The 144,179-nt window shown below is 40.1% G+C and overlaps 3 protein-coding genes, 1 non-coding gene and 1 pseudogene across 5 annotated transcripts; 2 read left to right on the forward strand and 3 right to left on the reverse strand.

The window, feature by feature from the left end:
- The first annotated feature begins 18,343 nt into the window (after positions 1-18,343).
- LOC103697990 (NADPH-dependent aldo-keto reductase, chloroplastic-like) lies at positions 18,344-46,200 on the forward strand. The gene is made up of 4 exons (XM_039118930.1): positions 18,344-18,568; positions 19,395-19,970; positions 23,439-23,705; positions 45,660-46,200. Exons 2-4 carry the CDS (start codon positions 19,404-19,406, stop codon positions 45,906-45,908), a joined length of 1,083 nt encoding a protein of 360 aa, XP_038974858.1. The 5' UTR covers positions 18,344-18,568; positions 19,395-19,403; the 3' UTR covers positions 45,909-46,200.
- Positions 46,201-50,713: 4,513 nt separating this feature from the next.
- Positions 50,714-54,754, reverse strand: LOC103721165 (phytosulfokine receptor 1-like). Its single transcript, XM_008811244.4, has one exon. The coding sequence runs from the start codon at positions 54,300-54,302 to the stop codon at positions 51,150-51,152; it is 3,153 nt and encodes a 1,050-aa protein (XP_008809466.2). The 5' UTR covers positions 54,303-54,754; the 3' UTR covers positions 50,714-51,149.
- Positions 54,755-67,839: 13,085 nt separating this feature from the next.
- On the reverse strand, positions 67,840-72,178 carry LOC120106075 (annotated as a pseudogene).
- A 7,749-nt stretch (positions 72,179-79,927) lies between these two features.
- Positions 79,928-84,907, reverse strand: LOC103721164. Of its 2 annotated transcripts, XM_008811242.4 has the most exons (7): positions 84,646-84,907; positions 83,900-83,996; positions 83,486-83,591; positions 82,589-82,687; positions 82,331-82,424; positions 81,684-81,861; positions 79,928-80,341 (listed from the first exon to the last, which is right to left on the reverse strand). In XM_008811242.4, the coding sequence occupies exons 3-7, from the start codon at positions 83,504-83,506 to the stop codon at positions 80,275-80,277; spliced, it is 459 nt and encodes a 152-aa protein (XP_008809464.1). In that variant the 5' UTR covers positions 83,507-83,591; positions 83,900-83,996; positions 84,646-84,907; the 3' UTR covers positions 79,928-80,274. The 2 variants fall into 2 exon arrangements, with proteins under 2 accessions (XP_008809464.1, XP_008809465.1); XM_008811243.4 differs by lacking the exon at positions 83,486-83,591.
- A 58,670-nt stretch (positions 84,908-143,577) lies between these two features.
- LOC120106076 lies at positions 143,578-143,684 on the forward strand. Its single transcript, XR_005508303.1, has one exon. It is a non-coding gene; the product is annotated as a small nucleolar RNA R71 (small nucleolar RNA).
- Positions 143,685-144,179: the final 495 nt, after the last annotated feature.

Genomic DNA, 144,179 nt, shown 5'->3' on the forward strand with positions numbered 1-144,179 from the left:
ATATACTACTGATAAATATGAAAGATATGCAATAGTTCATTTTCTATTTTTCAGAAGATCAAAAAGAGTTTTCATCAAAAAAATAGATTTAATAAAAATCATATGTATGACAAGCAGTGATGATAGCTTTTAAAAATCATTTAAGTAGATGACTATCATACACAATTGTCTTTTCATTTCTTCAAGAATTCTATTAATCCTATTTTACTTATGGTGTCCTTGGTGCTGAAACAATTGTATTCAATATTATTTTCTATGCACAACTTGATAAAAAATTGGTTTTCAAGACTATCCCATGATACTTTTGCAAACCTTTTTCATTTGAACCCTTTTTGTGAGTTTGTGCCAATGCATAAAATATTTCAATTTACGTGCCAAGAACAAAGCCAGTGTAAGCTTTTGAAAACTTAGTATTGGAAACAACATCATTAGATTTAGAAATTGATTTTGTTTGTTTCCTTAGTTAACATGCATAGCAAGCTTTGACCTTTTAGAAGATAAAATGACAAAGTCTTTTGAGATTAAGTACATACTAGCATGAGTTGATTTTATATGCCAAAGATGGTTTCTTTAATCTTGGTATTCATAGTGCATATATTCAAAAGCATACCAAGTACACATTATCATTTAAACAATAATGCCATGGATAAAAACTCTCAATCAAGCATATAGAGAATTCATAGAGTTATTCTTAATAAATTGTTTAATCATTTAGCAACTTATCCAATAGTGAGTAAAGTATACTATAAAATGAAATGATTTGATTATATTTCCAAAAGTATTTTCTATATCACAAAATTGATCAATACTAGCAATTCATATCAAATATTAAAGCAAAAATAATGATGAGATGCAAGGATTACTGATTTCATTATTATTATTATTTTATTTAAAATTACTTTTCATAAGTATATTTTAAGTTTCATTTTTGATGTGTGTCTAGAGCACCCATTTGTATGAAGGTTCTATTTGTTCCATGGGTATCTTGGCACATCTATGTCTACATCCTCATATTTTCATTTTGGGTACCCAAGCTTGCTTGGGTCCTTGAGAGTTAGGACATATGGTTCCTTTTGGAACCCATATCTGTTTAATAGTAATAACCTTACCATTTGATTTAATTATACTAGAACGATAGGTAAAGTTGTTATTCCCACCCTTTTCATTTTTGAAATAAGTTATCTTATTTAATGATTTGTTTGGTGAATTAATAACCTTTTTCTCTAGAGATTTATTGTTAAGTAAAGAAGTCAAGCCAAGTTTTGATTTATCATAAGTAACATATTGGCTTTCAAACATCATTTTTAATCGTTCTGAACTTACGGTGAATTTGTTAATAAAAGATTTTAATTGATTAATTTCTTTACTTAAGTTTTGATTTTTTTTAATTAAGCTATGATTTTTCTGAATCAATTCTTCTGAAAATGACCTTAAGCTTTCATTTTCAGAATTTAGTTTCTTAAGATTTTTATTCTTTACAGTTAATTTTCTACATTCACTATACAAATCATGAAAAGCATTTAATAATTCATCATAAGAGAATTCTTCTTGAAAATCATTTGAGGTAAGAGTAGATTCAGATTTTACCTTGTCTTCTTGTGCCATAAAGCACAAGTTGGTTACCTCTTGTAGTTCCTTGGAGCTAATATCATCATTGTTGCTCCTAACTTCTATTTTCTTGCTAGACTCTTTCTTGGTCAAGGCTCTCTTCCTTTTTACCTCTTTCTTCCTTTCTTCTTGCTTCCTCTTCTTCTTTGTCTTTAGGAAACTGATTTGCCTCGGAGTCGACTCGGACCTTATTGGAGTCGACTCGGTGAACTTGAGAGTCGACTCTGAGATACTTGGAGTCGACTCGACTGAGGGAGATTCAACACCCTTTTCTGCAGTCTCATTGTTAGTATATAATTGAAGCACATGTGAGTTAGTCTGAGATTTATCATAAACATTTTTTAAAGTATCCCAGATCTCCTTAGCAGATAAGCATGCAGAAATTTCATTAAAATTTGTTTCTTTAATAGCACAGTATAATATGTTCATAGCATTAGCATTCAACTGTGCTAAGTCCTTTTCATTAAAAGTTTGAGAGAGTGTGTGAAGGTCATTTATTATGATTTTCCATAAGTAATAGTTTTGTGATTGAATAAAAACGCGCATGCGTATTTTCCAATGTGTATAGTTTAAGCCATTAAATAGTGGAGGTGTATCAATTGATTGTCCTTCTCCTAGAAAACTATCTATTTGAGTTGTCATGATCTTTGGCTCTAGTCGGTTAAGACTACAAATAACATTTGAGCACCTGCTCTGATACCACTTGTTGCCCAGTAGATACAACCCAAGAGGGGGGGTGAATTGGGTCTTTTAAAAACTTTTATATTGCTTTTGAAACTTTTTGATTAATTATGCTAAGTTGTACAGATGCACAGTGAAAGTTAAACTTAGCAACAGTTTGATGTATAGAACGTGACTTGATTGAATATGCTTGCAACTAAAGGATGCGCGGATAAGAGTTAAGCAAGCAATTTATCTAAATAAGTAAGTGTGTTAGTTAGACAATGACAAGAAGCATTACAAACACAACAAACATATAGTGGTTCGGTGCACCCCAGCACCTACATCCACTCCCCAAGACCTCTTGAGAATTTCACTATAATCCTACAGATTACAGCCGGTTGTTTTACAAGCTCACAACCTAACTTGTTGTTTTACGAGATCACAACAAACTCGGTCGGTTTTCACAGGCTCACCGACTCGAACCAACCGATTGTTTTCACGGGCTCACAATCCAACCCGGTTGGTTTTCCCAAAGGCTCACCAACCACAACCTTACAACGTTGGTTTTTCCCTTTGGCTCACCAACAAACCTTAACCCCTTGATTCAATCCCTTGATTGAATCAAGTTACAAGATATTAGAATAAAGGTTTAAAACAAATCAAAGCTTCTTAAACAAGCAAATATAACAATATAAACAATAGAACTCGCAAGAACCCTTTTAGCCGTTGGAAGCGTGGGAGATGATGGTTCTTCCGATGTGGATCGCGTTGGCTTGAATGTGAGCTTTGAATGCCAAACGGGAGAGAGTAGTTGAGCACGAAATCTGTTGGAAAACTTGAAGGCGCTTGATTTCTTCACTTGAATGCACTAACTCCCTTGAATCTCTTTTTCTCTCTTCTCTCTTGAATGATCTTGTATTGGGTTGGTAAGAAGATGTTGAGAAGCACTTAAGAGGTCCCTTTTATAGCCCAAAAAGCAAATATAGCCGTTAGACACAAAAAAGAGACGTTTGAAATTCAAATCAAACCTGAAAAAGTTGTTAGTCGCGTCCCAGGCGCTCCGGGGACGTCTCCGCGCTTTACGGGGACGTCTCCGCTTGTTTGCGCTTTTTGCATGGGGACGACTCCGCTTCTTCGGGGACGACTCCGCGCTCCGGGGACGTCTCCGCGCTTTACGGGGACGTCTCCGCCGTTATATCTCCGAAAAACAAGTCTTCTGGAATTCTCTGAGAGAGTCGACTCCGCTTTTTCAGGGGACGTCTCCGCGCTCCGGGGACGTCTCCGCGCTTTACGGGGACGTCTCCAGACGTGCCAGTTCTTCCTGTTTGTGCCAGAGACGTCTCGGAGACAACCCGGAGACGTCTCGGCTGTCCCTGAACTTTTTCTTTCATCTCAAAAATTCTTCAATAAGTTCTTAAAAATCATGGGAACTTGCCTAGACATTTCTTAACAATATTCTTAATTAACCAACTAAAATCCTCAAATAACTTGTTAAGATAAAGGGAATTATGCTCTAGTGTTTTGTATTCATCAAAATCCATTAGAGGGTCAACACTAAGACTTATGAAGAAGCTGAAAAAGACACCAATTGGATAAATGTTATGTAAGAAGAACTAAATCAATTCAAAAGAAGTAATGTATGGACATTAACTGAGAGACCAAAGCATAACTCTGTAATTGGAACAAAATGAATCTTTAGAAATAAATTAGATGAAAATGGGGTAGTTATAAGAAATAAAGTTAGACTTGTGGCTAAGGGATACAATCAAGAAGAAGGGATAGATTTTGAGAAAACATTTGCTCCCGAGGCCAGATTAGAAGCCATTAGATTACTTCTAGCTTTTGCATGTTTCATGGATTTCAAATTGTATCAAATGGATGTGAAAAGTGCCTTCTTAAACGGTTTTATAGAGGAAGAAGTATATGTAGAGCAACCTCCTGATTTTGAGAATCATGAATTGCCAAATCATGTGTTTAAATTACATAAGGCATTATATGGATTAAAACAAGCACCTAGGGCTTGGTATGATCGACTAAGCAAATTTCTACTGAATAATGATTTCAGAAGAAGAAATGTAGATAAAATACTTTTTCTCAAAAGGAAAGACAAAAATCTGCTAGTGGTACAAATATATGTAGATGACATAATCTTTGGTGCCACTAATGATAATCTTTGCAAAGAGTTTGCTAATTTAATGCAAAGAGAATTCGAGATGAGTATGATGGGAGAACTCAATTTTTTTCTCGGATTACAAATCAAGTAAACTAAAGAAGGTATCTTCATTCATCAAACTAAGTACACAGAGAAAATATTAAAGAAGTTTGGGAATGAACATCACAAGGGAATAGGGACTCCAATGAATCCCACTAGTAAGCTAGACAAAGATGAAAAAGAAAAAAGCATAGATATGAAGCTTTATAGAGGTTTAATTGGATCTTTGTTTTACCTTACTGCTAGTAGGCCAGATGTAGTGTTTAGTGTGGAAATATGTGCTAGATACCAATCAGATCCTAAGGAGTCACATCTAAGTGCTGTTAAAAGAATCCTTAGATATTTGAGAGGAACTACAAACATAGGATTATGGTACTCGAGAGACTTCTGTCTAGATTTGCTTGCATACTCTGATGCAGATTTTGCTGGATGCAAATTAGATAGGAAGAGCACTAGTGAAACATGTCAATTTTTAGGAAACAACTTAGTATCATGGTTTAGCAAAAAGCAGAATTCAGTAGCATTGTCAACGGCTGAAGCCGAATATATAGCTGCCGGCAGTTGCTGTGCTCAAGTACTATGGCTTAAGCAACAACTAGAGGACTATGGAGTTAAACTGGATAATATTCCTATAAAGTGTGATAATACTAGTGCCATCAACCTTACTAAAAATCCAGCTCAGCACTCTAAGGCCAAACACATTGAAATAAGATATCATTTCATTAGAGATCATGTGCAAAATGGGAACATATGTATTGAGCATGTTTGTACTGAAAAATAATTAGCTGACATATTCACAAAACCTTTGAGTGAAGATAGATTCTGTATGCTTAGGAGGGAATTAGGCATATGTGATCCTTTTGATTAAGGAGATATAAAAAGGAGCAAGTTGTCTCATGATACTCTCCTTCCATTTCGAAAAACCCATGAAACATTAGTCAATCTAGTCATCTATAGATTCCTTACTAATGTATCATTGTCCCAGTAAGAATTTGTAAGGTTTGGAGGAAAGGAAGAATTTTTTAAAAAGGAAAAGGAAGAGAAACAAAAATTTCTGAATTAGGGTCGACCCAAGCCAAAATGGGGTCGACCCAACATTGAGTCGACCCAAGAAAAATCTGGGGTCGACCCAATGACGGGACCCCACTTTTAAAAGGGTGACCCGTGAGCATTCTAGGGCACTGTTTCATTTTGTCCTCTTCCAAAAACCCTATTTCCCACTCTCAAATCTCTTCCAATCATCTCCAAACAGTAGAAGGAAGCTTCCCCAAGCCGTTAGATCAAGATCTTGAAGGAATAGGACCCAAGCGAGCCGTGGCTAAGCGAGCCGGAAGGATTTCACGGACAACCCGTGTTGATAGAAATGCCACAGAGTCTTCTACAGTGCCTCCACAAAGTGAGACACGTGTAGAGCCTCCTTCTCCTCCCTCCCCTTCAGTCCAACTTGCAAAATTTGCGGGGAGACCGGTTACCACGGGAAGAAGGATCCACTCTGAGTTTTTGGATCAAGAAGGGTTCCGGTTGGGTGATTGGATCCGAAGGCAAGGATGGGAGTATCTTTGCTCCCTAGATGTGGTGATCTACCCAGTGTTGGTTCGTGAGTTCTATGCCTTCCTGAAAGTTGGAATGGGAGGGCTTATATCTGAAGTCCGAGGAGTAAGGGTTAGGGTTTCAGAAGAGAGTTTGAGTGAGTTGCTTCATCTCCCCTGCGAAGGTGCAACTCCAGAAAAGCCTGAAAACAAGTTGAGAGCTCTACAGTTGATTCTTGAGAATGATGATTTCGACTATTCCGAAAATGTAATAGCAAGCTCTCTTTCAGCTGAGATGAGGTTGTTGCACAACTTCATAGGTCAGATTTTGTTTCCGAAAAGCGGAAGATTTGATCTCATTTCTGAGCGAGACCTGGTCATCATGGAGCACATTATTCAGAGCATTTCCCTGAACCTCCCAGCTATGATGCTTAGGCAGATGAGAAAGGTCATATGCAATTCGAGAGTCTCCTTGCCTTATGGTATGATACTCATCCTGATCTTCCGACAGCATGACATATCAGTAGAGGGAGAGATCTACAGGCACCTTCTATACACTGACACTTACACTGCACGATCCCTCATTCGCATGGGTTATGAGAAGGTGAACGGGCAGTGAGTGCGTACAGGAGCAGGGATACATGCACCGGAGGGTGATGCACCAGAGGTTGGAGACCCCATCCCTGAGGCTGAGGTACCTGAGGAGCATCCTACGGGACCTTCAGAGGCTGGCCTATCGTCATCTGTTCCCACGGGGTGCACAGATGAGTTTTGGAGTAGGATGACTGAGCTTATGTCAGCTCAAGCGAGGACTATCACTGATGGATTGACGAGCAGGTTGGATATCATGACTGCTGAGATTAGCGATCTCAGAGAGGAGGTTGGAGCATTATGGAGAGAGAGAGGCTCATGGTCCATCTATGCCCCGAGCAGCTGAGTCAGAGGTTTCGGCACAGAGTCATCCAGCTCAGCGAGGTCCACGCCAGACTCAGTCCCATCAGGCTCGACCTCCCCTCGCCACTTATGCTAGGAGGATGAGGACTAGATCACAGCCATTAGATACCCCCTAGGCTGATGTTAGCACTTTTGGTGTTAGTGCCTAGGATTTATCTAGTTCTCATATGTATTTTGTGTTGATCATGTACTTTGCACTTTGATTGAAGAACATTGTATTTTTGTGTTAATGTACTACAATGTTCCATGTTTGATCAGTAAAATCTGAATGTTTATTATTTACTGTGTCTACTTATCTATTGCCATGCACCTATTTGATGATAACAAAAAGGGGGAGAAGCAAGGAAAGAAAATTAAGTTGTAATAAGTTGATAAACAAAGAAAATATACACTTAAGGGGGAGCGATATGTATTAAAATCTAAACTTTTAATCAAATTTCAGAATTTGGCACATACCTCTCACACCTCGATACATAATCTGAAACTCTTGCTTTATCTCAAATTTTTGACGTTTCATCTTTAACCAAATATAAAAGAAAGGGGGAGTAAATCAAAAGTTCAAATTGGCAATATTTGGATGAAATAGGGGGAGACTTCACTCTCAAATATGAAAAGCTGAAATTCAGCAACTTGAGCCCTTCTAAAACTAATTTTAAGATAAGAATCAATTTGCTCATACTCAATATTTTGTAATCATCAAAAAGGGGGAGATTGAGGATGATAGTGTTATTTTGATGATTAACACAACCATTGAGGGTATACCTAATTAAATATTACAAGGTAATATGATACATCATTACTAAGTTCGTCACTCTCGGTATATTAGTAGAATGAGATCAAGATGTATTTTAATGATTAAAAATAAGATAAAATTTGCGATAGAAAAGGGATAGTGAATTCAAAATTCCAATTCGGCAAAGTTTCAAGTGAAACGTACTCTTAAGTGGACAATAGTAATTTTCATTGTTTAGAGTATGTAGCACCACCATGACATATATTCAAAATTATTTGAAGTTTATTTTATTGATTATATGGATGAATCTAACCTTAAGTTGCAGCAAAGTGTAGATTGAGTCGACTCCAAGATTGGTGGAGTGGACCCCGGCACATCAAGGAAACATCTGGCACACTTCTGCAAAAATGGCACGGATGAACAGTACTTGGGTCGACCCAAGTGAAAGTTGAGTCGACCCCATCTTCAAGCCTCAAGAAAACAAGTCTTTGGAATCCCTGAGAGGGTCGACCCAAATGGAACTTGAGTCAACCCAACCTTGAGTCGACCCCAACTGAACATGAGTCGACCCAAAGGCTATGTCATTCAAAAATCAGTTCTCTGAAATCTCTGATTGAGTCGACCCAAGCACGGGCAGAAGCATAACGACTAGTTCTGCAGAAGTATTTTTTGTCCTCCCAACAATAAGTAACGGCTAGTTTTTGAAATCTGACCAATCGGGGGTGTCCAATGGGTGAGGAAAACTATTTAAAGGGACACTATTCATCAGAGAAAACATTCTTTTGCAAAATATCAAAGCTCACACAAGAAAGACAAGAGCCCTAATCTTCTTCATCCAAGTGTTTCATTCAAAGAGTCAAAAGGAAGTGGTTGAGCAGATTCCAAGAGATATTAAGAGCTCCATCCACCCTTGAAGAGTAAAGCATTCTTGATAAAGAAGAGAGAAGTTTCATCAAGCGATAACTATATTCTAAACTCTTCTTTGTAGCTTATAATTGTTATATTTGCTCATCTAGGAGCTTCAACTTTCTTCTTTCTTTTGTTAATCACCTTGTAAAGGTTTGTTGGTGAGCCCGCAAAACCAACGGTGTAGGTTTATTGGTGAACCCGTAAAACCAATTGTGAAGGTTCGTTGGTGAGCCCGTAAAACCAACATAGGTTCTTAGTGATCCCGAAAAACCAAAGTGTAAAGGTTTTTGGATTATGAGCCCGGAAAACAATCCAACTGTAATCCGTGGGATTATAGTGAATTTCCAAGGGGTCGCTTGGGGAGTGGACGTAGGTGCTTAGGATAGCATCGAACCACTATACTTCTTGTGTGTTTGTATTGTGTATTAGTTTAATTTCACTCACTTATCAATTGACTAAAGTAAGATAGCAAAAATTTAGAAAAACCAATTCATCCCCCCCCCTCTTGGCTTGTCACCTTGGGCAACACTCTAGGGCTGGTAGCTTTCGTAATTTGGCTTATTTGCATATCAGCCAAAAACTCAAGGAGGCTTTAATTTCGTCAACATACAAAAGTAGGGTTTAGACCCTAGAGGTTAATTTCATGATGTCAAACTCTTTTAGGATGAAGCTGGTTATGCTTTGTAATTTTTCACATAATATATCTTTTGAAAAATAATTTATATAGCCCTTGATGAAGTTGGACAAACTTAATGTGTTGGAGATTTGCATGCAACATCTTAACATGTCAAGGTGCAAGCGAAGAAAAAACTTAATGTCTGGACTAGGGTGCGGTGCAGCGACTTGTAGCAAAATTAATATTTTAGAAGTTTTCTTTTTGATGGTGAGTTCAAGTAGAGAAAATTTGAGTCTATTGAGGTATAATCTGTAGTCACTCGGTGGACCATGTTTCTCATTGATCCTCCTTATAAGCTAATAGTATATCAGCATACAAGCTTAGAACCTTGATTAGAACCATCCTATTTTGCTTCCCTTTTCTCATCAACCGCACTTCCCTAGATTGCTCGAACTCTTGGTTCACCATCAAGCACCAGTGGCCATTGCTCGAAAATAGTCCAGTTGTTCTTGGTCAACAGAGTCATGTGGGCACTTTGGTGAAGAGCAGATTATTCATTTATTGGATCTTGCCGGTTTCCAATAGATACTATGAAAGGTGATCACATCTGATTTATAAATTCCATTCTTTTTATTAACTTAAATAAATTATGAAAACTTATGCAAGCATGATAAAGTTGTGCTATATGAACAAGAGAAAGCCGTTGATGATTGCCAAGCTGCAACTAAAGTAGCAATCTTTGCTTGCCAAAAAGAGGGTGAGGAAGAACTTCATGTTAAGAAATTTTAAAAGATGTTACAAGTCTAATTGCCATAGTATAGGCCCAAAATACCTACCTTGCTAGGTTATTTTGATGCCTGAGTGGAAATAAAACTATTTTAACAAACTATTTTATTATTTTTTGAGAAGAAGAAACTATATCATTATCAACGTCAGTGTGTTTCAATGTATCACAAGGATCGATGCCGATGGAGTCCAAGCTCTACAATCATAGATTATCATGTAGACTACTCCAAGCTCTACAATCATAGATTAGCATGTAGACTAACGGTGGAGAGACAAGTGATGAAAGGGGCAATTCCGCTTCTTACTCTACAACCTTTTACATTCACTTAAAAGAATGAACTCCAATCTTAATCCTAATATTCAACCCTAAATCAAAGAAGCCTAGGCTTTCTTTAAACAATCATTAACAATGGACATCACCAAGAAGTCATTACTGATTGCCACTGTCTAGTGATTGCCATCAGATGCTCATCTTCAATAGATCAATGAGCAAAAAAAGGGTGCTTAAGGAGGAAGAGAGCCACCAAAGGAGAAAGAATGATAGAGCGATTAGGCTGCAGTAGCCCCAAATCGACCCATAACTCTATCATCCAAAGGGCTTGTGCTGAGTTGATGGATTTAGAATATTGCATTTAAACGATGCAAAAGCTAAATTTAAAAATATTTGATCACAAAATATAAATATATTATAGTTATTAAAACTTTAACTAAAACTTCTACATAGTAGCACACATGTTATAGAGATTACCTTATATGTATAATATTATATTATATTATATAACTATATTGTATAATTTGTGTAATATTGTTTACATCATATCTCAGCAATATAACTGGCAGTCAAAAGCAAGTGCCACATGGATTAAGTTTGATTGATTAAAACAAGTGAGAATCATGCGACTTTTGCTAAGATTGGATAGAATTTAGCCATGAAAATTATACAAGGATAGAGATATAGGCCAAATAGATAGAATTCGGCCATAATACGGATAAGTAGGCCAAAAGATCAAGTTTTGGTTATAAAAGATAGCCGATAGATGATCGAGGTGACCATCCTAGTTTTAGATTTTCCAGAAAGAGAACTATATTATAGGTTGGATAATGGAAGACAAGAAACAGAAGCTACATCGGGATAAATTAAAGGCTAATAAGGCATGACTATCGATTTGGTAGTTGCATAATGATCATGTTTGTATGCATGCATAGTGAGAAGATGGTTGGCAGCAGTTACTAGAACTAGTATATGTAGGAAGCAACTATCCGAGCGGGCAGTTATTGTGTTTGAGGATAGTTGTTATGTTTTAATATAGATAAGTAGAATCGTTCTATGTAAAGGACCCTTCAATAATTAATCTAATTAAATTATCTTTATCTTTACCTTAGTCTTTATCCTAAGAGTAGCGATAACTTAGAATATCTACTGAAGCCCAATGCTACATCCTCATCATAGCCAGCACTACACCACTACCAGACTATCAACATATTTATCTTGAATTATTATGCTAGAGGTATTATTGATATATTAATACCATTGCCTTAGTTATTAAAATATTATAGATATAAAGAGCAGACTGTGCATGTCTTGTGGGGATTATATGCTATGGATGTGCGGTTGTCTGCCATGTGCTTGACACGGGCCTTTGTTTTAGGGCATGACAGATAAAATGGTACCAGAACCTAAATTTCGGATACTTAGTGCTTTGATTAGTTAGTATAGAATGGGGTAGAATTTAGGGTATGATAGGATGCCTTCGAATAAAAAAAACTCCTAGTACTAAAAGATTGTTTAATTCATTTATAATGTCAAACCTAATCTTTTCTTATGCATATAGGTTGGGATGGCCCAACCTCGAACCTAAAAGTTGACTGATATTGCAGAGAGTTCCTGTGTAGCTAACACTCGCCATACTCTTGGTACCCTTCAGACTGGTTGCACCTCCTAAATTACTGATGCCTCTTGGATAGTTCACACCCTATTGCCTAAGTAGTCTAAAATTCAAGCAGCCAACTCTATTCACTGATAGGCCTTCAATACCCTAGGCAACAATCAAGGGGCTAGTAGCATTCTGGGAAATCAAGGTTGAGTAGCTGACTTAGTGCAAACCCGGACTAGTTGATTAGACTTTACAGTAAATGCAACAAATGGGGCAGCCAAGGACTGAAGATGGGCAATCTTTAAGGTTGGAAAGAAGGATCATAAAGGTAGAATTCGAGAGTGCACCGAGGCCACCACCCTCTCAAACTCCTCTAGGTGGATAAACTTCCCGTTAGGGTTAGGCTGCATGTTCAAGGTAGGACCATGGAGAGGCACTTTATATTAAACTCTATGCTTGCTTTGCCATCTAGAAGGTAAGATTTTATTATCTATAGTCATGCCTCCAGAAAGGAGCTAGGATGTGTTCTAATGCAAAATGGAAAGGCAATAGTGTATACCTCCAGATAGCTGAAGCCATGTGAGCAAAACTATCTTACTGTTGCCTAGTAGACAACCCAAGAGGGGGAGGGGAGTGAATTGGGTACTAAATAAAACTTTAGTTTCTTTTTAGATTGTCTAATGTGATTAAGAAAGTTTTTTTGATTATAATCTAAAGAGATTAGTCAAACTATAAAGAAAGCAATAGAGAAGAAATACTCAAGAAACCACAATACAAATATAACGAATTTTATAGTGGTTCGGATCCAATTATGCTCTTACATCCACTCTCCAAGTCTCACTTGTAAGTTCACTATAATTCCTTAGATTACAGTCGGTTGTTTTACAAACTCATAACCAAACTTGTTGTTTTCACGAGATTACAACGAACTCGGTCGGTTTTCACAGACTCACCGACTAGAACCAATCCGATTATTTTTTCGAGCTCACAATCCAACCTAGTTGATTTTTCCGGCTCACCAACTACAACTTTACAACATTGGTTTTCACTGGCTCACCAACAAACCTCAATCTCCTTGATTCAATCTCTTGATTGAATCAAGTAACAAAATTAGAGCTTAAATGTTTAAGAGTTGCAGCTTCAGAAAAAAAAAGCATATTTAACAATGTAAGCAATATAAAAAGGAAGAAGCTTTGAAACAGATTTTTGCTGAAGGAAGATGTGGCTTCTTCTTTTCTGGATCCTCTTTTGAATATACCAGTGGTTGAGGATCAATAAATCGAGCTTTGAATGTGAGGAATACTTCTAAAATCGATGTAGGCGCAGTTACTCCTCTTTTCTCTTTGGAAAGGCTCAAACTCTCCTGTGGTGGTTGTGAACTTTAAATCCTCTTAATTGGTCTTTGTATTCTTGTCTCTACTTTATTTATAAACACTTTTCAGAGCTTTAATTTTCGAGAAACAGTCATTGGAAGAGGTAAAAGAGCCGTTCTAACATGACTGTGCAACCTGATAATAGACCGTTGAGATCGGAGTCGACTCGCGTGACTTGGAGATGGCTCGGTTGAAACTGGAGATGACTTGCGTTCTTCGAGAGATGACTCGCTTACGGCATCTTTAGAAGTACTAGATAGACGCTCTTTTCGGAGATGGCTCGCGACATTCTGGAGTTGACTCGCCAAAAGCGAAAGATGGCTCGCGTCCTTCAGGTGTCAACTCGGCCTTAGGGTATCAAAAACTGACTTTCTGTCTTTTCTCATCAGAGTCGGCTCACGATATTCTGGAGTCAACTCGCCAAAAGCGGAAGACAGCTCGCATCCTTCAGGTGTCGACTCGGCCTCAGTATATCAGAAACTAACTTTCTGTCTTTTGTCATTGGAGTCGACTCATCCACAGCTGGAGTCGACTTGGCATCGAAGTTTTGAAAACTCGATCTCTGACTTGTTCCTCGGAGTCGACTCGACCTCAGTGCCGCAGAATACACTCTTCTGTCATTCTTATCGGAGTCGACTCGTCCATGGCTGGAGTCGACTCGATATCAGTTGGCTTGAAAGCGGATCTTCTATCTTTTTGCAGGAGTCGACTCGGCATCAGTTGGAGACGTCTCGACACTGTGCCTCTGGAAATGCTTCTCTGTCTTTGCTCTACGAGTCGGGTCGGTATCAGGCGGACTCGACTTGTGCTCTGCACTCAAAAATTCTCCATCATGAGTCGACTCGCCTAAGTTGAGAGTCGGCTCGAGGGCTTGCTAGATAGCAATCTTTGTGCCATAGTCAACTCGAGAATCTTTGGAGTCGACTCGAGTGCAGGGCAAAAGATCAAAATAGTTTCAAACATTGTAAAGACTAAGCTTAAAATCTCTGAACCATTTTCCAAGGCATTCTAACCCATTTAATAATATATTCTCTAAAACACTTACTTAAATTCATTAAGATAATATGAAATATACTCAAGTATTTTGGGCTCATCAAAATCAAATAGGGGAACAACAATTACTCAATAATCTTCTCTTTTTTGATGATGACAAAATACTTAGTATATGCAAATTAATTTACACATACTAAAAATTGAGTCAAAAGAATTAAAATTGAATTCAATTTCTGATAATTTAGTTTATTCAAAGGTTGAAAGGTATGAACAATAAACTTTAAAACTTAAGGCTCCCCCTTTCACTTGGAATTGTATAAGCATTTATAATATGCAATCAATTGTTTTGCTTATGCTTAATAAATGAGTTGCTTTTAATCATATACTTGTAGTCTTTTCTCTATGAGGTTTTACTTGTCTTTGATGCTTTTCATTTTATACTATTAACGGCTTCTCACACTAAATTTATGCTTTAATATATCAGAGCTTAATTCAATCAATGCATTAGAGCTCCATTTATCCAATGTATCAGAGCATAATAATTTTAATTTTTAACAAATACATGATCCCAATACTTAATTCGTCTCTTAATTCTTACTTTGGTATTGCATAATACTTCTTTCCCTCAACCAATGTATTCTTATACTAATTCTTCTTCCCCCTTTTTGTCATCAGCAAAAAGAAGAGTTATCCATCCATAGGGGAGTAATTTTCATTCAAACCAAGCATGAATAAAAGGAATACATATAATTTGCAGAGAAAGAGAAATACCAACATTTCATTTCATCAAAAGTTTGATTACAGTTGTGATGTAAAAGTGAATACAAGATGAGCATTACAATGTCAGAGAAAACTCCTAAATGATCTATTCAGGAGATGTCAAAAATGAACTTTCATATCAAAAGTAGTCCTAATCCTCATCTAAAGTAATATTTTCAGGACTACTAGCTCTAGAAGGATGACCCCTAAAGGAAGCTCTACGAGATCTAGTGTGCGGTGCCGTTAGTGTAGGTTGAGTGGTTTGGGAAGGCGGGAAAGATGGTGCTGCACTCTGCCGCTCCAGTCTGGTGATGATCCTTTCCAAGCTAGTCAGACTGCCTTGGAATCCAGTCTGGTGAGTGAAATCGCCTAGGGCAGTCTCAAGTCCTTGGATGCCCTGCTCTAATTTTCCTCTAAGAGTGGCCATTTCTCTGGCAAACTTAGACTGTCTCGGCGCAATTAGCGATATCCTATCAGACACTCGAGCATCCACCTCATCTGTAATCATCTTGATCATCCTCCTCATCTGATCATCATCTAGTCTCACAGAGGATGCATCCTGCTGTCCTGCCGATGCTGAAGGTGAGGTATAGAAAAGGTCAGAAAATGAAGGTGAGCTAGATGCAGTCTCTGCTTGTGCTCGGCTTGGTCCTCCTTCCTCCAGTGAATGTGGTCCAAATCTTTTTCATTCCCATTTTTCATTCACCTTTCTATACTCCATTCTATGCAAAGATTTTTCATTGTAGACATCAGTGTGGTATAGTAATTTTTGCGGCTCCTTCTTAGTGATAACAATTTCGAATACTCTAAATAGTAAAGTGAGAGTCATTTCATAGGATAGACTTAATCCGGTCTTTATGGCTACCTCATTCATATAAATCATCATCATCCTTGGCAAGTTCAGCTGAAAGCCTACTAATACGGAAGTGTATTACTACAATATCTCTCTCAGTCAACCTCTCAAAACGTCCTGTCTTTGGGAACAAAATTTTTCCTAAGATACTGTGGAGAAACCTCATTTCTACAGGTAGTTGGTTTGCTGTAATGTCTTCCAAGGGATCTATTTCATCCTTTTCCAAGATTGCTCTAAGTGCTGCACTTTTATCAGAATGCATTATAAGGGTAAGTCCTTCATTCAGCATCTTCAGAACTCGAGCAAACAATAGTTCTAACAGAGCAAACTAAAGTTCCTGTCTTGCTATCTGTTTTCAAGGAACTATAGAAATCTCTAACTAGGTTAGGGTAGATGGGTAAATCTAACAAGCAGATGTAACCCCAACCTAAGGCCTTCAACTTTTCTCCGATTGTAAATCCCTCTCTTTCAAAAAATTCAAAATCGATTCTGCTACCCGTGGTTACGACTCTCTCGGCACATGATCTAGGAGTTTGGCCGAGGGCGAAGGAGAGATCGGGATTACGGGCTTCTGTCGAGCTGGGTTTCCTTCGCATGGATCTTCTTTCCTCTGGAGTCATTTCGGTAGATCTCTTCCTTCGGAATGCGAGTTTCTTCCTAGGTCCCATCTTTGCTAAGATTTGGTGAAAATACGGAAGGCTTGGAGTGTATTTTTGAGAAGTTTAGAAGGAATGGCTTGAAAGAGAGCTAGGGCATGAACGGAAAATGGCTTGAAGGAGGATCGGAAAATGAACAGTCGGCTCGTATTTAAAGTGAACGTCCCTTCAGTGAGTCAACTCAAGCTTTAATGGAACAACTCAGCCAAAAAAAAATTGTCCGCCCGTCCTCGAGATGACTCGCGCAAAGTACGAGTCGACTCGCAGTTCTACCTCGAGTCCTATCCAGTCCAAATATATTGAATAGTCTTGGGTTCAAATAATTCTAGATTGAGTTCAAGAACGACTCAACCACTATAGCAAACATTCAATGTTGTCACACCGTCATGATTTATTATACTTATTAAATACTTATTTATATTATAAAATATAATTGTTTTATATATGTTTTGATATTTTATATTTTCATAATTAATTCTTTTCATCCTTTTCTCTTTGATATAAAAACTAAAAATGATTGATCCCATTTTATATAGTATTCATGATAGTTTCAAAAACTTTTTAATTAAAATATTTCAAAAGATCAATCATTTCAATATATTTTTATTTATATAATTTTTTTCTTAAAATTTCAACAAAGATAGATAAATCAAGATTCTTTTTTATTATGCTGCAATTGAAGACTAACAATTGTATTGAATATTTTTTTTAATATTTTTAATATTACATACTATATTTGAGGCAATGGAAAATTTATTTTATTCTTTATGATATTTTCAAAATTTTTTATTTAAAATATTTTGAAAATCATTCATTTCAACATATTCTTATTTATATAGTTTTGTTATAATTTGTTTAAAAGTAGTAATTCTTGATTCTTTTTATTTATGCTACGATTAAAGAATAACAAAAGTATTTAATATATGCAATTTAAATACTTTTATATTAAATATTTTATTTTTTAAAATATGTTTTAATATAAATCCTACCAGATCAGTGATTCAAAATTTTGGCCAAATCAAACTTCATGCAAGTATGATGACTATATCTTAGGCCATTGCGGTGCATTATATGTAATCTTGATAATGGATTTTATTTTCATCCTTTATGATTATATTATTTATGTTAGTTTTTATAATCATATCTAATTATATTTGAATAATATATGGCTTATATCATAGAGAAAATAAAGATATGACTATAACTCAGCTTGTATTCATTTAAAATAAATATCGGTATGCTAAATATTTCATGCATTTCCATATTTATTTACAAAAATGATAAATACTAATTTTATTATTTATTTAATTCTTTTATTTATATTGATATTGGCTGATAAGGTTTGGATAAACACCATCTCTTATGTCACCGTTCATTCAGCAGCCCAGCTGCATCCTTTAAAGTTTAAACCATCCTATAAAATAGGAAACCAGCCCTGGGTCTACTTTACCTTGCGGCGAGGACCGTTCCCCTGTTCCTGTCTTTTCTGCGAAGTACCGCCGGATCGAGGATGTCTTTTACGGAGAACGACTGAAAGAGACAGAGACACCCTCCCCCTCCCCTCCCCTCCCCTCCCTTTACCGTTAGAATTTTTTGTTTCTTGCTCTTTTCCCCTCGCTAAGAGCCAAGAATTCAAACCAAAAAGCCACCCAAGAGCTAGGAAAGCGGGGCAAAGGAACAGGAGTCCTCTTCCCATCTCCATTTATTCACCTCTTTTATAGTAGGTAGGTGGGTGGCGATTTCGGGTCTTCCTCAGTTAGGTGAGCGATTGGAAAAATAATAATAAAATAAAAAACATAGCTTTCCCCTGTTTCTCTTTTATCTCTCTTCTTTTGTTGAATATTATATGAAACGTATGTGTCGTTGGATTTACTTGGGTCGCCATTCCTTGTTGCTGGCCTTTTGTATCTACTGTTGCTGTTGAACGTGTCTCCTTGGGTTTTGGATTATTATTGGTGACTTGATCGGGGAGGTGGTGAGGGGATTTGGATTGGGCTCCTTTTCTTTGCCGCTCGAGGCTTCTTAGTCTTTGGAGAGGAAGAAGAAAAAGGTGTGCTTTGGGATGCCTTCATCCTTTTTGTCTTGTTTTTGAGGCTTTTTCGCTATTTATTTATTTGCCTTTTGATCTATTTGGATTATTACTTTGTTTGGGCTTTATTTGCTGCTGTTCTGTTGTTATATTTTGTTTTTTTTTTTTAAATCAGACCTCGAAGTAGTTTTTTTTTCTTTCTTTTCTTCTTTTTTCCTTCTTTCATCCATCTCTGTTAGCTGCTGTTATTTGGAGTTTTTTTCATCTATTGGTTTGATTCTTGATGAGCAATTTTGTTCATTAGGATTTTGATTGTACTATTTTTCTTTTTTCTTCCTGATTTTTGTGGTTGTTGGCTTTTCCCTTCGAGAAAACTTATGCTTTTTTCCCCGAATTTCTTTCTTCGAGATGTAGTTTGTTGAAGGAGCTTGTCCTCTCTGTTTCATCATTTCCTGTTTGATGGTTTAATTATATTCATGTTTCATAATTGAGCTTTGGTATATTCTTTAAGTTAGTATTTACCTTAAACGGCTGAATGTTTTCAATTGCTTGATTTGTTGATATCATAAATATCATTTGCTTCGGAGATTGATGGGTTCCTGGAAGTCTCAATCTATTGCCCTACAAAGATCATTGGTCTACCAAGTTCCTAATTTTCCATTTATAAACAAACTATTTTATTCCTGGTCTCATTCACTGATGAACTTTTGGAATTTAGGATAACTGCTCCTTTAAGAGGTGGGGCTTGTTTCAGTTCTACTAGGATCTTTTTATTTTATTTTGCACTTCATTTGACTTGGCTTTTTTCTTTTAACTAAGTCTTATCTATATGGCTTCTCTTAAATAGTCTAGAAGGATGAGAGGAGACGGAGCTGCAACTGCAAACTACTTTGTGTTAAATACAGGGGCTAAGATTCCAGCTATAGGACTTGGAACATGGCAATGTGGAGGAGACATCTGCATTGAGGCAGTGGCCACAGCTTTGAAGGTTGGTTACCACCACATAGACTGTGCGCACCTATACGGTAATGAGGTTGAAGTGGGAAAGGCTCTGGCTGAAGCTTTTGATGGTGGACTAAAGAGGGAAGATGTGTTCTTGACTTCCAAACTGTATTGTGCTACAAATTCACATAAGAGAGTTGAAACTTCTGTAAGAGTTTCTTTGAAGAACCTAGATGTTTCCTATTTGGATCTATATCTTGTACATTGGCCTGAGAATTCAGCTTTTGGAGATGCTACTGATCCTCCATGGAATTCAGGGAGTGAATATAGGCAGTTCTTGCATCGGTTAAAGCCAACATGGAGGGCCATGGAAGATCTTGTGGAGATGGGTCTTGTTCGTGCTATTGGTGTTAGCAATTTCAATCTTCAGCAGATTAGTGAATTGCTTCAGTTTGCAAAGATTGTTCCAGCTGTCAATCAGGTCTGTTTGATATTGCCCTCTTCTATTCCTTAACATTCTGCATTGCTACTTGTTAAAGAAATATCTTTTAGAAGTTAGGCTTTAGCAAATACAAGCCAACATTCTCCATGCACCTTTAGAGTTTGAGACATGTAATTTCGACCATTATATCGCTTTTGTCCAATTTGACACAAAATATTCTCCCTAATACAGTCAGAATGCTGAAGCCGTGGACAATCTATTCGTTTTGTTTTTTTTTTTCTAAATTGTTTCTTGGACACAGGCACTAGAGTTAGATTTATGAGTAGATAGAAGGTCCAAAATTCAGCAAAGGAGGAAAAAAAGGATACAGGACTTGCAGGAAAATATAACTTTAATAACTAAATAATACATACATTAATGCTTATCTTGCAGTATCAAAAATATGAAAAGATAACATCTAAGGTGTTCCATCCTCTATATATAAAATTAATGAAGTGATTGATTAATTCTTGGTGTCACTTTTGATTTTAGACATTTAAATAATTGCAAATTATTAGATCAATACATTAAAAGGTGTTACACTGGTAAATTAGTGATGCATAAGAGCTTTAAAAGTTCTCGCAACTATAAATCATGAGATATGAGATTTGTTCATTTGCTATGTTTACTTTCAATTAAAGGGTATAAGCATTACAGATGATGAAAAAAAACAGACACTAGTAAGATATGAAACATGTTAACTTATAATTGGAGAAAATAGAAGGAAAGTGTTTTATATTCCTTATAAACGCAAACATGTAATTTGGATTATTATATCACTTTTGTCTAATTTGACACAAAATATTTCTTCCTAACATGGTATGCTGCAAGGTTCGCCGTACCGGTACCGAACCCGTACCGGGCGCATTAGTATAGGGTACGAGTGTCGGTACGTACCTCGTACCGTACGACATGGTACGATACCGTACCTGTAGGATACGGTACGCTCGACCACCGACCGTACAGAACCTGTATGCTGTATTTAGGATCAAGTGCTGACCATTATACCAAAAGCGGCTGCTTATAGTGAAGGCGCTACTTTATATCCTTAAACTGCACCCAGCCAGCGCCTCGAGTCAGCTACTGGGTGACACCAAGCCATGGGTTCAGGACCCAACCTGGGGTATAACCCACCTACTAAGCGGCGCATCCACGTTGGCAGGCGGCAGGACTGACTCGGCCAACCCGGCCTCCGCCAACGTTGACTCGACCCCTTAGGCCTCCGCCAACAATCCCCCCCAGCGCGATGCCCGAGTTTCGAACTCGAGACCTCTGGCTCGGATATCAGTTGTTAGGATCAAGCGCTGACCATTACACTAAAAGCAACCGCTTATAGTGAAGGCGCTACTTTATTTTCTTAAATCGTACCCAGCCAACGCCTCGAGTCGGCTACTGGGTGACACCAAAGCCATGGGTTCAAAGACCGAACTGGGGGTATAACCCACTTACTAACCGGCGCATCCACGCTGGCAGGTGGCAGGACTAACTCGGCCAACCCGACCTCCGCCAACGTTGACTCGGCCTCTCAGGCCTCCGCCAACACCATACCGGCCTGAACCGGTGGTATAGGGCAGAGTGTACTAGTTTGTTGCCGGTACCTGGTATGGGTGGTATACCGATATTCAGTACGCCAAAAAAACTCTATACTGTACCGACACTATAATAGCGTGGAACCGGTACGGGTCCGGTACTGAGACGGCGAACCTTGCTCCCTAATACAGTTGGAATGCTGAAGTCATGGACATTCTATTCACTTTGATTTTTTTTTTCTAAATTGTTGCTTGGACATAGGCCCCAGAGTTAGATTTACAAGTAGATAGAATGTCCAAAATTCAGCAAAGGAGGGGAAAAAAAGGATACAGGACTTGCAGGAAAATATAACTTTAATAACTAAATAATACATATACTAGTGCTTATCTTGCAGTGTCAAAAATATGAAAAGATAACATCTAAGGTGTTCCATCCTCTATATAAAATTAATGAAGTGATTCTCTGTTGATATATGGTATCGAATTAGTGATTGATTGATTCTTGGTGTTACTTTTGATTTTAGACATTTAAATAATTGTTAGATCAATACATTAAAAGGTGTTACACTGGTGCATTGGTGATGCATAAGAGCTTTAAAAGTTCTTGCAACTATAAATCATGAGATATGAGATTGTTCATTTGCTATGTTTGCTTACAATTAAAGTGTATAAGCATTACGGATGATGAAAAAAGACAGACACTAGTGAGATATGAAACATGTTAACTTATAAATGTTTTGGAGAAAACAGAAGGAAAGTGTTTTATGTTCCTTATAAATAGTATTTTTTCTGAAAATACTTGTTTCTAATACAAACTTGAAAATTAGCTTCAGGATACAACAATTTGATTTTTTTTTAATTTTTTAATTACCTTCATCCATGTTCAGATTCCGAGAACTACAAAAGCCCGATCCTAACATCATTATGGTTGGTTGGACAACTATAACTCCAAGAAGGTACGGAGGTCAGATCAAGACGGGATTTCTGCTAGGAGCAGAAATAGGGTTGATGGGAATTGAAGCACATTGGAAGTTGGCAAATGGAGGATTTTGTAGTGGCCAGGTTATGGAAGATAATTTAAAAGACTTTTGAAGTGGAGGATGTGTCAGGCACAAATCATAATCTAATCGAAGTAGCGGAGAGGACACCTGCTAAATGGAAGATATATCAGTGAAGCATAGATGGCAGAATATGGAAGAGGTGGGGATCATAAGGTGATGGGCCATCCTTAGGTGTGTGATGATCGATGGGCTTGACACTGTTTAGGTTTAGTCTATCTCAGTTAAGCTTCTTGCTAACCTATTAGGAGCTGAGGTTAGGCAGCAACAAGGATTGAAGTAACCCCTTACTGTTTTTCCTCACATTAGTAAATTGTCGTAAAGCAGCAGCTTCAAGCTTTTCTATATTTTTGTTTCCCATTGTTAGTCTTTCCATGTGTGTGTGTGTGGTTGTGTGTGTGCTTCTGTCTCTCTTTGACATGTGCCATGCTTCATATGCTGCATAGTGCATACATTGTCAGATTTACAGTTTTTTATAGTTTATTGTACAATCAAGCATGTGAAAAGAGTTGGAAATGGATTGAACAAATAAAAAACAGGAATGATACTAGTGAAGGATAAGTGATGAAAACATAGTTTAGATAGTTTGTAGTGGACGATATTGATAAATATAAACGAGAAGAAGTTTATTATAGAAGTGGGTACGATTGAAAAAAAGAACAAATGGTAGAACTGGTTAGTTGGAGCATAACCTAGATTACTTTAACCTCAGTTGTTATCATGGATAATGATTTAGTTATATGTATTATATTCCGCATTTCACAAATGATAATATGTGCCTTCCTGGCTTGGCCTCTCTTGCTTTCCTGCTATTATACTTGAGCTATTAAAATGAACTTACAGATTTTTCTTATTCAGCTGACTGACATGGTTATCTTTAGGTGGAGTTGCACCCTTTTTGGAGGCAGGACGAAGTTGTAAAGTTTTGTCAAGAGAAAGGTATCCATGTATCTGCTCATACTCCATTAGGAGTACCGACAGCTCCTGGTATGTCAACCACCAGTCCTGGTCTGTCTGACAGTGGATCAGAGGATGAACCTGGAACTCCTAGAATAACATTTAGAAGGTCAAGATCAGTGCATGGACCAATGCTGAAGCTTTCTGTTGTTGAAGATATTGCAGAATGCCACAACAAGACAGCTGAGCAGGTTACTGGCTCTACCTTTTCCTCAATCTTTATCCATAAGTTGATAATCTTTATTAATAAATTGATCATTTACCATCAATCTGTTGAATAAAATAGTCTTGCAGAAGAAACATTTACCACTTGGAAATATCTTACAATTTAGTTTTATTTGTTGAGGAATATGGGGAAGTAAAAACTTCCTAATGCTGAGTTAACTGAAAATTTTCTTTGCTGAAATAATGTTCTGTTTGTATGCTCAATTGTGTCAGTCACTTTTTCTTTTAATGTATGAGAACCTGAATGACTATGTTTTACATATGGATATAAAGAGAAGGTACCTAGTTTAAATTTTCTTAGAGAGCATGTGGAATATTAACTAATCAATCTTAGGAGAGAGGTTGAAAGCTCTTATGTATGATGTGAATAAAATACATACATAATGGTATCTGCAACTATCTCCAACAATTAGAAGATAAAAATAAGAAGCCATTGGCATCCCATATATTTTTCCAGAAGTGATAGTTATCTGATGTGCCCGCATGATTTGTATATGTATTGTCAATTCTGTCTAGAAAATGGATTTTTTGGGATCATGTCCACTTGGAAATGCATAAAAAACTAACAATATATGTTTACAAAGGTTTCTTGGTGAAGATCATGAGGGGTCCAATGATTCGGAATCTGAAATGTAGGGCATTACTCTATGATTTAGGTTGTTGAAGAGAAATGATATATGTTGGATATTGACCTAGGCTAAATTTCAATTCTAAAACTCAGATCCTGAATCCTAGTGAAGGGAAGATATTATTAAAGACAGAAGAGGATTTTGAGAGAAAAATGATTAAACGCTGATGTGGGTCATGGAGTTGGATTACGTGGTTTGAAATGAACAGGGTGGCATGGATAATAAAGATGAGGACATCAATTACAATATCCTTGATTCCTTGTATATAGTATACCATATTCTATGATATTGTGCCTCAGGGTCGTTAGTGCAGTTCAAGGATTTGTATCCTTGTTGCATTCATGCTAGCTCATCTAGTTATTTATCTACATACATGAACTAGTATTTGTTGCTGCTGATCTTGGGACGCCGATGCAGACTGCCTTAGCAGACATGTGAGAAAACAGATAAAAGGTGAGAGCTTGCCGGATTGGCTCCAACTGGGCCTTCCGATGCTTAAGTCAGAGAAGATCTTAGAGGGGATCAAAAGGAGGAAGAAAGAACAAAGAAGCAGAGCCTCTTCTTGCTATGGTGATTTTTATGTTACCTCTTTGGTAGAGGGCCTCTGGGTTTCTTTATAGTTGGAATTCCACATTTGCAGTGAATCATATCTCAACAAACCTAGGATCGTACTGTAACAAATTGCTGATATGGTGTAATAACCTTGAGGATGTGCTGCAATAGCTTGGCATGTGACGGGATTGTTGAGGCCATGTGCAAATTTGAGATGAAGGAACCGAATTGTTTTCTTCATGAGAAGATCCTACTCGACTCGCATCAGTGGTCAAGGTGGTTGAGCTGAGTCGTGAGATATCGGCCTCGGAGGTCGACTGCCCAGGTTTGCTCGTGTCGGTAGAAGAGATCTGACCAAAATGCCTTGTAGAGTTTTAGGATGTGGCTTGACCTCTACATGAGTCATGAGTTGGACGAATCTCATCGTGTCACATCACATTGGTCATTAAATGCCATAACATTGCCTGCCCCCACTACCGAGCTTGAAGCATTTCTTTGATTCGAGCGAAGGAAGTAACCGTCTGTTAGACTCACTGTCACTTTAATGAGGGCATTAACTCCAAAGTGGTGCCTCTTGAAGGATGAGTCCTGATGCTTTGCCTTCTAAGACGTTGTTTGACCATTTGGAGCAATGTTGGTGCGTTGCTGTCCATTGATCTCGATGGGAAAACGACTGAGTGAACCAATTCAGGTTGTCCAGGACGGAGCTCCATGCAAATCCACCATGCTTGAGAAGGCTTTAAGCATCCCCCCCCCATTGTTATGAGAGGAATGTAGAACCTATTCACCAAGTGCTCCAAATCAACCTTAGCTGGTGGTTTTTGCTGCTCTTCCTTTTTTTTTTTTACCTAGGTAGGTGACCTTTCTTTTGATTCTCCCCTTTTACTTTTGCAGGATGGACTCTCCTCGGGAAAGGCATTGCCAAAATTGTATGGAAACACTTCATTTGGCCTTGTGGCTAGCTAGGGAGAAGGCAACCAAGGCAGGGGCCAAAGTTGGATCCCTCAAGAGCAGGCTGGCAGACGAGAAGGATTGGATCTAGGTGGTGCTGCTCAGAGCAGTTGTTATAAAGGAAGAGCTAAGGGTAGCTCGGCTTCGGGTCACCCAGGATGAGAAGAAAGCTTCTCGTGTGGTAGAGAGGTTCATGGCATCAGGGAGCTACCAAGTATGGCGCGTCCTCACTGCGATCGAATCATTTGTGGAGGGCTTTGATGAGTGTTGAAGCCAGGTGTTGAGGCTCGTCCCATGGGCCGACTTAAGAAATCTCGATTCGGCCGCAGACAGTAACGGCGAGGCCGAGGAGCGGGAAGTGACAGTGAGGCCGGGGAGCTGTTGAGCCCCAAGCAATAAGCCTTTGCTAACACCCACCGCACTCTTCTTGGCGCCACCATGGAGGCTCATGACAAGGGTGTAGGGTGGTATCTTGAGTTAGGGGACCTTCGCAGAGTTGTCGGCCTTGTAGAGCCGAAGTGTTACCAGTCTAGATGTTTTTCTCTTGTAATACAGTAGTTTAGTTTGACCTTTGACCTACCGTATAATTACATTATTAATGAAATAAAAGATTACGCGTACCTCTTTGGTCTAGATGATTTGCTTAAGGTCGTCCTGAAGATGCCGAGGTGGACCAGATTTGGCTAGAAACATGTATCTCCGAGGTCAGTTCAATTGGGCCAGAAAGCCAAAATGGAGCTATAGTTAATAAAATCCAGATATCCAAGATTAGTTGAGTACTTTGAGATGAAGCCATAACACCATAATACCCTTGGGACTGGCCAAGAGAGAAAGATAAGGCTGAGAGATGATGATGAGGCGAGATTATAGCAAGATAAGCCAAAATTATAAGCCAAAATGCATTCTGAGCACATAACATCATAATTCTATAGAGTGCATAAGATTTGCAAGAATACCATCGGTACAATTAAGAGATAATTAAAGATTGTCTCGTTGGAGTAGAATATAATTCCTTGCGAGCCTCTTATAAGAAGAGAATACTTGACCAAGGACGAGTATAGGGGCTGGTAGGCCTGCTCGAACCTTGGAGGCTAACGAGCCTTGAGAACACACGAGAACAAGTATAAGGGCTAGCAGGCCTACTCAATCTTCAGGGGCTAACGGATCTTAAGATTACATGAGGACAAGTATAAGGACCGGCGAGCCTTCTCGATCCTCGAGGGCCAACAGGCCTTGAGAATACATGACAACGAGTAAGGGCCATTGGGCCTATTTGGACCTCGGGGGCCAACGAGCCTTGAGAATAATGATGATGAGTATGAGGGCCAGTGGGCCTGCTCGAACCTTGGGGTTCGACAGGCTTTTTGTCGGTGAACACTTCGGGTGATCATGCTAAGCATGCCTCCTAGATTGAGCTAGGATTTTTCAAATAGGAGATCCTCCGAGGTCCCTAACATCCATGAATTGGTACGACCTATAATGCTTTAGCCTCTTAGGTAGGGAATTTGAAACACAATTCCATTATCGATTAGCAATAAAAAATACAAAGATTTAGAGATAGAATTTGTACTGGTTCTTACATTCTGCTGTTGCTAGGGTAAGAAGTTAAGAACTTTTCGAGTTCAGTTGCTCGGCACAGATGCTCCTAGCTCAGTTGGGCTTTACCATCATTTTGCTTAGGCCGAAGGGCTTGGGTTCTGTGAGACACGGGCTGAAGTCGGCAGCCCTCGCCGACTTCAGCCCCGATTCATTGGGGAAGGAGCCGGAACAGAGGATCGCGTGGGCGATCCTCTCCGGCTCCTCCGGAGGGTAAACAAGGCAAGGGCGCCGCGAGATCCCCGCGGCGCCCCTCCTAGTCCATCCACGGCTGATTCACGGCCGTGAATCGGCCGTGGATCTCGCTTGACCGCTGCGATTTTTGCGGCGGAGAACCGTTACGATGGGGCTATAAAGCCCCATCTACTCCTTCCCCTAGGGCATCCCGAGCTCCTCCTCTTCTTCCTTCCCTCCTCCTCCTCTCCGACCGGTGTACCCTCCCGACCGAGCGCCGCCGGATCCCCCTCGCGGCCACCCCCTGTTCTGAGACCCATCTCCTTGGGTTCAAGCGTCGCCGCCGCCGCCTGACACCGGATCGATCTTCCCTTGGCCGAGACCCACCACCTCCGTCGACTGCCGGTGAGCTTTCCTCCTTCTTGCCTTCGTTTTCATGCCAATAACATGATGTTTCTTTTCCTGTTTTGGCCCCATGAACCGAGACCATTCTCGGTTGTTTTCTTCACGCCGGGAGCCGCAGCGGCCGTCGGCCGCCACCATGATCGGCCGGCCATCGATCGGGCGACGGCCCCCAGCCGCCTAGGCCGGCCACCCAGGCCGACCACCCCGTTTTTCCCCCTTCCTCTCTCGGTTTCCATCTCCCCTGTCCATGGGGAGTTTGGGGGAAGAAGGCGGCCCATCACGGGCCAAACTGGGCCCGTTGGGCCCTGTCCATTTCAGGCCCAACTTGGGCGCAGTCCAGCCCGGTTAGGCCCAGTTGGGCCATACCCTATATGGGCCCAATTTGGGTCTATTTGAAATCCGAACCCGAAATCCAGTTCAACGCCGAATCCGAACCCGAACCCGAAACCCAATAGTATTATTTTTGGATTTTCGCTTAGCTCTGAAATTTACAAAGAAATTAATTAAATGTTAACAGGTGAACCTGATCCGCCTGCCTGAAGTAGGAATTAAGCGAGAAGAGGTAAGTGACTTAATACTTCAAGTGTGATTTTCAAATAAATATATTAAATTCTGAAATATGTTTTGTATTTAGTAAAATGGGTATGGCATTTCATTTGAAAATTTTGCTCTGAAATCCGTAAACTATGACTGAAAAATTTATGAAATCTGTTTTTATATATATATATTCTCAGCATGGCTATGATCTGTTCTGTTCTGTTCTGGCCCCGCCAATGGGGATTATACGTTGGACCTGTCGACTTGTATTCTGTGAGGAACCGGTTTCGACACTGCGCCACCGGTGATTAGAATAGTGGTTTCTGGACACCGTTTCCACCGGTGACTAATAATAGTGGTTTCTGGCACTCTGTGCAACCCATGCCGCTGGGTTACGTGGCCGTAGCCTATCATGTTGAGATTATGATATCAGAGTTTTATAAAAACAAAAAAATGATATTATTTGTGATTTGTTTCAAACATTATCCTGTATTTTGATCTGATATGCTCTGACCCCACTCTGGGGTATTTTGTTGCTTACTGAGCTAGTGTAGCTCATTATTCTGTATTCTCCATTTTTCAGATCCAGAGGCTTGATCGCACGGGATTGGGGAGTGCGTTAGAGATTTCGATGATTCTTCAGTTATGTTCCTTGCTGAACGTTTTCAAAAGATATTGGCTATCGCTCCGATGAGTGGTTGATTACCGTCCTGCATTTTGGGAGTTCGCCTGCCTCAACCAGAGCTCCGGTGATCGCTTATGTACCATTCAAGGTATCCTCGTCGGACGAGGGCTTCAGTCTTGTCTTTTAGTTGAAGGCATCCTTTTGTGTCGTGCACATGATTTTTGAGGAATTGGCAATATCTTCCAATGCCCCTCTTCTTGGCGAGGGTTCGCAACTTTTGAGGCCAATGTATGTAGTCTCGGTCCTAGATCTCCATTAGAATTTGGATTTTTGGCGCATTGAGAGGAGTATACGTCTTAAACTTAAGTGGTGGACTTCGAGTTGGTGTAGCACTTTGCTCTTCTCGACTGTGTTTTCTCCTCGGATTGTCCTTCTTGCAATTTGTTGCTTATGGTCTCGTTTTTCCGCTGATTCCTTTCGAGCAGCAAGGGTTTCCTTGGCATTAATGTACTTGTTTGCCTGAGTTAGAGGTTCAGCCAAATCCTTTGGAGGCCTCTTCTCTAAAGCCTATTTAATCATTGCGGTTATTGCAATGGAATGATCCAGCTCGTGCACCTCTAACTCCTCGGTGTTGAACTGATTGATGTAGTTTTGGAGGGACTCGTCTTCCCATTGTCTGATACCGAACAAGCTTATCGAATCTTTTCTCCATCTTCTGCTACAGATGCAATGGTTGGCGAACTGGCAGCCGAGTTGATCGAAGGAACAGATCGAGCCTAATTGGAGGTTTGAGTACCAGAGTTAAGCCGCTTTCCTGAGCGTGGCTGGGAATGCCTGGCACATCACAGCTTCGAAGCTCTCAAGATGATCCATTAGATTTGTGGTGCCATCATAGAGCTCAAATTAGAGTACTTTAAACTCCTTTGGTAGGGGGCTCCTTAATAATTTCTTTGTTGAAAGGAGATTTTTTCATTGTCTCGTGATTGTCTCCAGCTTCGACCTTTCGCTCCTATATGGCTTTGATTTGATTGCCCATCTTCTCAATTCTGTAGTTGAGGTCTGCTTCCCACCCAGAGACTTCTTAGTTGATGCGGAGAGAGATCGTTGGGACTGGAGCTGGCTCTGGAAGGAAAGTGGGAGTGACATTGTTTTTAACCTCTTCCATGACCTTTGGGATGGAGTTAACTGCTACCTTAGGCTAGATCATCTCAATGACTTGTCTGGCCCGCTAAAGGAGGGGTGATCTGCTGTTGCAGTCTTATACCATCGACATAAGAACTTGTACCTGCTCAACTAGTAGATTGAGCCGCTTGGCATCAATAGTCTATGCACCTAGTTAAGGGGGTGGAGACCTTGGGGAGCTGTGCGGGGAGCGTTGGAAATCAAGAGGGTTCATACTCACAAATTACTCTATGGAAGAAAATTGGAGAGGATTTTAGGCACACATAAATAACTTGTATTCCACTGACTTCAAAAAACAACTAGAGTACATGAATATTTATAGACACCATTAGATGGTCTTTTAACCTTCCCTAATTGAATTGGTCATTACACCATACATAACCCCAAATAAATCTCAAATAACTCCCTCTAAATAAAACCCTTATAACTCCATGTAACTCCCACATGACTAAAAACCCAAAAGACATGTAACTCCTGACCATACTAATATGCAATTACAGAGAATAAAACCATAAGTTACTAATATTAAAAACTAAGTTTAGTAACCAACACCCGTCCTTAAACTTGGTTTTGCAACTCCAAGCAAACTCCTAAACTTGCAAAAAGTTTCACTCTTGAGGGGCTTAGTAAAAATATCGGCAATTTGATCTTGAGACTGTCGGGTTACCCTCGCACGCATTGCGACGATCGCAACGGAAACACACATGCGGGGTTGTTCATCACACGAACAACCCAGAGAAGGTAGATTTCAAAAAAAATTCTGAGTTCTCTAACTCAGAAAATTATGAAATCTAAAAGATAAATTAAAATTAAATCTTAATTATTTCAGATCTACAATTAAAAATTGTAAAGATCAAATCTTTACCTTTGAGCGGGTAGATCTTCACCGTTATCTGATGATCGTGGAGATCGGGTTCGCTTGAAGCCGCACAAATGTCCGGCCTCTACGGGTATCCACACGAAGATCTGAATCGATCAAGGTCGTGATCTCACCGGGGTGCTAGCTCCCTTCAGAGATCCCTTTTGATGGTTGGAACTCTTCTAAGCAATCAACTCTTGATTGCTCTCAAGAGGAGAAAGGAGAAGGAAGAAACACTTTCTTTCCTTTTCTTTACCATGGAAGAAGGAGGGAAGAGAGGAACACCTTCCTCTCTATGTTTTCTTCTTGTCTTGCGGATGGAAGAAGGAAGAGGGAGCCTTGCTGCCTTTTTCCCTTGCTTGCTGTGGAAGGAAGAACAGGAGAGGGGAGGAGGCCGCCAACATGAAACAAGAAGCAAGGGGGGTCGGCCCCCTTCTCCTTTGTCTTATGCTTGCCCTAGGCGTGGCCTCCTCATATATATAGGAGGAACCACGCCAAAACGGGTCTCGCATCCTGGACACCCGGGATGAGTGTCTCGGACACCCGGAACGCGCGTGCGCATCCCGGCCAACCGGTACGCGGATCCCGGGAGTATCCAAGGAAAGGAGGGGCTCTTACTCATCCCTTATAATCCTAATCAAATTAGGATTTAGGTGGCCCTTGGTTCATTGAATTCTAATCTAATTAGGACCCAATTAGTCTCCCTATTTGATTCAAGATCCTTATCCATAAGATTAAATCAATTGTGACTCTTGGAGTCCTAATCTAAATAGGACCCTATTGGATCATGACTTAATTGAACTCTTCAATCCTAATCCAATTAGGAGTCATTTTCATCTATTAGACCAATCATTAATTAGGACTCTAGAAATCCTAATGAAGACTTTAGGAATCCTACTCCAAGTAGGACTTTAATAATTTGAAGTCCTAATCCAATTAGAACTTTAGGAGTCCTACTCCAAGTAGGACTCTTGAACCTTATCAAATAAGATCGAGCCCAATTAATTAAGTCCAATTGATTCAATCAAATTGCAATCCAATTGCAATTAATTCATTCTTCAACGCACTAACTCTTAGTGGGTTAAACCAATGATCAATCAAATTGACAATTACAAACTATTGTGATTCCAAATCATAATCAAATCATCAGATTGATCAGATTCTCTATTGTGTGTGATCCCATAGGTTCTATTCTGTCTGGTAGTGAGATATATTGTGATCCCTATCGCAATATCATTGAAACTCCTTTCAATGGGTTGGAACAATTCCAACTCTTCTCATTCGGGTTTGCTGATAATCAAGTGAATGCTTTTGAGTCTCACAATCCACCAGTGACACCTAGCAGCATGTAGTGGCGACCTAGCAGAATCGAATAGATGAATCTCTAGGTGCAATTAGCGTATGATACAATTCCTCTATTGTGGAACCCGACAGGATGGAGGTCATGGATCACTCGTCAAACCCCGTCATCTGTCATATGTCAAGATTTATTCGACTCTAGTTCGAGATTGGAAAACTCTTTTCAAAAAAGTACTTTGGCCAAGGATTTACGAACTCAGTCTCATAAATTACATAGGTTCTATCCTAATTTATCAAGGCCGATAGATTCCATCTAGATGCACCCCTACTCCTACAATGAACCTACTGCAGCCAATCTGCACCAAAAAAACCCAAATGGATAGGGCCCATATTTATGTGCTCGTCAAACTATAACAACCTCACTGTGAATAGCCGAGGCATCGCAGGTCAAAGGACCAGTCATACAACTGCAGCATCAATTAAATCACTGACGAGTGGATAGACATCCAAGTGACTACTTGCTATGACCACGCTCAGTACCCTTGTTCTCTAACAAGCACTTGCACAATTCCTCCAGTATCTCCACACTATGGACTCAAGACTCGTCCATCAAAGAAAGTGATATGTGCACTAATCTTAGCGGATCGATCACCGTCCTCGTGATGATCCATCGATCAAAAGCAATTTAAGAAATAATCACCAATGACACATCAAATTCTCAACTCTTGAGAATATGTATCATCTTATTAAATTTTTGGACGACTCATGGACACATAAGAACTTGAATGAAAAGAATGCCCAACTTAATAAATTCATAATTAGGTCAAGTACAAATTTATATCCCATAACAAAATAATACGTCAGCCAAATTGCCTTCTAAGGCATACTTCTAACAGAAACTTCATGTACTTGAGATTCACTTCCTTAGCCATACATTCTTTAATGAAATGATACTTTGTATCGATATGTTTGCTTCGCTCATAAGATACCGAATTTTTGGCTAATGCTATTGCCGATTTGTTGTCTACAAAAATCTTCGTTGGTTCTTCTGGTAACATATGAAGCTCCTTTAACAAATACCTTAGCCAAATGGCTTGACAAACACAACTTGAGATGGCAACATACTCTGCTTCACAAGTAGAAAGCATAACAATAGGTTGCTTTTTTGAAGACCATGTAAAAGCAGCACTTCCCACTAAGAAAATATATCCTATCGTACTTTTTCTTTCATCCACATTCGGCCCAATCACTATCTCAATATCCAACAAGTGTGAAGTTATCAACAAATGAATAAAATAGGCTATAATTAAGGGTACCTTTTATGTAGTGGAGAATTCTGTTGGCCACCTTCAAATAGGATGAAATAGGAGCTTCCATATACCGACTAACAAGTCCAACCCCAAAACGAATATTGTTGCCCAAGATAACAACCCAAGAGGGGGGTGAATTGGGTTTTCTAAATTTTAGGACCTTACTTAAGATGATAGATGTATTAGTAATTTAGCTTGTGTTAATTATATAGGTGCAGTGGAATCAAAAAGAACACAATGCAAACACATAAGAAGTATATTGGTTCGGTGCTCTCCAAAGCACCTACGTCCACTCTCCAAGCATCCCCTTGGAAATTTACTATAATCCCGCGGATTACAGTTGGATTGTTTTACCGGGCTCACAATCCAAAAATCCTACAATTGTTTTTATGGGATCACCAACAACCTAACTGTTGGTTTTACGGGCTCACCAACAACCTACACCGTTGGTTTTACAAGCTCACCAACAAACCTTACAAGAAATGAAAGAGAGGAAGTTTAAAGCTCCTAAATGAGCAAGAAATACAATAATGCACTTAAAGAAGAGTTAAGAAAATATTTATCGCTTTGTAGATTGCTCTTCTCTTCTTTGCCAATGTTGCTTCACTCCTCAAGGGATTGGTAGAGCTTTTGAATGCACTTGAATACTGCTCAACCACCTTCTTTCAGAATTTAAATGAAGCAAAATTGATGAAGACACTTGAACTTTCTTTTCTTTTGAATGCACTCTTGATTTTTGCAAAAGATTCTTTCCTGATGAATAGTGCCTCTTAAATACTTCTCCAACCTCTAATAGTCACTCCGTAGCTGTTGGAATGGAGAAACTAGCCGTTTCTAGCTGTTGGAGACTCAAAATATACTTTTGCAGAACTAGCCATTTTGCTGTTAGTTGTGCTGGGGTCGATCCAAGCAAATCTGGGGTCGACCCAAGTTACTGTTCCACAGACTGTGGTCGGCTCATGTTTTTCTGGGGTTGGCTCCAGCTACAGTGGGGTCGACTCAAGCTTGGTTGGAGTCGGCCCTCTCAGGGATTCCAGAGACTTGTTTTTCTGTCATTGGGCTAGGGTCGACTCAACTTCTCTTGGGGTCGACTCGAGCTACAGTGGGGTCGACTCAAGCTTTTCTGGGGTCGGCCCTCTCAGGGATTCTAGAGATTTGATTTTCTGACTCTTCAGGCTGGGGTCGACTCATGCTTTTCTGGGATCGACCCAAGCTACAGTGGGATCGACTCAAGGTTATCTGGGGTCGACTCTCTCAGGAATTCCAGAAACTTGCTTGTCTGGCTCTTTTGGCTGGGGTCGGCTCATCCTTTCTTGGGTTCGACTCAAGCTGGGGTCGACTCATGGTTTCTTGGTGTCGACCCAAGCTCTGTACTATTCGTGCCATTTTGTGCCAGAATATGCCAAATCGTGCCAGGATCGACTCCATTACTTCTAGGGTTGACTCTATCTCTGTGCCAAGTGTTCCAAGGGTGTGCCACTTGTTCCAAGATGTGCCAAAAGTATCAGGGTTGACTCCAAACTGACTGGGGTCGACTCTAACCCTGTTTTTCTGTACTTGAAAGTTAGTTTAGCACATCAAAGTAATAAAAGGATATTCCAATTAATTTAGGATGAATGACACATTCAAGTTTCATTTATATAACTAACAAAAATACGGAAATATCCCTTATAAAGAAAACTTCACTCTTAGTTTGGTCAAACTGAAAATTTGATTTTCTCTCAAATTCTGCTAATAGAATTTCCTTGGAAGAATTCTTGAAGGCTGTTATAAAACATGGTAGATGAGTATATCATGAATGTATCAAGATTGTAGGATGTATCGAGAGTATATCACTTTTCTCTTTTTTGAGTGTCTATTTACTTGATTAAGCTTGTTAATTGCAATGGTACTTCCATATGGCCTTCATGGTTTTGTAAACATCAAAATAACATTCTGATTCTCAAATATCCGGTCTTGCGCAAGTTAAATATCTTAAACTTCTAACAAGACTTTTGAAGAATGTAGGATCTACCTTTTCTCCATCTTCATATCTTGATAATTTGACTCCACATTCCACGGGAGTGCTCACCGGGTTGCTATCATCCATCTTGAACCTTTTGAGAACTTCTTTAGCATAACCTTCTTGAGAGATGAAAATTCCATCTTCCATTTGCTTCACTTCAATGCCCAGGTAGTAAGCCATAAGGCCAATGTCTATCATCTAAAACTCTTGAGACATAACTTGCTTGAATTCTTCAAACATACTAGAATTATTGTCAGTAAAAATCAAGCCATCTACATACAAGCAAACCACGAATATATCTCTATTATCATTGACCTTTGTGTAAAGGGCATGCTCATAAGGACATCTGGTGAACTTGTTGTCTTGGAAATACTTGTCAATTTTGGTATTCCAGGCTCTTGGTGCTTGCTTCAAGCCATACAAGGCTTTCTTTAATTTCAAAACTTTATCTTCTTGCCCTTTCACAATATATCCCAAAGGTTATTTCACATAAACCTCTTCTTCAAGAAAACCATTCAAGAAAGCAAACTTCACATCCATTTGATGGATTCTCCAATTGTTTTGTGCTGCCAAAGAAATAATTAATCTAATAGTTTCCAAACGAGCAACGGGTGCAAATACCTCATCATAGTCGATCCCGGGCTTTTGGTTGTATCCCTTGACAACAAGTCTTGCCTTGTGTCTCTCAGCTTCTCCTCTTGAATTCTTCTTTGCCTTGTACACCCATTTGACTCCGATTGCTTTTTGCCCGTCCGGAAGAGTGGTGAGCTCCCAAGTTTCATTCTTCTTTATGGCTTTAATTTCTTCATTTATAGCATCTCTCCACTTCTTGTCTTGAGTTGTTTCTTCAAAGTCTGTTCACTACCAGCAAAGACAAAAAAGTGTTAAATTACTTAATCTTTCCGTTACCTCATCTGTGGCATCATATATGTCTTGAAGACTTCTTGTGCCTTTTGGTCCTTCACTTGAACTTGCCTCACTTGATGATGAGATGATTGCACTTGAGCGGATGATGGAGGTGTTGAAGGTGGAGAAAGGGGTTCCAAGACTTGACTTCCTTGCTCCTCTTCAAAGAAAGGAAAAAAGTCATACTCTTCTTTTGGAGAATTCCAATCCCATGAACTTGTTTCGTCAAATTCAACATCTCTACTAGTGATGGTCTTGTGACTTCTTGGATTGTACAGCTTGTAGCCCTTGGATCTTGCATCATAACCGATGAAGACTAATTTTTCTCTCGCCATCTAGCTTAGAGCGCTTTTCATCCGGCACATGTGCATAGGCTATGCTTCCAAAAACATGCAAATGAGAGACACTTGGTCTTCTTCCACTCCATGCTTCTTGTGGTGTTTGATTTGGCACACTTTTGGTACAACACCGGTTGGATAAGTTCACCGCACAATTAACGGCTTTGGCCCAAAAATCTTTGGGCATATTCTTGCTTTTTAACATACTCTGAATTGTTAAAGAATGGTGAATTCCATTTTTCTCACAAATGCTTTTGAAAGCATTTGATGTGAAATCACTTTCTCTATCGAATCGTATAACCTTTATACCAAAACCACTTTGTTTCTTAACAAGTGCCTTGAGTCTTTTAAATGCTTCAAACACCTCCGATTTTTCTTTAAGAAAATAAACCTAAGCTTTTCGGCTTAAATCATCAATAAATAAGTGAAAGTACTTGTTCTTATCAAAAGATGGTGGATTGAATGGACCACAAACATCCGAATGAACAAGTTGTAGTGGTTCCATTGCTCTTGTACTAGCTTCTTTTGGAAAGCTTTTTCTTGATTGCTTGCCAAAGAGACATCCTTCACGAAGTTGATTTGGGTGGTCAATAAAGGGCAACCCATTCACCATATCTTTCTTGGCCAATAATTCTAGTCCATCAAAATTCAAGTGCCCAAGCCTCAAGTGCCAAAGCCAAGTTGGATCTTCAACACAAGTTTTCAAGCATTTAGCAACATCGGTTTGAAGGTTGAGCAAAAACATGCGGTTTCTTGTCATTCTAACTTTGGCCACCAAACTTCCTTTTTGATCTCTTATCGAAAGACTAAGATGTTTCATTTGAATATCATAGCCTTTCTCTAAGAATTATCATAAGCTCAAAATATTATTTTTCATGCTTGGGACATACAAAACATCAGCAATAAATTGATGACCATTTTCAAGCGAATCAAAATTGTACCTTTTTCCTGGATCGAAACTTTGGAAGAATCTCCAAAAACCACATTACCACTTGCAGTTTCATCCAGCTCCACAAATTTGCTTTTGTCACCGCACATGTGGTTGCTAGCCGCATTGTCAAGATACCATAAATCATGATATTCGTTTTCTTCTCCTTTGCATGCCAACAACAAAGTTTGCTCTATCTCTTCATTTTCAACATAGTTAACTTCTTCTTCGGCATTTTGAGAAGGACTTCTACACTCCAAAGCAAAATGACCATATTTTTACAATTATAGCAACGAATTCTAGATTTATCATACCTCCCTCCATTTGATCTCGAATTGTTTCCTCTTCCACGTCTTCTTAATTGATACCATTCTTTCTTCTTTTCTTTTTTGTTGGATGATCCACGACCACCTCTTCCTCTACCACGTCCATTTTCACGTCCATGACTTCTTTCGCCTGTCCCACTACGATCTTCTTTCTCTTTCAAAGAGATTTTTGTTTGTAACATTTGCTCTAAAGTCTCTTGCTTTTTGACAACCTTCTCTTCATGAGCTTGTAGTGACCCCATGAGTTGATCGATTGTCATGGAGTCTAGATCTTTGGACTCTTCAATGGCTACAACAATAAAATTGAACTTGGGATCCAATGAACGAAGGATTTTTGCAATAACCCTCGTATCACTCACATTTTCACCGTACCTCCTTAGTTGATTTATGACGGTCAACACCCTTGAAGAGTAATCTGAGATTGATTCAGATTCTTTCATATGTAAGGCTTTGAATTCACCACGCAAAGATTGAAGACGAATCTTCTTGACTTTGTCAACTCCTTGATTGGAGTTTTGGAGAATCTCCCAAGTTTGCTTCGAAGAAGTTGCATTAGCAACTCGTTGTAGCATGCCATCATCCAAACATTGATGGATGATCATGATGGCCTTCCAATCCTTCTTTCTTGTGCCTTGTAAGGACTCTTTTTGAGTTGGAGTCAAGGAATCATCGTTCTCCGATTCCTTGTAGCCTTTGTCAACGATCTCCCACAAATCTTGAGATCCTAAGATTGCCTTCATATGGGTATACCAATTTACATAGTTATCCTTGGTGAACCGCAGCATTTGAAACGGAAGCATTCCCTTTGCCATCGCTCTTTCTTACAAGAAAAGTCTTGGCTCTGATGCCACTTTTGTTGGAAATCAAGAGAGTTCACCCTCACAAATTACTCTATGGAAGAAAAGTGGAGAGGATTTTAGGCACACATGAATCACTAACTTCAAAAACCTAGAGTACATGGATGTTTATAGGCACCATTAGATGGTCTTTTAACTTTCCTAATTGAATTGGTCATTTACACCATATATAACCCCATATAAATCTCAAATAACTCTCTCTAAATAAAACCCTTATAACTCCATGCAACTCCCATATGACTAAAAACCCAAAAGACATGTAACTCCTCACCATACTAATATGCAATTATAGAGAATAAAACCATAAGTTACTAATATTAAAAACTAAGTTTAGTAACCAACAGGGAGTTGTTGGACTCTGGCTGAATGGCTCCTAGGTGGTTGTTCCTTTTGAGCTTCAGGGCTCTTCTTTTTTCTCACAGATGGTGCCAATCTGTTGCCGTTGACCTAAAGATGCTGATGCAGACCGCCTCCGTGGACTTGCGAGACAATGGACTAAAGGTGAGAGCTCGCCGGTTAGCTCCGATCAGCCCCTTCGATGCTTAAGTCAGAGAATATTTTAGAAGAGAACGAAAGGAGAAAAGAATAGAGAAGCAGGGTCTCCCCTAACTATGGTGATTTTTTGCGTTCTCTTTGGTAGAGAGCCTCTGAGATTATGTATAGCTAGGATCCTGCATCTTCAGCAAATCATATCTCAATAAACTCGGGGTCACGCCATAACATGATGTGGCGTAACAACCTTGAGGATGTGTTGCAATAGCTTGGCATGTGATGGATTATTGAAGCCATGTGCAGATTTGAGGTGGAGGGACCTGAGGATGATAGTGTTATTTTGATGATTAACAAGCAATAATCAAGAGTATGTTACAAGTTAATTCGATACTTCATTTATAAGTCTGTTACTCTCAGTATATTTGTATAAATGCATTTCATTGTTTATTTGGATGAATCTAACCTTGAGTTGCAGCAAAGTGTGGATTGAGTCGACCCCAAGGATGATTGGGTCGACCCCGGCACATCAAGAAAGCATCTGGCACACTTCTGCAAAAATGGCACGGATGAACAGTAGTTGGGTCGACCCAAGGAAAGCATGAGTCGACCCAAACCTCAAGCCTCTCAAAGACTCAAGAAAACAGTTCTCTCGAAACACTGAGAGGGTCGACCCAAGAGGAAGTTGAGTCGACCCAAGCTTGAGTCGACCCAAACACTGAGAGGGTCGACCCAAAGGCAATGACAGAATACATGACAGAAAAGGTTCTCTGAAAACCCTGAGAGGGTCGACCCAAGTGGAAGTTGAGTCGACCCAACTGAACCTTGAGTCGACCCAAAGAAATGTTGAGTCGACCCAAGTGAAGGAAGGCTGAATTGCAAGTTTCTGTGGTTCTGAGAGGGTCGACCCAAGGAAAGGTTGAGTCGACCCAAGTGAAAGTTGGGTCGACCCAAGGACAGGTTGAGCCGACCCAAGCACGGGCAGAAGCATAACGGCTAGTTCTGCAGAAGTACTTTTTGTCCTTCCAACAGTGAGTAACGGCTAGTTTTTGAATTCTAACCATTGGGGCTTGTCCAATAGATGAAGGAAACTATTTAAAGTGGCACTATTCATCAGAGAGAATATCCTTTTTGCAAAATATCAAAGAGTACACAAGAAAGACAAAGTGCCCTAATCTTCTTCATCCAAGTGCTTCATTCAAGAGTCAAAAGAAAGTGGTTGAGCAGATTCAAAGAGTCATTAAGAGCTCCATCCACCCTTGAAGAGTGAAGCATCCTTGACAAAGAAGAGAGAAGTCACATCAAGCGATAACTATTCTCTAAACTCTTCTTTGTAGATTATATTGTTATATTTGCTCATCTAGGAGCTTAAATCTTCTTACTTTGGTTATTAAACTCCTTGTAAAGGTTAGTTGGTTAGCCCGCAAAACCAACGGTATAGGTTGATTGGTGAACCCGTAAAACCAATTGTATAGAAATGTGTTCGCTCAAGAAAAGCTCCAGAAGATGTTAATCGTAAATAAGAAGATTGTTTACGAAGAAAAACTAATACAAATTCGCATTCAGATACATAAGAATTATATGGGAACCAATATGGGGTGGAGATAAACGTATCTATTTATCTACGATCGAATTATATTTCTTCGATGCATCATTGTCAATATGAATCCAATGTTAAGAAAACAAATTTAAATAAATCAAATAATTAAAAAAAGCGCGTACCGTACTTTTATGTTTACGAGCCAAAGTTTCGTTGGTGAGCCCGAAAAACCAACATAGGTTCGTTGGTGAGCTCGTAAAACCAACATAGGTTTTTGGTGAACCCGGAAAACCAAAGTGTAAAGGTTTTTGGATTGTGAGCCCGGAAAACAATCCAATTGTAATCCGCGGGATTATAGTGAATTTCCAAGGGGTCGCTTGGGGAGTGGACGTAGGTGCTTAGGAGAGCACCGAACCACTATACTTCTTGTTGTTTGTATTATGATTTGTTTTAATTCCACTAACTCATCAATTAACATAAGTAAGATAGTTAAAATTAAGAGAAACCAATTCACCCCCCCCTCTTGGCTTGTCACCTTGGGCAACAGGACCAGTTGCTTCCTTCGTAGGAAGATCCTGCTTGGCTCAAATCAGTGGTCAAGGTGAGCTAAGAGATATTGGCCTTGGAGGTCGGCTGCCTTAGGTCTGTTCGTGTTGGCAGAGGTGGCTTAACCAGAATGTCTTGGCGAGTTTCTGGAGGCATGATGGACGAATCTTATCATGCCACATCATCTTGGTTATTAAATGCCATAACAGTAATAAAGCAATAAGCATTGACAAGTACAATTGGTGGTACATGACTGTAGCATGCTTAACTCTTCTTATTTTCTGTCTAGGCATCCTAAATCTTATTTCCATTTAATTGTCTAACAACTATGATGATATTTTTTTTGTACTTTTTTAATGAGGATTTGAAATCCTACTCTCTAGTTTGGACACATAAAATGTTGTCATTCGATATCATATCAAAGGTTACAATTCATCATAATTCAAAATAAATAAGATCCATGCAATATTATCAGTATATAAACATGGCTGGCACTGAAATACATGAACATCGCCTACAATGGAGTGTCAATTTGTAAACATAGATGGATGTCTTTCACCAGTTTTATTATGAATTTTAAGCTTAGTTTATTGTTTGTGTGTAAAACATACTTGTCTGGTATTAGTTTGCATTAAAAAAATATTTGAAATTGTTGTGCACATGTTGAATGTAGGATTTTAAAGATTAGTTTAAAGCAAAGTTTTAAATCTCAAACAAATGGTACATTACCAACCCTGTATGATCGGCAATGTCAAAAAAATTGTGATTCTGCATGAACCCCATATCAACTCGAGGGTGTCAACTGGTTCAGCACACTAAATAGATATGGGAGGCATACCCTATCTCATACCATACTTGTATGTGAATGGTACAGGAGCATACCATGGGTTTTGACACTATGGTATATAACTTTATTTATTTGTCTACAACATGTGTGCATACTAGTATCAAGCAATTAAAATTGGTTTGACTAAAAACTTAGCATATCATATTGAATCATTTTACAAATTTGTGTATCTCCCCATCGAGATTTGTGCCAACCATGGTATGCTGAACCGGCCCGTACCAGCCGGTTTAGCATGTACCGTACCTGTCCGGGCCCTGACCGGTACGGTTCAGCCGTGGAAAACGGTACATAGCCTGTACCGACAGAATCTCGCCGGAGCCAGAAAAGAAGAAGATAAGGCGAGAGTGAGCGGGGGAGGGAGGGAGAAGAAGAGGCCTCCGTTGTCATTGGAGGGCCTCGGGGCCGCGGCGGAGGCTGCGGGGGCGCGGCGGAGGCCGAGGCCGTGGCCATGTCCTCTGTTTCTTTCGAAATAGGGGATGCGGCCATGGAAATAAAATTGGAGTTTTTTAAGTGAAGTCGGCAAAACGCTTGCCGACTTCACTTAAAAATTCTCAAATTGTTTAATTTGAAGATTTCTAAGTAAAGTCAACAAGAGAGTCGTCGACTTTGCTTGAAAAATTTCAAATTTTTTTCTGCGGCCATGTCGAAATAGGGGCGTAGCCGTGGCCTCGGCCTCGGCCTCGGCCGCCCCCCCCCGCGGCCTTCCGCTGGCGGTGGAGGCCTCTCCTTCTCCCTCCCTCCTTCGCTCGCTCTCTCTTTCACCTCGTCTTTTTCGGCTCTGGCTCTTGGTACGGGCCCGATATCGAAACGGTACCGAGGACGATGAGCCGGTCTAGTAGGCCACCGGTACGCCTACCGGTACCGGTTCGGAATACCTTGGTGCCAACTGTGGGCATAATATGCATGACATGCCAACACTTTCCCAGCATAAGCTGGATACATGATACTTTAATCCTTGATGGAGAATAGGGTATTGGACATGAGCAGCGGAAAGGGAAGGAGGGTTGTTATGCACTGTTGCCTTTCTCTCAGACCTGATGTTTTAATGTAATGAAGACTGCTGTTGGTTGTGCTGGAAGGAAAGATGAAGCAGAACAGAAATGGAAAAATGAATGACAGGAGGTAAGAGGAAGATGGCTAGGAGAGTGAGGCTAATGGAAATTGAAGTAGTAATTTTGTAATGGAGAGGGCAGAGATATTGTGAGCAAAGAAATTTTCCTTAAAACCTTTTGTGCAAGTATCATAGATGTCACCTTTGAACAATTTCATATGATGGTTAAATCTGTGGATTCCATGGGAACTCCAGTTAGGTAAAAAGCTTGTTGAAATGCCACATGCGGTAGGAAGAAGCAAAAGCCTTACATTTATGATCCTACTTTGTGACTGGAAATTTTGCTTTCAATAGGTTAACAGAGAATAGGGATCAAAGTAGGTCATACCATATTGAACCGGGCGGTATGGAGTATATATTGTACCATACTAGTTTGGTATTGGTACATGGTATGGGGGGTATACCGATATTCGGTATGTTGAACTGGCCCCCTATCAGGCATAAGGTGGTTTTGGTATAGGGCCCGGTGCTGAGACATGATGAGAACTTTTTGTTTGTTTGTTTGGTTTTTAATTTTTTTAAAAGCTTGAGAGCTATAGGAAAGCTAAATGCATTGCGCTCTAGTATAGTCCTTTGCTGCAGAATCATAATGTAACTTTGTTGAAGCTCAATCTTGAGGTTAAAACTACTAGGGAAAAACAAATTATCTTACTTTCCTCAGAATCCTTTGTGATGTATCAGATTCACTTATTAAGATCCAGGCGTCATTTGTGAAGGAGAAATCACAAGAAAATATTTTATGCACATAGTGCGTGTGAATGTCTATGTGCAGGCACACACATGCATGATCATATATGCATGTGCATGACTGTGTGCGTGTAGACATGCATCTGTATGTCCATATGTATTATGTAGTTCGTTATACATGTACATGCATGCATATAGGGAAACAGAAGAGGTCAATGATCCTACATAAAATTTTTGGGATATCAGAATGTTCTAGAAGGTAATTTCTGGTGTCCTTAGATCCTCAAATTTGTAGGGCTGGTGGAATCCCTCATCCTGCCGCTCTCTTAAATACTATGCTCCTCAACTCTTCCAAGCATGAGAGGAATTTGATAATAGGGAAATCAGGCTGTTTAGGGAAATCAGGCATCCAAACAAGACTTCGATACGTAATTTGATGCTGATGTAATCCAAATTATATCTAGGGTCTTAAACTTAGTTCTTTTCTTCCATCAGGTGTTTTCTGTTTTAAAGATTCACAGGTTGCCTTTTCTTTTTCCTAGTTTTATTGATTACTTTTTCTAGTGTACTCTGCTGCCTTTCGAAGTAAGTGTGCAAAATTCCACTTTAGGTGTGCAAAATTCCACATTGGAAACTAATTTCAAGCTACAGCTGTCAGAGTCTACAAAAGTTGGGCCAAACTTTGGTGATGATAATAGAATTTTTCAGTTTGGGTCATATATGGTGGTGGACAAATGGTTTTGAAATCTTAGCTCCAGTGTTGGGCTTGATATCACTTGAACTTGATGTGGACTCCAGATCACCTAAAATGGTTGTTCTTTAGAGAGAATAAAGGAGACTGGAGCCATAAATTTGAGAAAATTTCCCTGGGATCTACAAAAAGGTGTGACTGGTGAGATTTCTGGTTGTAATGCTTATGGACAGAAAGTTGATGAGGACCTTTTGCTTTCTCTGTGTTTCATGGCTGATATACGGGCTTGAGGGAGTCACCCTTTAGTTATGGAACCTTACCCCTTTGTTTGTGTTTCTTATATATAAATATATTTCAAATTTTAGGTTTCTTTTCTCAAATGTGATCATAAATCATATTTATTTTTTCATAATGATCATTGGATCATCAATATCATTTATATATATTTTTTTGAGTCTTCATTTATATTTTACTTTTGAATGAATTTGTATGCATTCTCATTGATGGCATTTGTACTTCATTTATTATAGGTCATCCTGAGATGGGGGCTACAGCGAGGAACTAGTGTGCTCCCATGCAGCCTAAAGTCGGAGAAGATCATCAGAAATATAGATATTTTTGATTGGTCACTTTCGGATGCGGAATGGAATAGGTTGAACGAGATTGAACCACAGGTATGCCTTTTTGGAAATTGGCCTGTGAACACATCTGAAAGTGGGTTTCTGTCAGGAAGCGGTCCTCTCCAGGCAGTGCACGAAATGGAAGATGATACTGAATGAGATTCTTGATCCCTACTACTATCTCCTGAGATATTATAAACTATAAGAAATTATCATTTTAGACGTGAGAGATTTTACAAATATTTCTGGACCATCAAAAATTGATGGAATTCTGTCAAGCTTTTCTGTTAGTTTCTGCTTTCACTTCATGTAGTAGCGTGTAATATTTTTGCTTCAACTTTTCCTGTAAAAACTGTCCCCCCCCCCCCAAAAAAAAAGTAAAAAAAACTTCCCTTATGTCAGCACTTCAACAACCTTCAACTCTAAAAGATCATTATCTAAGCCTTTTCCATGTCAGGCTGTTATCAGACTGGTTCTCCAAAGCTGGGTTGATCATTTTGCAGCGCATGCAAATGTGTGGCAACTTTTGGTTGTTACAAGACTAATTGACTCAATTGATACTAAGGTGGAGATCAATTCAGTGCATTTATGTGAATTTTGTAACAGCTAAAGGAGTCTCTGGATTCAACTTTTTATGCCATCAGATGAAAAACTTCGAAGTAATCTCTGGATTCTATTTCATTTTCATTGACAGAACTAAAATTTTTATCTGATATGCTTATATCGCGCCTCCGCTATCATTTTCCTGGTTAGCAAAGATATCTTTTATTGTTGTTGCTTAATGTGATGATCAAATCACTGTCATTATCCACATATTTGTGATGATCATACCACCTCTTAGCTGCAAGCATGGAGGCCATGGTAGGTGTCATTACTGAATTCAAGCAAAAATTGACTGCATCGATTTCTTTGTGACATACATGTGTATGAGCAACATGACCAATTCCAATGGGGCAATAAATGGTGTCGGTGTTTGTCGGACCAACATTCATGCCTTTTTCTATGATGTCTTAAACATGCATGGAAAGCTACACAATGTGTCTTATCAGTGGTGTTGCGAAATGTCCTAATTAACAGAGCTCCAGACATAAATCATTGCTGATGTGGTGGGAAATTAGCGGGATCATCCTACTAATGCTTTGTGAACTGAAGCCATTGTCTCTAGGTGGTTAGGACAAGTCACCTATAAATTTGGCTAGTCTTCAATTTCTTAAATTGTCGCGCAACTCAAGTACATGTGTACAATTTCTTAAATTTAGGCTCGTTTCCTGATTTTCAGAAGACATGTCTCAACATTGAGGAATGACCCAGGAGTACATGGTTACAATTTCTTAAATTGTTGCGCAATTAGGAGTGAAAGTAGATAATATCCATCTGAATTTGTTTTCATATCCGAATCTATCCAAATATGGATATAATTTTGAGCACAGGACTAATATCTATATTCGTATCTATATCTGTCAAAGAAAAATGAATATGGATATGAATAGATAACGACCCAATCCGTATCCGAATATCCGATTCTATTTGTAATTCTATTTAGACTTAGTCAGTTTATGCAGGCACCACTCCAACCCCATATGGATGCTGATCTTCGATTCTTAAGATACCTCAAATCATGCCCTAGCTTTAATATCCTCATGTCTACTTCGAACGACTTTTATCTCAGTGTTTATTGTGATGCTAATTGGGCAACTTGTTCCACTATTTACCATTCTATCATAGGTTATTGCATCTTTCTTGGTGATAGCCTTATCTCATGGCGCATGAAGAAATAATGTACTATCTCTCAGAAAAATAGATTGTCATGTCGCTTGAAAAAAACTACAAGTATGCACAATGCAGACCAAGTTTCTTCGAAGTGACAACCCGTGTGCTGATATTTTTACTAAAGCTTTGGGCCGTGAACAGTTTTTTTATTTGCTACACAAGTTGGGTGTTGCGGATCTATACACACCAACTTGAAGAGGAGTATTATAGTTGTCAGAATCATGCACAATCTCACCTATTATAGTATATACGATATTGGATATCACAGCTACTACATATTGCATACGCAATTTTGGTTTATCAGCTCAGATCAATCTCTAAAAATTATGAGATCTGATTGTTATCTTCAAATTTAGTATTTGTACCAAATTATAAAATTTTGCTGTTGTATTATACTATATCTAGTCTTTAGTATCTTTTCTATAATTCTAGAGTTTTATTATTGTATTCTACTATATCTGGAGGCTCAACTTGTATATAAAGTACACCAATATCATGAACAAAATGAGCAATTCAAATCTTATTTTCAATACAAATTTCTCAGCAATGATGTTATAATTAATTGGCTATAATGGAAGTTTCAAAATTAAGTAGTCCTTGTTAGAGTGCAGGTTCAAGCAGAAATACTCTTGCTTTTGAGATTCTCTTGTCTATGGAAAAAGCTCTTCTGTATAAAGAGTAACCCCAATGCTACGTAGAGATACATGCCTTTGCATCATATATATGGATGTATGTTGTTCTTGAAGACTGATGTTTTACTATAAATGATGCAAAAACAAATTTCTAAACCCCAATTGTTGCTATGAGGTTGTTGGGTGGTATAGGGGCAACCTATCAGCTAGGCCTGCTTTATCAATTCCACTTTCTTTACAAAGTTATTAACATTCAAGCTTTTATCTTTGCGTGACACATCCACCGCGACAATTGTGACAATTTATTTCAAAGTTGGGCTCTGCATTCTTTATATACAATAATTTTTTAGAAGAAAACCAACTTCACAGCAGATGCTATTCTGACGCCTTTCAGTAAGAAAATCATTTAAGCTTTTCAGTCATTCAATGAGATGATGGAAATTTCCAAATTGTCAACGTTTGAATTTGGCAGATCTTTCCTTCTAAGTAAACAAAAAAAGAATGAAAATTGCTCATTAATAGCAATTAGATACAATTCGAGGATTCAGCTAGCAAGCTAAGATATTGAAGCTAGCACTTTACACACTAAACTGGACCAGATAATACAGGCAGATTGTACGAATTTGATGGGTACTAATTCCTGTATAGGAGTTGGCTATGACTATATTGATCTAAGGTTTGTTGTACTAGTTAGTACCGGCGTATACTGATCGTACTGTACTATATTGGTACTAAATTGGTATGCGGTATAGAGGATATATCGACACTCGGTATACCAAACGGCTTCTGTATCGGACGTACTAACATTATATTAGGAAGATATTGGTATGAGGTCTGGCAGCGATACGACGAACCTTAATATTGACATATGGTAGGTCTTGTCGTTTAACTCAAACAGTATCATGTATTGGTACAGAAGCCTACCCATGCCATTTGGCAAGAAACCTTAATGGAACATGTACACTATCCTAGTCCTTAAAATTTAGAATATCAGAATCCTCAAACCACAAAGGACAGAAAGATCATGCAGGGATAATTAAAAAACTATTTTAGGGATACTGAAGAAATAATGCAACATAATAAAACACACCAATTAAAACTTCTAGAATTATGGGGCTATGGTGGTGCCTTTTCCTATTAGAGAGTTGCATTGCGGTCCAATTCTCCTAGGTCATCATAACTTTACTGAGTAAATGGCCTTCATGTAATCACAAGACCTGTGAACTTCCTTAATTTGCATCCTACAGAATTGAGGAATCACAGAGAGGTAGCAAGTTGTAATTCAAAATAACGAAACCATATACCAAGGAAATAGGAGTTTGCAGAAAACATCTTTCTTATGGTAAGGAACTGATAAAGAAATGCAGGTTATGAATGTCACTCAAAAAATAAAATTATCAAATGAAAAACTAAGATTTCTAATGACTGAATCTAATTTCGGTTGAATTCTATGGATTGTGAGCTCATGGAGATTCCTCTCTCCCCCTTCTTATATAGGTAACAATTTTATTAATAATCAAAACAATGTCTTTTCCCCCAACGAGGAAACTAAGATTACGGTACGTTCCTTCTATGATTCTATCAATCCATCTCCAGCGAAATATTTTTGTTTTTCATTAGCACAATGACCTACATAGCTGAAACTGCAAACATGCTCATGAGAAGGAACACTTTAAATTCGTTTCTGTTTTAGATTATTATATAGTCTGACCTTAGGAGATGGGTGTATCAAAAGCAGAAAACTTCATGCTATTCTAATTACTAGTATGAAACCATTTTTTCAACTTTCTCTGACCCTGATTGGAGATCGTAGAATGCAGAGGTTAAGTAATTATACCAATTATAGTTGGTCCTCAACATTTGACATACTTGGTCTTTGATCATTCTAAATGGCAGTGGCTCTCAACCTATAGAAACTTGGATTATTGTTCTACCTCACTCTTATGTATCACACCAAGTGAATGCCATTTGCAGAAATCTTCTCAAAGAAATATCGAGTTCGGGCTTCTTTCACTCCTTTTAAAACAAATGGATGTGCTCATGTGTTGGCAAACTTTGCAATCAAATATGTTTCTAATTCTACTTGCTCTTCTTCTCATCCAACTTTTATCTCTCTTAAATTAATTGTACAGAAGAATCATATAAATTGCACAATCTGTACAAGGGAGTTATAGTTGAAGGAATTGGCCTTAAGAGATTTTTAAAGTTCGAGGAGTGGATGCATTTACTAGATATTCTAAGATCTTCCACCCTCGGCTATTTAGGATTAAAGAAAACTTATGAAACTAGGGTAGTTTTAGGTTTTTTTTTTCCTAGTGGTAAGTATGGACGTAGGGTAGCTGAAAGTGACCCTGAAATAATTTGGAAATCTGAGTTTGGATAAGAATCTGACAGTGACAAAGGCAGATACATCTAAGAGCTACACAAAAGAAATAATCAAATTGAAAATGGTTCCTTAATCTCTTCAAAACTAGCAAAACAAACAATTTTGAATCATGAATGAACTATTCAAAAATCATGAAGAGTAAAGTTTTTTATTTGCACCAGACATCAGAGGATCAATGAGAACTAAGAAGTGTGCCAACAACATGTTGTCACCATTGTTACCATTGTTTTTGAAAGGTAATCCAAGTGTACCAAAAAAAAAAAGGTAATCCAAGAAGGACCCCTCTGATAACTCTTACAACAGAGATAAAATGTACAACTTATCTTTTACAACAGAAGTGTGAAACTAAGTCTTATTCATGAAAAAAGTGCAACTTACATCGTAGTATGTGTATGTTGTAACCTTTGATGACCTCACCTCCTCTCTATGTATAGTAGGAATTGCCAGAGAAGAAAATGCTAATTGATGATATGCAAATGTTATGTACAAGTGATCTCTATGTTTTGGGGAAGATTGGAAACTGGCACAACTCTCCCATACTGAAGCTAGAGTGCAAATGGGGAAACGAACCAGAAACACTAAATTTTGCCATAACAGAGAGGTAAGACCTCCTCATTTTGTCATACAGCCATCCAGACCAATGTTCTCTAGCCATGCAACTAGTTGATGGGACAATGGCCTCAATTTTGGAGAGTCATTTAGGCAAAGACATGCAATCTCAAGCATCTGCTTCATCTGGCTATCATGCTCTTTATCATATATGAAGGGGTCAAACACCTCATTTTCCCTCTTCTCCTTTCTCATCTGAAGCACCCAGGAAATTAAATCCCTGCCACCCTTTGGTCTACACATATCCACTGGTCTCTTACCAGTAAGGAGCTCCAAAAGAACAACACCAAAGCTATAGATGTCACCCTTGAAAGTAGCAGCAGAGGATTGACCATATTCAGGAGGGATGTAGCCCAAAGTCCCAACCAGGTCTGTTGTTACATGGGTGTCGCACGGCAGAATAAGCCTTGCAAGCCCGAAATCAGCCAAATGAGCTTCAAAGTTCTCATCAAGGAGTATATTACTTGATTTGATGTCACGGTGCAGTATATGGGGCTGACATGACTGGTGCAAGTATGCCAATCCCCTTGCTGATCCTTGAGCTATCTGAAGCCTTTTCTCCCAATCTAGCATGGATCCCCCATCCTGCCTTTCATGAAGCCAGTAGTCCAAGCTCCCATGCTCCATGTATGAATAGATTAAGAGTCTATCACTTCCAATCCTGCAGTATCCTTGAAGCAGAACAAGATTTCTGTGCTGAGCTCTAGAGAGAGCTTGTACCTCGGCTTGGAATTCCTTCTCCATCTGGCCATAATCACCAGAAAGCCGCTTGATAGCAACCTTGCTCCCATCCGGTAAAACTGCTTTAAAAACTAGACCAAAGCCCCCACACCCAACGATATTAGCTTGGTCAAAGTTGTCGGTAGATTTCAAGATATCACGGATGCTCAGCTCCTTGTTGTCCTTGTTCTGAAACAGAAGAACCAATGTAGATGCTGCTGATTCCAAGTTTCCATTGGCATCTGCTACCACTTTTACAGTATCTTCCTGCCTTCTGGAATTGGAATGAGTTCTTGACACAAATAAATAGATAATAGCAAGAAGAAAAGCTGTTCCCAGCCCAATTCCGACAGCCATTCCGATGATCACACCTTTAGTCTTTTGTCCCTGGCTCACCGTCTGTATGGGAGCTTTGGAATCGCAGGAAGGTAAACGAGGACCACAGAGACCCGGATTCCCATCGAAGGCAGTACTTGAGAAGGTCGAGAACTGGCCTCCAGTTGGGATTGACCCGACCAAATTGTTGTATGCCACACTGAAACTTGATAGAAAATTAAGCCTGGTAAGTGATAAAGGAATGCCTCCTGTGAGATTGTTGTGTGACATATCCAGAGTCTCCAAGCTTGACATGCCTGATAACTCGTCTGGTATTGTCCCGGAGAGCCTGTTCTTGCTTAGGTCCAATACATGGAGCTGCTTAAGGTCCCCAAATCCAGCCAAGATTGGTCCAACAAGCATGTTATTACTCAGAATCAAGGATGGAGGGAAGCTGCTGACCTGATTATACTGCAATCCCTTCCCAGACATATTCTTTTTAATAAAGAATGGAAAGTCCTCCATCGTGGTCCCCTGCTGTAAATTGTTCGGAGAAATAAGGCCTTTCATCTGAGCGAAACTACTTGGGATTTCTCCAGTGAATGAATTGTTAGAGAGATCCAAGTAAAATAGATGGTCATAATATCCTATCCACAAAGGGATGGTCCCATCCAGGCGATTCCATGACAAATCCAAAACCTTCAATTTTCTGCAGTTAAGCAACCACAGAGGTATTGACCCCAAAAGATCACAGTTTGCGATGACAAGAACCTCTATATTCTGAAAACCTTGAATCCCATCCATTGGCATCCTCTCACCATCAAAGAAATTTTTAGTGAGGACAAGACTATTAAGGCTTGGGCAATCCTGTAGAATTTCCAATGCCAAGGACAAATTGGAGATGCTGTTATTAGATAGTGAGAGATGCGACAGTGAACTGAGGTTCTTGAAGCTGATGGGAATTTCACCAGTAAGACTATTCCTAGCAAGATTCAAGGTCTTCAATTCCACACACTGAGATATATTATAAGGAATAGGACCAGTGAGCGAATTCGTAGCAAGATCGATAAAGCTCAGGTGAGTCATAGCTGTGCAATTGAGAGTTATATGACCACTCAGAGAATTGTTCCTTAAATTAAGCACTCTAAGACTGGGCAAGTTAGCCAAGGAAGCAGGTAAAGAGCCATGGAAACTGTTAGATTGAGCACAAAAATACTCGAGCATAAGGCTACCAAAAACATTCGGGATGTTCCCTGAGAACAGATTAAAGGAAAGATCCAACTGAGCAAGGTTAGAGAGATTACTGAATCTTGTGCTCATCCGACCGAACAGGCGGTTCTCCTGAAGGTATAAGCTCTTCAAAGATGACAGCTTGAACAAATCTTCAGGCAAATTCCCAGTAATATCATTCATATAAAGAGAGAGCTCAACAAGAGAATTGCAATTACCAAAACCCACGGGGAAGCCGCCGGTGAAGGCATTCATCGAAAACTGAAGGATTTGAATTCGGGTGGAGGAATTACAGATGCCCGGGTTGATTAGACCCACAAACCCATTGAAACTGATATCGAACTCTTCAAGATTCGTCGACCCGGAGAGAATCGGGTGGCTGCCGTTGAACATATTGTAAGAAATGTTGAAAACCCGAATCGAAGGAAGGTAAACATCCAGTGGGATGGGCCCGGATAGATCATTCGAGCTGAGATCAAGGTGCTCCAGCCGGGGGTGATGGAGCAGCTGCAAGGGAACAAGGCCTTCAAGAGAATTATAAGAGAGATTGAGCCATCTCAGCTGATCCAAACCAGTCAAAGAATCAGATAAGGAGCCCTTCAAGCTCTTGTTCTGGAGATCCAACCCGATCACCCGTCTTTCCGAACCCGTCGGCCGGTCACACAAGACGCCGGCCCAGGTGCAGCAGTCGATGGGAGAAGAATCAAAGCTCCAGCCTTGGATCCCTCCATCGAGGGCACTCGAGAAGCCCTGCAAAGCATGCAAATCGCCAGAATTGCAGGTCTGGTTCTGGGAATTGGTAGGTATGAAAAAGAAGAAGAGGAAGAAATACAACAACAAGCACCACGTGTGCATGAAGAGAAACCACTTCGGGTCCCCCCTGTCTCCCATTTCAAATGATCCCAAGAACCAGAGAAGACGCAGAACGGTGTAAAGGAGGCTCCTTTCCGGCGTTATAAGCTATGGCTGGCGAAACCCATTCGGAATTCCGGACAGATTCTTGCTCTGCGAGTGCTGAACTTTGGGATTCTACAACCAAAACAAGAGAACAGAGCTCTACAAGAAAAACATAGGAGTGGAAGAAGAGGAGGAGGAGGAAAAAGAGTGAACTTTTCTCTGTGGAGGCAGTGAGAAGAAGAGCTGAGAAGGGGAAGAAAAAGAGAGGTTTGGTATGGTTCTGGCTCGCGTGTGTTCCATTTCAACTCTTTTCTTGGTCTCTGAATTATTTTTATAATAATTTGGTCAAATTTAATATCCATATCTTGTTGGATTTCCACTTGTTTTAGTTTTTTCAATTAATGAAGGTAGTTTGCGGGTGGGGAGAGCCCTGGAAGAACGACGTCAGGGGGAGAAGGAGGGAGGGAGGGAGAGATAACCGGGAGTAGGCGGTGGGCGGGCGGCGATGGTGTGCGGGGCTTCTGTCGGGGAGCAGAAGTCAACGGTCAAAAGAAGACGACACGTGCATCGCCGCTTTGGGCAGCGCCGGTTTTCGGGGATCGGATGGCGACCACTGCATGTTCTGTTGTTCCTTCGGACCGTCTGGATTAAAATGTTAGGCTACAAAGGACAAGAATACGATACAATTTTCTTTGTGGTTATTGGAGAAAAGTTTGGTGAAATATTTGTGAGTGGGGAACAAGGGAAGGAAGGTTTCATGTGATCATAGCGTGGTGGTTGAAGGGATTTGGGGGATCGTGATGCCACGGCTGCCTTGACTTTTGGCAAAATAGGACAATTTACATGTCGTCTTCCTAATTTTAGGAGCTTCTGTTTGTGTTCCAAGTTTTGTACGGGATCAGTTCAATGCGGCTTCTGGTTTGCATCGACAAGGGGGATGTGAGAAAGTCCACTCGTTGGATCTGGTGTTCGGCGTGCGATACCAAAAGTAGGTACCGGGTGAATGGTGACTGCTATCCTGAATTTTTGTTTTGTTTATCTTTATTTGAATATTTTTCTCCTTCTCTTCCCTCCTAAAAATGTTAAATTTATTTGTCTCTTCATCAACCACGCTTTGCTTCAGTATATTTAAGCTAGGAAGGTCTGAAGACACGTTGAGATTCGGCCGGATTCATGAAACCACTTGGGTTCCTTCTGCATGCGATTCGTCGATGGGCTGGTGCCCCCGACACGATTTTTTTCTACATATCAGATCTGGCTAGTCAGAAATGCATGAAGTATGTCCGGAGGCAGATTGTGGAGTATGTCTGGAGGCAGATTGTGGAGTCCATCTATCATGTGCTAGTTGAGTGCCCGCGTGCTAGTCAGATTTGGAGGTGTGCGGGGCTCCCCTATGATCCGGGGCAGAGGTGGTCATCCATTGACGAGTTTCTGCACTTTCTAGAGGTCCCGGGGTCAGGGTCTGAAGCGGAGGATCAAGGGAGGGACTCGTGTTACCTACTTGGTCTACCACTTCTGGTTGGATAGGAATGCACGAGTCTTTGAGGGTTGTAGTTCACTTACCGGGTTGGCCAGGGACATCTAGGGTACCTTTTATGCTCTTGCAGCGTACAGATATGTTTTCGTATCCTGGGTGCCCCCACCTCCTGATTTTCTGAAGGTGAATTTCGATAGCAGTATGACCGCTGATGGGAGAGGCAAATGTGTAGGCTTCGTCATTAGAGATCATGACTCCAGACTAGTGATGACAGGGGGCCAGCGGATCTTCGATTTGTCGGTAGTGTGTGCTGAGCTTCGAGCCGCCTGGGAAGGCATATCCTATGCCAGACGAATACTTGGTGTGGACCAGATCATCCTCGAGGGCGACTCGACCACTGTGATTGATTGGATCAGGGGTTGGGGACGTGTAGGTGAGGGCAGGCCGCTGCTTCTGGACATTCGCAGACTCTTGCAGGAGTGTGGCACCCATCAGACTACACACGTCTACAGGGAAGCGAATTGTGCAGGTGATTGGGTCACTTCCTATGCGGCTTACCATTCTGAAGGCTTTGTTTTGGAGGGAGCGCGACACAGTGCCGGAGTCTCTTTCTGCTTTGTTATTTTTGAATTTTGTTGGCCGTATCCACACCCGTAGGGTATGAGCCGCCGTTGTACAAAATAAAAAAATGCATGAACCTTTGCGAAAGTAGCCCTTCACCGAGATTCATTGCAGAACATGCCCAAGTACAGGCGGCAGAGATTACTTATGTAGACCCGTCGTATAGACTTTTGACAGCTTGGGGCACTTGGGGCTCTTCTTTTGCTCGTGTAACGCCTCATACGATGTTTTTCACCTGAAAGCCCTCACCTTTGAGTTTTCTCAAGATTAATTTCGATGGATGCGTGCTAGATACAGGTAGAAGGAGAGGTGTTAGATTAATCATCAGAGGCTTGGACTCTAGGGTAGTGGCTGCTGAAGGCTGTCAGATCTTCGATACCTTAGTTCCGAAGGCCGAATTGAGGGCGACATGGGCTGGCCTGGGCCATGATCAGCGCGTGTTGCGGGCCAGTGTAATTATGTTTGAGGCCGATTCGACTACGGTGACTGGTTAGATTCAAGGTAGCACTGGCAGCGCAGGAGGGTGCCACCCCCTGCTTCGAGACATCTCGGCTATAATTAGTAGAGATGTGGCCTTCTAGGCTAAGCACGTATTCAAAGAGGCTAATGGGGTCGTGGACTGGGTGGCCTCGTATGTGGCTAATCACTCCGGAGGTGCCTTGTGGGACAGAGAGAAGGAGTTGTCTTGGTTGCTCCGAAACTTGTTGTTTTCTGACTTTATTGGATATATCCATACTACAACTATATGAACCATCCGCTATAGTGAAAAAAAAAAAAATCTATACGTCTAGCCGATATTTTCAAAAACAAAATCATATACTATACATTATCTACTTTGGGCATGTTGATACAACTTTGTACTACGCTACTTATACCAAATGTCACTATTAGAGGCACCAAATAAAATTTGCTGGAGTAATGCTTTGCATAACTCTTAGCATACCCTGAATGAGCACCAAACCAAGTTTTTGCACATTATACACTAATAAGTTGATCCTCGGTGACTTGCAAAACATCGGAGTAGGGTACCCTAGGAGGTGTATAAAGCATTTGCCAATTTGTTTGTCACTAGTTTCAATGGAACTAGTAAGGAATGAAAAAGGAAGGGCTCAGTGAGGCTATGAGCTAATTTAGATATAGGCAAGTAACTAATATACAGAACCCTAATTTAATGGAATTTATCAATAAAATTGGCAAAAGGTGATCCAATCTAAAACTTGACCCGTCTTTATACTTTCCTAATGAATAACTTACCTCTAATTGTGTTATTAAAAGATTTCATCTAGCTTTTTATGGATTGGTATGGGCTATGAGAGTAGGCATCCTCTGGAAATAGCTTTAATAGGCTAACCATAAACTGGGACACAACCATATTGAGCTCAAAATTTCTTGCAAGTAGATGCAGTTTCATACCATCAGGGACATGCCTTTGTTAATTTTATAGATATCTAATCATTGATCAAATTTCAATTTATACAAGTATTGAGTTATGTTGGTTGTTTTGCAATGTAAATTGATGTTAGATTCAAATTTAGTAAGGCTCGAATTTTAGCATAGAGATGCAATCAACTTGAGCAAGATTGCCTTGGAAGTTAACATTGAAACATAATTCTACTGAGCTTGGGTTAACGCTGTTCATATTTCTACATTATACTATTAAATGAGATAGGAATATGTTAGTTTAAATTTCATCTACCAAATTTTGTGTTAGTTTCTCTTTTCACAAATATCTATGAAAAAAATCATTAAGAAGTTAGTTCACATGTGCATCTATTTTTCTTTATTTCTCATCAACATGATTTCTACTAAGCATCCAAACCAAGAGCACTCTATTTTTTTTTAAAAAAAAAATCTCTATACATCTCATATTCACATCCCCAACCGAATGAACTATTTTTAAAATTAAAAACAAATAAAAATATTAGTATATTTTATCTCTCTAATTTTTAAATTTTTTCAACTCTTTTTTTTATTTTATAACATGCATTGCATATCTCTATTTCTGGCATCCAATATTATAATATCAGCGATAAAATTAGGCCTACAATTGGGTTGGATCAACATAACCAGGTTAGGCTTGACCTAACTCAAGTTTTCAAATTAGGAGTGGGTCATGGTCTAGAAAAACGACCCATCTAATAAATCTAGCCAAACTAGAATCATTTTTTCGACTAACTTGGTCTTCCGCATGCTGCTCCATTAACCAACATTAAAATTGACCAAATATTAGATACCAAACACCCAGATTAACCTTTCTCTATTTGGCTCAACCCAAAATTCCATGGCTTTTAAATCGATGCAGTGGGAAGAGAAAAAAAGAGGTGATTTGATCAATGAGATTATACTTCGAAGATTAATATACAAATAGAAAAAAAATTGAAATAAGAAATTTTTCACTTGGTGAAAGAAATTCTCTCAAAAATTTCTTTCATACCCTACCCTAATTTGAGTATTAAACCCGATGTGAAATCATACTCGAAATAGGACTCGACAATAAGAAAATATAGTAAAATTATTTAATTACAAATATAAAAATATGACTAGAATTTGATATTGTTCCCAATGAAAAATTAATGAGAAAATCTACCAAAAATCTCTAAATACCGTTTACTTACTCACATGATGAAAACAAATCAAATTTTTGCATACTATAGTTTTCACCCACGAATCTACTGTCCCTTTAGATACTTAGTATGGTCTCATTGGTCATAATAGTATTTGTTGGCTACACCTTATGCTGCATTAGAAACCTTTGAACTGCCTATTGTTGGTTCTATTACCATACTTTGGTAAGTAAGTTGGATACTACAGTTATTTTTTTTTGTAAGGTCATGACTGAATTATATATATCTTTATGGAGAATATCAATGCTAGCATTCTGTATTAACGTCCTTTTGGAGTTTTCTCCGCTTATTACATCGCTAATAGCTAAACGCAGAATGCATATCCTACATAAAATTGAAGCTAAACCCAATTCAACTTGGACCTAATTAGGTGCATTTGATCTTGGATCCGAGTCACACTTGCCTGGACCCGACGTGAATGATCCCATGGGCCCTGAGATTTTTTGCATGGCCAACCTAAACTAAGTTGCCTGGTCAACAATTTCGGTCTAAATATAAAATCAAAGCTGAAAAACAGTGGGATCTAGTTTTAGGTTATGCTTTCCTTGGTCTAGAACTAACCCAATTGTAAGGTTAAATTAACAAAATAATCCTTAGTGGACCGATATTCTCGACACCATAAGGGTAAAGAAGTCAGAATCCCTCAAGATGTTCTACCCCGTTTGAGTTCGGCAAATCACATCTTTAACACCAAAAATGTTCTAAGCAATTTCTAAGTCCGCATTGGACTGAAGCTACACTTGATTCAACTTGCATCTAAATGCATTTGATTGTATATGGGTCATGCCAAGCTTGACCTCACTTGAATGATCCAATGATTGATCCCCAAATCTTTGACGTGTACAATTTGACCGAATTCCATTAGTCAATAGTTTAGATCTCAGTCCAAAATCATAGTCCAAGAAGAGTTGCATCAGACTTGGGTCATGCTTGCGCTGGTCCATCCTTACCCAGCTGCAATCTTAGAATTAGGGCAATCCTAAATATACTGGCTATTGTCACACCCTAGCGTAAAAAAATCCCTCATCATGTTCTACCCCGTTTGAGTTCTTCTCTAGATCACTTCTTGAAGCAAAAAGCATTCGAAGCAATTGCCAAGAGTAAGAAGTTCTAGAAATTAAATTCTTCGTGCAAATGTTGGCTACAAGGCTGCATCATCTCCAGTAACATACTATCAAACCCCCTGTAATTTTGGGGTCGAGTTCAGATTATCTGCAGTGCAACTTTTGCAACATACAGTCCAGTTCAATTGTAGATAGCCACCATATCATTCATCTCGAAGATAGGTACGGCTCTCATTTATTCCTAGAATACAATGAGTACGATACATGATCCATTGCGGTAATGAAAAAAATTGCTCGGTGGTAGCCATACACTGTAACATAGGATCCTGCGGTGCAAAAATCACCCCGTAGAGAATCTTGGTTCAAAAAAAATCCAGGCATAGCTGTTTAAATATGGGTTGTTGGCTGTGAACATCAGAATTTTAGCTTCAAGAGGAAGACCCGTGAGAGGTTTTCTATTGCTTCAAGCAAAGGAAGCGCATCCTACGACTTTTAGGACATTGAGCTCTGGTCAAAAAAGTCCCACTTGTAGATATTGAATTGTAGTTATCGCGAGATGCTTTGCTTGCAAGTTGGCACAGATCACGGTTTTCAAAAGAGGAAGAAGGTAATGCACGCATGCAATCAAAGGAAGGAAAAAAATAAAAAGTAAATTGCAAAACCTCACCTAAAGTTTAGGTTTATTAAACTTAAATCCTATAATTTGTAAAATTTACACTTACATCCTGTTCAGTGAACCCAATTACTTATATGGAAAGTCAAAATTACTCTGGGATAGAAAGGAGGATACATATGTTTTCTTATATTTTTGGATGATTGCTATATCATTTAAGCTTGTTTTGGTTATTTTTGAAAATTTTCTAATATGGTATTTAGCTCCCATTTAAGGTTAACCGTTGGCTAATTAAATTTCTATTAAATGATAGGTTAAAGTGTCGGATAAAAATAAATCTCGAGGTAAGCGTAGGTTTTTCATACTATTAGATGTAAGTATAAGTTACCCCTAAATTCTGAAAATTTTTGTAATTTATTCAAAAATAAAAGCTCTCTTTCCATGGAGGCGACAATCCTAGCCACGTTCATTTATTTCTTATAAATATTATGCTATCCATGTAAAATGCTAGATTGCCGTGAGTTCTCAGGGTCACTTCTATACTTTTTTTTTTTCCCTTGCGTCCCGTGAGTTAGATGGAGGTCCACCTACAATTACTTTGTGCACTTTTTGTGGCCATTTGGTGTGGCCAATTTAAAGCATGGTAGGAACGTAATGTATTGGGTCAGGGTTGGATGGACTTTGGCTGAGGTGGTAACCAAAAAATACAACTAATGGACTTTAAAAAAGCCACCTCCATGACTCCAAAATACTACAATTAATGCATCTTGGCCCAAGCCATAGGTGCTTCTTGGTGCACCTGCATCCGATATTACTTAAAAAGCCACTGACGCGTGGTCTTCATGAACGACTCAAATCCCCTCGACTCATATTGGTAGGATATATATGAGTGGATGAGAGAGTGATGGGCACCAGCATCACTCCACTTTCCACTCTCAGAAGAGCTAATGGTGGAGATTATTTAAACATATATACTCCTTTTACTTTAGGTGCATGCTGAGCTTGGCCCCTTCAACACCCATTATAACACCACCATTACCCTGCTTGCATTTCCCATGCTCCAAACGGCAGAGGGTTTATACTTGTGACTATGTTAACTAAAAGCTTGTTTGAAAAATCTAGCAGGATTAGGCTGAATTTTCTATTAGATTCATGGAGAAGACACCATACCTTTCCGGCCCAAATCTTATGAGAGAGAAAAAGATCTCCATGAGTCTTTTTTTTTTTTTTTTAATAGCTGCAGACCAACGAACTTACAGATTAGATTTAGGCTAAAACTAGGATAAAATTTTAGAAGAATACAGACTATGTAGGGTAACAAGTTCTATTTCTACAGAAAATTCAGCCTAATCCTCCACGAACCCTAGCTGATATTGTTGAAATCACCACTTTGTTTTTAATGGACGAGCCCAATATGTGAAATTTTTTAATAATGAGGTTAAAGAGTGCGGAGACAGAGTTCGAACTCAGGACCTCTGCTCTGATACCATGTTGAAATCATCACTTTTCCTAAAAGCTTAAGCTTATAGGATGAGGTAGATTTATTTATATATTTTATATTTTCCTACAGATATGGCATTGCAATATGGCTTGTAATGGGACCAAGGAAGAGAGAGGATCCAAACTCTAGCAAAAGGAAGTCTTCCAGGCCATCAAAATCCGGACACGAACGAAGAAGCATCAGAAAAACCCAGAACCGGCCCCTGCGAACTGTTATCCCATGCCTCAAGCCTGCGGTATTTTAGAGCTGACGTCTTCTTTCCACCCAGCAAAGGAGCACTCACGGGGTGGCAAAAGGAGTAAGATGGTCTGCTAATAAACAATGGAGGTCTAAGTGATCATTAGTGCTAACAAGTGGGTAGAGGGATAGTTAAGCACGACTCTGAGGAATTTCTCATTTAGATATCAATTGGTATAATAGTCTATCGTGTGATACGTGGGGGGACGACGCTGGCTGCCGAAAGAAGTTGCAAGAAGCACCACCATGAAGAGGTCTGAGGATATGATTAACAAACTCTAGTTGGGCTCCCACGCATCCAATCTTGCCTACCATGGGATACATTAGTGATTATTGGTGACTGGCAAGTAATGGAGATGCTTTTGCTTATCATTATATACTCCTAGTGGAGAAGATTTGAAGTGAAGAAGTGGTCCAGAAAGATGCCAACCAAGCTAATCAACTTATTTTCAGAAAGGTGGTGCCATCTACTTTCCATGAGCACAGTCAAAAGCTGTTCCAATGGTGGTGCCATGCCAAAGCTGATTTGGCTATTGGAGTGCCTTTTCTTTATCTTCTAAGTGGATGTTGTCGCATTTTGAGAGGGATTGGGTAGGTCTGGACTTGACTTCAGAAGTCTATTGGTTGTGGTGATGCTTATTTTTGACGAGATCCTCATCGGTGGAACATATTGGATGATGATCCATGATAGTATCGGTGAGTATTATGAGTTGTCTCAGGTAGTGAAGATAATGGAATATTAGTCACACATACATGTCTACCCATGTCATCAACTTAATTATGATACGTAATATTAGTCATAGGTCCAATAACCCTTCGTTTTTAAATCTGCTTGTGATCAGAGAAGAGCACACAAGTTGTGAGACAACTTATAAGGCATCCATTAGGGTCGGCAGAACCTTTCCAAACTAAGCGGTTTCGGCCGTTTCGAGCCGTTCCGATAGCTCATCAACACAATTCCGGCAACGAAAATGAAAACCATTATCGGAGGCAGAGAAGGAGAAGAAAAGAGATGAAAAGAGAGACCGAGCGGGGAAGAGAGGGAAAGAAAGAGGGAGGAAGGTTGGCGGAGGCCGACAGAGGGCCGATATAGGGGCAGTAGTGGAATGGAGTGGTCGCATCCCTGTTTCGTTCGAAACAAAGGTCCGACCGCTAAAATTTTTTGCATTTTTTAAGTGAAGTAGGCAAATGGCTTGCTGACTTCACTTAAAAATTAATTTTTTTTAATTTCATGATTTTTACACAAAGTCGGCAAGCCATTCGCCGACTTTATTGGAAAAAATGCAATTTTTTTTATCAATCGGACCCCTTTTTCGAATGAAACAGAGGACAACTGCTCCATGCCGCTTCTGCCCCGCCGTAGGCCTATGCTAACTAGCCTCCCTCCCTCTCTCCGCCTTCTCTCTCTCTCTCTCTCTCTCTCTCTCTCTCTCTCTCTTTCTCTCTCGTTCTCCCTCTCCTTCATCTCTTCTACTGTGTTGGTACGGGCCCGGCACGGTCCGGCACAGGTCTATATCGATTCGTCTCGTTGGGCAATCGGTACAGTGTCTGGTACTAGTTCCGCTGACGCTGGCATCAATCATAATCTTTTTCTCCCTCCCAAAAAACTAACGTGAGGTCAAGAAAAAGTTAATGTCTACTGGTTCTTGAGATACAAGTACTAGGAGTAATGAGCTCTAGGCAACCTTTGCAGTTGGCTAGAAGCATGGAAACCTCTGCAGAAAAAAATCAATCAATTTAAGTATAAAAATCATCTTTTGCTCGATTGATTGCAATGCCATGGCTTGAACTTCAATTACAAGTTCCACTGATCTCATCAACATCCCTTGTGCAGCCACCTTTGTTTTGTGCTTGTTGGATGGGGCTGCCACTTGATATGTCAAAGGGCATGCTCTCACCTCCATCAACCAAAACTCTACCATTACATTTCTCTTCAAGCACTCAAGAGAACATTGCCTTTGAGGACGAGCCATAATTGGGCCAGAGAAGACCTGCTGCAGCTTATAGTTTTGGTAATAAAAAAGGATGGAGTCCGTGAAGCTCGCCATTGAATACCAGATGATGTTAGTTTGCATCTCATATATCAGAAGTTGCCAGTGGTCGAAGCAATCACTAACACTCAAATCAGCATTAGCTGGTTGTATTCTTTCTCATATTTTTTTTTCTTTGCCTCACTCCTCAACTTCTAAGTCATACAATTATATGAAAAAAAACAAGTCAGAAGAAGTCGGGATGTTATTGTTGCCGTGGTGTTTTGAACCATTTGGTGGGAGCGCAATACCAGGACTGTGAGGGACCAGTTTAAAGGCGCGCATCAGATTAGAGCCAGATTGTTTCATTACTAAAATGTTGGATTGATTGTGTAAGTGAGAACAGAAGAGGGTTTAATTGAGTTGTTTTCTTGATGTGGATGCCTGGCTTTGGCGTCCACAACATTGTTTTGTAATTCATGATCTTAATGAATTTGATTGGATTTAGTCCACTCTTTCTCTCAAAAACAATTATATGAAAGAAAAAAGAAAAAGAGTCATTGACACATCAATTGTGTGTCAAATATGGCATGCTCATGGTGTCAAAAGGCTTAGAAAAACTTGAACCATTCTCATGGTTTTACCTACTTATTACCTAACCTTCCCAGAAGTCCAGCAAAACAAAGACCCAGAATTGCGTTGAAGTGTCATAATAGGACCATATGCTTTTCCAGGTTGCGATGATGCTTTTCTGAATTACAAATATTTTGAGGTTTTGCAGCAAAACTACACTGAATTGTTTAGGAAGAAATTTACATGACTAATGCAAAAGTCAAAATAAAAAAGAACTCTACAACAAGACACGACACATGTTATTGCTCCTGGACTGACCCCAATAATTCAGTGCCAAAAAATGAGGTATTATTTGATATTTTTTGTCTCATTATTTGATTTGATGATATTTCATGTTATTTTTTTTAGTATAACGCAACTTACTAATTATTTTATATTTTATATCATTTTAAAATAATAAGATACATCATTTAGGTTAAACCAGAATCATAGAAATACTAAAAATATAAAAAAAAAGCATAAAAAATATCAAAAAAAAATCAAATTAAACCTAAAACCATTGAAAAAGTTTTAAAAAATTGATTGCTAATTAAATCAACTTGAAAAACTCTAAAAAAATAAAAAAAATGGGCGTGCTGGTATGGAACCGGCATGCCCAAGCGTACTGTGTGTTGGTACAGTGCCGAACCGGTACTGTATCGATCCATTCGCCAACCAGTATGTATTTCGATACCGATTCGGCGGACCTTGGATGCTATGTACTGTTGCTCCATGTAAAATTCCAACCTTTCAATTTTAGATCAATAAGACTTATAGACAAAATGAAATCAATGAAGGCAAGGTTGTCCTTCACAATCTGAGGGTTACCTTCCTATTTGTTACATTTGGTGATGTTGTACTTTTCATGGAACAAGCAGGAGCCAGGGAACTCTTTTCGGACATTCGAAAGCTCTTGGAATAAAGATGATCTCAACGTTCTAAATTTGGGCCATAAGATGGATATAGAATTCTTTGGCTTCTGGAAATGGAGCTTGATAATAAGCAAGAATATTTTAACATTCGATTCAATAATGAGGTCTCTGATTGCACTTCTTCTGCTAGGAGCATTATAGCTGCTAATGTTCCAAGATACAGTAATTATGCAAAAAAAGTACAGTGTATTAGGAGAAAGGAAGAGGTTGTGCACGCCTCCAGGAGCCTCATTTCAGCTAGCGACATCCAAGAAGTAGGGAAACAAGGAATGAAAAGCTAGAAATTTTCTACATTAAGCCGAGGATTGGATCAATTCACTTGAATTATGTCCTTCGCCTTCTTCAAAGCCAGAAGGTTTTCTGCCACCTCCTTGGTGATGTTTTCAAAGAAGGAAAAGCCACAGACTTTCCCCCATCAAAGAAATAGCTGGTGAGGAATTGAATGGAGAGGCATAGCAGGGTTTTCAATTGGATGTTCCATTGGAGGCAGCTTCTTCTTTGACCTTGCAAGGGGAAGCTTTTCCATAGCTGCCTTCGTTGCCCCAACAACTTCGACTCTTAAATTTTTCCTAGGTTCCACAATCCAAGATTCCAAGGCCAACGTGGAGGGCACGTGGCACACCAGGACATCCGCATTGTCCTCGTGGAATCCTCGTGGAAACCATTTTCCAATGGTATCCCACGATTTATTAGGGAAGGAGATGGAAGGTCTTTCAATAAGGTCTTTCAATGTAGAACTAGGGTTAGGGATAAGGCTTGTCAGGTCTAGCGAGCTATGAGAGTTGATGCGGTCGTCGTCTTTGTCAGGAAGCAAGGAAAGGCTACTGAGGTTAAAGCAGGTAGGTGGAAGAGGTCATTATCCAAAGCAGGGGCATCAGGTGATACAAGGGAAATAAGAATTGGGTAGCTGATGCTTTGAGCCACCACACTTGTTTGGTTACCACTAAGCATGCGACTGTAGCAAGTTTTGATATTTTCAGAGTTATGTTCACTACCGATCCTAGATTTTTAATGAGGTGCAGGCTCAATAGCACGATGACTTTTAGTTATAGGATAGCTTCTTGTTTAATGAGACTTGCCTATGTGTTTCAAATTGTTTGCTGAGGCATAAAAACCTACAAGAGTTGCATGGAGAGGATCACTTTAGCCGTGACAAGATATATCATCACGTATCTATGCAATATTACTGGCCCAAGGTAAGGAAAGATGTTGAGAGATGTGTCCATGCCACCTATGCCAGTGTTTACAGGGATAGCAATGAATGCAGGAGTATAGATGTCATTGTTAGTACCATGCACTGTGAACCCACATCAACATGGACTTCGTATTGGGGCTCCAAAGGACGGCATGGCTTTGGCTTGATCTTTGTAGTGGTGGATTATTTTTCCAAGATGGTCTAATTTACTACGTGTAGGAAGAAAATGGATGCATCTCTCATTGTAGTTCTATTCTTTCGAGAGATGATACATCTGCATGGAGTTTCAATTTCAATCACCTCAGTTCAGAGCCCCAAGTTTATGCCACATTTTGGGAGGAGCGCACCTATGGTAGAGACTAAGAACAACTCTTTCATTTAGCGATACCTACTACCCGTATACGGATGCATAGACTAAAATAGTGAATAGGAGTATAGGCAGCATATTGCAAAGTTTGGTTAGTAAGAATCTGAGGTAGTAGGAAAGAGGCTTACCCAAGTAGAGTTTGTATTCAATAGATTCATTATAAGTCGACATTTTAGATTGTATATTGTTGGAACCCAAGATGTGCAATGGATTTAGTGCCAAACCTGCAACCAGGTTGAAATAGCATGTGAGCTAAAGGCATCGTGCAAAAGCTTCAAGATCTACATGCTCGGTTGTGGGAAAATATTGAAGAATTAAATAGGCATTACAAGGAGTATGTGTATGAGCATAGACATAGGATGATATTCAAGGTTGTTGACTATGTGTGGGCTATTATTACTAAGGAACACCTACCAACCAAAGAGTAAGGAAAACTCACACCTCGCAAGGTTAAACGTTGTGTGATTATAGAGAAGATCAGTAATAATACCTATCACCTGAAGTTACTAAGATATATTTGCACCCATGATGTTTTTAATGTCAAGCACCTCGGGGTGCCGTTCCTACGGGTGCACATGGTAACTAGGTCGGATTGGATCATAAGTGATCTCGACTCAACCCGGTTTCTTGTTTAGGTTCTCATGTTGGACCCAGACCCAACCCGATAGAAGATCAGGTAGGGTTGGCTCTGGTCTACTGCTAAAATTTCTGACCCAATAGGTTATTCAGGTTGGGTCGAGTCTATGTATAACCCAACCTCAACCAAAAAAATTCGGATCCGGATCGGATCTAGTTTAGGTTCGGATCGGGCCTAGTTCAAAATTGGGTTGGATTTCTATACTTATCATTCCGTGTACTTGATTTCTTTGCAATGAGCGAAAACTACAAAAAGGAAGTCATGCAGAACCATATAAGTGAAAGAGCCTAAGCATCAAGGATTAATGCCTATACAAATTAACCTAATAATGACTGGCTCAACCTTGTTAGCTACAAGAAAATTTTTTTGTTTAGGCATTCAATACTTTGTTTGGTAGGAAAAAATTGCATTTATACTAAATTAGGCTCATTTCCCTCTTCTCCTTTCTCATCTGAAGCACCCAGGAAATTAAATCCCTGTCTCCCTTTGGTCTACACATATCCACTGGTCTCTTACCAGTAAGGAGCTCCAAAAGAACAACACCAAAGCTATAAATGTCACCCTTGAAAGTAGCTGCAGAGGATTGACCATATTCAGGAGGGATGTAGCCCAAAGTCCCAACCAGGTCTGTTGTTACATGGGTGTCGCACGGCAGAATAACCCAGGCAAGCGCGAAATCAGCCGAGTATATTACTTGATTTGATGTCACGGTGCGGTATATGGGGCTGACATGACTGGTGCAAGTATGCCAATCCCCTTGCTGATCCTTGAGCTATCTGAAGCCTTTTCTCCCAATCTAGCATGGATCCCCCATCTTGCTTTTCATGAAGCCAGTAGTCCCAGCTCCCATGCTCCATGTATGAATAGATTAAGAGTCTGATCACTTCCAATCCTGCAGTATCCTTGAAGCAGAACAAGATTTCTGTGCTGAGCTCTAGAGAGAGCTTGTACCACGGCTTGGAATTCCTTCTCCATCTGGCCATAATCACCGGAAAGCTGCTTGATAGCAACCTTCCTCCCATCCGGCAAAACTGCTTTATAAACTAGACCAAAGCCCCCACACCCAGCGATATTAGCTTGGTCAAAGTTGTCGGTAGATTTTATGATATCACGGATGCTCAGCTCCTTCTTGTCCTTGTTCTGAAACAGAAGAACCACTGTAGATGCTGCTGATTTCAAGTTTCCATTCGCATCTGCTACCACTTTTAAAGTATCTTCCTGCCTTCTGGAGCTGGAACGAGTTCTTGACACGAATAAATAGAATAATAGCAAGAAGAAAAGCTGTTCCCGGTCCAATTCCAACAGCCATTCCGATGATCACACCTTTATTCTTTTGTCCTTGGCTCACCGTCTGTATGGGAGCTTCGGAATCGCAGGAAGGTAAACGAGGACCACAGAGACCCGGATTCCCATCGAAGGCAGTACTTGAGAAGGTCGAGAACTGGCCTCCAGTTGGGATTGACCCGACCAAATTGTTGTATGCCACACTGAAACTTGATAGAAAATTAAGCCTGGTAAGTGATAAAGGAATGCCTCCTGTGAGATTGTTGTGTGACATATCCAGTCTCTCCAAGTTTGACATGCCTGATAACTCATCTGGTATTGTCCCGGAGAGCCTGTTCTTGCTTAGGTCCAATACATGGAGCTGCTTAAAGTCCCCAAATCCAGGCAAGATTGGTCCAACAAGCATGTTATTACTCAGAATCAAGGATGGAGGGAAGCTGCTGACCTGATTATACTGCAATCCCTCCCCAGACATACTCTTTTTAATAAAGAATGGAAAGTCCTCCATCGTGGTCCCCTGCTGCAAATTGTTCGGAGAAATAAGGCCTTTCATTTGAGCGAAACTACTTGGGATTTCTCCAGTGAATGAATTGTTAGAGAGATCCAAGTAAAATAGATGGTCATAATAGCCTATCCACAAAGGGATGGTCCCATCCAGGCGATTCCATGACAAATCCAAAACCTTCAATTTTCTGCAGTTAAGCAACCACAGAGGTATTGACCCCAAAAGATCACAGTTTGCGATGACAAGAACCTCTATATTCTGAAAACCTTGAATCCCATCCATTGGCATCCTCTCACCATCAAAGAAATTTTTAGTGAGGACAAGACTATTAAGGCTTGGGCAATCCTGTAGAATTTCCAATGCCAAGGACAAATTGGAGATGCTGTTATTAGATAGTGAGAGATGCGACAGTGAACTGAGGTTCTTGAAGCTGATGGGAATTTCACCAGTAAGACTATTCCCAGCAAGATTCAAGGTCTTCAATTCCACACACTGAGATATATTATAAGGAATAGGACCAGTGAGCGAATTCGTAGCAAGATCGATAAAGCTCAGGTGAGTCATAGCTGTGCAATTGAGAGTTATATGACCACTCAGAGAATTGTTCCTTAAATTAAGCACTCTAAGACTGGGCAAGTTAGCCAAGGAAGCAGGTAAAGAGCCATGGAAACTGTTAGATTGAGCACAAAAATACTCGAGCATAAGGCTACCAAAAACATTCGGGATGTTCCCTGAGAACAGATTAAAGGAAAGATCCAACTGAGCAAGGTTAGAGAGATTACTGAATCTTGTGCTCATCCGACCGAACAGGCGGTTCTCCTGAAGGTATAAGCTCTTCAAAGATGACAGCTTGAACAAATCTTCAGGCAAATTCCCAGTAATATCATTCATATAAAGAGAGAGCTCATCAAGAGAATTGCAAGTACCGAAACCCACGGGGAAGCCGCCGGTGAAGGAGTTCATCGAAAACCGAAGGATTTGAATTCGGGTGGAGGAATTACAGATGCCCGGGTTGATTAGACCCACAAACCCATTGAAACTGATATCGAACTCTTCAAGATTCGTCGACCCGGAGAGAAGCGGGGGGCTGCCGTCGAACATATTGTAAGAAATGTTGAAAACCCGGATCGAAGGAAGGTAAACATCCAGTGGGATGGACCCGGATAGATCATTCGAGCTGAGATCAAGGTGCTCCAGCCGGGGGTGATGGAGCAGCTGCAAGGGAACAAGGCCTTCAAGAGAATTATAAGAGAGATTGAGCCATCTCAGCTGATCCAAACCAGCCAAAGAATCAGATAAGGAGCCCTTCAAGCTCTTGTTCTGGAGATCCAACCCGATCACCCGTCTTTCCGAACCCGTCGGCCGGTCACACAAGACGCCGGCCCAGGTGCAGCAGTCGATGGGAGAAGAATCAAAGCTCCAGCCTTGGATCCCTGCATCGAGGGCATTCGAGAAGCCCTGCAAAGCATGCAAATCGCCAGAATTGCAGGTCTGGTTCTGGGAATTGGTAGGTATGAAAAAGAAGAAGAGGAAGAAATACAACAACAAACACCACGTGTGCATGAAGAGAAACCACTTCGGGTCCCCCCTGTCTCCCATTTCAAATGATCCCAAGAACCAGAGAAGACGCAGAAAGGTGTAAAGGAGGCTCCTTTCCGGCGTTATAAGCTATGGCTGGCGAAACCCATTCGGAATTCCGGAGAGATTCTTGCTCTGCGAGTGCTGAACTTTGGGATTCTACAACCAAAACAAGAGAACAGAGCTCGACAAGAAAAACATAGGAGTGGAAGAAGAGGAGGAGGAGGAAAAAGAGTGAACTTTTCTCTGTGGAGGCAGTGAGAAGAAGAGCTGAGAAGGGGAAGAAAAAGAGAAGTTTGCTGAAATATTTGTGAGTGGGAACAAGGGAAGGAAGGTTTCATGTGACCATAGCGCGGTGGTTGAAGGGATTTGGGGGATCGCGATGCAACGGTTGCCTTGACTTTTGGCAAAATAGGACAATTTACGTGTCGTCTTCCTAATTTTAGGAGCCTCGGTTGCGTTGCAAGTTTTGTACGGGATCAGTTCAATGCCGCTTCTGGTTTGCATCGAGAAGGGGGATGTGAGAAAGTGCGCTCGTTGGATCTGGTGTTCCGCGTGCGATGCCAAAAGTAGGTACCGGGTGAATGGCAACTGCAATCCGGGATTTTTGTTTTGTCTATCCTTGCTTAAATCTTTTTCTCCTCGTCTTTTCTCCTGAAAATGTTAGATCTATATGTCTCTCCATGGACCACGCTTTCAGCATAAGCAAGCGCGAAAGGTCTAAAGAGCCATTGAGATCCCGCCGGATATATGGAACCACCTGGATTTCTTCCTGCACACGGTTCATCGATGGGCCGGTGCCCCCTCCAACATGGCAGGTGGCAGTTGAGGTGACCTATACTGCGTATCAGATCTGTTTGGCCGAAAATGTATAAATCTTTGAAAAGAGTAGCCCTTCACCAAGGTTCGTTGCAAAACGTACCCAAGTACATGTAGCAAGAAATTACTTATGCAGGCCCGTTGTATTGACCTTTAATAACTCGGGGCACCTTGGGCTCTTTTTTTGCTCGTGTAGTGCCTCGTACGATATTTTCCACCTAGGAGCTCTCACCTCTGAGTTTCCTCAAGATTAATTTCAATGGATGCGTGCTAGATAGAGGTAGGAGGGAAGGTGCTAGATTCATCATCAGAGGCCTGAACTCTAGGATGGTGGCTGCCAGATCTTCGACACCTCAGTTTTGAAGGCCGAGCTGAGGGCCGCATAGGCCGGCCTGGGCCATGCTCGAAGCGTGTTGCGGGCCAATGCAATTATGCTTGAGGATGATTCGGCTACGGTGATTAGCTGGATTCAAGGTGGCATCGGCGGCGTGGGAGGGTGCCACCCCTTGCTTCAGAACATCCGGGCTATGATTAGTCGAGGTGTGACTTTTCAAGCCAAGTATGTGTTCAGAGAGGTTAATAGGGCTGCAGACTGAGTGATCTTGTATGTGGCTAGTCACTCCGGAGGTGCCTTGTGGGACGGATAGAAGAAGTTGCTTTGGGTGTTCCGAGACTTGTTGCTTTCTGACTTTATGGGATATATCCATACTACAACTATATGAACCATCCGCACTAGCAAAAAAAAAAAAAATCTACATGTCTGGCTGATATTTCCAAAAACGAAATCATATACTATACATTCTCTACTTTGGACATGTTGATACAACTTTGCACTACGCTACTTATACCATATGTCACTATTAGAGGCACCAAATCAAATTTGCTGGAGTGGTGCTTTGCATAACTCGTAGCATACCCTGAATGAGCATCAAACCAAGTTTTCGCACATCATACACTAATAAGTTGATCCTTGGGGACTTGCAAAACATCGGAGTAGGGTACCCTAGGAGGTGTATAAAGCATTTGCCAATTTGTTTGTCACTAGTTTCAATGGAATTAGTGAGGAATGAAAAAGGAAGGGCTCAGTGAGGCTATGAGCTAATTTAGATATAGGCAAGTAACTAATATACAGAACCCTAATTTTAATGGAATTTATAAATAAAATTGGCAAAAGGTGATCCAATCTAAAACTTGACCCGTCTTTATACTTTCCTAAGGAATAACTTACCTCTAATTGTATCATTAAAAGATTTCATCTAGCTTTTTATGGATTGGTCTGGGCTATGAGAGTAGGCATCCTCTAGAAATAGCTTTAATAGGCTGGACATAAACTGGGACACAACTATATTGAGCTCCAAATTTCTTGCAAGTAGATGCAGTTTCATACCATCAAGGACATGCCATATGCTGCATGGTCTAGTTGGTCGTAGTATTTGTTAGCTACACCTTATGCTGCATTAGAAACCTTTGAACCGTCCATTTCTATTGCCATACTTTGGTGAGCAAGTTGGACACTACAGTTATTTTTTTTTATATCATTATGGAGGATATCAACGCTAGCATTCTGTATTAACATCCTTTTCTAGTTTTCTCTGCTAATTATATCGCTAATAGCTTTTCTTTTAAACACAGAATGTATATCCTACATAAAATTGAAGCTAAACTCGATTCAACTTGGACCTAATTAAGTGCATTTGATCTTGGATCCGAGTCACACTTGCCTGGACCCGACGTGAATGATCCCATGGGCCCTGAAATTTTTTGCATGGCCAACCTAAGCTAAGTTGTCTGGTCAACAATTTCGGTCTAAATATAAAATCAAAGCTGAAAAACAGTGGGATCTAGTTTTAGGTTATGCTTGCCTTGGTCTAGAACTAACCCAATTGCAAGGTTAAATTAACAAAATAATCCTTAGTGGACCGATATTATCGACACCTAAGGGTCAAGAAGTCAGAATCCCTCAAGATGTTCTACCCCGTTTGAGTTCCGCAAATCACATCTTTAACACCAAAAATCTTCTAAGCAATTTCTAAGTCCGCATTAGACTGAAGCTACACTTGATTCAACTTGCATCTAAATGCATTTGATTGTATATGTGTCATGCCTAGCTTGACCTTACTTGAATGATCCAATGATTGATTCCCAAATCTTTGACGTGGACAATTTGACCCAATTCCATTAGTCAATAGTTTAGATCTGAGTCCAAAATCATAGTCCAAGAAGAGTTGGATCAGACTTGGTCAAGCTTGCCCTGGTCCATCCTTACCCGGCTGCAATCTTAGAATTAGGGCAATCCTAAATATATTGGCTATTGTGACACCCTAGCGTAAACAAATTAATCCCTCATCATGCTCTACCCCATTGGAGCTCTTCTCTAGATCACGTCTTGAAGCAAGAAGCATTCGAAGCAATTGGCAAGAGTAAGAAGTTCTAGAAATTAAATTCTTCATGTAAACGTTGGCTACAAGGCTACATTATCTCCACTAGTGTACTATCAAATCCAATGTAATTTTGGAGTCGGGTTCGGATTATCTGCGGTGCAACTTTTGCACCATACAATCCTGTGCTATTGCAGATAGCCACCATATCATCCATCTTGAAGATAAGTACGGCTCTCATTTATTTCTAGAATACGATGAGTGCGATCCATGGTACATCACGGTAATAAAAGAAAACTGTTTGTGGCTGCCATACACTATAACATAGGATCTTGCGGTGCAAAAATCACACGATAGAAAATCTTGGTTCAAAAAAAATCCAGGCATAGCTGTTTAAATACGGGTTGTTGGCTGTGAACATCAGAGTTTTAGCTTCGAGAGGAAGACCCGTGAGAGGTTTTCTATTGCTTCAAGCAAAGGAAGCACATCCTGTGACTTTTAGGACTTTGAGCTCGGGTAAAAAAAGTCCCACTTCTAGATATTGAATTGTATAGCAGGGTTTTCAATTGCTCCCATGATGCCTTTAATGTCAAGCACCCCGTTCCTAAGGGTGCAAATAGGTTGGGTTGAATTGGGCCATAAGTAATCTTGACCCAATCCAGTTCCTTGTTCGGGTTCTAATGTTGGACCCAAATCTAACCCAATAGAAGATTAGGTCGGGGTGGCTCTGGTCCACTGCTAAAATTTCTAATCCAATAGGTTATTCGGGTTGGGTCGAGTCTATGTATAACCCAGCCCCAACCCAAAAAATTTGGACCCGAATTGGGTCTGGATTGGGTCCAGGTCGGGTTTGGATCATGATTGAGTTGGACACCATGCATCTTCCTACGGTGAACTAAGCATCATCTTGTAGCAAAGTTTTTCAGAACTGTGTATCTGTTTGCAGGATGTCGCACATTATCTTGCAACAGAACCTTCAGGACGAATCATATGCCAATATAATAGCCCCTATTGGCGAGGTCCTCAACATAGCCAGGTCAAAATTCAAATAGTTTTAGGATCTCATATTTCAGTTCTAAAATTATATAGTAAAAAATATCAATCAATCATATCTATAATAAGATTATATATCGTCATAATATTCTAAAATAACATATTTAGCAATAACATACTATGCATCAAATTCTTACATCATGGACAATATCGCTCAAAAGTCATGAATATAATAATTTTGTAATATTGATAAATTTAGAAAAAGTAAAATATTACTCATCTTGCAAACGAATCCAAGTGTCAATCTAATCAGTTTTAAAAATTCTCCTAAGATATTGGTATTTAAAAATTATACTCTCATCAGAATTTATCATAATTATTTCAAAAATAGAAATTCTAATTCTAACACCCTAATAGGGCTAATCTAATGGAAGTGCCGGACATCATGGTTGGTCCAATCAAAGCAAAGTTCATTTGATCATGCTCGCACTATGATACAGGAGTTTCAAAAGAGATCAGGGGTGATCAATTCTAACAATATTTAAAAAGGTCCAAGGTGGGGCTGCTATGTTGCCTGTCGATTATAGATCAGGATGCTTTACTAGAGTTGATCCAAAAGTACAAAGAGAGGTACCATACTGGTTCCAAAATCTCTTGAGAGAGTAGAGAGAAAGTCCAATAGAGAGAGAAAGGATGGAGAAGAGAGAGAGAGAGAAGAGGGAAGAAAAAGCAAGCTTCACTCTCTAACCAAGAAAGAGGAAAGAAGAGGGTAACTATGGATGGTGCCTGGTGTCAAAGGACCCACAACCGGCCAACAGGCGATGGGCACCGATGGCGACTGGTGGCTAGCAGTGCCAAAACTACTTAATTCTAACCTCTTTAACCATGAAAATCAAGCATCCCAATAGCGAGAACTCTAACCATGGTCTCCTGCCACCGCGAGGGATCAAAGAAAGACCTCGACGATGAGCATCAGTTGTAGGAACAACTAGAATCAAGAAAAACAGGGGTCTGGCTACCGAAACAAAGGAAATAGGGCATCACCCTTTTTTTCCAAAAATTTGGCGATCACCAGCCTAATCGGGGCTCCAAACGACCACGAAAGAAGGAGAGAAAGAGTAGCTCAAGAGCGGCCGGGTCCTTACCTGGTTTTCGGCAGTAATTGGCTGCGACGACGGTGCGAAGGCGATCGATGATCGAAGAAAAATTTAAAGAAATCCTCCGACAGGGAGTTCCGATCTAGGTTGAACCTCTGGTGGAGTGGAAGAAGGATCGAGATGGCCTCTAAATAGGCTCGACCGTGACCGAAATCCAACCCAGAGTGGGATTCCATCCGATAATCTCAGGAGGAAGAAGTCTCCAATTGAGAGTCTCTTCCTTTTAAGCACATGCACAACATGTGCCGAAATTCTTTTTTTTTTTTTTTGTTTTGGTTTGGACCAAAAATGGCTGGGCCTATCAACGGGATCAAGCCCAGTTTGCATGGTTTTACACCCTTCCGCCGCGTAAATTCTCATGGCTCATATATAAAGCTCCCTTAAGTTCTTCAGGAAGCTTGCTTCTGGACCATGCATCACTTTCTAAGAACTTTTCCTATGAACTCCTACTTCTATCTTTTGTGGTTAAGAGGCTAGCAATAGTCTTTGGTGGTTAAGACGGTGGCATTTCTCAACAATTTGAATCCCTATATCTCTTAGCATCCGCATCTCTGTCTCATCTCCACTTACGAACACTTTCTTGCGGAGGAGTTCCCAACCAGAATTCTCTGGTAATTGCTTCACTTTGCGGATGTTTTCTGCACCCATAGTTGTAATATTATTTTCATCTCGAGTAGTAGCTAAGATCCGACCAATATCTACAAACAACACTTTGTGTGGTCTTGCTGATTCTCACAATCATCGACAAGGCCTCTTACGCTCTTCAACTTCTCCTAAAGCCGTTTGAGCTCATTCTTCAAGCCTAACTCCATCACCGCACTTTGCATGTTGAACTCAGCATAGACACATATCTCCCAACAACAGCATCTAAGATCATCGCAAATTTTTTTTTATAGACTACAGATTACTGGATCCTCCGGAACTATGAAGCTTCACTACACTTAGGGCCTGTTTTGGATAATCCTATTGAATCCTTAGGATTATAGGATTTCTAGGACTACAGAATATAATTAAGGCCTGACCAAGCCCATATTAACTAAAGCTTTCCCAACCTATTTCACGGGGATAGAAAAAAGAACATTTCTGGCTATTCCTACTAGATTGAACTATAAATCCGTAGAATTTTTGGATTGAGCCATCCATTTAAGTATGACCCAGTATTAACCAAACTCCACCCAACCTAAATCTCAAACTCCATCCATAGACTAATATCTGGGTTGGCTTTGGACAAGTTATGGAAGCAGACGGGCCAACAGGCCTTACTCCTACAAGATTTTTAGTTCAATTCTGTAAGAATATCCAAACAGGCCAAAAGTCTTTCTTTTTATCGTATAGGATTCAGGCTAGTCCACTCCAAAGCTATTCTTACGTATTTTATGAATACGGACCTAGCCCAGCCTGTAACTTTTGATCGTGTTGGTTGTAATGGGCCAATCTATGGATCCTCAAGGATTTTTAACCTAATTCTATGGAAAAATCTAAATAGGCTCTTGGTAAATTATGAATCTACTCCTCCTCCATGAAGTTTCGGAGATCATGAATCTACTAAGAAAACATTTGTCGGGAAAATATCTAAGCTGGAAAACAGAACTTGCCTGTTCCTTCATCTTTTTACAAGACACCACCAAGAGAAGAAGAAAAAGAAAAAGAGAAGGAAACAACAATGCTTCCTTCCAATAAGCAAAGATCTTTCGGCCACCAGAAAAGATACCTCTCGCCAAAACCAAAAATAATTGTTTTTTTTAATTTCTATCTAAGACCAACACGGAGAAAAGGTTAATTCCTTTCCCATAAAGATATAAAATAAGTATATACTGAGTCTAAGGCTCACTTTAAACTAACCTGGATCAACACTATATAAATCAAACTATTAGATAAAAAGAACTATTTATTGTCATGGGAGTTTGTGACGGCCAACACTCTCAATTATTCTGAACTCCATATTAACAATGCTGAGCTTGCCGCTAAGATATCCGCTAATTGTTCTTTCATTGAGATTGAATTAAATCATTTTTTTTATCATGTAATCTTCTCTAATAAAGTGATAATACTCATTTGGGTCGGCCGCATACCCACTAAGACATAATCTTAGAGAATATGCAAGACCTGTTTTGAATATATTGTTCTTCTAGATGCATAGACTTTAATGCTTATACTTATTTAGGGATTGAAATACTTTATCTAGATGTGGTACTATTTTCTTTCGTTAAGTTATTTTCAATAACTAGATCATGGTATGAACATTAAACATGGTCTCTTGATTTAAAAATGCGTATAAATTTCCCCTATTGCTTTAAGTTTTATGTTACATGCTATAATTCTGGTGAGCGAAATTTTTGTATACACTTTCAGGGTTTATAATATGCTTTATAATAAGAAAGTTCAGGAGTTCGTATTGATCTCATTGTCTTGCTTGCTTTGCTTGCAGACAATGCTGATTGGGATGATATTTTGGTTAAAGCCATAAAACAACTCAATGGGAAAGTTTGCAAAAAAAAAAGGTAAAAATGCTCACGTTTTACTTTTGCCATGTTTCCAAGCATGCATAGAGGATGGATCACGACTGGCAAATAATTTTCCCTTGTTGGTTTTTTTGATTTAATTTTAATAGTTAATTTAATGATGGCTAGAGGCTAGGGTCTTGGTTGGATTGTAAGAAAAATGTAAAGAATCTTGGTAAATAATTTCCTTATTTGTTTGTTTATTTTCTGCAGGGTGCATGGTAAGCTTTAGATTTAAAGAATTATGTAAAGTTTTGTTTCTTAACTAGTGTTTTCTTGCTAAGAGGTTTGCTTCTTCCTGTTGCTTAATTTTATCAACAGGCGGCCACAAAATTTGAGCATAGAAGCAGCAAAGGCTGTAACTATGACTGGGAGGTTTGCAGTTCTGTCTGGGTCTTCTTCTTTGCAGAAGGTCCTTTCCATCCAGTGATGGCACTGAACAGCTGTGTCCATTCCAAAGCCCTGAACTCAGCAATACCAACCTGCATGACAAACTACACATGCCACCAAGAATGTGAAAAATGATTTGTAAAACAGAAGGAGCTAAATACTATTTTACACAGCTGCAACTTGTGCACAAAACTGAACATTTATTCAAAAATAGCATCCAATATCTACACATAACACTACTCAAATCATGCAAATAAACTTGCTATAAGTAGTACCATGCAAGCTTTTACAGCTGGGACTTCACAGATTCTCACACTAAGCATCATAATGTGGAGCTATCTGTTTCTTTAATACTTCAATCATAAAAATGCTCATAGCTCCCATTCAGAGAGAGTGAGGAATATAGCAGACATGTGCCCAGCAGCCAGCAAGAGTGTATCCACTGTGCCTTCCTATCAAAACCATGCCAAAAATAGTCAAGTTGTCCACCCATCGAACTTTCAAAACACGGTTACACTTCCCCTTGTCGACTGATAGCAAGCGTAAAATATATGAGAATCATTGTCCCCATGCTTGACCTGTAAATAATTTGCAGATATATCTGGTTACTGTAAAGGAGAGATGTAGAAACTTCTGCTTCAGTAGGAATCAATAGTAGTGCTCACTGTGGCTCAAGAGCATCACCAGGTAGCAGTAAACATTACCTTAAGCAGAAAGCCTGACAAAGATTAGGTCTAAGAGTCAAGGTATATGACCTATCATAATTTGAGATCATTTTCACTATCAAAAACCTGAAATTAACTCCTTGACTTGGTACCTAATTCCTAAACATGGAGAAATAGCCAGCTATGAAGAGTAATAGACCAGACGGTGGGTATGAAGTCCTTCATTGGTATATTTATCATATAATGATTCAAACAAACACAAGTATAGTGTGCATGCTTAAAGTTCCAAAAAACTTGGAACGAATCTATATGAGAAGAAAGACGGTACTTGACATAGAGTCCTTCACATGAATGAAACATCATTCAAATAAGAAATCGGTGCCTCACATGTATGAAACAGACTGTCATACTGGACAAGTGTTGATAACTACAGTCAATCTACTTGCACAGCTAAATGTTGTGAGAGATGAAGGGAGGAGCAACGAGGCTTGCCCGTCAGGAAAACGGTTCTACAACATAGCCCAAAAGTCCAGGTTCATGGTGTTGAAATATCTAAGACACAGAAGAACAACCCTTCTGTTCTTCTTGCCCCATGGGCCATCCCCATTGCAGGCTCCTCTGATTGTGGGACCACTGGTTCAACCAGAGTCATTAAGCAACCTCTAAATAATATGCAATGAACTGAGAAATTCCTTCCTTGAAAGACAATTCAGAATAATCAGCAGAGGTATTTTGACAAATTCAAGGGAGCAACGTAGATCTCAATTATTGTTAATCAGTTAACATAATAGAGTTAAGACGATGACCACAAAGTTGAAATATGTTTGTGGCCTCTTTCCTGTTTCTATCATGTTGCATATTTTGAGTTGTTCCTCATATAGAAAACAAATCAATATTTCTATAGATCTCTCAGCAAATTAAAATGAACATGACCATGGTACCACTTCAAACACTGGGGTTTAGGGCCTCAGTTGCTATAATGCAGAGAGGATCAAAAAAAGACTGCAGTTTCAGATGAAAATTTGGGTAGTCAACTAAGACAGCTAAACATTATGTAGTAAACATCTGTAACTGGAAAAGGTCCAACCATTCTCACCAGTTACATGAATGATGAAATCACTCAAGAATAATATTCTTTTAGCTCAGACCACAATTTCCAGCCATTCATCGAGGTAAAAACAAATGGAATCCAATTACCTCAGCTTCCAAAAGTTTAGCGTCATTATTAGAATTAGAAGACCATCAGGGTACTTACATAGAAGCAAAAAGGAGAAGGATTTTCTTCGGGTTGATAGTTGTTAGGCGATGAAATCTCCTACTCCTTCCATCCCCAGTATCTGCAACACCGGAAATATTAACTGAAGTTGGAGGCGCTATGAGAACTTTGATTGGCATCGCAGGCTGTTTCAACTGATCCAGCTGGGAACACCCCACTGTTAAAGTGGAAAAGTAATCAAGATTCATATAGACATACAATCATTCGATTATGGAAAATTATTTGTTTAATAACGACAACAATGGCTACAATATAATTTCCAGTAGTGATGTGGCAAATTCCAACTCATACAGTAATGAGGTATTGATTTCCACAAAAACAAGTAGCTAGATGAGACATTTGAAATATCCTGCTGTGGCAATCAGATTGGTCAGGGTCATTCGATGTTTCCAACAGACAAGGGCTCAATTTGAGATACTGCAAGAGTGGCCCTATGAATGCATGCGCAGGGATCTTGTAATAATATTAAACTGCTGCAATATCTCGTGTTATACACTTTATATGTAATACAGAATAGATAGAAAAAGCTAGCCACAAAGTGCCAAACTTTCCAGGTAATCGCATGTGCCCTGCATTCTGATCTAATACTTTAGAATGCAGTGGTTACTAAAGGACACACTTCATACCTTTAATGACAAGTTTTTTTGATGTCTCATCTGCTTCTTGCTCTTCACCATTTCGCTTCTCCATTCTGCTTGAACCCTTACGAGAAAGAGCTTTCTGTTTGTACAATAAAAGAAGGAGAAACCCTTTACCTAACTCTTTTAATAAATGTGGCTAATTAACGGGAATCTAGAATGTAGATTTATTGATAACTAGATCGGCAAAAATCATGTATTTATCAAACTCTTCTTCTTAAAAAGAAATGGATATATCAAACTCACGGTCATTTTCGGACTTCCAGAGCACTTATCAGAGGGCTGTGTAAGGCTTTCAATGTCCAGAACTACATTTCCTGCTTTATCCATAGCTGCAATCTGGTTCTGCAAAAATTGGAACAAAGAACTTTGTGACAACATTACAAAGCCACAAGAAAAAGGAAAACATACAAACAGATTAGTTTACCATATTCATAATTAGATATATAACCACATGAATTAAAGAAGGCAAATGTACTGGTGAGGAACAGCTCTAGATTGATATGTGAATAATTTGACCCTACAGACCTACTGACACTGGATCCATGATTGTGTATAACAACATGCATAATATTTATATGGGTTCCAGATCCAAATTTGGAAACCGAGTAACATCTATTGATAACAAAACCTACAACAGTAGGTACCTAAGTTACCAAAATATTTTAACATTCACCCTGCATCATCCTGGGACTAGCTTCCCCAGTTACTCTAATCAGACCTCTTAATTCCTTAATTGAGTATATTTTCTTCCATTTTGTGGCCATGTAAACACCTATCTTCTTCTAGCACTTGCAAAACTTCTCTTAAGGTTCCTTTCCTAAGTCATTTTATACACTTCTAAAACCCACAGATTGATACCCTAAGCCCCCCTATTTGACAGGGATTGTTCCTGTGCTTCATCAGAATGAATCAATAAACCATCAAAACAAACCCCCATTGTTTTTGTTTCAATGTCACTAAATTCTAATAATTTTTACAAGCTCTTATACTTCTAATTCTAATCTTATTTACAACCATTATCCTGTTACAACCCAACAATTCTAGCTATCTTTAGCCTTCAAACTTCATGTGCAGTCTCAATATTTTCCAGAAGAAAATGCAGAAGAAGCACATTTTCCTAGACATAAAAGTTTCACTTACCTGCAGGAAGACCTCCTCCATTACAAACTAAGGTTAACTTCTTAAGGGTATACTCAACACCAACTGCCACCAAGGATTGAATGTTTCAACAATTGACCTTCCAAAACTAACCAAAAAAAATGTTGAAACATTAGCAAAGATATAAAGCTCCAACACCAAATCAGCGAATTATGGTACGAAATTTAGAAGAATCGAAATCATTTTGGTGGTGTTCCGAAGGCTGAAGCTTACCACTGATCAATCTACTTCATCCAAAGAGTAAGCATAACAGCATAAAAGATCGAATGAATTAAAAGAATCTAAGTGAATTGTTCAGAGAAGTCTTGGAAAAAGTAATTTACCAAGGATGTAAAAGAACAAATGGACACAATTTGTTTAAAGGGAGGGAACTATAAATGGGATAAAGAACAATACCTGTTTATAGCTTGTCTTCTGCAAATTTTCTTAATTTTCAGAGAAGAGATCCCAAGATATCTCCACCATTCACAATAACGTTGTTGGCTCCACAGTCCTGCAAAATCCAAGATATTCATACAAGAAAATTAATTACACAAACTTTTCTCATATTTTAGTTTATAAAATCGTTCTTTTACCTAAGAAAAATTATAAAATACTTCTATAGCCAAAAGATGACAAATAAATTCGCATGCATTCCTTTTGTTCTCCGCACAATATTTCAGAGGAAAACAAAATAAAGAAATTATACAATTCATTGCAGCTGAAAAGAGAGGAAGATAAATAAAAATCGTTCTAAGATCCTCAGGAAAGGGAGGGGAAAAAAAGAGAGAAAAGAAACTTTTTCGCCTCTCCAAGGAGGCCTTTAAGCCCAACAAATGTTCCAAACTACCAGCCAAGATTCCTCAAACCAAGATTCTTCAAACAAAACAGAAGCTAATAGACCAAAAAAAAAAAGAAAAATAGAGAGCGCAAGGGTACGAAAGCCTGCTTTAATGAGCCGGAGAAGAGATGACGAATTGATTCATTAAAGAGAAGAATGGAAGAAATGTCAACTAATAACACCAAACTGCCATTAAAGTCCTCAGTTTCCAAAGCAATCCATTTCTTTGTAAGTTTAAAACTAACTCCACTTTCTTCTTAAAACACCATAATCTACAAATTAAGAACAATGGAAAAATCTCTGGACTAAGAAACGGTGATACCTTGTCTCGTTTAGACCTGCTAATGACCGCAAGAGAGAGAGAGAGAGAGAGAGAGATTGAAGGCAGAGGTGGACAGAGAGAAGGAAGGAGAAATATAGCCGTTGGAAGCTCCTCTCTTTCTTGGGAGAGTTTGGAGCGACCGCCAACTGCTAAATTACGTTTGGAGTTATCGATGCTTCCGGTGGTGCGGTGGTCTCTAACTCCTCGAAATGGGGTTTCTTTAGCAACAGAGACTGTGTCTCAGAGGAACAGAGCTCACCCCACATAGATATAGGCATAGATATAGTTCCACTGAGTTCAAATATATAGCATGAAAAAGTAAGTTACTCGTTTGATTTACGAAAGAATATTTTTTTACTGAAATATTTTTTTTAAAGTTAATATCTAAATACATGATATCTGAAAAAGTAATTTTTATATATTTAATTGAATATAAAAAAGTATATTTATATTTAGTTGAGTAACAATTTTTTTAAAATATATATATATATATATATATATATATATATATATATATATATATATATATATATATATATATATAATATCGTAACAAAAGAAAACAGCTTATTAAATTTTATCGAAAAATTTAAAAATACTTTTAAAAAAATATCTGAATTTCCAATCTATAGGAAAGTAAATTTTTCATCTTTCATATGGATTCTTTTCATTAAATATAAAAATTTTATTTTTTAAAAAAATATATTTCTATATTTTTCAAAAAATATAGTTAAATATAAGAATTTTTTTTATCCTTGATCATATATTCCACCCTCTCTTTAGGACAAAAGAAAAACATCTAGTGTAATAAATGACTACACCAATGAGGGACTGCATTTGAATTTGCCATCTATAGTGCCGTTGGATCTACATCTTGGTGGCTGCGAGCGCAGGTAGCGGCGAGAGGCGCCTCGCCCGTGAGCGTGAAAGAGGCGTTTGTCGGCTAGCGCGGTGAAGCAGGGGCAAGATCTGTGGGCTAGACACGGGCGAAATAGTTTATCGGGATCGGGAGAGATCGGGACACCGAGGGTGGGGATAAGGGGCCCGTGAGTGGTTCAGCGAATGGGGAGCATAAGGCCAGAATGGATCCAATTGCGGGTATCTGCCAATTTAATCTGCCAAAGAAGATGTGGAAAGAGAAAACTAGAAGTGGAAACGGAAGAAAGATTGAATTTTTTTAGTAGTTCTGGGGATCATCACTTGATGGAAGCTAACTGCATTTAAATTGGATGGTATGTGTGGGAGGATATTGAAGAATCTCAAGTGAAAATTTTATTATCGTGATTACTTTATCACGTCTTGTCATACTACTGCAATTATCTGAAGACATTCTAATAGATTTTATGAATTAAAACAAAGAGATTTAGACTCCATTTGGTAAAGCTTTTGTGGGCAGAAAATACTTTTTAATCCTCCAAAAATACTTTTGAATGGTATTAGAGTGTTTGATAAAAAAATTAAAAAACTATTTTAGCTTTGTCGGAAAGCTAAAAATATCTATTTGAGAGAAGTTCCAAACTGGAGCTTCGTCGGAAAAGTACTTTTAGCACGCGTCGGAAAGTTGTTTTAGATTTATAAAATATTTTTTTTAAGACCAAAATACTCATAGTAAAATCATATAATTACAATAAAAATGACACTATATTTTTTTTCCAAAAATTAGTTCCTAAAAATATTATATTAATAAATATTAATATTTAATGATAATAATTATAATATTTTATATCAAAATATACAATATACAATATTATATTAACTATATTAGAATAGTATTATATTATATTATGGTAATATTATACTATATCATATATTTATATATTAATACATATTATATTTTATTATGCTCTCTTGTATAATACTATGCAATATCCTTTATTGTCATTTTGTCATACTAAAAGTATTTTTTCAGTTTGTTTGTCAAATATATATTAAAGTTTTATGGAACTTTAGAAATGCAGTTACCAAACAACAAATAGTTTTTATAAAAGCTTTACTTCAAAAAGTTTTACTTTTTAAAGCTCTACTGTCAATAGCTCTGCCAAAGAGTCTTACCCTTAAAAAAAAAAAAAAGATTTACTAGATAATAAAATGTTGCCATATTTATTTATTTATTCTGGATTTTTTTTTTTTTTTTTTTGTTGGGTGGGGGGGGGGGGGGGGGGGTTACAACCATACTTAGTCATGCTTATTCCTTGTTCCACCACAGAGATCATGGTTACCATCTACAGTCTAATGACATTTTGACTGATGTGGAAGATATCATTTCAAATAGAATCCGAAGATTGTTGCGATAGCACAAAAACAGTGAGTAGTTTACATAGTTTAAAGTTATTCATGTATTGATTTGTATTTATTTATAACCAAGAATAGGACAGTGTTACCACAAAGAGGAGCACAAACTGACCTCAGCATATGGCGTCTGTAATGCAGATGATTGATTTTATGGATGGCCATGTTTCTATCACATTCAACATTGACCAGCTGAAAGCAAAATCTACAGAATGGTATTTATCTCACTATTTGCTATTATCTCACAAATGTTATATTTTTGTTTAGGACAAGTGGTCAAATAAATACGTATTTAGTTCAATTATTTTTTGGTATGACAGCAAGACACAAAACCCTAAAGTAAATAGAGAATCATCAGAAAACAAAATATCACTGAATGATATAGAAATCAAAATGCTAGAGTCCTAAATCACTGTGCCTACATAGCTGGCAACGAAAGATGCCATCAAATATACTTCAGAAACCCCGCGACAGATGCGTGGAGCTTCAAAAGCCATCAAAGAAGCACCAATTATCTAAATATTTGATAGTAGACGGGAGCGTCCTCCGTTTTAGTTCAGTTCTCTACCAAAGCACAACAACAGTGTTCTTATTATTAAAAAATTCTTGATGCATTAAAGATTGTTATTTGTTTGAATGATTCTTCAAATTTTTAAAAAAATTGAACTGGTTGATATTTATTTAATGTTCTATGAACTTTGATGAGTAATTCACAAATTGCCTAAATCTTTTCTAAGTACTCATGAATTACTAATTACTGATGTATTCTATTGCTCACTGGCTTTCTTGATATCTTTTATCGTTCTTAACTTTCTCAAGCATGAATTTTTAAATGTATTATTTTGTTTCTTTATATTATTCCATTTTTATCATTAAATTGACTTTCTAGTTTTTAACAAGTTATTTATATAAGAGAAGTGTTAAATCAACATTTTCTATAACTAATAAAGCAGAATTATCATATATTACAAAGCCATCGGTTTCATAGTAGTATGACCAAATATGAAGCTCATTTAAAAATGTATACACACCAAAAAATATGATTTGTCTTTAAAAATTATCAAACTATGGAAATGAAATAAGTATAGATTGATCGCCTCATTTGCTTAGTTGTTGACCGATCACCATATTGCTAAATCATTTGTCTAATTAAAAAATAAAAATATGAAAAATAAAAGAGTATCTACTGGTATTTAGGTCCAGCTCAATATGTACCTATTCAAGTAAATTGGTTTGCGGAAGATTAATTAATTTTTTAATATAAAACTCTGTATACTATGTCTGTCTATCACTATGATATCCGGCCTATCACCCCCAGCAAGACATATGACAAATGGCTGCACATCTTATAGGATTTGGTCTTATAAGACATGCAAAGCCTCCTAAATAATTTCATAATTCTAAGAATAAATTTCTTCATATAATAGTGGATAAGCAGGGGTATTTAGAGCCTGTCTACATTCTACAATAAAAATTTTAATAATCAAATTTCATAATTTGAAAATCATTTAAAACAACCCCCAGAATTTTTCATTAACACATTCTTAAAAACACTACATAAACTTGATCAAAAAATTATTAAAGTAGAGACTATGACTAGATTCTAAACAGGCCAACACACCATCTAACCCAGTTTGCACTACTCTTCTATATTTGGAAAAAAGACAAGTATGGTGAGTTAACAATCTAATAAGTTACCCCGACATCCCTAGTTGGATTAAGCATATAATATATAAAATTAAGCATAGATAAACACAAATATCATTATCGTTTGTAAAGGAAGTAAATTTTGAAAATTCAAATGAATTTCACGAATGGCATATAGGTATATATCAACATAATAATTTACATTTTAGAATGCTAGTATAAAAATCAGGTTTAATGCATCTTATTAAGAAAAATTCCTTTTATAAAACTCACAAAAATTTTGAATTGCAACTCTTGCCCTCACTTAATTTTCATGACTATGGCTTTGATTAGCACCGTGACAAGGCTCAAAGAGATTAGCACTTGAATATATGATTACTAGTAATCAACCCTACTAGCTAGGCATGAATACTAGACAATGGCATTTAATTTATTGGAAACCATTATCTGAATCACATATTGATCAATAAAAAATTTTAATATCCATGTACTTTTAGCAATCTTCAACAATTTAAGCATCCAATTTCATCATACAAAATCAAACCAAACTAGTCTTTGGATGCGTAAAAGTTACCAATTAAGCAGCCCGGCTAACTTCTCAGGTGTTAGCCCAACCTTTACAAAAGTTTGCCTCCCTGGAACTCTCAACACCCACCTAACTTCATAAGTGCTGGCAAGACCTTTTCCCAACAAGTTTTTTTTTTTTTTTTGCTAAAGCAGGTATTCCATATGATACGTGTACAAATACATCCAATAAAGTCAGAAAACAAAAGATCACGAAGTGCCCGAAACAGCTCTTCCTCCTCGGCCCACATTGTATTTCCGGAATGGTTGGCCACATATACAGTTACCCAATCCGCAGCCTCATTAGCCTCTCTAAAAATATGTATGGTCTGAAAGGCCCCTCCATCCCTAACCATCATCTAGATATCCCGGAGTCAGGGGTGGTCCATGCCAACACTCCTCGGACCTTCTGGATCCAACTGATCACCGTGGCCGAGTCATCCTCTAAGATGATTGAGCTGGACCACCGCAAATGTCGAAGGCTCGTCTAAGCAGCCCTCAGCTCCGCATTAGGAAGCGAGATGTCAAATAACTGGCAGCCATCCGCTGCCACCACCCTAAAGTTTGGGTCCCTAACGACAAAATTTGCACCTCCCCACATGCCTACCCAACAAGATTTCTTCCTGAATTTCATAATAATATAGTGGAGTAAAAGCTTTTGTACAACACAAGAACCTCTCTCTCAAGTTAAATACAATAGAACAAGCTCACAATAATTGGCTCTAAGTAAAGGAGAACACTAAATTTGTAGTTATTGCTCTTTCCCTCTTCTTTTTCTTGCTTCTAGTACTGCTCTTCCTTTTTGTTTAAGCTTTTCAAATTCTTTCTCATTCTCTTTCCTTCTTGCTGCTCCATGAATACCGTAGAAGCTTCATATTTATAGCAGAGGAACTAGGAGGCAGCTCCTGGTTATCCTTCTTGCTGCTCCATGAACATTACTAGTCAGCTCTTCAAAACTGGAGATGGCTCCTAATATGCTGAGACGATTTCTAGACCAACTTCACACGGCTCTATGCTTGGAGACGACTCCCGTGTTTCTGGTGCAACTTCTAAAAAGTCTTGATCAGCTTCTTTCTTCTAGAGGCGACTTCAGAGTAGTGCAGTCAACTCTTGTAAACTGGAGATGACTCCTGAAGCATTGGGGATGACTTTTGAATGTTGTCAGGCTGCTTTAGTCCTCCAAAGCTGGAGATAGCTGTTCATCTGTGAAGCTTCTCTTTCTTTACACGGACGGGTTGACTCCTCTACCTTTGAAGGCGGCTCCTCAGTGTGATTTTCTACAACCTTCTTTTTTTCATTTGTAAGGCAATTTTAAATGGGTTAGTGACTCTTAAATATTTTGTTATCATAAAAAATAATCCTTTAGGAGTAATAATCTCCTCGTTTTTTATGATGATAAAATCTTTAAGTATATGCACTAAAAACTATAGTTGCCTTAAACTTCTATATTGTATCGAATGCATGCACTTTTACTGTATCAGAGCACCAGAATTTATAACTGAGAGCATTATAATTTTCTTTGAGAATCAGGACAAGATAATTCAAAGTGATTTGTATAGTATATTCATTATGTATCTAGACCTTTGAGAGATGGTAACAGAGCAACACTTTTTTGTTATATATCAGAGAAATTTCACTTTAAGTACCAGAGTAATTATGTATTAGAGCAATCTATGACATTGGAACATATATTTAACGTTTCATTTTGGGCATTAGAGCACATAGTTTTCAAGTTTTAGTATCAGAGCATTTTGAATTTCATTTCTCATATTAAGTTTCAGTTATCAGATCATTTTAAGTTTCTATTTTTCATACATTGTTCCTTATAACTTTAGAAAATGTACTATAATTCTCCTCCTTTTAGCCAACATTAAAAAATACTTTATGGGGCAAAATATAAAGAACAATGAATAAGAGCATAAACTTAATATACAATATATCAAAGTAAATAAGTACATTTAAAAGTAGAAAAAAAGATTGGCACACCAATACACAAAGATAATTGAGGAATAGACACTTTCATTGATATAAGAAAATTCGCAAGTACATTCTGAAAGAAAACATTGACAAACAAAATATAGTCAATTGAGGATCCTAGTTGCTCCTATCTAAGCTGGAGCTGCTATTAAGCCCTATTAGATCCTTGCCAACATGCTGGTCCTAGATCTAAAAGAAGGTCTTGAGGAAGATTGCTGAGGAGGCCTTGGTCCAAGGTTTACAGGATCATAGAAGGGGCCTCTAGGTGGCTGATAAGTAGAAGAGGAGGGTCTATTCAACCGCTCTAATATCCTATTGTTGGCGGCCGCCTGAGGGGCCGAGTCAATGTTGGCGGAGGCCTGGAGGGCCGAGTCAGTCCTGTCGCCTGCCAACATGAATGCGCTGGAGGAGTAGGGTGGGTTATACCACTAGGGGATCCCTGAACCCACTGGCGAGGCCCTGTCGGAGTCCGGAGTTGGGCGAGGCTTGATCGGAGTCGACTCGTGGTGCTATGGGCCCCTGCGCTAGTTTAAGGAAATAAAGTTGTGCCTTCACTAACACCTGCGGGTTTTGGTGTAATGGTAGCGCTTGATCCTGACAATTGGTATCAAAGCCATAGGTCTCGAGTTCGAAACCCAGGCATCACATTGGGGGGGGATTGTTGGTGGAGGCCTGAGGGGCTGAGTCAACGTTGGCGGAGGCCTGGAGGGCCGAGTCAGTCCCGCCGTCTGCCAACGTGGATGCGCTGGAGGAGTAGGGTGGGTTATACCACTAGGGGGTCCCTGAACCCACTGGCGAGGCCCTGTCGGAGTCCGGAGTTGGGCGAGGCTTGGTCGTAGTCGACTCGTGGCGCTATGGGCCCCTGCGCTAGTTTAAGAAAATAAAGTTGCGCCTTCACTAAAACCTGCGGGTTTTGGTGTAATGGTAGCGCTTGATCCTGACAATTGGTATCACAGCCATAGGTCTCGAGTTCGAAACCCAGGCATCACGTTGGGGGGGGGGGATTGTTGGCGGAGGCCTGAGGGGCCGAGTCAACGTTGGCGGAGGCCTGGAGGGCCGAGTCAGTCCTGCCGCCTGCCAACGTGGATGCGCTGGAGGAGTAGGGTGGGTTATACCACTAGGGGGTCCCTGAACCCACTGGCGAGGCCCTGTCGGAGTCCGGAGTTGGGCGAGGCTTGGTCGGAGTCGACTCGTGGCGCTATGGGCCCCTGCGCTAGTTTAAGGAAATAAAGTTGCGCTTTCACAAACACCTGCGGGTTTTGGTGTAATGGTAACGCTTGATCCTGACAATTGGTATCAGAGTCATAGGTCTCGAGTTCGAAACCCAGGCATCACGTTGGGGGGGGATTGTTGGCGGAGGCCTGAGGGGCCGAGTCAACGTTGGCGGAGGCCTGGAGGGCCGAGTCAGTCCCGCCGCCTGCCAACATGGATGCGCTGGAGGAGTAGGGTGGGTTATACCACTAGGGTTCCCTGAACCCACTGGCGAGGCCCTGTCGGAGTCCGAAGTTGGGCGAGGCTTGGTCGGAGTCGACTCGTGGCGCTATGGGCCCCTGCGCTAGTTTAAGGAAATAAAGTTGCGCCTTCACTAACACCTGCGGGTTTTGGTGTAATGGTAGCGCTTGATCCTGACAATTGGTATCAGAGCCATAGGTCTCGAGTTCGAAACCCAGGCATCACGTTGGGGGGGGGATTGTTGGCGGAGGCCTGAGGGGCCGAGTCAACGTTGGCGGAGGCCTGGAGGGCCGAGTCAGTCCCGCCGCCTGCCAACGTGGATGCGCTGGAGGAGTAGGGTGGGTTATACCACTAGGAGGTCCCTGAACCCACTGGCGAGGCCCTGTCGGAGTCCGGAGTTGGACGAGGCTTGGTCGGAGTCGACTCGTGGCGCTATGGGCCCCTGCGCTAGTTTAAGAAAATAAAGTTGCGCCTTCACTAAAACTTGCGGGTTTTGGTGTAATGGTAACGCTTGATCCTGACAATTGAGGATGATAGTGTTATTTTGATGATTAACACAACCATTGAGGGATACCTAATTAAATATTACAAGGTAATATGATACATCATTACTAAGTTCGTCACTCTCGGTACATTAGTAGAATGAGATCAAGATGTATTTTAATGATTAAAAATGAGATAAAATTTGCGATAGAAAAGGGATAGTGAATTCAAAATTCCAATTCGGCAAAGTTTCAAGTGAAACGTACTCTTAAGTGGACAATAGTAATTTTCATTGTTTAAAGTATGTAGCACCACCATGACATATATTCAAAATTATTTGAAGTTTATTTCATTGATTATATGGATGAATCTAACCTTAAGTAGCAGCAAAGTATGGATTGAGTCGACCACAAGATTGGTGGAGTTGACCCCGGCACATCAAGGAACCATCTGGCACACTTCTGCAAAAATAGCACGGATGAACAGTACTTGGGTCGACCCAAGTGAAAGTTGAGTCGACCCCATCTTCAAGCCTCAAGAAAACAAGTCTCTGCAATCCCTGAGAGGGTCGACCCAAATGGAACTTGAGTCGACCCAACCCTGAGTCGACCCCAACTGAACATGAGTCGACCCAAAGGCTATGTCATTCAAAAATCAGTTCTCTGGAATCTCTGAGAGGGTCGACCCAAGTGGAATTTGAGTCGACCCAACTGAACCTTGAGTCAACCCAAAAAGTGTTGAGTCGACCCAAGTGAAGGAAGGCTGAAATACAAGGTTCTGTGTTTCCTGAGAGGGTCGACCCCAATGTTGCATGAGTCGACTCAAGTGAAAGTTGGGTCGACCCCAGAAAAGTTGAGTCGACCCAAGTACGGGCAGAAGCATAACGGCTAGTTCTGCAAAAGTACTTTTTGTCCTCCCAACAGTAAGTAACGGCTAGTTTTTGAAATCTGACCAATGGGGGTGTCCAATGGGTGAGGAAAACTATTTAAAGGGACACTATTCATCAGTGAAAATATCCTTTTGCAAAAATATCAAAGCTTACACAAGAAAGACAAGTGCCCTAATCTTCTTGATCCAAGTGCTTAATTCAAAGAGTCAAAAGGAAGTGGTTGAGCAGATTCCAAGAGATATTAAGAGCTCCATCCACCCTTGAAAAATAAAGCATTCTTGACAAAGAAGAGAGAAGTTTCATCAAGCGATAACTATATTCTAAACTTTTCTTTGTAGCTTATAATTGTTATATTTGCTCATCTAGGAGCTTCAACTTTCTTCTTTTTTTTATTAATCACCTTGTAAAGGTTTGTTGGTGAGCTCGCAAAACCAACGGTGTAGGTTTATTGGTGAACCCGTAAAACCAATTGTGAAGGTTCGTTGGTGAGCCCGTAAAACCAACATAGGTTCTTGGTGATCCCGGAAAACCAAAGTGTAAAGGTTTTTGGATTGTGAGCCCTGAAAACAATCCAACTGTAATCCGTGGGATTATAGTGAATTCCCAAGGGATCGCTTGGAGAGTGGACGTAGGCGCTTAGGAGAGCACCGAACCACTATACTTCTTGTGTGTTTGTATTGTGTATTAGTTTAATTTCACTCACTCATCAATTGACTAAAGTAAGATAGCAAAAATTTAGAAAAACCAATTCACCCCCCCTCTTGGCTTGTCACCTTGGGCAACACCTATTTAGGCTATGGACAACCTAGGTTGAGGAGACTAGAAGTGTCATGCCCCTGCCTGCGCAGGGCACGTGAGGCACCCAGTGCCCATGTGGGGGCCATATGAGGGGGGGAAATATGGAGCTCCCCTGCCAAATATTGTCCGATTCTGGGGCTTCACGCAAGCGTCCTTCACCCCTCTCCGGTTTTGTTTTTCTCCCAAGATGCATTTTGGGAGAAAAACAAAACCGGAGAGGGGTCTGAGAGGTGCGTGCGGCGCGCGTGCGGACCTCGAAACTGGACAAAATATGGCAGGGGAGCCCCGTGTTCCCCCCTCATGTGGCCCCCACATGGGCACTGGGTGCCGCACGTGCTTCGGAGAGGCGGGGGCGTGTCTTTTGGTATCAGAGCTGAGGATGGCTCTTGTCCGATGGTGGAAGAGTATGAGGCCCAATAGTTCCACATCGGAAATACGCGTTTTAAGTGGAAAACAAAATCGGGAAGGGGTCGGAGCAGCACGCGTGTGGGCTCCAAAATTGGATAATATCTGGCTTAGAAGACAGTCTTCAACTGTACATCACATGTGGCGCGGGCTCAGTCCCAATACATAGGGTGACACCCGCGCATGCCTATCAAAGCACTCATCATATGAGCCCCCGGGTGGAGAGCCACGCTTCGTCACACGATCACGCGTGAGAGTTTCCGGAAATAGGATAGTCTCCACTAATCCTTTGCTTTGACACCAAATATCACAAAGTCCTCAGATTCCGAGGATTGCATGATTCAAATAAATATGCATAAATCACAACTTCTTGTGATTTGAAGATTGAGATCATATCTCAACCGTAAAAGAGATCAGATCTCTTACCTTTAGAAGGGGGTTCCTTCAAGGATGCTTCGCAGCCGCACAAGCGTCCGGCCTCAATGACTCGTCCACGCGAAGCTCCGGAATGATCAGCTTTCCGAGGAGTGCTAGCTCGTAGGGAGGCAGAAGGTTGGCTGAAAGGGAGAAGAAGGAAGAAGATGGACCTTCACAGCTCAAGAACTCCTTCTTGGGCTTTCACCTTTAGAGCTACTCTCTCTTCTCACTCTCTTTCTCTGGTGCTCTTGATATGTTAAGAAGAAGGAAGAGGGGTGGCCTATTTATAGGCCAAGAAGAGGGTGAGGTGTCCCTATGAGGTGTCTTGCCAGGACACATGTCACACATGCAAGAAAAAGAGGTGTCCTGCTCCTCCACGTGTCACGCATGCAAAGGGGTGAGGTGGCCTGGAGGGTAATGTCATGGATGACCTCATGAGGCAGATGAGGTCATGGATGACATCAGGTGGAGTGTGAGGTGTGCAGGCCCACCACAAGTCATACATGCAAGCAAAAGAGGTGTCCTGCTCCGCCATGTGTCACGCATGCAAACAAAAGAGGTGTCCTGCTCCGCCACGTGTCACGCATGCAAAGGGGTGAGGTGGTCGGGATGTGGGTTCCACATACAGTATGTGGGTCCCATAAATGCAAGACGTGGGTCCCACATATAGTATGTAGGTTCCACCTAGGCAGGATGTGGGTCCCACATAGGGAAGGAAGTCCTAGTCATACTAGGATCATAATTGATTTTGATCCAATTTGACTCAAGCCAAATCTGATTTGGTTGGGGGCAAATTAGACATTTTTACCAAACCAATTTTAGTGTCAATTACGGTTTTACCAATTTCAAATCATATTTGAATTTGGTCAAGCCCAATCTCTATTACTCAATCAAATTGAGTCTAATCAGTGATCCAATCACCAATTAACTTCTTCAAGCAACAATTGCTTAGGGCAATCAGTCAATCACATTGATTATTTTACCTCTAGACGATTCTCAATCGTCAATCAGCCATTTGATCAATCTAGAAACTTCTAAGCGTGTGACCTCACAGGTTCGAACCTAAGCCGCTAGTACAAGAATACTTCCTGCACTAATCGAAGTAAGCATCTAGCAAATACATTTACAATCAACAATTGATTGGATTTAGGACACAATTTCCAACAACTTCCACTTGAACTAAAGCCAATCACTACAGTATCGTATACCCATCTTCAAGTAATGATGGTCAAACTCCTTTACACTGAGGGCCTTAGTGAAGGGGTTGGTTAAGTTATCCTTTCCGTCAATCTTTTGAAGATCAACGTCATCTCGTTCTACTATCTCATGAACAAGGTGATACCGGCGCAGAATGTGCTTGGTGTGCTGGTGTGCCTTTGGTTCCTTAGCTTGAACGATGGCCCTAGTGCTATCACAGTATAGTGGGACTGGTCCATCAGCGGAGGGTGCAACTCCAAGCTCAGCAATGAACTTCCGCAGCCACACAGCTTTCTTCGCCGCATCCGATGCCGCAATGTACTCCGCCTCGCACACAGAGTCTGCTATAGTAGTCTGCTTGGAACTCTTCCAACAGACAGCCCCACCATACAGGGTAAAAACATAACCAGACACAGACTTGCTATCATCATGGTCTGATTGAAACTGGAATCAGTATATCCGACAAGTTTCAAATCTTCATAGACCAGCCACTTATCCTTAGTATTTCTCAAATACTTGAGGATAGATTTTACAACGGTCCAGTGGCTCTCTCCTGGGTCAGACTGGTACCTACTCACTACTCCTAGCAAGTGTGCCACGTCCGGTCGTGTACATATCATGGTGTACATGATGGACCCCACAGCCGAAGCATAGGGAATCCTATGCATACGGTCTCTCTCTAGCAGAGTTGTTGGACAATCTCTTTTAGAGAGAGAAATTCCAAAAGCTATCGGAAGATAACCCTTCTTGGAATTCATCATGCTGAACCTTTTCAGCACGGTTTCAATGTACATGGATTGGGACAGACTGAGCAACCTCCTAGATCTATCTCTATAGATCTTCATCCCAAGGATATAGGATGCTTTTTCCAAATCCTTCATGGAGAATTGTGATGAAAACCACATTTTTTACTCTCTGTAGTGCAGCGATGTCATTCTCTATTAGGAGAATATCATCCATATACAGTACAAGAAATAAAACTACCGTACCATTAGCCCAATTGTATATGCAAGGTTCCTCTTCGTTCTTAATGAAGCCATAAATTTTGATAACGCTGTCAAAATGAATGTTCCAACTCTGAGATGCCTGCTTTAGTCAGCTGCTACGATTTTAATCTTGCTCTTTTAAAAAGGAAAATTAAACATAGGATACCCCAAGTATAGGGTGTAGCAAAGTAATATTCTCGGTGAGTCCGAGATCGAATCCACAGGTTTTTGACAGTGAACAAAAACTAAAGGCTAAATAATATTCGGATTGACAAAATATAACTAAGGCATGAGGATTCAGCCTAGCACTTCATCATGCTTTTCTTAAAATCATCTATTATCTCAGTTAAATAGATTTAGTTTTATGGGCAGCATTACAGTAATTCTATTTTAAACTACAGGGATTTCTAAGCATCTGTTATACCCGGGGGAAATAACAAATCAAAGAAAATATATAAGTTTGAAATAATTTCTATAAATTTACTGCACCATAAATCAAATAAAAAAAAATTAAAATCCCATTGATGATTAAATGAAATACATGAAGAAAATGCTAGGCTTTTCTCTAGCCTTAGCTAGAGAAGATTTAGCTACTCATATGAAATGGAAACATTTTATAAAAGGGATTAGCATAGAATAAATAAAATAAACATAAACCCCTTTTTTTTTTCTTTCTTTCTTCGATTAGGAAACAGAGTACTCTGTTTCCTTTCTTCTTCTCCCGTGGGCTCTCCTCTTCTCTTGCCCGGCTGAGAGGATTGATCGGAAGATGCAAATGAAGACTTCTTGGTTCCGTTGGTTCCTTCTCCTCTTCTTCCGTCGGCTCCTTCTCCTCTTCTTCCGTCGGCTGCTGGTCTCCTCCTTCGCACACGGCTCTCCCGGCTGTTTTCTCCCTCCCGTCCCCTCCTTCTTCACCGGATGGCTCCCCTTTTTATAGCATGTTGAAGGCGCGGCTGGTGAGACGCGTGGAGGTTTGGGGATGATCCGGTTGCTTGAGATGCGGGATGAAGTTGAATCGCTTGGGATTCTTCAACTGGAAACGTTGTAGAAATTTGGGAATGGATGAAACATGGGGTAGATGAAGTTGAATCGCCTGGGATCTTCGGCTGCTGGGATGCTTCCACTGTTGCTTGGAATGATCCGTTGGAAGACAAGAAGCCATGTGGCCGGTTGATGCCACAACGCTTGAGATGCCATGATCGGTTGGGATGCGGCTGGGAAGTGTGGAAGAAGATGACCGTTGGGGTGTTGAGAAGACTCCTCACAGCCGCTGGATTTGTGGATGAGCTGGGAAGAAACAGGGAAGATGGAAGGACTCTGAGGAGATGCCATGATCGGTTGGGAAAACTGGGAAACTCCTCGCATGCTCGAACGGATTGAATTGTTTTGGGACTTTCGAAACGGCACAGGGACACTTGAAGATGTTGGGAAATCACTTGCTTCAACTCATTGATGTGGATACATGGAAATTTTATGTTAGGAACTGTTGAGTCGCCTCATCACGGACACAGGAGAATTTGTTAAGCTCGAACTACCAGGCATTGGGCTAAAATCCAGCATTATTGGGTCTTTTGAATTACATGCACTCAGACACAGATAAAACATTAATTAATTAATTTTATTAATAAAGATTAGCTATAATACTAATTAAGATAATATGAAAATTTTACTTTTATACTCTCATCACACCCCCCAACTAGCTTATTGCTGGTCTCTAGCAATTTAGTGTGAAAATGATAAAATGAGAGTGCAAAAGTATTGTTTATTAATATGCATGAATTAAAATAAATACTCACTTTCGTAGAGCATGACGATTGCACTTAGCACGTGCAACAAGCCGTTAAACCCCTAGGTTACCCTAGTGGACGAGTGTTGTCTCGTGAGGGTTTGCAGTGATGTTACCCACAAACATCGTTTTTAATTTAGAAGATACTTTAAAACATAGCAACTCTTAAGGCAAATGTAAATGTGACGTCTCAGAATACCTATACCTCCACCACAATTGCGTACCCTTTGAATTCTAGGTGCACTACTCAAATTCACAAGTGTTAACTACCATTTGTTAGCTCTCAATCCACTAAATTTTCTGAATATCACATGTTATTTATCCAGAATGGTTCGCATATAAAAATGAAGCTATCAATCCCAACTAGACGTCCCAGGTACACAGAGTTCTAAAACAATGGAGTCAAACCAGTCATCCACACGTCACTTGGTTTAAGTTTAACTAACTTACTCATGTTTAATTTATTTTTATATATATATATATATATTTTTTATTATTTTTTTTTACATAGTGACTACAACAGTCCAACTCCATTAGGCTCTAGTAAGGTCCATGTAACGAGCTTTGGGTCAATGACTCTTGATCCAGTTGGCTCAAGGCATTAGGTGAAACACCCCTCGGACTTAATTACTCGAACCAGACTACGCCACGAGGCCAGACTAGTCACTTATTTCAGTCATTTTCACCTTTTTACGCGAATACTCGCTGCTTTGTAGGCAAGAGGCCCGGTTACTCAGTGAAGACAAACAGAATTATTTCTCTCTTTTTTTTAATGAAATATATATATATACATATGTAACGTGACTGTATTGTGACTATAGGTCAACCAAGGTCAGAACATAAGGCACCCAGGTGATCTAGCCGGGAATTTCAAACTCAATCTTTATGTGAAAACCAAAACATGGACTTTAAGACAAGGACACTCGTACTTCTTTTGCGAATAAAGTCAACAAATAAATAGGTAACACAAGTGAACTCCTGAGGCTTTCCTATTGTCATTAAATACTTGTGTGGGGATCTAATAATAGGTCTCTAATAAGTCATAATATGCTCCTTGCCTTAATAGCTGCACATGTTTATTTCTTGAAAAAAAATATATATATAGTGGTAATTAGATGCAACAAAATATATGTTTGTTATTATTATATATTATTATTATATATATATATATATTTTTGTATTATTATTTTTTTATTTATATATATATAAATATATATTTTTAAATATTTTTTTTATGAAATATATGAAATATATGACAATTGGTATGATATATAGAAAAATATAGTAATCTCTCCCCCCACTTAAATTCAACATTGTCCCCAATGTTTCAACATGAATGCATTAAATATGATTGTATGAAGGATAATAAGGCTGAAGATTAGAATTTACCTGATAGAATGACTGCACACTGTTGTTGCTCACCAATTGTCATATGAAAGAAAGAAAAATTATGTACAAACAGAGGATCTCTAGCAGATATAGAGATCAATCCTGATAAACAGGATCTCCCAGATTGGTCGATTCAACCTCTGGGGTAAAGTTGTCCAAAAATAACTTCAAACGTTGGCCATTTACTTTAAAAATATTACCGGTGTTTGGATTCTCTATCTCAACAGTTCCATACGGATAAACAGTTTTAACTATAAATGGGCCGGTCCACCTAGATCTCAATTTTCCTGGAAATAAATGAAGTCTTGAATTATACAATAGAACTTTCTGGGAAGGCTCAAATGTTTTTCTCATAATATTTCTATCATGAAAGACTTTCATTTTGTTCTTATAAATTCGAGCATTCTCATATGCTTCATTCCTGATTTCCTCTAGTTCATTAAGTTGAAGTTTGCGTAGTGAACTAGCCTTATCCATATCAAAATTAAATCTCTTAATAGCCCAGTAGGCTCTATGCTCCAATTCCACAGGCAAGTGACAAGGTTTGCCAAAAATAAGATGGTATGGAGACATACCAATCGGACTTTTAAAAGCAGTACGATAAGCCCAAAGTGCATCAGTTAAACGCAAAGACCAGTCTTTGTGATTTGGGTTAACCGTTTTTTCCAGAATATTCTTAATTGATCGATTGGATACTTCAACTTGTCCACTTGTTTGTGGATGATAAGGGGTGGCGATTATATGGGTGATCCCATATTTTCGCATTAAAGCCTCAAAGGGCTTATTACAGAAGTGTGAACCCCCATCACTGATGATGGCTCGAGGCGTTCCAAATCTGGAAAGAATGTTTTCTTTTAAAAATTTTAAAACAGTTTTGTGGTCATTATGTTTGCAAGGAATTGCCTCAATCCATTTGGAGACATAATCTACAGCTACTAAGATGTACAAATTTCCGAATGAAGGAGGAAATGGACCCATAAAATCTATTCCCCAACAATCAAATATTTCGATAATTAAAATTGGATTGAGGGGCATCATATTCCTACGAGTTATCCCACCTAACTTTTGACAACGCTCGCAAGCTTTGCAAAAGTTATGGAAATCTTTGAACAAGGTGGGCCTATAGAAACCGCACTGTAAAATTTTTGCAGCCGTTTTCTTAGCAGAGAAATGACCACCGCAAGCTTCAGAATGACAAAAGGAAATGACACTAATAAATTCGTCATTAGGTACACATCTCCTAATAATTTGGTCTGGGCAGTATTTGAAAAGATAAGGATCATCCTAGAGGAAATTTTTTATTTCGGTCAGAAATTTTCTTTTGTCCTGTTTATTCCAATGAATCGGGAGTTCACCCGTGACAAGAAAATTTGCAATGTCTGCAAACCAGGGTGACGACGTGATCTCAAAGAGTTGCTCATCAGGGAAAGTGTCTCTTATGGGTGAATTGTCTATGAAATCTGGAAGAGTGAGATGGGACAAGTGATCAGCTACTACGTTCTCTACCCCCTTTTAATCTCTTATTTCTAGAAAAAATTCTTGGAGCAGAAGGATCCACCTAAGCAAACGTGCCTTAGCATCCTTTTTTGAAAGAAGGTACTTAAGGGCAGCGTGGTCAGTGTAGATAATGATTTTGGATCCAATCAAATAAGACCTAAATTTGTCTAGTGCAAATACTACGGCGAGTAGTTCTTTTTCCGTAGTGGTGTAATTCATTTGTGCACTATTTAAAGTCTTACTTGCATAGTAGATAACATAAGGTTTCCTTTCTTTTCTTTGTCCTAGAACTACCCCAACTGCATATTCACTAGCATCACACATAATTTCAAAAGGAAGCAACCAGTCAGGTGGTTGCATGATGGGAGCAGAGGTCAGCAAGCTTTTAAGTTTATCAAAAGCTTTTTGACATTCTTCAGACCACACAAATATGGTTTCCTTTTGAAGGAGATTACATAAGGGTTTAGATATTGAGCTAAAATCTTTAATGAATCTCCTATAAAATCCTGCATGACCCAAAAATGAGCGTATATCTTTGATAGTTTTTGGGTTGGGTAAATTAGCAATTAAGTCAATTTTAGCCTTGTCTACTTCAATTCCTTCAGATGAAATGACATGACCGAGAACAATTCCCCTAGTTACCATGAAATGGCACTTCTCCCAGTTTAAGATTAGATTCTTCTCCTCACACCGAATTAAGACTAGTGTTGCCCAGATAGACAACCCAAGAGGGGGGGGGGGGGGGGGTGAATTGGGTTTTAAAATAATTTTGCAATTAAACGTTGTGGATGACTAATTAATGCTTTACCAAGATGATTAATTAATTGCTATGTGCTGTGAATGAAATGAGAGTAAAAGAAAGAGACACACAATCACAAACACAAGACTTTTATAGTGGTTCGGAGCTAACCCTTGCTCCTACGTCCACTCCCCAAGTCTCATTTGGGAATTCACTATAACCCCTCGGATTACAGCCGGTTGTTTTACAAGCTCACAACCAAACTTGTTGTTTTACGAGCTCACAACGAACTCGGTCGGTTTTCCCTGGCTCACCGACTAGAACCACCCCGATTGTTTTCCCGGGATCACAATCGAACCCTTACACGTTGGTTTTACACTCGGCTCACCAACCAACCTCTACACCCTTGATTCAATCCCCCGATTGAACCAAGCAAAGACAATATGGAAAGAATAAGAAACAAACAGAAAAACTGAGCTTCTTAAAAAGCAGATTTGCTACAATATAAACTAGAGAGGAGTTAAGAGCCCTCAAACACTTTTGAGTTGGAGTAGAGTAGGGCTTCTTGAACTTTGAGTCTCTTCTGGAATGTCTGGTCGACTTGAATGCAGGAGGAGGCTTCTTTAAAATGCTGGGAAGAGAAAGTTGGATGGAGTTAATGGCGCTCTTCCTTCTTTTCGTTGAAGACAAGTATGCAGAGAATGAATGCTTGATTTCTCTGAATGGAATGGTGCTTCACTACCTTGCTACAGTCCTCTGTGGCTATTTAAGCCATCCCCCACGGAAACTAGCCGTTAGACACCTTTTTCTGCCCGTTATGCACACTCTACACAACCTGACAATATGTCCGTTGGGGGTCGGAGTCGACTCGCGCGATCAGGAGTCGACTCGGCTGTAGCGGGAGTCGACTCATGCTTTTCTGGAGTCGACTCGGCAACTGTTCTGGATTTGAATTAAAGTGGCCTCTTCGACTTGGAGTCGACTCGACTTGACCCGGAGTCGACTCGCCAACTTCTGGAGCTGATTTGGCATTTTCGGAGTCGGCTCATCCCATGAAGTCCACGGAGCCAATTTTCAACCTGGCCCACTCGAGTCGACTCGACAATCCTGGGAGTCGACTCGGCGCTCAGAGCCCGAACTCCTGATCTTCTGTCTTTTGGCTCGTCCAGTCTTGGAGTCGACTCGGACTGTTCTGGAGTCGACTCGGCTCTCAGTTTCTGAAATATGGCCTTCTGCCTTTTTGGTGTAGCGCTGCCTTGGGGTCGACTCGAGCTGTCTGGGAGTCGACTCGGCTCTCAGAGATAATAATTCGGTCTTCTATTTTTTTGGGGTCGCGCTGTCTCGGAGTCGACTCGCGCATTGCGGGAGTCGACTCGAATCTCAGAGTCCGAAAACTGCTCTCTGACTTTTGCCTTGTGAACCACTGAGAGTCGACTCTCGCTTTCTTTGGAGTCGACCTACCAACCATCGGAGTCGACTCGCGTTCTACAGGAGTCGACTCGAATCTCAGGGTCGAAATTCGCTCTCTGACTTTTCTGTCTGTAACTCCTTGGAGTCGACTCATACTACTCCGGAGTCGACTCGGTAAACATCGGAGTCGACTCGCGCACTTCAGGAGTCGACTCGCTGACAGGTTTTGAGTTGATGCTTTCTGCTCGTCTGTCTGTTCTCAGTCGGAGTCGACTCGTAATGATCCGGAGTCGACTCGAATCTGTGCCAGTGATTCTGATACGCTTGGAGTCGACTCGTAATACTCCGGAGTCGACTCGAGTCTCGGACTTTGGTTCAAACTGACTTTTTAACTTATCCAAAATATTATGAACCAAGTCTAGAAACACTTTAGACAAGATTTTCACTGAAACACTCAATTGAATTCATTAGTAAACAAGAGATATACTCAGATGCTTTGAGCTCATCAAAATCAAATAGGGTTATGATCAATCACTCCACAATCTCTCCCTTTTTGATGATGACAAAACATTGAGTATATGTAAAGTGAATTGCTCAATAAACAAGGAAATAAAATCCATAAATGAATTCAAGTGTCTGGTTATTTAATTTATCCAAGCTTGAAAGGTGTGAAACAATAAATTTTGGAATTAAAGCTCCCCCTTTTATTTGGAATTATATAAGCCTTCATATCATGCAATCAATTGTTTGGCTTATATATATTTAATGATTTAGCTTTCTTAAAAATTCAGATTCTCCCCCTCAACATATGCATTCAACTTTGTTTTGATTCTCTGAATTTTCTTTTAATGCATTGAAGTTTTTGAACTGAAATTTTTGGTTTTTAGAGGAAAAATCTGTCAATTTATTCTTGAGTAGGATTCAGCTAATCTCCGAATATTCCTTGAATAGATTCTAGAGATTACTCCATTAGGAGCCCCAACAGAGAGATAATGAGCCTCGAGGTACCAAATCCACTAAGAACAAATTATGTTTTAATTTTTGATTCTCATTTTGAGTTCTTTTATGTTGATTCCATTTACATATCTACTAAATATTTCTCCCCCTTTTTGTCATCATATCAAAAAGGAGGTAAGCAGAACAAACAATCACTTAGAGATCAAATTGCACACAATTGAAGAGAATATGTCTACTCATTGTATTGATATGTATGTAAATGCATTTTAGAATACAATAAGTAAAGCAAAAAAGTACATGTCAAAATAACACAAAATGATCTAAGGCTTCCTCGAGGAGGATGCGGGTCCCCGGGGCATGCGCTCTGCAAGTAGTATGACTGCATTGGTGACGTGCTCGAGCTGTCGGATAATGGCCGAGGTGGCCCTGCTATGTGTCGTATCGAGCTCGGTCACCGACTTCTGAAGTGTGTCCAGCTTGTCGATGAGCACATTCGCCAAGCGCTCGGCCCCCTGGGTAGTGGTGCCCATATCCTGTCGGAGTTATAGCGCATCTTCCGAGTGGTGCTCGAGACTTCGCTCATGCTATGGAACTGGGCTTGGACCAGGAACCGTACATTGTCGATCTCTTCCCGCACATGGGCCGTCATCTCAGTCACGGCTGTCAAGGAAGGGACCAACGCTGAAGATGGTGCACGAGCTCGAGTCGACTCCAGATGAGTACGAGTCGACTCCGACTGAGAACAGACAGAAGAACAGAAAGGATCAACTCAGAACCTGTCAACGAGTCGACTCCTGAAGTGCGCGAGTCGACTCCAATGTTCACCAAGTCGACTCCAGGGAAGTAAGAGTCGACTCCAAGCAGTCACAGGCAGAAAAGTCAGAGAGCAGTTTTCGGGTCTGAGATTCGAGTCGACTCCAGTGGAACGCGAGTCGACTCCGATGGTTGACAGGTCGACTCCAAAGAAAGCAAGAGTCGACTCTCAGCGGTACACAAAGAAAGTCAGAGACCATTTTATGGACTCTGAGATTCGAGTCGACCCCCGCAATACGCGAGTCGACTCCAAGACACCGCGACCCCAAGACAGACAGAAAACCAAGTTACTGCCTCTGAGATTCGAGTCGACTCCCAGACAGCTCGAGTCGACTCCAAGACAGCTTCACGTCAAAAGGCAGAAGACCATCTTTCGGAAACTGAGAGCCGAGTCGACTCCAAGGAAGTTCGAGTCGACTCCAAGACTGGACGAGCCAAAAGACAGAGAATCGGGAGTTCGGGCTCTGAGATTCGAGTCGACTCCCAGGACAGTCGAGTCGACTCGAGTGGACAAAATTCAAAATTGGATCCACGGACTTCAGTGGATGAGCCGACTCCAAAATTGCCAAGTCAGCTCCAGAAGTTGACGAGTCGACTCCAGGTCAAGACGAGTCGACTCCCAGTCGTGAAGGCAACTTTAATTCAAATTTGGAACAGTTGCTGAGTCGACTCCGGAAAAGCTTGAGTCGACTCCCGCTACAGCCGAGTCGACTCCTGATCGCGCGAGTCGACTCCAACCCACCAACGGTCATATTGTCAGGCTGCGCAGAGTGTTCAGAACGGGCAGAAAAAGCACTCTAACGGCTAGTTTCCGTGGGGGTTGGCTTAAATAGCCACAGAGGACTGTAGCAAGAGAGAGAACAACTATTTCACTCCAACTAATCAAGCATTCAAGCTCTGCAACGTGCTCTTCAACGAAAAAGAGGAAGATCTGCATTTACTGCTTCCAACTACATCTTCCCAGCAATTAAAGCCTCCTTCTCCTGCATTCAAGTCGACTACTCTTTCAAGAGGAGACCAGAAGTTTAAGAAGCCATTTCTCATCTCTAATTTAAAAGCGTTTGAGGCTTCTTAACTTCATTTATTGTTCATATTGTTTTCATCTGCTTTTTGAGAAGCTCATTTTCTGTTTTCTTTCTACAACTTGTATTTACTTGGTTCAATCGGGGATTGAATCAAGGGGATTGAGGTTGGTTGGTGAGCCGAGTTAAAACCAACGTGTGTAAGGGTTCGATTGTGATCCCGGGAAAACAATCGGGGGTGGTTCTAGTCGGTGAGCCTGGGAAAACCGACCGAGTTCGTTGTGAGCTCGTAAAACAACAACTTTGGTTGTGAGCTTGGAAAACAACCGGCTGTAATCCAAGGGGATTATAGTGAATTCCCAAGTGAGACTTGGGGAGTGGACGTAGGAGCAAGGGTTAGCTCCGAACCACTATAAAACTTGTGTTTGTGATTGATTGTCTCTCCTTCTTCTCATTTCATATTACTCACAGCACATAGTAATTAATTAAATAACTTGCAATAGTTTTTAATTAATCATCCATAACGTTTTTGTAATAACCCCAAAATATTTTTTTATATAAAAAAGGATAGAATAGTCCTTTAAAATTGATATGAGGGGTAAAATTGGAAGGAATGAAAAGATAATGGCATAGTTGTAGATGCGTTGAAGTGGTAAGGGTAAAATTGGAAAGGAATCAAAAGTTAATGGCATAACAGTAGATATGTTGAAGTGTTAGGGGCAAAATGGGAATTTAATAATATTAAAAAAAGGGTGAATAGTATCTTGATGTGATTTAATTGGAGGGTTTGAGCTGGCTCACGGGAGTGAAACAGAGAGGAGAGGGGGAGGATTCTCAGACGACACAGAGAGAAAGAAAAAGAGAAGAAGAAGAAGAAAAAGAAGAAGGAAGAGGGATTCGAGGTGGAAGGGAGTCCCGGTTGCACTTCCAGCTGAAGGGAAAAACGTAGATCTCCTTCCCCTCTACGCAAGGACCTCGATTTCCAAAAAGAAAAAGGTAAATATCCGTCCCTATCTAGTCTTTTGATGACATTAGGCTATACAAAGGGTGGATATAGTCTAGAGGGGTCGGATAAGGGTTGTAGAGGCGGTTAAAAGAGGAAGAATCAGATTTTGACAAATTTTTCCGATACTACGGAAAAACTGTGTCGAAGTCCCAACTTCGGCGAATTATTTAGGGGGACAAACGGCCTCCGATGATGATGCATGTTATCTCTTTGGAATTCTCTATGAGTGTAGAATGTTAGGTAAAAATTTCATCAAATTTGGAGTCTGAAAAGTGGATCAAACCCGGGATGAAGTAACCGGCTGTCGGTCTGGGTTACTGTTCATCCGGGTGGAAAATAGGGGATTTCATGCTATAATAGGGTATTAAGCCTAGATCAAGCTAAAAGGGACCTTGTACTCATGCAAGGGAGTCCCTAATACACATAAATGGTGAGTTAATTAATTAAAAAGAAAAAGAAGAAAGAAAAGAAAAGATTCAGGGAACAGGGGAGTTGAATCAATTAAAGTTCCCTATGTTATAATTGGCACGTAGATTATAGCCCTTGATACAAGACTAAATGTATTGTAAATGCATGTCACAGTTGGGCAAGAAGCTAGGGAACAAGAGGAAGAAGTTCCCCACTGCCTGCTGTAGATTTTTGGAGGCGTATCAGGGCTGTGCCGGATTGACAGGTGAGTGGGAGTTATGTACTTTGCACCATGAGCTTCCTTAATTCATTTTCATGAATGTCGCCAAGTGTGAATTGATTCCACTTGAGCATATTGATTGATATTGTAGTAGATTCCTCTATAATCTTGATTCTCCATGCTTGATTATTCTGTACATGCATTTGAGGAAACATTGAGAAGAGCCTTTTTAGTGGTATATTGAGTTGTATTGCACTTCCTTGACCCTCACTCCTAACCCTAATGTTAGTTTATGATTGGGTCATGATCGAGTGAGTGGTAATCTTGATTATACTCCTTTTTAGTAGAGTATTGGGAGGGTGCATTATGGCATTTATGCATGGCTTGACAGTATCTGCAGGACACCTATAGTCGATGGGGTTGAACATCGGCCTTTGTGCACATAGTAGCCTTCTGGGTGGGCGGAGCCCAGTCCCTTCCTAGGGGGGGACACGGCCCTAGGCGTAGGATCGACCGGTCCTACGACTTATATTCTGCTTGCCGCCGGGCATAGTAAGACCCCGCGAGGTGCAGTATGGCTTTCCGCGGATGTAGAATTCCCGCGAGGTGCCGTTTAGTATGTAGATGTGAGATGGATTTCTGTTCTGGATACTGGCCAGCATTTACATGATTAGTGTGGTGTCTTATCCTGCATATGCATGTGACAGTAGGGAGTTGTTGCTGGTTCGCCTGGGGCGTAAAACCTACCTCCCGACAGCTGTCTATCATTTACATTATCAGTATGGTGTCTTATCCTGCATATGCATGTGACAGGGGAGAGTTGTTGCTGGTTCGCCTGGGGCGTAAAACCCACCTCCCGACAGCTGTCTAGTGATGATTTACATATTGGTGTGGTGTCATATTCGATGTATGCATACGGCAGTAGGGAGTTGTTGCTGGTTCGCCTGGGGCGTAAAACCCACCTCCCGATAGCTGTCTTGTTGATGATTCAGCCTATTGACACCTGATTTATATGATTCAGTACTATGACCTGTTGAGCATATTCATGAGTAGCATATATGTTGACTTGATTATTCCATATATGCTTCAGATGAGTTGATATTGATTGTGGTGATATTGATAACTTACTCCATATTCTCTATGTTGAGATCATGTTCATCTTGTTATTGATCTTGAGATTTCATCTCGAGCCATGATTATATTCTGTCTCATGTGCATAGTACTCTCTACTCCACTCACTGAGTATTTATATACTCACTCCCCAGTTTGGTGTTTTTGATTGCAGGGCAGGCATTGTATAGAGAAGAGCAGGGTTAGTGGTTACCTGCTAGCTGTGCCGCTCCATAGTATAGTATAATATAATGTAGATAGAGGTTTATACCTTTTGGTGTATTATAAACCTTCTATTGTATATAGTGCATAGTTACAATCATAGATCCTGTTGTGGATATGGGTTTGACCATGGATGGATTAGGAAGCAGGTATATATATATATATATGTGTGCAGATGAGTTATATGCCTGAGATGATGTATTGATATATATGTCCAGGTTCATTATGTGACAGATTATGTGATTGCTGCTCTGACAGGTAGTGTTGTTGTATGTATTGAGATAATCCTGACAGGTCACTATAGAAAAAGTGATCATTTTGTGCATGTATCATGCCAAATTTTTCAAGATTTATTGATGATTGATAGGTAGTAGGGTTCTACGTGGTGGCTGGTGGCCTTATGCCTACCCGCACCCTAGGACCGTCGCGGCGGCCCGCCGGGAACGGAGCGGGGGTCGTGACAAAGCTTGGTATCAGAGCAAAGGTTAAGAAAAGTCCTGTCAGAGCAATAGGGTGAGTCAGAATTAAGTATAGGATTATACTATGGAGCATAAGGTTTTTCTGTATGTTAATTTATGAGTCATTTACAATTCAGTAAAATATATTATGACTCAGTGTGTAACGACTGTCCTCTCTTTTTAACTCTTTTAGAGACATATAAAGAATACCTCCAAGGAGAGGACATGCTCGTCCTGGAAAGAGGATGGAGCCAGATATAGCATTGGATGCGGGTTCCGCCCATGTCGAGCCCCAAAGAGAAAAATCTCCTCCTGCAGACAGGCAGAGAGTTGATGATCAAGGAGAGGTAGGAAGTAGAGATGCATTGATGGAACAGTTACTGGCGGAGAATCAGGCTCTGAGGGAGCAGATTGCTCGGGGAAAATCTCCTGCCCCATCAGTAGTATCCATCTCACCTCCTGTACCTGTGCCAAGAAGTTTGGCCAGGCGGGCTCTAGATGATGAGGGGATTACTGTACAGGAATTTCTTAGGCTCAGAACCCCGGAGTTTAAGGGGAAAGAAGGTGAAGATCCCCAGAGATTCTTGGAGGAGACTTAAAAGATGATACGGAGACTGCCCTGTTCTGATGCAAGAGCTATAGAACTTGTAGGGCTTACAATGAAGGAAGATGCCTGGGACTGGTACCAGAGGCATATGGAAGATAGATTGTACAGTAGGAATCCTCCAACCTGGGAAGAGTTCAGGCAAGCAGTGATGGATGAGTTCTTGTCTCCGGCTGAGAGGCAGAATTGGGCTCTTCAGTTTGAGAGGCTGAAGCAGATGCCCGGAATGAGCGTATCTGAGTACGCTCGTGAGTTCACTAGATTGGGGAAGTATGCTCCTTACATCATCCCCACTGAAGCTGCCAGGATAGAAAGGTTCAGACGAGGTCTGATTTCCCCACTTTATAATGCAGTACTGGCAGTAGAGGTCCCCACCTTGTCTAGGCTGATAGATAAAGCAAAACAGTGGGAGACCAGAAACAAAGAAGAAAGAGCTGAAAGAGAATAGAGGAAAATAAGTATGGGGAAAGGGCAAAGCAGCAGAGGTAGATCTGAGGAAGTAGATCTCTCGGAGGGCCCGACGGAGCAGTCTGTACGCTCAGCTCCACCTGCCCCACGTAAGAGGAAATGGAGGGAAGAGGTCAATCACAAGATACTTTTCTACCATCAGTACCTCGTCCTCCAGTCACTATAGCCAGAACTGAATCTGGGTTCCAATCATGGCCAGTGTGTGGCATATGTGGGAAGCAGCACCCTGGCAGATGCAGAATGGGCCAGGGAGTGTGCTACAGATGTGGACAGCCGGGTCATTTTGCCATAGAATGCCTGCAGGGTGCCACCCAGCAGTTTGTGCCTTTGGCATCCTACCCTTCTGTGCAGATGGACAGGCCTAGTAGTAGGGGGCCTGTAGGCAGAGGCAGAGGTCAGACACCAGCATCACAGCAGAGTGTTGGACCATCTCAGCCATCAGCTCCAGTAGGTAGAGGGCAAGGAAGGGTGTTCACGGTAAATCCACAAGAGGCACAGGCATTAAATGTAGCTGTGACAGGTATGCTCCTCATTGATAAGATTAAAGCTAGAGTATTATTTAATTCTGGAGCTACCCATTCATTTGTGTCCCCTTATTTTGCTAAAAAGTTAGCTAAGGATAAGATATTAATGCGTATTCCCTTAGCTATTAATACACCTGTAGGGGATAGTATAAAAGCGAAGTATGTATATCCTACCTATGTGGTAGAGATAGAAGGTAAAACACTCCTAATTTATTTGATTTCCAATACCACACTGAGCAGAATATGAAGAGCAGATACACTCACCCCTTTGAGTAATCAGGTAATTTACTCTTTTAAATTCGAGGACGAATTTTATATAAGGGGGGAGGATGTAATAACCCCAAAATATTTTTTTATATAAAAAAGGATAGAATAGTCCTTTAAAATTGATATGAGGGGTAAAATTGGAAGGAATGAAAAGATAATGGCATAGTTGTAGATGCGTTGAAGTGGTAAGGGTAAAATTGGAAAGGAATCAAAAGTTAATGGCATAACAGTAGATATGTTGAAGTGTTAGGGGCAAAATGGGAATTTAATAATATTAAAAAAAGGGTGAATAGTATCTTGATGTGATTTAATTGGAGGGTTTGAGCTGGCTCACGGGAGTGAAACAGAGAGGAGAGGGGGAGGATTCTCAGACGACACAGAGAGAAAGAAAAAGAGAAGAAGAAGAAGAAAAAGAAGAAGGAAGAGGGATTCGAGGTGGAAGGGAGTCCCGGTTGCACTTCCAGCTGAAGGAAAAAACGTAGATCTCCTTCCCCTCTACGCAAGGACCTCGATTTCCAAAAAGAAAAAGGTAAATATCCGTCCCTATCTAGTCTTTTGATGACATTAGGCTATACAAAGGGTGGATATAGTCTAGAGGGGTCGGATAAGGGTTGTAGAGGCGGTTAAAAGAGGAAGAATCAGATTTTGACAAATTTTTCCGATACTACGGAAAAACTGTGTCGAAGTCCCAACTTCGGCGAATTATTTAGAGGGTCAAACGGCCTCCGATGATGATGCATGTTATCTCTTTGGAATTCTCTATGAGTGTAGAATGTTAGGTAAAAATTTCATCAAATTTGGAGTCTGAAAAGTGGATCAAACCCGGGATGAAGTAACCGGCTGTCGGTCCGGGTTACTGTTCATCCGGGTGGAAAATAGGGGATTTCATGCTATAATAGGGTATTAAGCCTAGATCAAGCTAAAAGGGACCTTGTACTCATGCAAGGGAGTCCCTAATACACATAAATGGTGAGTTAATTAATTAAAAAGAAAAAGAAGAAAGAAAAGAAAAGATTCAGGGAACAGGGGAGTTGAATCAATTAAAGTTCCCTATGTTATAATTGGCACGTAGATTATAGCCCTTGATACAAGACTAAATGTATTGTAAATGCATGTCACAGTTGGGCAAGAAGCTAGGGAACAAGAGGAAGAAGTTCCCCACTGCCTGCTGTAGATTTTTGGAGGCGTATCAGGGCTGTGCCGGATTGACAGGTGAGTGGGAGTTATGTACTTTGCACCATGAGCTTCCTTAATTCATTTTCATGAATGTCGCCAAGTGTGAATTGATTCCACTTGAGCATATTGATTGATATTGTAGTAGATTCCTCTATAATCTTGATTCTCCATGCTTGATTATTCTGTACATGCATTTGAGGAAACATTGAGAAGAGCCTTTTTAGTGGTATATTGAGTTGTATTGCACTTCCTTGACCCTCACTCCTAACCCTAATGTTAGTTTATGATTGGGTCATGATCGAGTGAGTGGTAATCTTGATTATACTCCTTTTTAGTAGAGTATTGGGAGGGTGCATTATGACATTTATGCATGGCTTGATAGTATCTGCAGGACACCTATAGTCGATGGGGTTGAACATCGGCCTTTGTGCACATAGTAGCCTTCTGGGTGGGCGGAGCCCAGTCCCTTCCTAGGGGGGGACACGGCCCTAGGCGTAGGATCGGCCGGTCCTACGACTTATATTCTGCTTGCCGCCGGGCATAGTAAGACCCCGCGAGGTGCAGTATGGCTTTCCGCGGATGTAGAATTCCCGCGAGGTGCCGTTTAGTATGTAGATGTGAGATGGATTTCTGTTCTGGATACTGGCCGGCATTTACATGATTAGTGTGGTGTCTTATCCTGCATATGCATGTGACAGTAGGGAGTTGTTGCTGGTTCGCCTGGGGCGTAAAACCTACCTCCCGACAGCTGTCTATCATTTACATTATCAGTATGGTGTCTTATCCTGCATATGCATGTGACAGGGGGGAGTTGTTGCTGGTTCGCCTGGGGCGTAAAACCCACCTCCCGACAGCTGTCTAGTGATGATTTACATATTGGTGTGGTGTCATATTCGATGTATGCATACGGCAGTAGGGAGTTGTTGCTGGTTCGCCTGGGGCGTAAAACCCACCTCCCGATAGCTGTCTTGTTGATGATTCAGCCTATTGACACCTGATTTATATGATTCAGTACTATGACCTGTTGAGCATATTCATGAGTAGCATATATGTTGACTTGATTATTCCATATATGCTTCAGATGAGTTGATATTGATTGTGGTGATATTGATGACTTACTCCATATTCTCTATGTTGAGATCATGTTCATCTTGTTATTGATCTTGAGATTTCATCTCGAGCCATGATTATATTCTGTCTCATGTGCATAGTACTCTCTACTCCACTCACTGAGTATTTATATACTCACTCCCCAGTTTGGTGTTTTTGATTGCAGGGCAGGTATTGTATAGAGAAGAGCAGGGTTAGTGGTTACCTGCTAGCTGTGCCGCTCCATAGTATAGTATAATATAATGTAGATAGAGGTTTATACCTTTTGGTGTATTATAAACCTTCTATTGTATATAGTGCATAGTTACAGTCATAGATCCTGTTGTGGATATGGGTTTGACCATGGATGGATTAGGAAGCAGGTATATATATATATATGTGTGCAGATGAGTTATATGCCTGAGATGATGTATTGATATATATGTCCAGGTTCATTATGTGACAGATTATGTGATTGCTGCTCTGACAGGTAGTGTTGTTGTATGTATTGAGATAATCCTGACAGGTCACTATAGAAAAAGTGATCATTTTGTGCATATATCATGCCAAATTTTTCAAGATTTATTGATGATTGATAGGTAGTAGAGTTCTACGTGGTGGCTGGTGGCCTTATGCCTACCCGCACCCTAGGACCGTCGCGGCGGCCCGCCGGGAACGGAGCGGGGGTCGTGACAGTTTTAAATTATCTAAATTATTTTAAAACCCAATTCACCCCCCCTCTTGGGTTGTCTATCTGGGCAACAAGTGGTATCAGAGCCTAAACTCTTCCACCCAAGAGTAAAAGATCGAAATGACAACCCCATTTGGATCTTCCCACATTGAGGGTCAGTCCACCCAAAGACCCCCATTCTTTAATGGGTCTGACTACTCATATTGGAAGGCTAGGATGAGAATATTCATCCAAGCCCAAGACTATGAGATGTGGACTATTGTAGTAAATGGGCCATACATCCCATCCATATATGTAGATGGTGTCAAGGTACCCAAACTAGAAACGGATTGGGATGAACATGACATGAGGAAGGCACAACTAAACTCTAAAGCTATGAATGTGTTTTATTGTGCCTTAGATAGAAATGAATTCAATAGGATCTCTACTTGCAACTCTGCAAAAGAGATTTGGGATAGACTTGAAGTGACCCATGAGGGCACAAATCAAGTTAAAGAATCCAAAATAAATATACTGGTTCATAAGTATGAACTATTTAGAATGGATTCTAATGAGACAATCACTAGCATGTTCACTAGGTTTACAGACATTGTCAATGGCCTAAAAAGCCTTGGCAAGAGCTATACTAACAGTGATCTTGTCAGGAAAATCCTTCGGTGTCTACCTAGGTCGTGGGAAGCTAAAGTGACGGCAATCCAAGAAGCCAAGGACTTGAACAAGTTACCACTAGAGGAGCTTCTTGGATCCCTAATGACGCACGAGCTAACCATGAAGCAACACAACGAGGAAGAGTCCTCCCATAAGAAAAAGGTAATAGCTCTAAAATCTACTTCATCTAACAAGGACTTATCTTGCAGTAGCAGCAGTGACGAAGAAGAGGATGAGGAAGATGATGGTGAGGCTCTTCTTGTGCGCAAGTTCAAGAGATTCATCAACCACAAGAAGTCCTATCATCAAAGGAGAGGCCCCTCAAATTTCTACCGCAAGGACAAAGGTAAGGAAAGGGAAAACGAGGGGATTGGGTGTTACGAGTGCAAGAAGCCGGGTCACATAAGAGCTGAATGCCCTTTACTGAAAAAGGGGAGCAAGTACAAAAAGAAGAAGGCTCTTGTCACGACTCTATCCGACTCCGACTCATCATCCTCTTCATCGGATGAGGAACAAGAGGAAAAGGCCAATCTCTGCTTCATGGCCAATGAAAGTGAGGTAACATCCAAATCACCTTTAGATTTTACTTTTGATGAGCTTTATGATGCTTTTAATGAATTAATGATAGAATATAAGGCAATAAATCTGAAGAATAAAGAACTAAAAATAGCTAATCAATCATACATACTTAAGTACGATGAATTAGTTAAGGATAAGGACTCAATCACCAAAGAAAATATGGAACTTAAGACAAGCAATAAACTTTTAACTCAAAAGACTAATACCTTAACTAAAGAAAATGAAAGGCTAAATAAAGAAACATTAGAACCCAAAAACCATAAACAAATCCTAAACAAGGATCTCACAAAAGAACTTAATGATCTAAAAGCAGAAAATCAAACACTAACTAAAGAACTTAACAAATACAAACCCTTAGTTGAAAAATTTACCTATAGTTCTGAAAAGTTAAACATGATACTTAATAGTCAACGAGCCGTATTTAATAAAGCAGGGTTAGGATATAAACCAAGAAATAAACAAAAACTTCTTAGTAACTTCTTTGTTAAAGCTGGAGAAACTAAAACTAAGAAAATAACCTGCTTTTGTTGTGGAACTATCGGACATAAGGTAAATGTATGTGACTATAGGAAAAGTAAAACAAAAAGGAAAATAAAAAGGGTATGGGTTCCAAAAGGAACCAACTTGACTAACCATGAAGGACCCAAGAAAACTTGGATACCTAAGGTGACATGATTTGCTTGTGTAGGAGTGTCTTGCAGTCAAGGTCAACAAAAACTGCTGGTATTTGGATAGTGGCTGCTCAAGGCACATGACGGGTGATAAAGATCAATTCTTCACCCTCGAAGCTAAGAAGGGAGGTGCTGTGACTTTTGGAGACAACAACCAAGGTCACATCATTGGTATTGGTAAAGTTCAAATCACTCCTTCTACTTTTATAGATAATGTTAGATATGTTGATGGTCTTAAGCATAACTTGTTAAGCATTAGTCAATTATGTGATAAAGGATATGATGTTATGTTTAAACCATCACTATGCATTATAACAAATCCTAATGATAATAGTTTAGTTTTTTAAAGGGATTAGGCGTGGAAATGTATATGTTGTAGACCTAGAAGATCTTGCAAAACATAACCAATGTTTAGTTGTTAATGAAACTAAAGAAAATGATGCTAGTTGGTTATGGCACCGTAAGTTAGGTCATGCAAGCATGGACACAATAACTAAACTAGTTAAAAGAGACTCCGTGATAGGTTTGCCAAAATTAAAATTTGAAAAGAACAAAATATGTGAAGCATGTCAATTTGGCAAACAATCTAGGAACTCATTTAAATCCATAAAATGTGTCTCTACTTCTAGACCTCTAGAATTATTACACATGGATCTATTCGGTCCAACTAGAACAACAAGCCTAGGTGGAAATAAATATGGTCTAGTCATTGTAGATGATTATTCTAGGTACACATGGGTCATGTTCCTAGCACATAAGGATCAAGCATTTTCTGTCTTTAAGAAATTCCATAAAGAAGTAACCAATGCTAGAGATAACTCAGTAATAGCTATTAGAAGTGACCATGGTACCGAATTCGAAAATCAGTCATTTGAGGAGTTTTGTAGTAAAAAGGGGATAACCCATAATTTTTCAGCACCTAGGACACCACAACAAAATGGAGTTGTGGAAAGGAAAAATAGAACACTAGAAGAAATGGCTAGAACTATGTTATGTGAAAGTAACCTCCCTAAGTACTTTTGGGGAGAAGCCATTAATACTTCTTGCCATATATTAAATAGAGTTTTGTTAAGACCCATTATAAAGAAAACACCTTATGAACTTTGGAAAAACAGAAAACCAAAAGTTAATTACTTTCATGTTTTTGGATGTAGGTGTTTTGTTCATAATAATGGGAAAGATAATCTAGGTAAATTTGACTCTAAATCGGATGAAGGAATATTCTTAGGTTATTCTACAACTAGTAAAGCCTATAGAGTCTTTAATAAAAGAACCTTAGTTATAGAAGAATCTATACATGTTGTTTTTGATGACTCTAGTGACATCTCGTCTAGTAAGAAGATTAATTTTGATGATGATGTTGAAATACTTGAAGAAAAGATAGATGAGATGGGATTTCAAGATAATAATCAAAAGTTGATTGAAGGAGAATCATCAAGCCAAGAGGGTATTGTGGATCATGGGCTAACTAAAGCTTGGAGATATGCTCATGGGCATCCTAAGGAACTAATTCTAGATGATCCATCTCAATCCGTTAGGACTAGAGCATCCCTTAGGAATTTGAATAACCATCTAGCTTTTGATTCACACTTTGAGCCCAAACATATAGAAGAAGCCGAAAATGATGTAAATTGGATAAATGCAATGCAAGAAGAACTAAACCAATTTACTAGAAACAAAGTGTGGAATCTAGTAGAGAGACCCTCTGAATATCCAATTATAGGTACTAAATGGATATATAAAAATAAGCTAGATGAAAATGGAATTGTTATAAGGAATAAGGCTAGACTAGTAGCAAAGGGTTATAATCAAGAAGAAGGCATAGATTTTGATGAAACCTTTGCTCCCGTAGCTAGACTTGAGGCTATTAGATTATTATTAGCATATGCATGCTCTAAGGACTTCAAACTATATCAAATGGATGTAAAAAGTGCTTTTTTAAATGGGTATATTAATGAGGAGGTATATGTAGAACAACCTCCTGGTTTTGAAAATCATCAATATCCCAATCATGTATATAAACTAAACAAAGCACTTTATGGTTTAAAACAAGCACCTTATGGTTTAAAACAAGCACCTAGAGCATGGTATGAGAGGCTTAGCAAATTCCTATTAGAACATGAATTCTCTAGGAAAAATGTAGATACAACATTATTTCTGAAAAAGCAAAATAAGGATATGTTATTAGTACAGATTTATGTTGATGATATCATTTTCGGTGCTACTAACAATCGCCTCTGCGAAGAGTTTGCTGATTTGATGCAGAGTGAGTTTGAGATGAGCATGATGGGAGAGCTGAACTACTTCCTCGGGCTTCAAATCAAACAGTCTGAAGGAGGCATCTTCATCAATCAAGCTAAATATATCAAGGAGATGCTCAAGAAGTTTGATATGGAGGGAAACAAATCAATCAGCACCCCCATGAGCTCATCATGCAAATTAGACCAAGATGAATCAGGTAAATCTGTAGATCAAAAACTTTATAGAGGTATGATAGGATCTTTACTGTATCTTACTGCAAGTAGACCTGATATTATGTTTAGTGTGTGCATGTGTGCTAGATATCAGGCTAATCCTAAAGAAACACACCTAGCTGCAGTTAAGACAATTTTTAAATACTTAATAGGAACTAAGAACATAGGGCTATGGTACTCTAAAGAATCTAGCCTAAACTTAATAGGATACACAGATTCAGACTTCGCTGGATGTAAGCTTGATAGAAAAAGTACCAGCGGGTCGTGTCAATTTCTAGGAGAAAACCTTATCTCATGGTTTAGCAAGAAACAAAACTCGGTTGCATTATCCACTGCAGAAGCTGAATATGTTGCAGCCGGAAGTTGTTGTGCTCAAATCTTATGGATTAAACAACAGTTAGAAGATTATGGCATTAAACAAGATAAAATTCCCATTAATTGTGATAATACAAGTGCCATAAATCTAACTAAAAATCCAATTCAACATTCAAGAACTAAACATATTGAGATAAGACATCACTTCATAAGAGATCATGTATTGAATGGTGATGTGACACTCCAATTTGTTTGTACTGATAATCAATTAGCAGATATTTTTACAAAACCCCTAAGTGAAGAGAGGTTTAGTGTGCTTAGGAGGGGATTAGGAGTGATTGATCCATCCTAGTGGTAGTTTCCACTAGATTCATTGATTTTGATGATTACAATGTGGTTAAAATAGAGTTCCTTTTCAATGATCATCAAATCAGGTCTTAATTAGGTGATTTTTCCTCATTTGGCACGATTATAGCATGATTTTTAGGTGCGTGCCAAGGTTAGAGACGACTCGAGTAAGTTACAGAGCCGGCTCCTAAGGGGGAGTCGACTCGCGCATTGGCGGGAGTCGACTCGCAAAGATGGCAGCAGAGAGGGAGTCGACTCGCATATTGTCGGGAGTCGACTCGAGGCCTACAGGCGCATAAGGAGAGTCGACTCGTGCATATTCTGGAGTCGACTCGAGGTCGAGTCGACTCGCGACTCAGTGGAGTCGACTCGCAGTCGGGATCCGACTTTTTAACCCTAGATTTGTCGTTTCGAAAACACTTTTCTCACAAGCCGCCACTGTTCAAAAAGCCCTAGAGCCGACTCCTAGGTCGTCCGCGATCGTCTCCAACCCTTTTTCCGTCAATTTTTCACCGGTTCTTAGGGTTTTCGTCCGTTCCTAGGTCGTCTTCGATCCGTCCCAAGCTTCCTCCGTCGACCCTTCTCCGTCCTTTAGGTTCTTCATTCCATTTTAGGTCAAAATGCCATGTAAGACCGTGGTTAGGAAGAGGTCCTGTCCCGAGGCCGGTCCCGAGCGGCGCTCCAAGGCGCGGCACGATCCCGCGAGGCAACCACCTTCGGCTCGTTCCCCGCCTAGGGCGGTTCCCGCGAGGCCATTGGCCGGGAAGGTCGTCTCCACCGGGAGGTATGTCGATTTCGACTTCCTCTCCCGGGAAGGGTTCACCATAGGTGAAAGACTTAGGGTCCAGGGCTTAGAGTTCTTCCTTACATTGGACCTCCCCACATATCCAGGGCTCGTTAGAGAGTTTTACGGTACCGTCCATCGGGGAGATGGGGGTATCGAGGGCACAGTAGCCGGTGTCCCTGTGTTTGTCACGGAGGATCTTATTGGCCACATCCTCCACCTTCCACTAGTAGGGGTGGCTCCCACACATCCCGAGGACAGAGTTGAGGCCCTTACGGCCGTTCTCGGGCATCCACCCCAGTCACCCGTAGACGAGGTATCCGCCAGCTCACTACCGATTGAGATGCGGATCCTCTTGAGTATACTGTCTAGGTCCATCTTCCCTAAGACAGGGAGATTTGATTTTGTAAATGAGAGGGACCTAGCTCTTATGTTCTATATGCTTCATGACACCCCAATCAACTTCCCTAAACTCATATATCGATACATGTGTGAGCCCCTAGATAGACCTAGGCTCACCCTCCCATATGGCATGATATTCACCCTTCTGTTTAGGGAGTACGAGGTTCCCATTCCTGAGGGGGAGCCCTTTCGCGCTTTGCGATGGACTGATCGCATGCGTGCGGGGACCCTACACAGGATGGGGTTTCGGAAGAGAGAGGGGGTATGGGTTAGGAAGTCTACCCTCACCGCTCAGACCACCAGACCTTCATCCAGTCCTGAGCCTGATTCAGATTACCCAGACCTTCCAGACCATCCAGACCTTCCATCCACTCCTCCTGCTCCTACCACCTCCGCCGGACCTTCCTCCTCGGCACCACCCTCTATGGCGGTCCGGATTGATCCTGAGCAGCTCCGGGAGCTGCGACAGGAGATAGTCAGAGAGGTGAGGGATGAGCTGCTTCGGGAGCTCCGAGGTGCGGTGCCTGCTCCCACTCCTGCACCCGTATCTTCTCAGTTGGTCCCTTCCTTGACAGCCGTGACTGACATGACGGCTCATGTACGAGAAGAGATCTACAATGTCCGGAGTTTGGTCCAGGCCCAGTTCCAGAGCATGAGTGAGGTCACGAGCACCACTCGACAGATGCGAGAGGACATAGGTCGTGACATGCACACCACCACCGAGGGGGCCGAGTGCTTGTCGAATGTACTATCGACAAGCTGGACGCACTTCAGACGTCAGTGACTGGGCTTCAGACGTCGGCGACTGAGCTCTCCACTACACATAGCAGAGCCACTACGTCTATTATCACGCAGCTCGGACATGTTACAGATGCAGTCACCCTCCTCATGGAGCAGAGCCGATTGAGAGGAGGAGCACCATCCTCGAGAGGAGGAGCCACATCCTCGAGAGGAGGAGCCACCTCATCGAGAGGGGGAGATACATCCTCGAGGGGGGATCTTCATCCTCGAGGAGACCATAGATGTTCTTTTTGTTTTGTTTTGTATTGTTTTGCTTTACTTATTGTATGCTCAAATGTATTCACATTCATATCAATACAATGAGTAGACATCTTATCTTCATTTCTGTGCCATTTGATGATTGGTTGTGCTATTTGTGCCATTGATTGTGTGTGATTACCTCCTTTTTGATATGATGACAAAAAGGGGGAGAAATATGTATAAAATATGTAAAAGGGGAGAAACATGGATAAAATATGTAAAAGAAATCAATAAAAAGATAAACTCTTAAAAACACACACAAATTTGTTCTAAGTGGATTCGGTACCTCGAGGCTCATTATCTCTCTTTTGGGGCTCCTAATGGAGTAATCTCCAGAATCTATTCAAGGGATATTCGGAGATTAGCTGAATCCTACTCATGAACAAATTGACAGATTTTTCCTCTAAAAACCAAAAAATTCAGTTCAAAAACTTCAAAGCATTAAAAGAAAATTCAGAGAATCAAAACATAGTTGAATGCATATGTTGAGGGGAAAAATCTGAATTTTAATCAAACTAAATCATTAATGACATATAAGCCAAACAATTGATTGCATAATATGAAGGCTTATATAATTCCAAATGAAAGGGGGAGCTTTAACTCCGAAATTTAATGTTTCACTTCTTTCAAGCTTGGATAAATTGAATTACCAGACATTTGAATTCATTTATGGATTTTATTTTATTATTTATTGAGCAATTCATTTTACATATACTCAATGTTTTGTCATCATCAAAAAGGGGAAGATTGTGGAGTGATTGATTAAAACCTCATTTGATTTTGATGAGCTCAAAGCATCTGAGTATATCTTTTAATTACTAATGAATTCAATTGAGTGTTTCAGTGAAAATCCTGTCTAAGTGTCCCAAGACTTGGTTCATAATTGTTGGATAAGTTAAGGAGTCTGTTTGAACCAATGTCTGAGACTCGAGTCGACTCCCGAGTATCACGAGTCGACTCCAAGCGTATCAAGTTCACTGGCACGAGCTCGAGTCGACTCCAGATGAGTACGAGTCGACTCCGACTGAGAACAGACAGAAGAACAGAAAGGATCAACTCAGAACCTGTCAACGAGTCGACTCCTGAAGTGCGCGAGTCGACTCCAATGTTCACCAAGTCGACTCCAGGGAAGTAAGAGTCGACTCCAAGCAGTCACAGGCAGAAAAGTCAGAGAGCAGTTTTCGGGTCTGAGATTCGAGTCGACTCCAGTGGAACGCGAGTCGACTCCGATGGTTGACAGGTCGACTCCAAAGAAAGCAAGAGTCGACTCTCAGCGGTACACAAAGAAAGTCAGAGACCATTTTATGGACTCTGAGATTCGAGTCGACCCCCGCAATACGCGAGTCGACTCCAAGACACCGCGACCCCAAGACAGACAGAAAACCAAGTTACTGCCTTTGAGATTCGAGTCGACTCCCAGATAGCTCGAGTCGACTCCAAGACAGCTTCACGTCAAAAGGCAGAAGACCATCTTTCGGAAACTGAGAGCCGAGTCGACTCCAAGGAAGTTCGAGTCGACTCCAAGACTGTACGAGCCAAAAGACAGAGGATCGGGAGTTCGGGCTCTGAGATTCGAGTCGACTCCCAGGACAGTCGAGTCGACTCGAGTGGACAAAATTCAAAATTGGATCCACGAACTTCAGTGGATGAGCCGACTCCAAAATTGCCAAGTCAGCTCCAGAAGTTGACGAGTCGACTCCAGGTCAAGACGAGTCGACTCCCAGTCGTGAAGGCAACTTTAATTCAAATTTGGAACAGTTGCCGAGTCGACTCCGGAAAAGCTTGAGTCGACTCCCGCTACAGCCGAGTCGACTCCTGATCGCGCGAGTCGACTCCAACCCACCAACGGTCATATTGTCAGGCTGCGCAGAGTGTTCAGAACGGGCAGAAAAAGCACTCTAACGGCTAGTTTCCGTGGGGGTTGGCTTAAATAGCCACAGAGGACTGTAGCAAGAGAGAGAACAACTATTTCACTCCAACTAATCAAGCATTCAAGCTCTGCAACGTGCTCTTCAACGAAAAAGAGGAAGATCTGCATTTACTGCTTCCAACTACATCTTCCCAGCAATTAAAGCCTCCTTCTCCTGCATTCAAGTCGACTACTCTTTCAAGAGGAGACCAGAAGTTTAAGAAGCCATTCCTCATCTCCAATCTAAAAGCGTTTGAGGCTTCTTAACTTCATTTATTGTTCATATTGTTTTCATCTGCTTTTTGAGAAGCTCATTTTCTGTTTTCTTTCTACAACTTGTATTTACTTGGTTCAATCGGGGATTGAATCAAGGGGATTGAGGTTGGTTGGTGAGCCGAGTTAAAACCAACGTGTGTAAGGGTTCGATTGTGATCCCGGAAAAACAATCGGGGGTGGTTCTAGTCGGTGAGCTTGTTTGGTTGTGAGCTTGGAAAACAACCGGCTGTAATCCAAGAGGATTATAGTGAATTCCCAAGTGAGACTTGGGGAGTGGACGTAGGAGCAAGGGTTAGCTCCGAACCACTATAAAACTTGTGTTTGTGATTGATTGTCTCTCCTTCTTCTCATTTCATATTACTCACAGCACATAGTAATTAATTAAATAACTTGCAATAGTTTTTAATTAATCATCCATAACGTTTTAAATTATCTAAATTATTTTAAAACCCAATTCACCCCCCCCCCCTCTTGGGTTGTCTATCTGGGCAACAAAACTCTATTTAATATATGACAAGAAGTATTAATGGCTTCTCCCCAAAAGTACTTAGGGAGGTTACTTTCACATAACATGGTTCTAGCCATTTCCTCTAGAGTTCTATTTTTCCTCTCCACAACTCCATTTTGTTGTGGTGTCCTAGGTGCAGAAAAATTGTGTGTCATCCCCTTTTTACTACAAAACTCATCAAATAAATGATTTTCGAATTCGGTACCATGGTCACTTCTAATAGCTATTACTGAAGTATCTCTAGCATTGGTTACTTCTTTATGAAATTTCTTGAAAACTGAAAAAGCTTGATCCTTATGAGCTAAGAACATGACCCAAGTGTATCTAGAATAATCATCTACAATAACTAGACCATATTTATTTCCACCTAGGCTTGTGGTCCTAGTTGGTCCGAATAGGTCCATGTGTAGTAGTTCTAGAGGTCTAGAGGTTGAGACACTATTTATAGATTTAAAGGAGTTCTTTGATTGTTTGCCAAATTGACATGCTTCACATATTTTATTCTTTTCAAACTTTAATTTTGGCAAACCTATCACCGAATCTCTTTTAACTAGTTTAGATATTGAGTCCATGCTTGCATGACCTAACTTACGGTGCCATAACCAACTAGCATCATTGTCCTTAGTTTCATTAACAACTAAACATGGATTGTGTTTGGCAAGATCCTCAAGGTCTACAACATACACATTTCCACGTCTTATTCCTTTAAAAACTAAACTATTGTCATTTGGGTTTGTTATGATGCATAGTGATGGTTTAAACATAACATTATAACCTCTATCACATAATTGACTAATGCTTAATAAATTATGCTTCAGACCATCAACATAGCGAACATTATCAATAAAAGTAGAAGGGGTAATTTGAACTTTACCTATACCAATGATGTGACCCTGGTTATTGTCTCCAAAAGTCACAGCACCTCCCTTCTTAGCTTCAAGGGTGAAGAATTGATCCTTGTCACCCGTCATGTGTCTTGAGCAGCCACTATCCAAGTACCAGCAATTTTTGTTGACCTTGGCTGCAAGACACTCTTACACAAGCAGATCATATAATCTTAGGTATCCAAGTTTTTTTGGGTCCTTCATGGTTAGTCATATTAGTTCCTTTTGGAACCCATACCCTTTTAATTTTTCTTTTAGTTTTCCCTTTCCTATAGTCACATATAGTTGCTTTATGTCCTACAGTTCCACAACAAAAGCAGGTTACTTTCTTAGTTTTGCTTTCTCCAGCTTTAACAAAGAAGTTACTCAGAAGTTTTTGCTTATTTTTAGGTTTATATCCTAAACCTGCTCTATTGAATACTGCTCGTTGACTATTAAGTATCATATTCAGTTTTTCTGAACTATATGTAAATTTTTCAACCAAGGGTTTGTATTTTTCAAGTTCTTTAGTTAGTGTTTATTTTTCTGCTTTTAAATCATTCAGTTCTTTTGTGATACTCTCATTTATATGTTTATTATTTTTGGGTTCTAATGTTTCTTTGTTCAGCCTTTCATTTTCTTTAGCTAAGGTATTATTCTTTTGTATCAAGATTTGGTTGCTTATTTTAAGTTCTGCATTTTCTTTGGTGATACAATCCTTATCCTTAACTAACTTATCGTATTTATGTAGGTAAGATTGATTAGCTATTTTTAGTTCTTTATTCTTAAGATTTATGGCCTTATATTCAATCATTAATTCATTAAATGCATCATACAATTCATCAAAGGTAAAATCGAGATGCGTGTTGGATGTTACCTCATTTTCATTGGCCATGAAACAGAAATTGGCCTTTTCTTCTTGTTCCTCATCCGATGATGAAGATGATGCGTCGGAGTCCGATAAGGTGGTGACAAGGGCTTTCTTCTTCTTGTACTTGCTGCCCTTCTTTAGTAAGGGACACTCAGCTCTGATGTGCCCCGGCTTCTTGCACTCATAACACCCAATCCCCTCATTTTCCCTTTTCTTATCTTTATCCTTGCGATAGGAATTTGAGGGGCCTCTCCTTTGATGATAGGACTTCTTGTGGTTGATGAATTTTCTGAACTTGCGCACAAGAAGAGCCTCATCATCATCTCCCTCATGATCTTCTTCTTCACTGCTGCTACTGCAAGACAAATCTTTGTTAGATGATGTAGATTTGAGAGCTATTACCTTTTTCTTATGGGAGGACTCTTCTTCGCTGTGCTGCTTCATTGTTAGCTCGTGAGTCATTAGGGATCCAAGGAGCTCTTCAAGTGGAAGCTTGTTCAAGTCCTTAGCTTCTTGGATTGCCGTCACCTTGGCTTCCCATGACCTTGGTAGACAGCGAAGAATTTTCCTGACAAGATCACTATTAGTATAGTTTTTGCCAAGGCTTTTTAGGCCATTGACAATGTCAGTAAACCTAGTGAACATGCTAGTGATTGTCTCATTAGAATCCATCTTAAATAGTTCATACTTATGAATTAATATATTTATTTTGGATTCTTTGACTTGATTCGTGCCCTCATGGGTCACTTCAAGTCTGTCCCAAATCTCTTTTGCAGAATTGCAAGTAGAGACTCTATTGAATTCATTCCTATCTAATGCACAGTAAAGCACATTCATTGCTTTAGAATTGAGTTGTGCCTTTCTCATGTCATGTTCATCCCAATCCTTTTCTAGTTTAGGTACAGTGACACCCTCTACATAGATGGATGGGATGTATGGTCCATTTACTACAATTGTCCACATCTCATAGTCTTGGGCTTGGATGAATATTCTCATCCTAGCCTTCCAATATGAGTAGTCGGATCCATTAAAGAATGGAGGTCTTTGGGTGGACTGACCCTCAATGTGGGAAGATCCAAATGGGGTTGTCATTTTGATCTTTTACTCTTAGGGTAGAAGAGTTTAGGCTCTGATACCACTTGTTGCCCAGATAGACAACCCAAGAGGGGGGGTGAATTGGGTTTTAAAATAATTTTGCAATTAAAACGTTGTGGATGACTAATTAATGCTTTACCAAGATGATTAATTAATTGCTATATGCTGTGAATGAAATGAGAGTAAAAGAAAGAGACACACAATCACAAACACAAGGCTTTTATAGTGGTTCGGAGCTAACCCTTGCTCCTACGTCCACTCCCCAAGTCTCACTTGGGAATTCACTATAACCCCTCGGATTACAGCCGGTTGTTTTACAAGCTCACAACCAAACTTGTTGTTTTACGAGCTCACAACAAACTCGGTCGGTTTTCCCTGGCTCACCGACTAGAACCACCCCGATTGTTTTCCCGGGATCACAATCGAACCCTTACACGTTGGTTTTACACTCGGCTCACCAACCAACCTCTACACCCTTGATTCAATCCCCTGATTGAACCAAGCAAAGACAATATGGAAAGAATAAGAAACAAACAGAAAAACTGAGCTTCTTAAAAAGCAGATTTGCTACAATATAAACTAGAGAGGAGTTAAGAGCCCTCAAACACTTTTGAGTTGGAGTAGAGTAGGGCTTCTTGAACTTTGAGTCTCCTCTGGAATGTCTGGTCGACTTGAATGCAGGAGGAGGCTTCTTTAAAATGCTGGGAAGAGAAAGTTGGATGGAGTTAATGGCGCTCTTCCTTCTTTTCGTTGAAGACAAGTATGCAGAGAATGAATGCTTGATTTCTCTGAATGGAATGGTGCTTCCCTACCTTGCTACAGTCCTCTGTGGCTATTTAAGCCATCCCCCACGGAAACTAGCCGTTAGACACCTTTTTCTGCCCGTTATGCACACTCTGCACAACCTGACAATATGTCCATTGGGGGTCGGAGTCGACTCGCGCGATCAGGAGTCGACTCGGCTGTAGCGGGAGTCGACTCATGCTTTTCTGGAGTCGACTCGGCAACTGTTCCGGATTTGAATTAAAGTGGCCTCTTCGACTGGGAGTCGACTCGACTTGACCCGGAGTCGACTCGCCAACTTCTGGAGCTGACTTGGCATTTTCGGAGTCGGCTCATCCCATGAAGTCCACGGAGCCAATTTTCAACCTGGCCCACTCGAGTCGACTCGACAATCCTGGGAGTCGACTCGGCGCTCAGAGCCCGAACTCCCGATCTTCTGTCTTTTGGCTCGTCCAGTCTTGGAGTCGACTCGGACTGTTCTGGAGTCGACTCGGCTCTCAGTTTCTGAAACATGGCCTTCTGCCTTTTTGGTGTAGCGCTGTCTTGGGGTCGACTCGAGCTGTCTGGGAGTCGACTCGGCTCTCAGAGACAATAATTCGGTCTTCTGTTTTTTTGGGGTCGCGCTGTCTCGGAGTCGACTCGCGCATTGCGGGAGTCGACTCGAATCTCAGAGTCCGAAAACTGCTCTCTGACTTTTGCCTTGTGAACCACTGAGAGTCGACTCTCGCTTTCTTTGGAGTCGACCTACCAACCATCGGAGTCGACTCGCGTTCCACAGGAGTCGACTCGAATCTCAGGGTCGAAATTCGCTCTCTGACTTTTCTGTCTGTAACTCCTTGGAGTCGACTCATACTACTCCGGAGTCGACTCGGTAAACATCGGAGTCGACTCGCGCACTTCAGGAGTCGACTCGCTGACAGGTTTTGAGTTGATGCTTTCTGCTCGTCTGTCTGTTCTCAGTCGGAGTCGACTCGTAATGATCCGGAGTCGACTCGAATCTGTGCCAGTGATTCTGATATGCTTGGAGTCGACTCGTAATACTCCGGAGTCGACTCGAGTCTCAGACTTTGGTTCAAACTGACTTCTTAACTTATCCAAAATATTATGAACCAAGTCTAGAAACACTTTAGACAAGATTTTTACTGAAACACTCAATTGAATTCATTAGTAAACAAGAGATATACTCAGATGCTTTGAGCTCATCAAAATCAAATAGGGTTATGATCAATCACTCCACAACTAGCCTTAAATGGTCTATACAGTTTTCAAAAGAGGAGCCGAAAATAGAGAAATCATCCATGAAGACTTCCAAAAAACGCTCAACCATGTCAGAGAAAATACTGAGCATGCATCTTTGGAAGGTTGCAGGAGCATTACATAATCCAAAAGGCATTCTCTTGTAAGCAAATGTGCCAAAAGGACATGTGAAAGTGGTCTTTTTCTGATCTTCAGGATCAATTGCAATTTGGTTGTAACCTGAATAGCCATCTAGGAAGCAATAATATTTATGACCTGCTAACCTTTCTAAAATTTGATCAATAAAAGGTAGAGAAAAATGATCCTTCCTAGTGACAGAATTAAGTTTCCTATAGTCAATGCATACACGCCAACTAGTGGGGACCCTAGTTGGAACTAATTCATTGTTGGCATTTTTGACTACAGTAACACTAGATTTTTTCGGGACCACTTGGGTTGGACTTACCCATTTACTATCTGAAATTGGGTAGATCATACCCGCATCCAGAAGTTTCAGAACTTCTGCTCTAACCACATCCTTCATGTTTGGGTTTAATCGACGTTGAGGTTGACGAGAAGGTTTGGCATCAGCTTCTAAGTGGATTCTATGAGTGCAAATTGAGGGACTAATTCCCTTGATATCAGCAATTGTCCACCCTATTGCTCCCTTATGTTCCTTGAGAATTTCTAATAATTTTAATTCCTGATTTTGTTCGAGTTGGGATGATATGATCACAGGAAAGGTCTCTTCTTGACCAAGGTATGCATACTTTAGCTCAGGCGGTAAAGGTTTTAGCTCAAGTTTGGGTGCTTGAACACTAGATGGTAGAGGACTATTGTTGCGTGTGGGTAATTCTTCAAAACGAGATTTCCACCTATCTGTATCCAACAAAGGAGCTGAATCTAATATAGCACTGATTTCTCTAAAGTTTTGGTTGATATCTGTATTTCCGAAATGAGTTAGACATGTTTCTAAAGGATCAGAAGAAAGAGATGGGACAAGAGCATCTTCTACAATGGAGTCGATCAGATTAACTCCATGAATTTCATCATTTTCGTTATCATTATCGGGTTGTTTACAAATGTTAAATATATTAAAATCTATAGTCATATTCCCGAATGACATTTTCATTATTCTATTTCGACAGTTGATCAAAACATTAGAAGTAGCTAGAAATGGGCGGCCTAGAATGACAGGTATTGGAGTGGTACAGTTCATGACAGGCTGGGTATCTAATACTATGAAGTCGACTGAAAAATAAAATTTATCAATTTGGACAAGTACATCCTCGACTACTCCTCTTGGTATCCTTATAGATCGATCAGCAAGTTGGAGAGTAACCTTGGTGGGTTTTAGTTCACCAAGTCCTAATTGTTCATAAACTGAATAGGGCAGTAAGTTAACACTAGCACCTAAATCCAGAAGGGCTCGTTGTATCCTGAAGTTTCCTATGATGCAAGATATGGTAGGACAACCAGGATCTTTATATTTAGGTGGGGTGTTGTGTTTGAGAATAGCACTCACCTGTTCAGTTAGAAAAGCTTTCTTTTGTACGTAAAGCTTTCGCTTTATGGTACAAAGATCTTTTAAAAATTTTGCATAAGATGGAATCTGCTTAATGGCATCTAATAGAGGAATGTTAATCTTCACTTGTTTAAAGATATCCAAAATTTCTTGATCAGGTACTCCTTTTTTAGCTGCAAGCAAGCGCTGAGGGAATGGAGCAACTATTTTATGATGAGGTATTGGATCATCTTGTTCAGTATTATTTTCATCCCTTTTCTCAATGGATTTTTCAGGTCTGTCATCCTTCGTTGGAATTTCTTTGTTAATTATTTTTCCGCTACGGAGGGTTGAGGATGATAGTGTTATTTTGATGATTAACAAGCAATTATCTAGAGTATGCTATAAGTTAAATTGATACTTCATTTATAAGTTCATTACTCTCAGTATATTTGGTTAATTGAAAATAGATACATGACCTTGTTCATTTGAATGAATCTAACCTTGAGAATGCAGCAAAGTGTGGATTGAGTCGACCCAAAGGTTGATTGGGTCGACCCCGGCACATCAAGAAATCATTTGGCACACTCCTGCAAAAATGGCACAAATGAACAGTGAGTTGGGTCGACCCAAGGTAAGCATGAGTCGACCCAACCTTGAAGAACCTCAAAAACACAACTGAAGAATGCTCTCTGGATTTACTGAGAGGGTCGACCCAAACAGTGGTTGAGTCGACCCAAGCTTGAGTCGACCCAAACCCTGAGAGGGTCGACCCAAAGGCAAGACAGAAAGACAGATAGAAATTGGTTCTCTGGAATTACTGAGAGGGTCGACCCAAGAAGAAGTTGAGTCGACCCAAGTGGACTTTGAGTCGACCCAAAGAATGGTTGGGTCGACCCATGGGAAGGAAGGCTGAAATTGAAGTTTCTGTGGTTTCTGAGAGGGTCGACCCAAGAAATGTTTGAGTCGACCCAAGGCAAAGTTGGGTCGACCCAAGGACAGGTTGAGCCGACCCAAACACGGGCTGAACAGTAACGGCTAGTTCTGCAACTGTACTTTTTGTCCTTCCCAAGGTGAGTAACGGCTAGTTTTTCAAATCTAACCATTGGGACTTGTCCTAAGAAGGTGGGAAGCTATTTAAAGGGGCACTATTCATCAGAGAGAACAACTTTTGAGTTGAATATCAAAGAGTACCCAAGAATACAAAAGTGCCCTAATCTTCTTCATCAAGAGCTTCATTCAAGAATCAAAGAAAGGGATTGAGCAGATTCAAAGAGGCATCAAGAGCTCCATCCCCTTTAAAGAGTGAAGCATCCTTGACAAAGAAGAGCAAAGCGACTTCAAAGCGATAAATACTTTCTAACTCTTCCTTGTAGCTTATATTGTTTCATATGCTCATTTAGGAGTTTGAATCTTTCCTTTTGTTATTAAACACTTTGTAAAGGTTCGTTGGTGAGCCCGCAAAACCAACAAAGGTTTTTGGTGAACCCGGAAAACCAAAGTGTATAGGTTCGTTGGTGAGCCCGTAAAACCAACAAAGGTTTTTGGTGAACCCGGAAAACCAAAGTGTATAGGTTCGTTGGTGAGCCCGTAAAACCAACAAAGGTTTTTGGATTGTGAGCCCGGAAAACAATCCAACTGTAATCCGCGAGATTATAGTGAATTCCCAAGGGGACGCTTGGGGAGTGGACGTAGGTGCTAAGGAGAGCACCGAACCACTATATATTGTTGTGTTTGTGTTGTGCTTGTGTTTTCATTTACTCTTGCATCATCTTCTACTCTTGCGTTAGTTTAACTCACTCAAATAGCTTAAGAAAGCGTCCACCGTACTTAATTAAGAAAACGTTTAAAGCACCAAAATTTAGAAGAAACCAATTCACCCCCCCCCCCCTCTTGGCTTGTCACCTTGGGCAACAAGTGGTATCAGAGCGAGGTGCTCTAATAGTGCTCATTGATCTAACAATCAAGAGTTAAAGATCATGACAACCCAAGTGGGATGTGCAATGAGTGAGGGGCAATCCACAAATAGACCACCTCTATTTAATGGCACAAACTACACATATTGGAAAGCTAGAATGAGGATATTCATTCAAGCTTCGGACTATGAACTGTGGCAAATCATCACTAGAGGACCTCACATACCCACACTTAACATAGATGGCACTATCATACCCAAACCAGAAATGGATTGGAATGAAAGTGATAGAAGATTAGCACAGTTAAATGCAAAAGCTGTAAATACACTTTACTGCTCTTTAGATGTAAATGAATTTAATAGAATATCCACTTACACCACCGCCAAAGAAATTTGGGATAGACTTGAGGTCACACATGAAGGGACCAATCAAGTTAAGGAGTCCAAGATAAACATATTAGTACACAAGTATGAACTGTTTAAAATGGAATCTACTGAGTCCATAACTGATATGTTTACTCGTTTTACTGATATTATAAATGGGCTTAAAAGTTTAGGAAAGTCTTATTCTAACTCTGATTTGGTGCGTAAAATTCTCAGGTCTCTACCAAGGAATTGGGAGGCCAAGGTAACCACTATTCAAGAGGCAAAGGACCTCAACACACTGCAGTTAGAGGAGCTCCTAGGATCTCTCATGACCCATGAGTTGACAATGAGGCAAAATTCAGAAGATGAGGTCAAGAGAAGAAAACCCATTGCCCTAAAGACTACCACCCCTAGACAACAAACTGAATCGGAAGATTCAGATGATGATGAAGATATTGATGAAGAAGGGATGGCAGTGCTTGGGAGAAAATTCAGAAGATTCATGAGAGGTAAGAATAAGTTCCATAAAAAGAAACCCTTTCTTAAAGGTAACTCAAGCAAAGAAAAGGTTAAGGATAAGGAAAAAGAAAAGGAGACTCCCATTTGCTATGAGTGTAACAAACCCGGGCATTATAAGATAGATTGCCCAGATTTGAAGAGGATGGCAAGAAAGTTGAAAAAGAAGAATTTTATGGCCGATTGGAGTGAAAGTGAGGAATCAAGTTCGGAGGACGAAGATCATCAAGACACGGCCCAAATATGTCATATGGCCAATGACGATGAGGTAGATTCTGAACTTGACTGTGATTTTACTGTTGATGAATTGCATGATGCATTCTTAGAACTCATGGAAGAACATAAGAAAGTAATTAATAAAAATAAAGCTCTAAAAGAAGAAAATCAATCTCTCATTAAAGATAAGATAAAACTGTCTCATAACTATGAAACATTAAGTAGGAAACTTGAAAATGAAACCAAAAATCTAATTGCTGAAAATGTCAAGCTAAAAGAAGATGCTGAAAAATATAAATCTTTGGTAGATAGATTTACTCTTAGTTCTACTAAATTAAACTTGATTCTTGATAGCCAAAAAGCTGTATATGATAAGGCCGGTTTAGGGTATAGAACAAATAGGAAACAAAAGCTCTTAAAGAATATTTTTGTAAAAGCTAAAAGGGAAAATATTACTTGTTATTGTTGTAATAAGATAGGACATAGAGCATATGAATGTAATTTTAGAAAGTCTAGTCAAAACAGATCAAGTAATAATCAAAAGATAAAATTCAAGAAAGTTTGGGTTCCAAAAGGAACATGGAGTACTAACCCTAAAGGACCCAACTTAGCTTGGGTACCTAAAGGTTCTTCTTGATCTTGATTGCAGGTGTGTCTTGCAGCTGATAAAATGGAAAAACGATGGTATCTAGATAGTGGCTGTTCAAGACACATGACCGGTGACGAAGATCAATTTGTCACTTTGGAACCAAAGAAAGGTGGAGTAGTGACCTATGGAGACAATGGTAAAGGGTATATCATTGGAAAGGATAAAATTTTCATTGCTCCATCTATTTTTATAGAAAATGTTTTATTAGTTAAGGGTTTGAAACATAACCTTCTTAGCATAAGTCAATTTTGTGATAAAGGATTTAAAGTTACATTTGAAGCATCTGTATGCATAATCACAAATCCTAAAGATAATAGCACTGTACTTATAGGACAAAGGCAAAGAAATATTTACTTAGTAGATCTTCATGAGTTAGGCAAGAAAAATGGTTTATGCTTAATTACTAATGAAGAAAAGAAAATTGAAACTAGTTGGCTTTGGCATCGAAGATTAGGACATGCTAGTATGGAATTAATATCAAAACTAGTTAAGAAGGAATTAATAAAGGATGTGCCAAAATTGATTTTTGAAAAGGACAAAATATGTGGACCATGTTCATTGGGAAAACAAACTAAGTCATCTTTCAAATCGAAAAACGTAGTATCAACAACTAGACCATTTGAACTCATACACATGGATTTATTTGGACCTACTAGAACTACAAGTCTAGGAGGAAAGAAATATGGACTAGTTATTGTTGATGATTTTTCAAGGTATACATGGGTTTCATTTTTGGCACATAAGAATGAAGCATTTTCAGAATTTTTGAAACTATACAATAAAATCATAAATGAAAAGAAACTCACCTTAGTAGCCATTCGAAGTGATCATGGTACTGAATTTGAAAATCAACACTTCGAGGAATTTTGCACTAAAAATGGAATATCACATCAATTTTCAGCACCTAGAACGCCTCAACAAAATGGGGTTGTTGAAAGAAAAAATACGACATTGGCAGAAATGGCACGCACAATGTTGTGCGAGTCAAATCTTCCAAAGTACTTTTGGGCTGAAGCTATAAACACCTCTTGCCATATTCTAAATCGAGTTTTAATACGACCTATAACTAAGAAAACTCCTTATGAACTTTGGAAGAATAAGAAACCAACTGCAAAATATTTTAAAGTGTTTGGATGTAGATGTTTTATCTTAAATAATGGCAAGGAGGACTTAAGTAAATTTGATGCCAAGTCAGATGAAGGTATCTTCTTAGGATACTCCACATCTAGCAAGGCATACAGAGTATTCAACAAAAGAACCTTAGTAGTAGAAGAGTCAGTCAATATTATATTTGATGAGTCTGATAGTGAGTCTGCTAGGAAAGAAAATACTATTGATGATGATACAGGAATTATCGACTTTGAAAAGTTGAAAATTGATGACGTGCCAAATCAAGATAAGGGAGATGATTGCGTGCCACCACAACCCCAAGACGTGCCAAAAGAATGGAGGTATGCACATGGACATCCTAAAGATTTAATCATTGGTGATCCATCTCAAGGGGTAAGAACTCGATCATCTCTTAGAAATTTAAATGATTATCTTGCTTTTGTTTCACAATTAGAACCTAAAACTTATGAAGAAGCTGAAAAAGATACTAACTGGATAAATGCCATGCAAGAGGAATTAAATCAATTTAAAAGAAGTAATATATGGACATTAACTGAAAGACCAAAGCATAATTCAGTAATTGGAACAAAATGGGTATTTAGAAATAAATTAGATGAAAATGGATTAGTTATAAGGAATAAGGCTAGACTTGTAGCTAAGGGATACAATCAAGAAGAAGGAATAGATTTTGATGAGACATTTGCTCCTGTAGCTAGATTAGAGGCTATTAGATTGCTTCTGGCATTTGCATGTTTCATGGATTTTAAATTATATCAAATGGATGTGAAGAGTGCATTCTTAAATGGTATTATTGAGGAGGAAGTATATGTAGAACAACCTCCAGGATTTGAAAATCATGAATTGCCAAATCATGTGTTTAAACTACATAAGGCATTATATGGATTAAAGCAAGCACCTAGGGCTTGGTATGATCGACTAAGTAAATTTCTGCTTGAAAATGATTTTTGCAGAGGAAATGTAGATAAAACTTTATTCATCAAAAGAAAGGACAAAAATCTATTAGTGGTGCAAATATATGTAGATGACATAATCTTTGGTGCCACTAATGATACTCTATGCAAAGAATTCGCTGATTTAATGCATGGAGAATTTGAGATGAGTTTGATGGGAGAACTAAGCTTCTTTCTAGGATTACAAATCAAACAAACCAAAGAAGGCATTTTCATTCATCAAACTAAGTATACAAAGGAAATACTGAAGAAGTTTGGGAATGAAAATCATAAGGGAATTGGCACTCCAATGAATCCTACTAGTAAGCTAGACAAAGATGAAAAAGGGAAAAATGTTGATATTAAGCTCTATAGAGGACTAATTGGATCCTTGCTCTATCTTACTGCTAGTAGACCCGACATTGTATTTAGTGTAGGGATATGTGCTAGATACCAATCGGATCCTAAGGAGTCACATTTAAGTGCTGTTAAGAGAATCCTTAGATACTTAAGAGGAACTACCACCATTGGATTATGGTACTCGAGAGACTCCTGTCTAGATTTGCTTGCATATTCAGATGCTGACTTTGCTGGATGCAAGTTAGATAGGAAGAGCACAAGTGGCACATGTCAATTCTTAGGAAATAACTTAGTATCATGGTTTAGTAAGAAGCAGAACTCAGTGGCACTGTCCACAGCTGAAGCTGAATACATAGCTGCTGGTAGTTGTTGTGCTCAAGTATTATGGCTCAAGCAACAACTAGAGGACTATGGAGTCAAACTAGATAATATTCCTATTAAGTGTGATAATACTAGTGCTATCAATCTCACTAAAAATCCAGTTCAGCACTCTAAAGCCAAACACATAGAAATAAGGTACCATTTTATTAGGGATCATGTGCAAAATGGAAATGTATGTATTGAGCATATATGCACGGAAAAATAATTGGCCGACATATTTACCAAACCATTGAGTGAAGATAGATTCTGTATGCTCAGGAGGGAATTAGGCATATGTGATCCTTTTTATTAAAGAAATATAAAAGGGAGATAGTAGTCTCATGATACATTCCTCTAATTTCAAAAATCCCATGAAATATGAGTCAAATTTGTTATCTATAGATTTCTTACTCATGTATCATTGTTCCATAAAGAGTTTATAAGGATTGGAAGCAAGGAAAACTTTTTAGAAGCAAAAAGGAAGAGAAAAGAAAATTTCTGCACTTGGGTCGACCCAACCCAGAACATGGGTCGACCCAACATTGAGTCGACCCAAGAAAAATCTTGAGTCGACCCAACGTCGGGACCCCACTGTTAAAGGAGGGCCCGAGAGCACATCTAGGGCACTGTTTGCCCTTTGTCTTCTTCCGAAAAGACTAGCTCCTACTCTCCAATCTCCACTAAACTCCTCCAAACAGTAGATTTCCTAAGGATCTTGGAGAAATGGGACCCAAACGAGCCGTAGCCAAGAGATCCGGAAGAGTGACCCGGGTCCAACCAGAGGAAAGGCACCCTACCGAGCCTTCTCCCGTGTCTCCAAGACGTGAGGCACGTGCGGAGGTCCCTCCTCCTCCTTCCCCCTCAGTGATCCTTGCAAGATTTGCGGGGAGGCCGGTTACTACCGGGAGAAGGATCCATTCGGAGTTTTTCAATCAAGAAGGGTTTCGGATTTGGGAATGGATCCAAAGACAAGGTTGGGAGTATCTTTGCTCCCTAGATGTGGTCATCTACCCCGGGTTGGTACAAGAGTTCTATGCCTTCCTCAAGACTGGTATGGGAGGGCTTGTGTCGGAAGTTCGAGGGGTTCGGATCCGTGTGTCCGAGGAGAGCTTGAGTGATTTACTACACCTACCCTGCATAGGAGCCACTCCGGAGAGGCCAGAAGACAAAATGAGAGCTCTGCAATTGATCATGGAAAACGAGAACTTCGATTTTTCTCAGAAGGTAATAGCTAGTTCTCTTTCCGCTGAGATGAGGTTATTGCTCAATATGATAAATAGGATTTTATTTCCGAAGACCGGGAGATTTGATCTCATCTCAGAGCGAGATCTAGCAGTTATGGAGTGTATGATTCGGGGGACTCCTCTAAATCTTCCGGCTATGATATTAAGGCAGATGAGGAAGGTGATGTGCAGCAACAGGGTATCACTACCTTATGGTATGATACTTACATTGATCTTTCGTCAGCATGGTTTACCTCTTGAGGAGGAGGCATCCAAGAGTCTGCATCACACGGACACGTACACTGCACGGACACTCATACGCATGGGATATGCGAAAGTGAACGGGCAGTGGATTCACACCGGTGCAGGCATTCAGGGTGAGGCACCAGAGGGAGAGGCACCAGAGGATGAGGATGAGGAGCCTATGGATCATCCTACTGTACCCTCAGAGGCTGGACCATCGTCATCCGCTCCTCCGACAGATACGGATGACTTCTGGAGCAGGATGACAGAGCTCATGACAGCTCAGGCGAGGACTATTACTGACGGGCTCACGAGCCGATTGGACGCCCGGTTGGATGTCATGTCTGCTGAGATCAGTGATCTGAGGCAGCAGATAGGAGCACTCCGGAGAGAGAGAGAGACACATGGACCGTCTGTGCCACAGGCTGCTGAGTCAGAAATATCGGCACAGAGTCATCCCGCTCGTCGTGCTCCACGCCAGACACAGTCTCACCAGGCTCGACCTCCCCTCGCCACGTATGCTAGGAGGATGAGGACTAGATCCCAGCCATTAGATTTTCCCTAGGCTGATCTTAGCGTCTATGTTTAGAGCCTAGGCTAGATATCTAGTTCTCACATGTATCTTGCTTTTCTCCTATGTATCTTGTTTTTATCTTATGTATCTTTAAATCTTGATTAAGGAACATTGTATCTGTCTTTGTTTTTGACATGAATGTATGAAAATGTTCCTATTTTGATCAATGAAGTTTGAAGTTTATTATTTATTGCATCTTTTCCCATATATATATTTTTGATGATAACAAAAAGGGGGAGAAGAAAAGAAAGAGTATTTAAGAAAAGAAAAGAAAGAGTATTAAGAAAAGAAAGAGTATTCAATTTAAGTAAAGAAAGAGTATTTTATTTAAGAAGTAAAGGAAGAGTATTAATTTTGGGAGAAGTAAAGAAATATAACAAAAAGGGGAGAAATAAAGATAAAAGTTATGTAAAGAAAAGAGAAATAAATGGGCAAACAAATTGAAAATCATATAAGAAAGCTTATACATCTAAGGGGGAGCAATTTGTAACAATGAAATTGACTAAATCAAAAATTTCCATCAAAGTTCAGAATTTGGCACATATAAATTCAGAATTTGGCACGCACCTCTCGCACCCCGATACATAACCTGAAACTCAGAGTTTATCTCCAATTTTTGAAGTTTCATTGCTAATGAATTATAAATGAAAGGGGGAGCAATTCAAAAAGTCAAATTGGCAACATTTGAATGATATAGGGGGAGATTTCACAAGTATATATGAAAAGCTGAAATTCAGCAATTTAATCCCTTTTATAAACTGATTTTAAAGACAAGTATCAATAGACTTATACTCTTTATTTTGTAATCATCAAAAAGGGGGAGATTGAGGATGATAATGTTATTTTGATGATTAACAAGCAATTATCTAGAGTATGCTATAAGTTAAATTGATACTTCATTTATAAGTTCATTACTCTCAGTATATTTGGTTAATTGAAAATAGATACATGACCTTGTTCATTTGAATGAATCTAACCTTGAGAATGCAGCAAAGTGTGGATTGAGTCGACCCAAAGGTTGATTGGGTCGACCCCGGCACATCAAGAAATCATTTGGCACACTCCTGCAAAAATGGCACAAATGAACAGTGAGTTGGGTCGACCCAAGGTAAGCATGAGTCGACCCAACCTTGAAGAACCTCAAAAACACAACTGAAGAATGCTCTCTGGATTTACTGAGAGGGTCGACCCAAACAGTGGTTGAGTCGACCCAAGCTTGAGTCGACCCAAACCCTGAGAGGGTCGACCCAAAGGCAAGACAGAAAGACAGACAGAAATTGGTTCTCTGGAATTACTGAGAGGGTCGACCCAAGAAGAAGTTGAGTCGACCCAAGTGGACTTTGAGTCGACCCAAAGAATGGTTGGGTCGACCCATGGGAAGGACGGCTGAAATTGAAGTTTCTGTGGTTTCTGAGAGGGTCGACCCAAGGAATGTTTGAGTCGACCCAAGGCAAAGTTGGGTCGACCCAAGGACAGGTTGAGCCGACCCAAACACGGGCTGAACAGTAACGGCTAGTTCTGCAACTGTACTTTTTGTCCTTCCCAAGGTGAGTAACGGCTAGTTTTTCAAATCTAACCATTGGGACTTGTCCTAAGAAGGTGGGAAGCTATTTAAAGGGGCACTATTCATCAGAGAGAACAACTTTTGAGTTGAATATCAAAGAGTACCCAAGAATACAAAAGTGCCCTAATCTTCTTCATCAAGAGCTTCATTCAAGAATCAAAAAAAGGGATTGAGCAGATTCAAAGAGGCATCAAGAGCTCCATCCCCTTTAAAGAGTGAAGCATCCTTGACAAAGAAGAGCAAAGCGACTTCAAAGCGATAAATACTTTCTAACTCTTCCTTGTAGCTTATATTGTTTCATATGCTCATTTAGGAGTTTGAATCTTTCCTTTTGTTATTAAACACTTTGTAAAGGTTCGTTGGTGAGCCCGCAAAACCAACAAAGGTTTTTGGTGAACCCGGAAAACCAAAGTGTATAGGTTCGTTGGTGAGCCCGTAAAACCAACAAAGGTTTTTGGTGAACCCGGAAAACCAAAGTGTATAGGTTCGTTGGTGAGCCCGTAAAACCAACAAAGGTTTTTGGATTGTGAGCCCGGAAAACAATCCAACTGTAATCCGCGAGATTATAGTGAATTCCCAAGGGGACGCTTGGGGAGTGGACGTAGGTGCTAAGGAGAGCACCGAACCACTATATATTGTTGTGTTTGTGTTGTGCTTGTGTTTTCATTTACTCTTGCATCATCTTCTACTCTTGCGTTAGTTTAACTCACTCAAATAGCTTAAGAAAGCGTCCACCGCACTTAATTAAGAAAACGTTTAAAGCACCAAAATTTAGAAGAAACCAATTCACCCCCCCCCCTCTTGGCTTGTCACCTTGGGCAACAAGGGTCATAACAGACTTAACTTGTTCAAATTTAGGTTGGGATGAACTTGCTTCATGGACTTCATGTTGACCCTTTGGGTTAGATTGAGGTTGGGCTGGAAATGTCCCTTTTTCCCTAACATTGAGTTGAGCCTCAATTCTACCTACAGAATTTTTAAGTTCTTGAAGTGACTGCATGGTATTCTGATTTATCTGGGTCTGCCCTTGCATGAATGCCTGCAAAGTATCCTCAAGAGATCTCTTATGGGGTGGCACATAGGGTATGGAATTCCCTTGAGATTCATTGGCAGTGGGTCCATGTCTCCAACTAAAGTTAGGATGGTTTCGCCAGTTAGGATTAAATGTTTCAGGAAATGGTCTCTTATAAGCATTTGTGAAATTCGCTTGATCATGCAACACTTCTTGGAAGGCAGGGATTGTAGGACAATCCTTGGTTAAGTGTGCATTACTCTCACAGATTTCACATATACTTTCATCTATAGTAGGTGCCTTTCCTGTATGGGCTCTGCTTAATTCAATGGCTTCAACCTTCCTAGTTAGATTAGCAATCTTTAAATTTACATCATTTTCTTCTTTAACATGATACATTCCTCCTTTAGTATTAGTCGATTTTTGAGGTTTCTCGTTCTTATCTATTGTATCCCAGGCCTGTGCATTTTCTGCCAACAGATCAAAATAGTCCCAGGCTTCCTCTGGTTCCTTATTCATAAATTCACCATTACACATCATTTCCACAAATTGTCCCATATTGGAGGTCAAACCATCATAAAAGAAACTGATGATTCTCCAAATTTCGTATCCATGATGTGGGCAAGCAAGGAGAAGGTCCTTAAATCTTTCCCAACACTGAAAAAATGTTTCTCCATCTTTTTGTGCGAAGTTCATGATATTTCTTCTAAGTGTGTTTGTTTTATGTGTTGGAAAGAATTTCTTTAAAAATTCTCTTGTCATTTCTTGCCAGGTGGCTATGGTCCTAAGCCTTAAGGAGTGTAACCATGACTTAGCTTTTTCCTTTAAAGAAAAAGGAAATAACTTAAGCTTCACTACCTCTTCATTGATATTATTAAATTGAAGTGTTGAACACACTTCATCAAATTCTTTTAGGTGCAAGTAGGGACTTTCGGAGTCAAGTCCGTGAAACTTTGGGAGTAATTGGATTATTACTGGTTTCATGTCAAAGGCTCCGGCAGCAATAGGAATAACCATACAGGATGGGGTACTGGTCCTAGTGGGTTGTAGATAATCACGAAGCGTTCTAATAGGTAAGTCATCTTGAAATTCATTGTCTCCCTGATTACTACCATTATCTTCCATTTGATTATTTGAACTTTTATCCCTAGATTCAACTCGGAATAATCTTTTCGTTTTATCCCTTTGCCACAACCGCATATACTGACC

Source organism: Phoenix dactylifera, unplaced genomic scaffold, assembly GCF_009389715.1.
Source record: "Phoenix dactylifera cultivar Barhee BC4 unplaced genomic scaffold, palm_55x_up_171113_PBpolish2nd_filt_p 000448F, whole genome shotgun sequence".
NCBI classification, from domain to species: domain Eukaryota; kingdom Viridiplantae; phylum Streptophyta; class Magnoliopsida; order Arecales; family Arecaceae; genus Phoenix; species Phoenix dactylifera.

Coding starts and splice junctions, on each gene's coding strand:
- LOC103697990 (XM_039118930.1), top strand. CDS start 19,404: ATGAGAGGAGACGGAGCTGCAACTGCAAACTACTTTGTGTTAAATACA. Junction 19,971..23,438: donor TTGTTCCAGCTGTCAATCAG/GTCTGTTTGATA, acceptor GGTTATCTTTAG/GTGGAGTTGCACCCTTTTTG. Junction 23,706..45,659: donor ACAACAAGACAGCTGAGCAG/GTTACTGGCTCT, acceptor CATTTATTATAG/GTCATCCTGAGATGGGGGCT.
- LOC103721165 (XM_008811244.4), bottom strand. CDS start 54,302: ATGGGAGACAGGGGGGACCCGAAGTGGTTTCTCTTCATGCACACGTGG.
- LOC103721164 (XM_008811242.4), bottom strand. CDS start 83,506: ATGGAGGAGGTCTTCCTGCAG. Junction 82,688..83,485: donor TGGAGGAGGTCTTCCTGCAG/GTAAGTGAAACT, acceptor CAATTTTTGCAG/AACCAGATTGCAGCTATGGA. Junction 82,425..82,588: donor CTGGAAGTCCGAAAATGACC/GTGAGTTTGATA, acceptor TTGTACAAACAG/AAAGCTCTTTCTCGTAAGGG.